The following is a 144,179-nucleotide window of genomic DNA, read 5'->3' on the forward strand; positions in this document are numbered from 1 at the left end:
TTTACTTCTGCAAGCATTATTTTGTCATATGAAGCTTTTGTTACAGGAAAAGAGCAGTAAAATAATTATTCTTCTTGTTTCCCCCCTAAAATATGTTTTATAAGTTAAGTAGAATCAGTTCTCTCACAAGTTATCATAATAGTTATTTAACTACATTTATTCCATCCATGTTCACAAATTTATGAGATAGATATAACTAACCTCTATCTCTCTCTCTCTTTTTTTTTTTAAATATATTTTATTGTTTTTGTACAGAGAGGAAGGGAGAGAGATAGAGAGTTAGAAACATTGATGAGAGAGAGTCATTGATCAGCTGCCTCTTGCACACCCCCCACTGGGGATATGCCCGCAACCAAGGTACATGCCCTTGACCGGAATCAAACCCGGGTCCCTTCAGTCCCCAAGCCGACGCTCTAACCTCTATCTCTTAAGGGACAGAGAGAAAGTGGAGAAAAGGTCAACTGCAAGTTTTTGCAGCTGTATTGTGGGCTGTTTAGAAGAAAGAGTATGGGGAAAGTGTACCTCATCATTTACCAGTTGTGTCACATATCACATAAGGAGTAAGTGGCCACAGGTAAGTACTTAATCAGGAACTTTTGCACTGCATTAATAAAAGCATTTTATAGAAAATGCAGGAGCATTCTTAAAACTGCATTTATAAAATACACCTTTGAGTATATAATGTTTTCTTTGAATATATTTCTAGAAGTGAAATGCTTAGTCAAAAAATATGGGCATAATGAATTATTTTGATACATATTTTTAAATTAATTTTTAGAAAATTAATTTTTAATAAGAGAGTCAACAGGTTATGACATGTTGCTGGACATGCTGATATTCTACAGGCATACCTAGTGGCTTTTTGTTGTTGTTTTTAAATATGTTTTTATTGACTTCGGAGAAAGGAAAAGAGAGAAAGAGAGAGAAACATCCATGCTGAGAGAGAATCATTGATTGGCTGCCTCTGGCAACCCCCAATTGGGAATCAAACCCATAACCCAGGCATGTGATTTGACCAGGAATTGAACCTCCATCTCCTGATTCATGGGTAGATGCTCAGCCAAGGAGACACATCAGCCAGGCTATACCTCATTTTATTTGCTCTAAATTATTGCTCCTCAAAGGTGTATTTTTCACAAAATATAGGCAATACCCTCCAAAAAAAATAAGATCATGACTCACTTTATTATAATGCTTGCTTTATTGCTGTGGTTTGGAATTAAACCTGCAATATCTTTGAGGTATGCCTGTACTTGCTTATTTTCATTTTTGGAATTAAGCCTGCAATATCTCTGAGGTATGCCTATATTTGTTTGTTTGTTTTTTTTCCTTTTTCCCATAAACATTTACATACTTTTAAAAATGAGCATGTACTACTTGTGTAACAAAAAATAAAGGAAAATAATATTTATTGAATGTTATTTCAGTCAGTCCTGTCATGGAAATCCAATTCAATTTTTAACATATCTCAAGGGTGTTGTTTTTAACAATTTAAAATGTTCCCTACTGGTTTAAACCATAATCCAAGATGATTAAGAAGATTAAATTCTCATTTAATTGATTGCTGATACTTATCCAGAGAAAAATTAAGCCAGTAAACACAGGCCACTTTTACATTTGAAAAGTTTTGGCAAATCTTTTCACTACAATTCTTCATCTGCATTATATGTTTATGTGTGTATATTATATTCTTTTGTCTGTATCTTAATGATCATGTAGGCATATGCTAGTTCCTTACTTGAAAATCAGCAGTACAATTTGAGTAACATCAGAGAGATTTTTATATGAATCAATTTTTCTGTCTTTCATTTAACCTGTTGATTAAATTATGTGATATTTAAACACTATAGTTTCTTTGTTATAAATGTATTGAAAGACATATCTGTGAAATATCAAGTCAAATTTTCCTGTAGAAATTGGAGACATATATTTAACCAAATCTATTTCTAAACTTTAAATATTAACAATGTAAAATAAAAACTTAAAACTATTTTTTGACCATTCTGAATACTTGTGATTTCTCCTTATCCTGACCAAAAGTACTCAAAACAAAACAATATTTAATCTAACAGGTAATTTAACAGGAATTTAAATAGGAATAGAATGATAAAAAATTTAGAGATACTTAAAGAAAGATCATGGTTTATCATAGAGAATTTGATTTTAGGGGAACTCAATAATATTTAAATATTTTCAAGAATAATTAGACTGAATATATAGGCAAGCTTTTGTCCCATTCTTGTGAATAGAATTAAAAAGAAATTGAACTCAAGGAATTTTCATAAAATTTAAAAATAAATTAAAAATAGACAACTGATTAATTGTCTATATCATACAATGTAATGTTTTATACTAAAACTAGTAGCCCTGCGCACAAATCTGTATGCCAGTAGCTCTCTGCAGAGCTTGGCCACTTTGCACCCACTGCTCAGAGGCCCCGTCCATGGCTGGGCATGGAACACCTGCCTGGTCGCCAGGGCAATGACGCAAATGTTCTTCCCAATCCACCCCCCCACCCCCCTCCACTCCGTGCCCACTGCCCAGAGGACCTCTGCAGCCAGGTGGAATGCTTGCCTTGCCGTTGCTGCCAAGACAAAGAAAGCATTCTGCCAGGCTGCTCACGCTGACCACTCTCAGCAGCCACCCCCTGGGACTGGGGGACTCTGGCAGGGCTGAGAGGACTGGGTGCTGCCATCTTGTGGCTATGGGCGCTGCTATCTTTTGTGATGGAATGATGGTTAATTTGCATATTACCTTTTATTAGATAGGATAACATCACAAATCTGTATTTGTTAATGTGGATGTTTTAATACTAAAGTATTTATCAAGTAACCATTAAGAAGTAATTTCTTCTCTGAATAATTTCCTTTTCTTAATCTCTTAATAATAAGTTGGCGTAACAAGCTTTCAAAACATTAATGATATGCTTTTTAAATATTGCTGAAGATAATTTTTTAAATGCCACTTCATGCTCTCAAATATTAAGAAGGAAATACCTTAGATGCCTGGGTAATTGTGATATTATATAAAATATGCTCATGTTATTAAATTGCCATGATTTCCCTATTTGCAAAGGCATTATAATTTTAGTTCAAAATGCTACACAAAATATTATAAATTTCTTTGAAATTATTTTTTTTATCAATTTATTTTTCTGCCTTTCTGAACACAAATGCAATTTAAAAGAGAATTAGATCTGTCACTCTCTTATCAGTCTTTCCATTCTCCACTCGTCTAGAACATTAGAGGCCTGTTTATCTCTGAATTGGATATTCCTTCTGTAGCCTTTCAGAGCCACTGTCACGACAAGTCTGGCAAACTTGGGATGCCATTTATTATATCCTTTATTTTTCTACCTTGACAAATAAACAAGTCACACGGAGCTCAGCTGCTGCCCCTTTAAAGAAACCAGGTTCCAAGACTGTAAAACAGTTAATAAATATAAAGAATGCTAATTCTATCACTGTCTCTATATTTCTTGAAGCTACTGGTGCAAGCTGCTGGAAGTGATGTTACTGAAATCCATACATTAGGGAGAAAAAGGAATAATTGGCAGATTTTACATTAATAACCTACCAATGCTCCTTAAATCTCCCTGCTCTTTCTCCTCACAAATTCCATCTCTGGTCGGAAATATTTTACCTATCCGAGGAAGCCAAAGTTATTGAAAGAGAGACATCATATCCCTGATGTATGTTTGGGGTGGGATGGGAGGTTGGGAAGGGCTGGGAATAAAGTTGAAAACTGCTTCCATGTGGAAAGCATTTTCTAGGGCACCTTGAAACAGGGGGGTAAGTTATAATGACTACTTGTACTGAGAGGTTCCATTATGCTTGTTCTTTGCTAAATTGTACTTATTCCCTAAAACCATATTACATATCCCTACAACAATCACACACAACAAATAAAATACTATCCCCATTTTATAAATGGAAAATTAGCCAAAACCGGTTTGGCTCAGTGGATAGAGCGCCCACCAGGTTCGATTCCGGTCAAGGGCATGTACTTGGTTGCAGGCACATCCCCGGTTGGGAGTGTGCAGGAGGAGGCTGATTGATGTTTCTGACTCTCTATTCCTCTCCTTCCTCTCTGTAAGAAATCAATAAAATATGTTTTTTAAAAAATGAAAAATTAGAGATTAGAGAGGTTTAGATACGCTCTCTGAGTCACTGATACCAAGTTTAACTTGTACCAAGTTTCTCCACTCAGAAGTCTATGATGAGTTTAGTGAATTTCTTGAGCTCATAAATATGTTTCCTTCTAATATTAAAGGTGTTTGAATTTTTTTAGATCCTAAACTATTTAAATATATTTTCTATCTGACTTCGAAGTCTTTAATATTGGAATCTTATATGTCTTCATATTTTTAGTACCACAAAAGTCACAGGGAGCTGAAACTGGTTTGGCTCAGTGGATAGAGTGTCGGCCTGTGACTGAAAGGTCCTGGGTTCGATTCCGGTCAAGGGCACATACCTTGGTTGCGGGCACATCCCCAGCGGGGGGTGTGCAAGAGGCAGCGGGTCGATGTTTCTCTCTCATCGATGTTTCTAACTCTCTATCCCTCTCAATTCCTCTCTGTGTAAAATCAATAAAAAATATGTTTTTTTAAAAAGTCACAGGAATATTTAAAATTCTACACAGTTTGGCCAATAGACATATAAAAAGATGCTCAACATGGAATAAACTGTTGTATCTCAGGTGGGTGAAAGCTGACATCCCTGTCTCATTCCTGTTCTTAAGGGAAATGGTTTAGTTTTTGCCCATTGAGTATGATGCTGCTGTAGATTTGTCATATACGGCATTTATCATTTGAGGTGTAATCCCTCTATTCCCACTTTGCTGAGAGTTTGTATCAAAAATGGGTGTTGGATTTTATTGAATGCTTTTTCTGCATCTATTGACATGAGCATGTGATCTTTGTCCTTCAGCTTGTTTATGTGATGAATCACATTTATTGATTTGTGAATATTGTACCAGCCCTGCATCTCTGGAATAAATCCCATTTGGTCATGGTGTATGATCATTTATTGATTTGTGAATATTGTGCCAGCCCTGCATCTCTGGAATAAATCCCATTTGGTCATGGTGTATGATCATTTTAACTTATTGCTGGATCCAATTTGCTAATATTTTGTTGAGGATTTTAACATCTGTGTTCATCAGAGATATTGGCCTATAATTCTTTCTTTTTAGTGTCCTTATCTTGTTTTGGAATTAGGATAAAGTTGGCATCATAAAAAGAGTTTAAAAGTGTTCCTTCCTCTTGGATTTTCTGAAATAGTTGAGAAATATACACTGAATGTCCAGATTATTATGATCTCTGAACACATAATAATCTGGCCTCTCTCTCTCTCTCTCTCTCTCTCTCTCTCTCTCTCTCTCTATATATATATATATATATATATATATATATATATATATATATATATATATTTATATATATATAAATATATATATATATATATATATATATATATATATATATATATATATATATATATATACTGGTGCAAGAATTCTGGCCTGGTGCATGAATTCGTGCATGGGTGCTGGTCAAACTCCTGGATGAGGGGACAATTTGCATATTAGCCTTTTATTATATAGGATATACACTGAGTGGCCAGATTATTATGCATTCAGAGATCATAATAATCTGGACACTCAGTGTAAGTGGAAGTTCTTTAAATATTTGGGAAAACTCCATCTGGGCTTTTGTTTACTGGGGTTTTTTAAAAATTATTTCTATTTCATCAGTTGTTATTAGTCTATTCAGATTTTATGATTCCTCCTGATTCAGTGTTGAGAGATTGTATTTGTCTAGGAATTTGTACATTTTATTCACATTGTCCAGCTTGTTGGCATAGAGTTGTTCATAGTATTTTCTTACAAACTTTACATTTCTGTGGTGTCAGTAGTTACCTCTCCATATTCATTTCTGATTTTGTTTATTTGGGTCTTCTATCTTTGTTTCTTGATAAGCCTGGCAAAGGTTTATCAACCTTATTTATCTTTTCAAAGAATTAGCTCTTGGTTTCATAGAACTTTTTTTTTTTTTTTTTTTTTTAGTTTCTATATTATTTATTTCCACTTTGATATTTATTATTTCCTTCTACTTACTCTCGGATATTGTTCTTCTCTCTAATTCTTTAAGTTGTAGGGTTAAATAATTTATTAATAATTTTTCTTGTTTTTTTGAGGTAGGCCTGTAATGCTATGAACTTCTCTCTCAGGACTGCTTTTGCTGTGTCCCATAGACTTGGAGTTGTTGTGTGTTCGTTTTAATTTGTTTCCAGTAAGTTTTTTTTATTTCTTTCTTGATCTTATTAGTAACTTATTCACTGTGTAATAACATGCTATTTAGTCTCCATGTGTTTGAATGTTTTTGAGTGTCTTTACTATAGTTGATTTCTAATTTTATGCCATTGTGATCTGAGAAGATACTTATATGATTTCAATTTTCTTGAACTTGTGGAGACTTATTTTTTGTCCTAATATGTGGTCTCTCTTTGATAATGACCCATGTACACTTGAGAAGAACGTATATTCTGCAGTTTTGGGGTGAAGTGTCCTGTAAATGTCAATTAAATCCATGTAGTCTAGTGTGTCATTTAGAGTCACTATTTCCTTGTTGATTGTTTTGTCTGGGATATCTATCCAGTGATTTGAAGGCAATTGCTCCTCACCCTTCCTAACCCCTAACCCCCCCCCCCCCCCCCCCCCCAGGCAAAAGCTTCTTGGAATGTAAAGGTCTGCCTGAGAAAGAGGTCCTCTGCAGTATGAGGGAATGTTTCAATACAGGAAACTGGGGTGGCTGCCTGCAGAGCTCTAACTACGGAGCCCCAATCCTGAAATCTCCTCCCACAGCTCTCATCCACTCTGCCCTCCTTCTTTCAGAGCTCAAGGTGAGTGGTTGCACACAAAATTTATGTGTTGGCCCTTTAAGAGGTCCTGCATTTTCAGCTATCTCTCCCTGGCAGACAGCAACCCCATTGGTTTTTCACAACCAGATGCTGAATGGGCTCCTTTCTCAGTTCTAGGGATACCAGCTTGGGGTTTAGACCCCAGAATTCTCAGTGAGAACTCCCCATAGCTGAGATATCCCTTCTGAACTTTAGCTGCTGCCTTTGGAGTCCTGGGAAGCCCCCTCTTGCCTCTGCACTTCATTCTGGTCTCTATGTGGTCTCCACTTTCTGTCCTTGGTTATAAGGGTTCTCTCCAGCCAGTCTTCAATTCATTGCTCAGGATGTTTTTTTTTCTTTTTTTTTTTTTATACATTTTTAGTTGTAATTCCAGTTTTATCCTAGGAGAGTGACAGTGTAGCTTCCACTTACTCTGCCACTTTTTTTTCACAGCTTCCTTATTTTTTATGCCATTTTATTCTACAGCACAAGCTTACCTCATGGCACATCTGAAAATCAGTTGTTTTATGAGGAAGACAGAGAGAGTTTAGGCTTAACCATGCATTTCATAGAATGTTGCTCTGTTAGCTAACTGGTTGTATTAAACCCAAATAAAACAATACTATGAAAGAATAGCAAAATATTCAGAATTTATTTATCAACTAGAAAAACCAAACATGTATGACTGTGATGCTGTTGTAATAACCTACTTATTATTTAACAGCAAAGGAAGAAAGGGAAGACTGGACACAATCAAGCCATCTATACAGCTTTGCCAAACATCCTCCAAGTCTGTTTTCTGCTGATCCGTGGCCGAAGGGACTGGACAAAGGCCGTTTAGAGGCATGGCCAGTCAGGTCTCAGTGATGTGGGGAGATGCCTACCTGTTTGCCAGTCACACCTAGGAACCAATTAGTGGCCATGATGGGCACGGCTACTGCAAGCCAGCTAAGCCTAAACACTTAAAACTTCCAAACAAAGGAAGTTCCTGCTCTTCACTCTCTTGGCTCCTGGGCCCTGGGCTCCTGTGACTCCTGTTGCACTGGGCTGTGCTCCCCTGCACCCACGTAGCTCACGGCCACGTGGGGCTCCACACACGGACTAAGGGACTTTAATTAGCTTGGATGCTGAGCCCCACCTGGTGGCAACGTGGCATGGAAGCTCTGGACACCGGCCTTGTGCCTGGCTTTGCTGAACGCCCAGCTGCCCCTTTTTCGGGACTGGCTTGAGGGGAATGGGACGTTGCAACCTGAGGAATATAACTCCAAACCAATAAAATCACCTCTCATTCTCCTGTGGGGACTTCTGAAAGTGCTTACTTCAGCAGTGCCCTAAGAACCCCACTCCCACAAACAATGGAGGAGTCCCACTCGTGTACCCCTCTGGCAGCAATTGCCTTAACAAAATGTGCACATTAGTAATACTTCCCCATAGGCTGTTCTTCCATATACCTCATGAAGTACAAACTATTCAATGAGATGAAAGTTATATTTAAAGAGTTAAAATTTACTCAAGGACATGCTTTTAATCAATGAGGGGAAAAAAGATCTTTATTAATTTCCAGTTCCCCTCTTTGTTCTTAATTCTGTCTCCTTAAGAATACAGAGTTAACAGACTACAGTTAGGACAAAGGCAATGTCATTATCAGTAATTAAAAGTTTATTGAATGCTTACTGTCTGCAATGCACTTTAAGGGGTAAAAAAAAAAAAAAAAAGAATAAAACATAGAATTATAGCAGAAACCGGTTTGGCTCAATGGATAGAGCATCGGCTTGGGAACTGAAAGGTCCCAGGTTCGATTCCGGTCAAGGGCATGTACCTTGGTTGCGGGCATATCCCCAGTAAGGGGTGTGCAAGAGGCAGCTGATCGATGATTCTCTCTCATCGATGTTTCTAAGTCTCTATCTCTCTCCCTTCCTCTCTGTACAAAATCAATAAAATATATTTAAAAACAAAAACAAAACAAAAAAACATAGAATTATAGTTTAAAATGACAAAAAATTATTTTACAATTATTCTTTTTTTTCCTTTGCTGTGCGTGATAAGAAATCATCTCCCCCTACTTCGGTTAACAATATTGAAAAAGCAAGATTTAAAATACAAATGTACTGTTTTATAATAAAATAAATTCTTGATTTCCATTGCCATATCTAAATTTAAAGGCCAGTTCTAACATAGTAAGATCTCACGTTTTGTTTTTGTTTTTCCTTCTATCTGAAAGCACACCCATTCTGTAAAGTTTCAGAGAGTAACAGCCAATTCCAGAGATAAAAATGCCTTCTGGAACAGTTCCTCCTAGATTATCTCAGCTCTGCCACAGCAGAGCAAGAGAGTCTAGGCCTGTTAATGAAATTCTTTGTTCCTCAGATTCCTTGTCTATTAAAGGTACACGATAAAACTTAACTTACATATTTGTTATGATTAGATGATATAGTGCACCAGTCCTTTGCCAAGCATGAAGTACTATTCAAAGGTGTGGAATCATGCTATCCTATAACAAGCACAAAAAAGTAACTGCTCAAAATAATAGTTTAACGGGTCTTCAGTGAGTGGGGCCTAAAATATCTATTGTATTCCCCTCTTTGTTTTAAAGCCCTAAATATGCCATATGAAACATATATTAAATACTTGTCATAAAAGTCTGTCAAGGTACCTAGTCATGCCGGGACCGGTTTGGCTCAATGGATAGAGCGTCGCTTGGGGACTGAAGGGTCCCGGGTTCGATTCCGGTCAAGGGCATGTACCTTGGTTGCGGGCATATCCCCAGTAGGGGGTGTGCAAGAGGCAGCTGATCGATGACTCTCTCTCATCGATGTTTCTAACTCTCTATCTCTCTCCCTTCCTCTCTGTATAAAATCAATAAAATATATTTAAAAAAAAAAAGGTACCTAGTCATGATGGGTCACAGTGGAAACCACTTATCATTGGCAGTAATAAAAAGAAACAAGAGCAATAAAAGGAAACAAACTACTGATGCATGTGCAGCAATATGAATGAACTTCACAAATATTATGCTGAGTGAAAGACACCGACAGATAAAAAAAGAAGTCCACACCGTGTGATTCCATTTTTGAAATTCTAAAATACATACAACTAAGGAGGGCGTGAGGGAACACTCCCCAGGAATGAAAATCTCCTCTGTTTTCCATATGATGTGGGTTACACTAATGCATGTATTTTTGAAAACTGGTATAAAAAACTATTTAAGACCTGAGCATTTCACGGTATATAAAATTTGCTTAGCTTTTTTAAAAAGACTGTCTAAAATTATTATGGTTATTTTTATTAATTCTTTATTATATTTTATGGGTGCCTGCTGAAATATATACAAATGAAAAAGATGTATGTAATTCTTGGAATTTAGTTTAAAAAATGTAGCTGGGGTAGTGATAAAAATTGGGGAGTGGGTGGGTGTAAAGATGAAACATGATTAGCCATGTGTCTAAAAATGCTGGGAGTTGGGAGACATACACAGGGAGTCTCTATTCTCTCTACTCTTGTATATTTTTGAACATTTTCCATAATAAAAAGTTGAAAAGAGAGGCATCATCTGGGTCAGTGGTCAGCAAACTGCGGCTCGCGAGCCACATGCGGCTCTTTGGTCCCTTGAGTGTGTCTCTTCCACAAAATATCACGGCCTGGATGAGTCTATTTTGAAGAAGTGGTGTTGGAAGTTTAAGTTTAAAAAATTCGGCTCTCAAAAGAAATTCCAATCGTACTGTTGATATTTGTCTCTGTTGACTAAATGAGTTTGCCGACCACTGATCTGGGTTCAGGGCATTATAAGAGAAACCTGAACAGAAGGACAGAACTTGTTCAAGGTCTCAAAGCCAGACAATAAACCCACTTTCAGGCTCAACCTCCTTCCTCTGACCCCCATGAAACAAAAACATGAGTGTTTTGGAAAGACTACTTTTAGAAAGGGCAGGTCAATAATAGTAGGAATTGGTTAAGCATACACATACTTCTTTCCTGTCCCTGTTGGTTTCAAACGGGTTGTCTTTTTTAGATTTCCATTGCATATGATTCGAATTTCAAACCCAAGTGACTGCATGGGTCAGAGAAAGCATCCCTCCACCCTCCAAAAAAAAACAACAATACAAAAACAAAAGAAGAACACAGAGAAGAGTTGTTTTCCTCCCAGTGCTAAAATCATCCTCCCAGGCAAAGCAAGCAGAGGCATTGGTGAGAGGGAGGAGCTTGGCTCTCCTGCTGGTGTGATGGGGAACAGCTGCGTTCCCTCCAGCTCCGGGAGAGGAGAAAACGTGCTAAGCGATGCAATGATGGTTCTGAGACCCGTGCGTGCGTGCCTGGGGGCCTGTGGGAGAGAGAGAAGGGGTGGGTGTCGGCTTCGAGGCAACCCGAGGGGGAAATCAGAAAAGTGAGAGGTGTGCGCTTTCTCGGTGTCAGAAGGGGCCAAGGGGAAACTGGATGTGAGGGCTCAGGAGAACAGACCCATGCGGGATCCGTCTCCTCCACGCAGGCACCTGAGGGTGGAAAGTCAATCCCATTTGGAGAACGAAAACCCTAAGGAGCGCTCGGTTTGGATGGCTGGGGACCGTTTATTCCCGGTTCAGCTGATGGGAAAACCTGTGCCTGGCAGCCCCTGATTGGTGGAGAGGAAAATGGTGCTAGTGGGGCGGAAAGAGGGTTTGGCCAGCCTCCTGCTGCCTCCTCCACCTGTAACTCAACCCTTCGCGTCTCCTCTCCACCCGCGGGACCCTTCCGGGCGCAGGCAAGGTGCAGAGCAAACAAAAACCTGGAATATAGTGAAGCAAAAATCAACCTTAGCCTTGCGTTCCAGGGCCGTTCATCAAATGTGAGCGATCCGCAGGCAACGTGCTCCAGGTGGAGCGGGTGGGAGCGCCTTTCTGAGCCTCCTGCCTCCCCGGCAGCTCCCCGAGGGACCGGCTCTACCCCAGACCCCACGCCCCCAGGTTGGCTCTGACTTAGGGGTTCCCCGTGAGGAGCCAGAAGGAAAGCAGAAGGGAGGAGGGGAGGAGGGAGAGAGGGGAAGGTGTCAGCCCAATCCTAGCCGCTCCATCGCCACGAGTCCCCGTGACCCTGAACTTGAGGTGAAGCGCAGAACACCCCCACCTTTCTGCCTGGAGCCGGGGTACAGCCCCCCCATCCCCGCCCCCCAGGCCCACCCCCATCCGAGGAGAGGAGTGAAGCGCGCCCGGCGCGGGAGGCAGCTGGCGCGGGGCGAGGGGCGGGGAGAGGCGCTGACAAATCAGCCGCGGGCGGAGGGGAAGGAGAAGGAAAAGGAGAAGGAGGAGGAGAAGGAGGAGGAGAAGGAGGAGGAGGAGGAGGAGAAGGAGGAGGAGGATCCCGACGACGAGAAGGGGACCCGAGACAGGGGACGAGCGACCGAGAGCAGCGGCGGCGGCAAGGCGGGCTGAGGTGAGACCCGGGTCCGAGCCTGGCCTGGAGCATCCTTGGCTTTCTCCCCGCCTTCCCTCCCGACCCCCGTCTGTCTGTTTCTCGGGGATCCTCTCGTGCTGGGGACCGGGAGTGGCCATCCGACGACAGGTTCGCGGGTTCGCCCCCCACGACCCCAGCCTCTCATCGCCGGGTGGTGCCGTCTGCAGCCTCCTCTGGGGACCACCCTCTCCGGGCCGCCTCTGCCCTCCGGGTGCGCTCCGAGCCCCTTCTGCCCCTTCCCCCCGACTGCCCCTTCCTCCCCATTGAAATCCTATTTGGGGGTCGTTTTAAGTGTTTTGAAGAGGGAAGCCGCAAAGGGAGGAGGTAAGCACCGTGGTCTTGGAGGGGCACCCGCTGGGCGCGGGGTCACCTGGCACCCTGGCCAGGCGCGCAGCCAGGGACCCCCGCGGGCAGCCTCTCTCCGGGCTGGGTGCCTCTCCCTGCGCTGAACTGGAGGAGAGTAAGTTGGCCAGGCTTCCCTCCGGCTTCCGACATTGCCTTCCTCTCTCTTCCTCTCTCTCCGAGGCTGAGAAGTCAGGCTTCTCCTCCGAGAGCAGCTTTTCCTTGGGGGAAAGCGCGGATGCTGGAGGGAGCGTGAGCATCCAACTTTCTCCTCTCTCACCTTCAACCCCCCGCCCCTCCTTCTCGAACTAGTGGTTGTGTTCAGCAACTAGTTAAATGGGAGTGCAGACAGGGCAAGTCAACAGGTTAAGGGGTTAACAGGTGCGGGAGCGGGTGGCCGGGAGCCAGGAGAACGCCCCCTCCGGCGGCAGCGCGCGCCTGCCGGCTGCAGGCGGGGCGGTGGGAGCGGCGCCTGTTCGGGGGAGATAGCCGGGGGCTGGGTGGGTGGCTGGGTGGGTGGTGGGGTGGATTAGAGCTGGTGTGGGTGGGCTCCCAGCTGGCCTGAGGTTCAGCCACACCCAGGAGCGCAGTTCTCTCCCCTCCCCTTTCCCGATCGGCCAATGTGATCTCTTCTAGGATTCGTTTTCAGAGTGTCCCTGACCCCCATGCCTCCAGCTCCCGTCTCTTCCTGTGATCTGTCCTCTGCAAGCACTTCTGACTGACACCGTCACCCTGCGGACCCTGGGAAGTTATAAGAGGGGGAGTCCATCTTTTCATGCAACTCCACTTGGGAAAGGCAGTGGGAACAGCTGAGATGATTCATCCCGATCCATGTTCAGGCAGCTAGACTTGGACTAAGCCAAGATGGATGGGGCATGCTCAATTTTTAATGCAAAAGCTAAAAATAAAAATACAAAAGGGCTTCTTTGTCCAGTGGTTGAAGCAAGGGTACACTTAAAAGAGCCTCACACTTTTGGGAGTTCTGCTGATCTCTCAGGGTGTTTCTAGTCTGGTTTTACCCGAAAGTTCTCACTCAGCATGTATTTTGTGTCTTGCAGTGTGGTGTAAAGGAATTCTCATTAGCCATGGACGCATTCATGAAAGGACTTTCAAAGGCCAAGGAGGGAGTGGTAGCGGCTGCTGAGAAAACCAAACAGGGTGTGGCCGAAGCAGCAGGAAAGACAAAAGAGGGTGTTCTCTATGTAGGTAGGTAGCCCGGGTGTCACTTTGATATTTATGACTGGTGCCTTAAGGTGATTGATGCTCCAAAGGCTGATATTTCATTTTTGCGTCATCACTTGTCAAAAGGATGGATTGAGTCAGTTCTGTGTGGGTAGGTAAATGTGTATATTTGAGCTAATAGTAAAAAGTGAATGTAATCTTTTGGTTTTTTTTTTTTTTTCCAGCTCACTGAATTTTGCAATAATTCCAAGGACTTTCCTTGTTTCTTTTAAAAATGTTTATGTGCCTAAATGACTATTTGGGAGGATTTTTTTTTTAAATCAGTATTTTAATATATGATCAAGAATGTTTTTAAGAATCAAAATCATTCAGGGGTTTTTGGTTTCTCTTATCATTATGAAGACTATTTGCTGATTCTTTTTAAAAAATAAGACTTTGATATGGTCCTGGGGTACCTGACAAGAGACCAGAAAAGGAAAGAATAGAAATGTCTTTGGGCCTAGCCAGTGGCCATGGACAACGGGGGTGGGGGGGGGGGCATATCTAGGGAGGGGTTTGGGATGGGAATGGGGAGATAAGGACAATTTTGTGAGACCATAATCAATAAAAATATATATATAATTTAAAAATGTTTTGAAACTAAAAAAAAAAAAAAAAAGAAATGTCTTTGGTGGAGTGATTCCTTGAGATCACTTGGCAAGCTGGAGACTGAGAGCTCAAGAAAGTACTTGAGGGCTGCTATTAACATCTCAGAGACATGTGTATAGTTCATTACTCAAATAATACACAAAATAAGTAATGAGATGGATGCTTATCATTTGTACTTTTCCCTAAATCCCCACTTTGGAGTATTCATGAAAACCTTGACTCTTTTTCTTAAACTATGTTAGAGTGTGTATTATTTTACAAACTTCAGATTCTTTGGGGAAGGAACAGACACACATATATACACTCTCATCCACAGGGACACAAACGCATACATGCACATAAGTGCACACAGGAACAGACACACATATATACACCTCATCCACAGGGACACAAACGCATACATGCACATAAGTGCACATATGCACACGCTGCCCATGCCGCCTCTCCTCTTCCTCCTCTGAGGTCCTCGACAGACTCTGGTGGGCCCTGTGGCAGCAGTATCCACAGGAGGAGCAGGAAGGTGGGAGATAGGCCTATTGAGTGGTGTAGGGTTCTCCGCCCACATCTGTGGGGTGAAAGAATGCTACACTGTCTCCAAAATAGATGGGCTGGAGAAATGTTATTCTTAGAATGAGTTTTATGAATAATTCTCATTATTTTTTTTCTCATGGTTATAGACTCTTTTATATTAGTTGATCTTAACACAAACCTTCAGTTTAATTACTTTCAAGAACTTAGAACATATTTTTAGGAACTCATTGAATTAAAGTGTTACAAGAGAACAAAATTGATGTTAACTTCAAGTTCTTTCTTGGGAAGTGTAAATTACGTCTTTTTTAGATGGAATTGGTAATTCTAAATCAGTGACATGCAGGTAATTAATATCTTTATAGTTGTTCTCAGTTTTCCAAGTTATGCAGCTACATGCGTACAAGTATTCTTTGATTTCAGATACTTTATAACTTTAAAGTTTTCTTTTTAATAATAACATTCACTTGATTAGTTTTTAGTGAGCCCAGAACTGTTGGTAAACTTTATGTAAAGGTCTAGAGCACATGTGTCAAACACAAGGCCCGCGGGCCAAATCCAGCCCGCCAGGCCTTGCAATGTGGCCCGCACCGCGCTGTCATCACTGCACTCCGCTGTCAGTTTATGACATTGTCAGTTTATGACTGTTCAGTAAACCATTCGGCCCGCGATTTAGGCTGGATTTTAGATTTTGGCCCCTTCTCTGATTGAGTTCGACACCCCTAGTCTAGAGAATACATTTTTAGGCCATTATATCTCTGTCTCAACAGCTCAGCTCTGCTGTTGTCATGTGAATGAAGCCATTGACAATACTTAGTGTGACTGTGTTTCAATAAAACTTTATTCTTACCAAAACTGGTGGTGAGTTAATATAGCTCGTAGGCCGTAGTTTTCTGACTCCTGGTAAAGTAGAACATAAACTTTATATTAGACAAAATTAAATTCTAGTCCAGACTACACCACTTACTACCTCTAGGCTACTAGGGAAGTTGTTATGTACATTTCTCAGTACCACTTCTCTCATTTGTAAAAATACAATTTAGACAAACGTAATTACCTTGCAGAGATTTTGTGAGAATGTCATGCTAAAACAAAACATATTAGTAACAAAGCATACTTTAAAAAATTTAAACACTTTATTATTTAGAGCAGTTTTAGGTTCATAGCACAATTGAGAAAAAGGAACAAAGGTTTCCTATGTACCCCCTAACTTTACCCATACATAGCTTCGCACATTATCAACATCCCTCACCAGAGTGGCAATATTTGTTACAATTAATGAATTAACTGGCAGAGCATTATAACCCAGGGTTCATAGTTTATCTTACAGTTCATTCTTGGTGTTGTACATTAAATAGGTTTGGGCGAATGTATCTATCGTTATAGGATTATACAGTGATTTCAGTACCCTAAAAATCCTCCGGGCTCTCTTTATCCCAGAGCAGAAACTTTAATGAAGCCTAGTTAATTGATTCTTTCATGGATTGTCTCTGCAGTGTTGTATCTAAAAAGTCATTGCCATACTCAAGGCCATGGAGGTTTTCTCCTATGTTACATTCTTGGAGTTTTATAGTTTTGCATCTTACATTTGAGCTACAATACCTTTTGAGGGTGTTTATTATTGTTGTTTTGTGAAAGGAGTAAAGTCTCTGTCTAGATTCCTTTTTGTTTTTGTTTTGTGTTTTTATATGTAGATTTCCAGTTGTTCCAGGATCATTTGTTGAAAGGATTATTTGTGCTCATTGTATTGCCTGCGTGCCTTTCTCAAAAACCAGTTAACTACATTTATGCAGTTCTATTTTGGGGCTCTGTTTCATTGATCTATTTGTCTATTCTTTTGCCGGTACCACTCTCTAGCTTTATAGTAAGTCTTGAAGTCAGATAGTGTCAGTCCTCTAACTTTGTTCTTCTCCTTCAATATCATATTGGCTATTCTGGACCTTTTGTCTCTTCACATAAACTAGAATCTTTTTGTCAATATCCACATAATAACTTGTTGGGATTTTAATTGAGTCTGAGCTGAACTATAGATCAAGTTAGGAACATCTAACATATTGACAATACTGAGTCTTCCTATTAGTGACCTGCCTTCTGACCAGCCAGTAGTTATGATGCGCACTGCATCAGGGGGCAGACTCTCAACACAGGAGTGGCTGAGCGACAGCAACTTTGCAGAGTGCCTTCGTGCACTCCGGGACCCCTCAGAGGCTACTGGAGAGCCAGTTTCAGCCCAGTCCCTGCCAGGCAGGCCAAGGGACCCCACCACTCACTCCACAGATGCCCTTCAAGCCATGGCACCGCCCCAGGTGCGGCCAGCCAGGGAGGGACCACCAGAGGCTCCAGGGCATGTCTGGCCTGTCTCTCCCAGTCCCGCCCTGCAGCCACCTTCTAAGTAATTTCCTTTTAATGTGCATGAATCCATGCACAGGGCCAATGGTATCTCTATATTAATTTAGTTATTTGATTTTATTAATCAAAATTTATACAGATATTATATCTATTCTGTTAAATTTGTACCCAAGAATTTTATGTTTATGGTGCTAATGTAAATGGGATTGTGTTTTTAATTTCAGATTATTCTTGCTCATTGCTAGTATATAAGAAAATAACTGACTTTTATTTATTAACCTCATATCTGCAACCTTGCTAGAATTAATTATTAGTTCTAGGAGTTATTTTTTAAAATTATTCTTCTGGATTTCTACATAGACTATCGTGTTATCTGTGAATGAAGACAGTTTTTCTCTTTCACATTCTATATACTTTTTATTTTGTTTTCTTGTCTTACTGCATTAGCTTTGACTTCCAGCATGATGTTAAAAAGGACTGATGAGAGGGATATCTTTGCCTCATTCCTGGTCTTAGTAGGAAAGCTCTTTGTCTCTCACCATGAAATATAATGTTAGCTGTAGGTTTCTTATAAATATTCTGTATCAAGTTGAAGAAGTTACCCTCTAGTTCCAGTTTACTAGAAGTTTTTGTCATGAATTTTATCATAGTTTTCATGAATTTTGCATTTTGTCAAATACATTTTTGCATCTATTGTTTTCATTATGTGATTTGCGTTTTAAACCTGTGGTATGATGAATTACTTTAATTTTCAAATGTTGAACCAGCCTTGCATGCCTAAAATTAATTCCACTAGGTTCTGGGGTTTAATTCTTTTACACATTGTTATATTTGATTCACTAATATTTTGTTGAGGATTTTTGTAAAACATACTTTTATATGAAGGAGCCATGGTTATTATCAAATTAAGTTCTCCAATAGAATAATTACTTAGTCAACATATATATTTTTATCCTTACAAACCTATTATCAATTACTAGTTTGGAAAATAGGAAGTGACTAAAGAAAAAATTCTAATTTCACTGTGGCTAAAAAAGTTTTGCATACTGTTTTCATGAACTTCATGAGAAAGGAATTTTTTTCTTTTATAGTATTATACTTTTGACAACTACCTTTTTTAAAAACATTTTTATTGATTTCAGAGAGGTAGGGAGACAGAGAAAGAGAGAGAAACATCAATAATGAGAGAGAATCATTGATCAATCATTGGTCCCCTACTGGGGACCGAGCCCACAGCCCAGGCATGTGCCTGGGACCCTTCAGTCTGCAGGCCAACGCTCTATCCACTGATCCAAACCAGCTAGAACAGAAACTATCTTTTGATTAATTAAAGAACTATCATAAGGATCAGTGTTATTTTTATGATTTTTCTTTTTGAGTGATATTCATGTTTTCAATCAATATATTTCAATTTAATAGAAGATAATCAACCAAAAGGCTGAGAAATTATACATTGAGAGTCAACTTCAAAAGCAGATGGTTCTCTTTAGATAATGATAAGTATTACAATAGTAAAGGAAAAAAATAATCTTTCAAAGTGTTCTAACACCACTTCACTTACTAAGCAGTAGTGTCTGTGAATATGGATTGCTATAAAGTTCTCACAATACCTCACCTGTGCCAAGTTGGTAAATTCAACATGACATGAACAGCATAGTTGAGTTCTGGCAACTGATCATTACTTCCAACCTTTTTCACTCTGCAGTTTTGTGAACTGAGGGAGAGGATGGGATGTGTGTAGGCCACCTCAGCTCAGGAAAATTGCTAGTACTTATGTCCCTTCAGCTTTCATATTTTTCTAGTCACATTTTGTAGCAATGTTTTTTAAATCACTGGCCACTCATCAATTAAAGTTTAATTAATGGATCGTAATAAATTATTGACAGTAAACAATAGGTCATTTGTTTGATAAGAAGCAACATTATCAAGATTCTCATTTATCTTTGACTCAGGATACATTCCATGACTTAGCCAAAGGCCAAATTCTCAGGTACTACTGAGGAAGAGAGAAAAGCATTTCTTTCTGCTAGTCATTTTTAAACATATGGGTTGCAAAGAGTGACAGGTGGTTAGTAATTAGAAATATTCTCTCAAATCCAGGCTGTTTTCATTTAATATAGTTCCAGGACACATGGATTCAGAAACCACAGTTAATTAAATAAAATGTGTCCCTAACAACACAGTTCAAATTTCTGTTACCACAACACATGAATTGTGAGTGACTGCATAAAATACAAACCTTGCTCTTAGCTCTTCAGTCCACAGGTCACTACATAAATAACAGAAACCCACTGTGATACATGACCAAATCACATTGTTTCTTTCAATGCCTATTGGTGAAAGAAGCAATGTGATTTGGTCATGTATTTTATTGGTCACATCTGCTAGTCAGTTCATATAGACAGCAAAGCTCACGGTTATGTTACATCCATGTGATATTTCACAAAAATGCATAATTGAATTAGGAAATTGGCCCTAAATGATGCAAGTGTAGCAAAGAAAGTGAAAAATGCTGAAAGTAAAATTTGATTTAAACATAAATTTATTTATGGATGAAGTAGCTGGCTGTGGGAATATTGACATCGCTATAGTTCAAGAGACTCTAGATGTGCAGCCAGAGGAACTTATTGAAGCTCTAAGTATCGACATGCACATAAAAGTGGTTGTGATGAATAAGGTGAGGATGCCCCAGAGGAAGTGGCCCACAAAAACAACTCACTTTAAAAGAACAGAGACATAATGATGACAATAAATGTACTAAGGGTAACATTTTAAAAACTGATCCAAATTTACAAATTTACAACTAAGGTTTAGGAAACATGTTGCTCCATCTGGGAAGTTATAGAATGAGAACAAGAATACACACAGTATTTAAACTACTTGTTAACTTTTTTACAAATAAATAAAATATTTATTCTCAATGTATTAAATTATAATATACTAAGTAAAGATTAGTTTTACTAATTTTATTCCTCTGTGCATTTATAAATGACTAAGAGCTTTTAATGTTTTAACAAAAAATGGTAGAAGTCACAGAACAATGGTAATTTTTACCACTCATTGACTGATTAATTCTAATTTTTATCATTGATTTTTAAGGTCACACTTCACAACCTCAATTCAGTTTGCGCATAGTCATTTTATGATCTCATAATATTATTCAAAGTGAGCCTTGCCTAAAAAATACACCACACATACACACATACAACATCATGTATATAGAGAAAATGTATACACACACTTTGAATAATTATAAAGGCAGTGCTTATTAAAATATATTTCATTTTCACAATTAAGCTATCATCTTTTAAATATGTATACATTTTTGGAACACCTTGTATGTGGGTATATGTATGTATTTAAATATATATAAAATACTATCCTATATTCTGTAACATCTGCACAATTTCATTTATATGAATTATGATCCAGAAAATCTGAATCCAGAGTTTATGTTTTTAAGTACAAAACTATAGTTATTGGGTTTTCTTTGAGAATTTTTATTAGTCTATTTGAGCCAAATTGATGATATATGCTGGGGGGCAAGATATCAAATGCTCCTTTGTTTTATTTTTATTGGAGATCTTAAATATTCAAAAATTGGAAGTTCTTAAATATATATAAATAATTTTATTAAATGTAGAAACTTTCATTGAATGTTTTGCATAATGGGAATTTAAATATGATGCATGCAAATTTTACTTAATGTCATATTGATATATTTTCGTAAATATATTTAATGAACATGTTCAATATTTTCCTGTATATTTATTTAGATCAACTTATCTATCATCTTATTATTAAAATCATGAATGTGTACTTCTAAAATTTTACATAAATTTGGAAGTAGAAATTGTCTCAAACCAGTGTTTTTCAGATTTCATCTATGAATTACCTGCTTTAGATCATGAGGGTTGTTAAAAATGCAAATATCTGTACATTATATTTACTGAGTGTTTGAGGCTCTGACTCAGTCGTCAGCATTTATATCTATTTTTCACACAATTAATTCTGATGTACTCTTCAGTTTAAGAACCAGCTTCTCAGAGATTATTTCATTAATTTTATGTATGAATTTTATTGATAAGGAGACTGAGGCTCCCTTACACTTTTTCCTTTGATTTAAAATGTGTTTACATTTATTTCTAGCATATTTAGTAAGGGTTTGAAAAACAGTGCATTTTAAAACTAAAGATTAGTAAGCAGCTTAATATCCAAATATAAGTTTAAATATTCACATATTTTGTCTTCACTTCTTTATATTATTTTATGACTGATTGAATTACATTATTTGACTTATAATATAGTATAGTGAACCTCCAATCCATTGTTATTTTTCCCCAAAAATGTTTTATTAAAAAACTGGTATTAATTACACTGAAAATGCTATTAGAGGACTTAAATTATTAACAAACTTAGTTTTAATAAAAATATTAATACATTATTTGTATAAAAGGTGGTCAAAATTTGGAGTAAGTTCCTGTCTTTTGCCATCTTGAAACTAGTGTTAGTAATACCTAAATGATAAAATACTCAATTCCTTCTAAAGGTTTACCTGGTTTAGTGGAAAGAACATGAGAGTCATTGAGACCTTGATTTGAATGTGTTTGTAGCCAGTTATTACTTATGCAAGTTTAGAAAAATCATTTAACGTTTATTTGTAATTTGTTCATATATAAATTGAGCATAATATACCTATGAGAAGTGTTACAGGTATCAAATAAGATGAGATATAAAATGACTTTTACGTAATAGGTGTTCAATAAATGTTGATTCTTTCTTTCCTCCCGCTTCTACTTGTATTTCATGGGTGAAGTAATCTTGGTTGTGCTGGATTTTAGTAAAGCTGCCACAGTTCTGGATCCAAAATAATCTTTCCACTCACCCTGTGGGGTCTCACCCCCACCTCTGTAAATTGGTATGTGAGGTGGGACACAATGGGATAAATAGTCATCATGTGTGCTAACAGCTCAGTTGGAGAGAACCTCCTGTTAGCTTTCCTTCCTTCTTTTGCAGTGATAGCTGAATTTCCTTGGTTTAGGTCTTTTGGCCCCCAGGATATCTTTGTATATGAGCTTCTACAGATTGAAAATTTGTTTCAATTAGTTGTATTTAAAATGAGCTATTAGTGTTGTAAGTCCAGTTTGAGACTTATGGTTATGCATTTGTTTGATTTTATAGGCTCCAGAACCAAGGAAGGAGTGGTCCATGGTGTAACGACAGGTAAGCTCCATGGGCTGTATCCAGGGATGATGTGGAAAATGCCTTGCAAGCTGTGTAGCCCCAGCACTAACCATTCAGAATGTCAACAACCACTGTACCTGTAGAGGAGCAGTCTAAGGAAACCTCAGCTCTGTTTAATCCTAATCCTTTATTAAATATTTTAAATAGGTAAATATTTGTTATCTATACTAATAAAAGAGAAATATGCAAATAGACCATACATCTGCAATGCCCACCAACCAATCAGGAGTATGTATGCAAATTAACCAAACAAAGATGGTGGGTTAATTTGCATATGCAGGCACAGAGCGGCTGGACAGGGTGGGACACCTGTTATGAGGGTGAGGGTGGAGGATGGAGGGAGCTTCAGGAGTGGCACTCCAGCCGGGAACAAAGACTTGCAGGCTTCCAGGTGGCCAGGAGGGAAGCCATGAGAAGGAAGGCCTATACTTGCATGAATCTGTGCGAAGGGCCTCTAGTAAATAAATAAAGCAATATATTTAACTGTCAGAAATAATGAATCTGAATTGACTATCTATGTTCAACTTACAAAGTTGTATGGAATATGAATATTCTGACATATTTTTCTACCTACAATATCCAAGGAAAATAAATTCTTCCTATTAGCCAATCCTAAGATAAAACCCTAAAAAAATCAGCCTTTAACCCTGTCTTTTTCACCTCAGGACATTATTATTTCAGTTGCCAACTTCATGTATCACATTATAGGGAAATATGATAGTGTACTTAATCTGGACTTATGGAATGATATCTTTGAAGGTGCTTTAAAGATCAAAACATAAATTATGATATAAGCTTACCCAGTTTTTCCCTCCTGAGTGTATGGTGTAAAAAACTTCCTATTGAGATTTTCTGAAATCATTGATTCTTATAAACTGAAATTTACTACATTTAATCAAATACTTAATTTTCAACATGTTCTAATTTAAACTTTCTTAATAAATTGCTTTATAATATAAACTCCTTTATTTTTCTCAAATTTTTAATTTGTATGCCAATTTAAAACTAGATCTTAATTTGATTTACTGTATCTATTCTAAAAGTTGGTGCCACATTTCCTTCCTGGAATTTTATTAAGTTAGTTAAAGTCAAATATAAATCTAATTAATGTAATAATTACAGATATACAGATAATTTTTTTAATGGATTCAAATTTATTTGTTGAGTACCTATTGTGAAATAATATTAAAAAAATAAAATAGGATCTCTGATTTTAATAAACTCAAAATATACTAGTGGAGATAAATAGACATACTGGGAAATAAATCATAGATATATTTGTTTATTTCAGATAATAAATATATCTGTAATACTGAATTTGCTGAGTAGACAACACTACTTGATTTAGGGATGAAGGCTTCTGACTGGATGAAGCTGTATGAACCAAAATTGGACAGACTGGTACATTTGGAGAAAAACATAAGCAAATTAAAATATTAGACTATAATTGGTTGTGAGGAAGGTATCCTTTTTGATCCTGGTAATAATATATTTTCCCTTAATACACAACATTTATTTGTCCTAGCCGGTTTGGCTCAGTGGATGGAGCCTCAGCCTGCAGGCTGAAGGGTCCCAGGTTCGATTTGGGTCAAGGGCACATGCCTGGGTTTGGGGCTCAGTCCACAGTAGGGGGCATGCAGGAGGCAGTTGATTAATAATGTTCCTCTCTCATCAATGTTTCTATCTCTCAATCCCTCTCCAGTCCTCTCTCTCTAAAAATCAATAAAAACATACTAAAAAAATTTATTAGATGAAAATGTACCAATTTGAATGTGTTTCTTTTTCTTTTCTTTTCTTTTTTTTTAATCCTTTGTTTAAAAGACCTTATTAGAGGAAAAAAATAAGGTTAAGGTTAATGAATAAATTACTAGATAAGTCAAGTCTTACAGAAATCTTTTTAAATGTATCTATCATTGTTACATGTATACTCTGTCATTTTATAATGTCACTAATTTAATGGAAATATAACAAAGCACAAAATGCATTTTACTATACAGTTTATATGTATTAAAATAGGTTAAGGTTTATACATTTATACTAATAAAAGGGTAACATACTAATTATACCGGACATCTTCCGGATATTCTTCCGGACATCCTTCCAGTCAAAGCTACAGAGGCTGGGGCCAAGGATGAGGTGGTTAGGAGCGAACCAGCCAGTAGGAGAAAGCAATAGGGGTGACCAGGCCAGCAGGGGAGGACAGTTAGGGGTGACCAGGCCGGCAGGGCAGGGCAGTTGTGGGTGATCAGGCTGGCAGGGAAGAGCAGTTAGGGGGGTCAGGCAGGCATGCTGAGTGGTTAGGGCAGGCAGTTAGGAGCCAGGAGTCCCAGATTGTGAGAGAGATGTCCAACTGCCGGTTTAGGCCCCATACCTAAACCGGCAGTTGGAAATCCGGGTCCCAGATTGGAGAGGGTGCAGGCCCCCTCCTGTGCACAAATTTTGTGCACCAGACCTCTAGTCTATAAATAATTACCTAGGTGTTGTAAAAATAAATTTTTATGACTGGCCAAAAAATTTATAAATTTGTAAAAAGATCACAATTTACTTTTGTCTTTGTTCTTCCTTGAACAAAGCAAGCATACCCTTGCCCTGGGCTCTCCCTCTGTCTGAAAAGCTCTTCCCCAAGATCATATATTTGGTGAACTCCCTCATCTCCTCCAGTCTGTTAAATGATACCTTCTTAATGGAGCCTACCTGGACCTGTTTAAAATTGGCATCATTCCCCTCATGTCTGGTAGGCCTAACCTCTCCCTCTTAATTATTATTTTATTTATTTATTTATTTATTTATTTATTTATTTATTTATTTATTGCCAAAGGATTATCACCTTGATAATGAAAATGTTCATTATCAAGCAAAATTTTCTATTCAGGTTCTTGGGGGTTGCAGAGGAGGGGTTGGGTGATGACAACCCAAAGCACATAATTCACTATTTTTAATGGATCAACATTCTAGAAATGTTTAAAAACATGAAATTTACAGTACAGCTTTTCACTGGCATTTAAATTTGAACTTTGCATTGCGAATAGCTATTACTCCTTAGGAGGCATCAGTCATGTCCCAGAAGTGGCAAAAGGCAAATATCAAGCAACACCTGCTGTGTGCTCTTCCTGGTTTTAGCCTCCAGGGTCACTTGTCTCCCTCCCCCTTTGCCCAGGACCAGGAGAAAGCCTCTTTGTCCTTCCAGACCACCAGAGCTTCCATGACCTACGGACACCAACTGCTTTGTCCATCTGTGTAATCATTGCTTCTCCTGACTGGTGACATGAAATCTGTGCGATAACCATACGACTAGCACGTAACACTGAACATCTGACATGGTGTAACTTCCTTGGGTTCCTAGATGGGGACTTACCTGGAGAGGGTCTATACAGGCACAAAACATAACAAAAATTGTGTCTCCATTTGCTTAGGATATAGCCTGAGAAAAAATATCACCTCAAACCCCAAGTTCCTGAAGTGTTGGGAAAAGGCAGACAAACAATGAATTTGTGGGCAAAAAGAAAGCAAATATTGCATAGATAGAGATAAGAGATGCAAGGCCTACGTTTTTATGAGCATAAACGTTACAAGGTTTAGGTAAGGAGTTGTTTTGTTTCTTCATTGTCTTAAAATTATTAAAAGAGCAGACTATCTTGTCTTTTGCCACTCTTTCATACAATTATTTAATCAAAACAAGCATTTTATTTGTGCTTTCTTTAATTGGTAAAATGCATGGAGAGAATATGTAAAGTTCAGCAGTATATGAATAGTTCATCAATTATATTGGACAGTGTCTTGGAGAATTTTTGATAGTAGATTAAATCTCTGCTTCTAAATAGAATCTTAAACTGTTGATACTGTTTTCTAAATATTTAACTTATTTTTTAAAATCTACTGAAGAATCATATTCTATTTTGCTTTGTGAAAATAAATTTTCAGTGTGTTCAGCAAACCTCTTCATTTTCATATTTTACTTATTGTCTGACTCTCTCGTTCCCATTAAAATTATTGAAAATTAATCATATTAAAAGCCTTTCTGTTTCAACTGCCTGAAGTTTTATGAGAGGGCCCGAGGTTCCTCATAACCATCCCTTACACTACTGTTTATTTCTGATAGTAACATGTGTGAGCAAGGATGTGTCATGTGACTCAGAAGGTATGGCGAAAATGAACCTCTTGAGTGAGATAACAGAATTGACACTAAGCCCTGGCTGACATTACTAAGTGGTTAGAGCATTGCCCCACACACCAAACAGTCATAGGTTCAATTCCCTGTAAGGGCACATAACTGGGTTGCAGGTTTGATCGTGCACATGCAGGAGGCAACCAATCGATGTGTCTCTCTTGCATTGATGTTTCTCTTTTTCCCCTTCCTCCTCCCTCTCTTACTTTCTAAAAATCCATGGAAAAATATCTTAGGTGAGGATTAACTAAATGGCACTGAAATTGTAATAAAGAATTTCATGCCGAGCCTGATACAACTGTAACTGCACCTGTCACCATAGCTTTCTGCAAATTTTAATAAAATATAAAGCAAACTCAAATTGCTCGTGGCTTTAAATTTGTGACCATAAACTTCAAGCACCTCTTAGTGATTAAAACAAAACATCTTAGCAAAAATTCAATATTTGGTTCTAGACTCACTTTGAAGTCTCTACAGCTTTCCTTTCTTCTGACTCTTCAGCTGTCTGTGGCATGTGTAAATATAGGTCCTGAGAACTGGACAGCTAGCGTGTAAGTCAAATTAGTGTAAGTTGCTGTTGTTCCATCCATCTCTTAATCCGCGGTTGCTCTTGATTTATCCCAGTGGCTGAGAAGACCAAAGAGCAAGTGACCAATGTCGGAGAGGCGGTGGTGACCGGGGTGACAGCAGTTGCACATAGGACAGTGGAGGGAGCCGGGAACATTGCAGCCGCTACTGGCTTTGGCAGAAAGGACCAGATGGGCAAGGTATGGTTTCATACATTTCACGTTTTTCTTGTAAGCTTATGAGGTCGCGGTGCCTTTCCATGCAAGGCTCTAGACAGGAATAAGATGCTTACTGGGGGAGAGATGACTGACCCTCTCCATTCAAAAGTACAGCCTTTATTTGGGTCTTCTTTGGTCAGGAATTAACCCAGATAAATACCATGAAGACTGCATAATGATCACGATTGTTTCATTCTATGGGAGAAAGTTCATGAAATGAACAATGTAATAAATGCCACAGGAAGAGTGACATTTCAGAAAGAATGGGTGCTTTCATGTTGGCTATGAATCTTGCAATGTCTCTTTGTCAGAATATAACAAATCACTTTGTGCCCAATTTCTACATTTTCAAAATGAGGATCTTTCACTTGATTTCTTCCTAATGACATCGTCTCCGTTTAAATGACATGTTCAAATATCATGTAACAGTTTATTGCCAAAAATATGTTTGTGGGAACAGAGCTACTTGAAGTGCATAACAATCAGGCATCATGGTTCTGGGTTGATTTTAAAATTCCCAGAAGAGCCGAGACCGGTTTGGCTCAGTGGATAGAGCGTCGGCCTGCGGACTGAAAGGTCCCGGGTTCGATTCCGGGCAAGGGCATGTACCTTGGTTGTGGGCACATCCTCAGTAGGGCGTGTGCAAGAGGCAGCTGATCAATGATTCTCTCTCCTCGATGTTTCTGACTCTCTATCTCTCTCTCTTCATCTCTGTGAAAAATCAATTAAATATATATTTTTAAAAAAATTCCCAGAAGAATTTTGACTTTGCATCTTTGATGCAACTGTGACTCTAGTATGAATATATAAAAGATATTATGACTTTCGTTTTAACCAGTTAAGCAATAGAAAACGAGGTGTCAACTGGAAGATGAAATCTTATAACTTTCATGACCACAGCAGCAGAACGAATTTTGCTTTTCCCCTTGCTCTTCCTTGAACAAAGCAAGCATACCCTTGCCCTGGGCTATCCCTCTGTCTGAAGAGCTCTCCCCCTAGAGCCTTGGTCGGCAAACTGCGCCTCGTGAGCCACATTCGGCTCTTTGGCCCCTTGAGTGTGGCTCTTCCACGAAATACCACGGCCTGAGCAAGTCTATTTTGAAGAAGTGGCATTAGAAGAAGTTTAAGTTTAAAAAAATTGGCTCTCAAAAGAAATTTCTATCATTGTACTGTTGATATTTGGCTTTGCTGACTAATGAGTTTGCCTACCACTGGCCTAGAGCTTATACTTGGCGAACTCCCTTATCTACTCAAGTCTTTATTAAAGGACACCTTCTCCATAAGGCCTGCCTGGACCTGTTTAAAATCAGCAACATTCTCCACACCTCTGGCAGTCCTAATCCCCCTACTCTTTATTATTATTATTTTTTCTTTTTTTGCCAAAGCATTATCACCTCTAACACAGTAAATTAGTTGTTATTTTTTTTATGTACGTTGTTTATTTTATTTCTCCCCTTCTAAAATACAAGCACCATAAGGGTAGAATATATGTTGTTCGCGGATATTTCACACATGTCCAGAAAGTGCCTCTCTTTTCTGGCAAACTTCCCTGAGTTCCCCCTCTCCATGTGATCCTGTGTGCCAGCTCACCTTGATGGATCATGAAAACATTGATTAAAAAGGACAGGACTATACACTTATGACATATTTAGATTGTTTTTGCATGGAGTTCCATTGGGCAATTGATGCTAATTATGGAAAATCTGGACTGGGCTTTTAGTGAAGTTCTTCAGCTAACACTTGAATGTATGGTTGATGATGGTATTTCTTTGTACAGAATATGTTTTTCAAATAATCTTATCATTTGAGCTAATAGCTACAATAGTCCCTATTTTGTGTCTAAAATAATAATTGCATTTATTGCTTTATTACATCTCAAACAAGGGAGACTTCAGATATCAGTACAGAGATAATTAACCTTTTGTGTCCCAGACACTTTTGCCAATCTCATAGAATCGATGGAGCCTCTTCCTTCCAAAAATGTGCACTCTCATACACACACACAAAGGCTTAGTGGGATCATGGGAGCCCTAGACTGACAGAGCCCACGATTCAGACCACCCCCTAGTTACACAGGTGGGAAACGTGAAATCTACAGGAAGGAGTTAGTTCAACATCACAGAGCCAACTGTAACAGGCTGGATCCCAGTAGTGCTTTTCCATTCATTACGTCCCTTCTGCATAACCTGGCATCCTCTGGGTGTTTATAAACTGACTTATGACAAGCAGATTTAACTGGAGAAATTCTCAGCTTTAGAATATTAAGAAACCATGGATACATGTAACCCCCGCCCCATTTAAAACATACAATATAAATTGCAAATAAGGCATGAAAGTGCTTTATTTCTTACAAAATAGGACTTGTGTTTTACTCTCCTAAAATACTGCTATTTACTTTAATATTTTTAAGCAGAAATTTTAAATGATATGGCACAATTAACCATTTGGAGATATTCTCTTATGGGTGCTTGTAGATTCTCACAAATTTCTAATATGAATAAAGCCATAAAACCTAGAAATTGCAGCATAGTTGTAGGGAAAACAACATTGAACTGGGAGTTGGAATGGCTGGTTTTCATCCCTGCTCCGTCACTAATGGGCTGGGCGACCTTTTGCAGATCTCCCAAGACTCTTTCTCACCTAATGAGGAAACTATAATAGAAAATTGGGTTAAAGCCCCATTTAGCAATAAAATTTTATATTTCTATAACTTAAGGAAGACACCAATACACTTCTTTTATTGTGGTCACTTTCACTTCTGTGAGAAGCCAAAAAATCTAGGGAGTTTAAGTATCAATAAAATGGTTGAGTTTGCTCAGTATAAAATTGGAAATACTTTAATTTTATCATTCAAATTCTTAACTAAGTGATTCTGATGAATGGAAATAAACAATTTATTATTTAACCATTTCTTATCCATTGAGAACTTATTCTCATTAATAATAATAACAATAATAATAATAATGCTTGTTCACTGTGTACCAGAAGCTTTGTTAGATGTTGAGACTAAAATAATGAGAAATGTTCTAAAAAACAAACAAAAGAGACTGGCAATCAATAAGCAATCAGGAGTTGACAGAGTAGCATTCCAGGCAAATGCAAATATGGAAATCTCATGTGGTATGGGGGTTCAGTGGCAAATCAAAGAGGGCTGTGGCTGGAGCCCAAAAACACGGAGGGAGAGGTTGGAGGAATATGTGTGGCCACATCATGGCTGGCCACATTAAGAATGCTGGTCTTTATTCTAAGAATAAAGGGACCTATCAAAGCTTTTTAATCAAGGATGCCAGGTTACAGGTTTGCATGTTGAAAAGATGTCTCCACCTTAATGGGAGGAATCAGATTAGAGTCAGAGTGGAAGCCCAGAGACCAATGAATAGATTGTGATGGAAAGAGGTGATGACTGCATATACCAATCAAATACAGTGCTGGTGGGGGGAGAGGAAAAACATGGATCAATTCGAAGACTATGGAGAAGGTAATAGCAACAAGATTTGGTGGTGTATTTCATGAGGTTTGGGGTAACAGGGATGTAACAAGTAGGGCTACTGGATGTTAGACTGTAGAGTAGAGTCATGTTAGTACTATTCTCTTGATGGTTGCTGTCTTTCTTGAAGATCAGGAACACAGCAAGAGGAGCAGCTGTGTTAGTGAACAGCTTTCATGATAATTGGCCCATTACTCCCTGACTGAGGAGACAAAAATCCCTTCCTCCCTTCCTCTCTCTCTCTCTCTCTTTCTCTCTTCTCTCTCTCTCTCTCTCTCTCTCTCTCTCTCTCTCTCTCTCTCTCTCTCTCTCTCCTCTCTTTCTAAGTTTATCTTTGTGACATGCTAGATTTGGTGTATTCTGCCTCCTTTTGATGTTACCGGGGAGATATGACAACAGATACCTAAGTGTTTTTTGTGAATTTGATTATCATATAAATGAAGCCACTCTTAGTAATCATTTCTAATGATCAGATATCAGATTAAAGGACAAATAAGATGACTTGAATTTTAGGAATTTGTTTTATCAAATATTAGTAGCTTCTTTGATTAATACCTCAGAATAATACATCTTCTGATCTGTATTTTTACCGGTGAGCACACAAGTGGTTATCAACCATACAATTCATTTTTTGAAGCTCATTCATTTTATTGGCATGGTAGAAACAGACTACAAATGCATTGGCAGAATATTCAAGTTAAGTTCAAACAGTGATATTATACAGAGAAAATGTGTTTCCCACCTCTATTGAGACAAGTGATCTGCTAGTTCCAATGATAACATGTACAGAAAGTAGCTTGCATAAGATTTGTTCTATAGTTTAAAGTATACTGTTTAAAGTATACAGCTCATCACTAGAACATTTACTCCATCTCAGTAGCAAAAGTGCTTTGCATGTCCTTCTAAACAATCAAATCCTTGCTCAACAAATGAGTTTCTCCCATGCTATCTGGAATGCTGGAGAAGAGTTGGATCCTCAATATCCCTGAAGTTTACAGTTTTGTAATTATCTGGGTTCACAGAGAGTAAAATTCTTGAATAAACTACAAAACTACCACCTGAGAAATAGTACAGCAGTCAGCTTCCTTATCACATTCCAGTTAGGCACTGACCAATCTACAAAGATTAATTCTTTTTGTTCAAGAAAAAAGTTTGAAAATATTTATAGCCTCAGATCTTCCACTTCATCTGTTTTCTCTATTTTTTCTTCAGCATCAGGGTGAAGTTTTATAAACAGTGCTCATGTGGAAAAATTAGATCAGATTATAAAACACCTTTTCTATCCTCAGCACAGAAAAATGTTGATTTCAAATGGATAGATGTGCGCATTCTCTGTAATCCTTCCACAGTTCACAGGAGGATAGCCAACCAAGTGTGTGCTCAATGACTAAAACCAAGCAGGACAGAAGCATGTCAGGTTTGACATATGATCTATGGCATTTAAGCATCCTTCTACTTAATTCCTTTGACATACGAGAGCTATCATGTTAGCTTGATGCAGTTTTATTTTTAAGCACCTGAGTGTTATGGACATTTCTATTAAATGATTAATCAGATGATGGATGGTGCCATCAGCTAAGTAATTTTAGGTTGACTTCACAAGTAAGCCGAAGGTCACAGACAACCTTTCAGATTTCTTTGAAGAAGCACACACAGATCATAGATGTAATCTTCGCATCGTTCATGAGAAGGTAATTAGAGATGTCAAGATTAGTGAAGTATTTTATAGTACACTTCCTCCTTAAATGATTAATAATGATTGATATACTGTCTTAAATAATTAAAAGTTTGAGTATGGACTTTGTGCTTGATCTCAGAAGGTAACCAACATGACTGTTAGTTATATTTACACCTAACCTAAAAGATCTGTGGCACAATGAATTGCCTGATTTGTATTTCTGGTGGGAGAGGTGGATACTATTAATAACATTAATAAATTTCTTAGATTAAAGCACGATGTGGTAATTAAAGAAAAAACCTATCTGTAACATTTTGACATGTGGTACGTAAAATCAATATTTTACACTCATGTGAGAGTCAACCAATGTAGATACACTATCTCTACTTAGAAACACATCCATTATGATGAGCTTTCATTGTACCTAATAATATTTCAAATATTTCATTGACTTAGGGATGGATGAATCATGGTTCCTAATGACCCTTAATCCTGCAATGTAGTAAATAGGAAAGTATATCTTAATTATAAACAAAAAGGTAAGAAAGATAGGGTTATGGTTATGTTTTTTATTAAAATTCAATAGCATTCAGTCTGTTAATGGGTACTTTATATTAAATCTTCACCAAACATTTGAATATTTACATTACAATTTAAGTACTTCTCTAACAGGTGATTCTGGAGCCACTAACATATATTTATGAACATCTCCAAAGTAGTATTTACATCTTATCAAGGCTTTCCTATAAAAGCATAATATGCAAATTGACCGAACTTCAGAAAGATGGCAGGGGTGGGCCCAGCGAGCAGGTGGCTCCAGGCCAGCTAAGGCGTGTGCCAGTGGGCAGAGGGAGGGGAAGGTGATGGGATGATGGGGCACTGGTGACCAGTGATGGGGCAAGCGCCATCCCCTGATCACCCGCCCAATCACCTCCCGCAGAGGGAGGCCAAGGGAAGTGGTGGCTCAATGGAGTGCGGGGCCTGAGGCTCACCACTCAGCAACCTCCGATCAGCCCTCCCTGATCTCTCTCCCTGTGCTCCCTGTGGGAACCAGGCCTAAGCTGTCAGTTGGACATCCCCCAAGGGCTCCCAGACTGTGAGAGGGAATTTTCGTGCATTGGGCCTCTAGTAATATATATTAATGCAAAGAACATTGAACCATAAATTATGTTGGCTGGATAAATGATAAATGAATAAGTGAAAAAATAAAAAGAAAGAATATGTATTTTGTCTTTCTGATTAGAGGTAGACACTGTCTTATCTTTCTTTTGGGTCCTTCATACTAACACGGTATGATGGATCTATTTGGAATTCAGTTTATAAGAATAAATTCAATTGCAACTTGATGGATTGTGAAGAATAATGTGAACTTTTAATTTAAGAATATCAAATAGATTTTAACTATCTATGCTTACAAGGAAATGATATTTCTGATAATCCATAGTAGCAAATCACCTCCAATTCATATATATTCCTATTTGATTATTGGAAATGCTAAAAAAATAAAAAAAATAAATGTATTCTTTTATTGCCACACAGATTTTCTGAGTATGTCCATATAGCTTTGCCTGAGACTCTAGTTTTTGCTCAGTGAATTGTGTATTTTTTGCTGTCTCTAGGAGAATTGGAGAAGACATATATTTCCTATTATGTCACTGAGTTTTAGGATTCCCATAATTGCCTTGCAAAGCATATATTATCATTTAAAATACTTTATCTTTAATTTCTAATACTATGAGTTATGTAGAGTAGGCCCCTTTAAAAAATAATCTCTTTTGGGTAGTGAGCACATCATGCAATATACATATCTTGTAACACAGAAACACACACCTGAAACCTGTATGTTCATGTTGACCAATGTCATCCACATAGATTTAATTTAAAAAATAAATAATTTAGAAACAAAAATAAACACATTTTAAAAAGTAAAAAAGTAAAACTAATCTCTACCAAATACTAATAATGGTTTCTAATAATATTCCTTCCACAGCAGTCTTCCTGCAAAGGGGAATTAACATTTTCTTGTTTGAAACCACACAAGTTCATAAGTTTTCTGACTAAAGCGCTCTACATCTGTTTTGATCCACCATGATAGCCAGCTGGCCTTTATCTGCCTATGGGGCTTCTGGTTTACCTGTACCATTTGATTCTATCATCTATTGGAAAAGTATGGCTTAGTGTAGAGAGAATGTGAGTTGCAAGTGAGAGAACATGAAGTTGCTATTGTCTCTCTCCCTGTGCTCAATTTTATCATACACCTCCCTGAGCACAGATTTTCTCATCTGTGAAATGAAAGTGTTGGATTAAATGAGTTCACAATGTTTCAAGTCTGTATTTAATGGCTTGGATTTTAGGTTCATTTGTTCAATTACATATTGCCAGACCTCTGGCAACTCATTTAACCTTTCCAAACCAAAGCCACTCATCTATTTCTGGCCAGCCACCGCACAGAGTCAGAGTGCGAATTAAATGGAACAGTGCAGACAAAAGATAAACAATCAACTGTAATGCATTAAACAGCTAAAACATTTTGCTAAGAAGAGTCTGCCTGTTCTCTAAAAGTTGTGTTAGATAAATGATGGTCGAAGGTCGTTTCCATATTTGTTGACAGTTTGAAGACTTTTAGTAAGCACAAAGAGGGGAAAAACTGTGTAACACAAAGAGGGAAAAGCTATTCCCTGAGCATTCCACTTTAACTACATAAAATGAAGTCACACTACTATTTGTCCTTAGAGTTTCCCAAAGGAATGTGGTTTCATTGAATATTAGACTCATGTTGCAATTAGAAAAAAATGATTTGGGGAACCACTGGAATAAACAAAGTTAAAAATTTTTCAGAGCCTTAATATGTTAGGGTTATAGGTCTTTCCTACTGCTGTTTGTTTTTGTTTGTTTGTTTTTTTTTGTTTGTTTGTTTGTTTGTTTGTTTTTCCAAATCCAGGGAGAATAGTTCTGGATGTTCAGTGCAACACAGGTTTGACATATCCTGGGCTGACTAAAACTGTCCCCAGTCACTGTTTTCCTCCTTATTTTTCTTTTTTCTTTTAAAAAATATTTTTAATTGATTTCAGAGAGAGAAAGGGAGAGATGGAAACATCAATAATGAGAATCATTCACTGTCTGCCCCATCCCCCTCCACACACACACCCTACTTGGGATCAGGCCTGTTACCTGAGCATGTGCCCCAACCATGAATAGAATTATGACCTCCTGGTTCATGAGTCAATGAGGCTCAACTACTGAGCAATACTGGCCAGGCCCTCCTTTTCCTAATAATGGTTGGTTTTCAGGTCCTGTATTAGAAATATTTAGAAATATTATAAGGACTCAGCACCCCATATCCTATTCTTCTATAGCCATTTTTCTGTAAGATCCCTTGGGACAAGGCTAAAGAAACAACCCTCTTCATGTGAAGCTTTTGTGCCAAATCCCATAAAGCTCCTTTCTGACCAAGACAGAGGTAGGCCTGAGCAGTTTGCAATTGTAAAAATTGGCTGAGGTGTCATCTTGGCCCCTCTAGTTAAATCCAAAGGCAGGGAAGTGCTTAATTTGAAAGAGGGTAGAGGGTTTCTCCTCAAGCTGATTTTTCATGCCAGAACTTTCTAGAAGGGGAACAGTTCCAGATGAACAACCCTAAGGTCATCGGAATTTGACACCTCCTGATAAGCACCAAGGCCTAGTTTATAGTCTTTAAGACCTTGTGCTTAATCTTATTTAAGTTATTTCCAGTGTAAGAGACTTGTTATATAAATATTTGATCAAATTCAATATTTATTTGTTGCCAGAGCATAACAGGAACTCAAAGTTTCCTCTCCCAAGTTCACTTGCAAGTGGGGTGGTGTGTCTACAAAGGGTAAAATAGGAGGGATCAGAAAAGAGTACTTATGTTCTCGTTGGGGTCTGGTTTTCTTTGCACACAGCCACTAATGTCCTGGGTGGAATCAGATGTGGTACATTATATGGTCCAACTGTGCTTGGCTGGTCCCCTCCTGACCTCAGGGGTCCAGGATAACCACGCTCACTGTCCCTCACTGCCTTCATTCTCCTCATTTCTGTTGGCTAGCCCCTGCATACTCTATATTTCCAAGGCCTGATCTGGGCCCATGAGAAACCTAGGAATCTCCAGCACACCAGCCTCAATTCTGTGGAATCTGGGTGTGTGGGGGAGCGAAATTAAATTTCCCAACATGGTCTATCAGCCTCCTGTTCGTGGATGGTTGTTTGCTCACTCCCTGTTGGCGCTGGGGAAGATCAGCAGGTCCTGCTTTTCAAGCCCATCCTACCAGGAGATGAGCCATGAGTCTGCCCTGTACACAGACGTCTCCAACCTCATGAGTTATCACTTGCCTCCACAGAAGCAATGGCCCACTAATACTTAACTTTAATTCTCTTTGTCTTAAAATTTTTTGAAAAGACTGTCTTTGCCTCCATTGTATGCCTTTGCCTCCATTGTATGTCCTTGCCTCCATTGACAAATATTGAGCATAATGACTTTGATAAATGGTGTTGGAAAAATTGGACATGTACATACAAAAAAAAATGAAACTAGACCACCAACTTACACCATACATAAGGATAAACTTAAAATGGATAAAAGACTTAAATGTACATCATTAAACCATAAAAATCCAAGAAGGAAACATAAGCTGTAAAATATCAGACATCACATGTGGCAGGATTTTCACAGATATATCACCCAGGGCAAGAGACAGAGGGAAAAAAAATAGACAAATGGGACTACATCAAACTAAAAAGCTGCTGCACAGCAAAGGAAACCAACATCAAAATGAAAAGGCAACCCACTGTATAAGAGAACATATTTGCCAATGATACATCTGATAAAGTGTTAATTTCCTAAAAGGAAGACAAGTAATCCAAATAAAAAATGGACAGAAGACTTGAATAGACATCTCCAAAGAGGACATACAGATGGCCAGGAGATATATGAAAAAAATGCTCAAAGTTACTAATCCTCAAAAAGATGCAAAGGAAAACACCACCTGCCAGAATGGCTATCATCAATAAATCAACAAACAACAAATGCTGGCAAGGATGTGGAGGAAAAAGAACCCTACAAAACTGTTAATGGGAATGCAGACTGTACAACCACTATGGGAAGTAGTGTGGCGTTTCCTCAAAAAATTAGAAATGGAAATGCCATTTGACCCAGTGATCCCACTGCTAGGAATACATTCTAAGAAGCCTGAAACACCAACCAGAAATAATATATGAAGTAAGTGCACCATGCTCTTGGGTTTTTCTCAGTTGAGCTCTGTTTGCATTTCCCACTGACTAATTCTTTGCTTTGGGAGCTGTGTCATTCGCTGTAGTTTGGTTCCCAGCCCCAGACCTTACTTGTTAAGGGCCAGTAGTGCTTCCCAGGCATTGTAACAACCACAAAAAGCCCTCCTACATTGTCCTTGAAGCAATATTGCAACTAAGTGACTATTTCTGAGTCATGGATTACATTTTATCATCTCCCTTTGCTTACTTATATTTTATAAATTTTCTTTAATAAACATGCATTTTTAACAGAAGCCTAACAAATGGCATTTATAATAAATATTATAAATATTTATAATATTTAACACCTTATTCAACATTAATGTGACTAAGCATTCTACTGCTTTAACCATAATTAGAACTCAAAGATGCTAATTTTCCTTTTTAGTATCCCAGTTCCCACTCACATTTATTCAACTGATTCAGAAAATTATCCTAACTTCATAGGTACTTAAAAGTACAGGTATAATGGCCCTGGCTGGGCAGCTCAGTTGGAATTGGTGCAGGGGTCTTCAAACTGCGGCCCGGGGGCCACATGCAGCCCCCAGGGGAGTCTGATCCTGCCCGCCAGGTTTTTTGGGCAGTGAGCGCAGCCAAGGTGTTACAGTAGGAATTAGTAGTTCATATAGTCCGGCCCTCCAGCTCTCTGAGGGACCGTGATCTGGCCCCCACTTTAAAAAGTTTGAGGACCCCTGGGTTAGAGCATTGTCTTGATACACTAAGGTTGCAGGTTTGATTCCCAGTCAGGGCACATATATATATATTTAAAAAATCAACCAATGAAGGCATATATAAGTGGTACAATAAATAAATATTTCTCTCTCTCTTTCTCTTCCCCTCTCCCTATCCCTCTCTCTCTTTCTCTCCTTCTTCCTTCCTCTCTCTCTCTAGAATCAATAGATAATAAGATAATGAAAATAAAAGTACAGGCATAGTTATCTATTTTTCAATTCATTCATGTGACCCACATTTGTTAAACTTCACTATGTGTAAAATACTTTCTAGGAACCCTCAGAAATATATGTAAGACCAAATTCTTGCATTCTAGGCATTGATATCTGGTTGTTAATCATGATCAGTATAGGAATGAGTCTGACAATATTATATACTTGCTTAACGATTTCTTCCCCAACCTCCTCCTTTTCCAAGTTTCAAGGAAGGCTGTCTCTGAGTGAGGTATCATCTCATAGCACTCATAGTCTCTTATAATTTCTCAAAAAAATGTGATTATAATATATCTCTCTCATTTATTCCTTTTGATCCTAATTATCAAACCAAATTAAAATGCCACCATTTTATGCTTTTGGTGCATATTAGTAACTTAGTATATTGTAGAATATGAACATATTCTAATGAAATTGTATCTTTCATATTTATAATTGTTCTTGCTTTTCCACACTTTTATAACAATTGAGTTGATTATATATGGATACATGAAATTAAGAACAAAGCAAACATTTTATTCATGACATAAATGTTGTATTATCTTAAAACAACATTATCACTACACACTATTCCTATTCTATTAAATATTTTCTCAGTAAACCACATAGACTAATTCACTGTTGGACAGATGGGCAGAACCACATGCATCCAATATTAAGCAGTTGGTGAGCATAAAATGCCAGAAAGAAGATTAGGAATATCAAGATAGCTTCCGATTGCTCTTTAAAATGAAGATCCTTTGCTCCCTACTCTCCACTCTGTGTTTTCCTTTGAAAGTAACACCCTACAACTTTTCATGTTTTATATATCCAAACACATGCTCGATGCTTTCTTGTTCAGTTATATATTAATAACAAAATGAAATGTTTAGGCAGCTTGAAAAAGGAATTCTTCATTTCTCTGCCTTTTATACATGGATGACAGCTGTGAAATGTATGTTGCCTCCGCAAGGAACGTGACAGTGTTCACTTGCAAGGTGAGAGGGAGAGGAAGGCTGCCGTCTGAGGAAGTGTGGCATTTGTCACTGCCAGGGCTCATCAGCCGTGAGGGCCGCTGGGAGACCAGGCTCCTTTCCTCATTTCTTCAGCGATAAAGATTTCATCAGAAGCAGAAACACACAAACTGGTTAGCTTTTGTGAGGCAGAGAAGTCATCTTTAAGCCTTGATTGAGATTCAAGAGGAAGTGTTTGTCATTCTTTTATCCAGAGGCTCTATTGATGTATCTGAAACATTCTAATTTTCAGAAGCTCTTTGGAGGTGTGACAGATCTTGTTAACAACAAATGAAGATCCATTCAAAACAACAGATACATTCTGCCTACTGTAATGTTGTTCTAGTTGAAACCCTTTTAGTCTAACAGTTCCTCTTCTGTAAAGGGAATCGATAGACATCTTATAGCAAATTATGTAGTAAGAGCTACTAGCTTGACAGTCAGTGAAAATCATGCATATAGTTGCTCTTTCTTAATCCAAAATACCTCTCTCAAATCAAGATGGCAGTGAACATTGTGTGAGCAAGATGGCTTGAGGGCCACAGCTCTTTTCACTTCCTATTCTCAGACCTCTTCTAATGAAGAGAGCGAAATTGGAAGAGCCCTCCAGCAGCCCATCTCAGCCCCATTCATTCACAAAGGAAGAAGTAATAGCAACCACAGTGATGGTGATCAGTCTCACTTTTTCATGCTCAGTATGAATATTTTCTTGGAATTAATGCTTTCCACCACATTAAAAACACTAGAAAATTGTTTGTGTAAATCAGCATGCCGGATTATTTACTTATTTATTTATTTATTGTATTTTGTGTGGAGTTATTTCAGCCCAAAATTTTCATTTTCATTGTTCTCTACCCAAACTTTTAACTGAACCCAAACCAGCTAAACACACATGGTTTTTATTGTCATGCAAGTTCATCTGTTTTTTAAAATAAAGTTCTTAAGTGCTGGTAAAATATGCTTTTGAAATTTTTCTCTCCTTTTTTTAAAATTAGATTTACTGGGATGACATTGATTGATAAGATTATATAGGTTTCAAGTATACCTTTCTATGCTACACCATCTGTAAAGTGTACTGTGTGCCCACCACTCACCCAAAGCCAAATCAACTCCTATCACCATACAGCTGGCCTCTTTACCCTTCACTATCCCTCCCACCTCTCTTCCCTCTGATTACCACCATACTGTTGACTGTACTATGAGTTTCAGTTTTACATCCAACATGTGAATGAAATCATATGGTTCTTAGCTTTTTCTGATTGACTTATTCACTTAGTAGTATTCTCAAGGTCCACCCATGTTGTTTCAAATGACAGTATTTCATCTTTTCTTATGCTGAGTAGCATTCCATAGTGTGTATATATGTACCATATCTTCTATATGTACTCCACTGTCAAAGGACACTTTTTATTCATGATTTTCACAAACTTATCTCCCTTTTCTTTATTTAAATTCTTTATTATTTAAAGTATTATATTCTCCCTTTTCCTTTAATTTTGTCTATAATCTTCATTTTTCAAGTTGATTTTGAACCTGATTTTAATGTTAGTTCTTATGAACTCCTCTCTCAGTTCTAAATATTCCAGTCTTAATTTGTTTTCTATACATTCCTTTTCACATTCTTGAAGAATATTTATTCTTTTGTTAGAAGTATATTTCTTACTTAAGGGAATGCGTTTTAAAATACATGCAGTCACCAGGTAACACAGCATTGGAGGTTTCCTGTTAGAGGTGCATTGTTTTCTGTATATCTCACTGGGAAGATGATGTGACACCTTTATAATGTACTTGATTGATATTAACTTTTCTAAGATGCATTGTTTCTGAGAATGCCATTGTTTTGTTTCATTCAGGTGCATTTCACATAAGCTGATTCTTTTAGATACTTATTTCAGTACTTATTATTGCATTTAATAGGCATTAAAACTTGTCATCTTTTATCTGTCCAGTTCAGATTCTTTATGTTACTTAAGTTAGACACACAGTTACATTTTAAGTTTTTGTTTTTTTAAATATTGTATTTTGAATAGAGGTTGAAGTGATCCACTAGAGAGCAATCAGTAATAATTTCTAACAGCAAAGCTATTTAAAAACCTTATAGGTAAATACAGAACATAAATGAGCCCACCAAAATTACATGCGTTCCTGTTTACGTCACTACCTCCCTTTACATCTAACACTCAGCTAATATTTAATAACTTTCTATGCTGTATCATATGCTATGATAATTCTAGGATATAGGAATGAATAAGAAATGTTCTTGACTCATTTTTCCAGTGGAACACAGCATATCTGTGTAAGAGTTGCTTTTACAAATCTCAGTAATGCTAAAGGAATCATTTTCCCAGAGCTATTTCAGACTCTACACACTTAGTTCACTGTCTTTCTCTCCTTATCAGGCTGGAATCATTCCAAGCTTTTTAAATTCTGGGCAGCCATGAAAATAAGACAGAGAGGGAGGATACTGAATCTGCCACAAATGTGACATTCGTTTCAGTCTTGTTTGGTACTGAAGGTCACATGTAGAATGAGGTTTTGTGTGTCTTATATTTTTTTTCTTTCATTGTTATAAAAAAGGATTAATAAAACCAGCAACATGATTGCTAGGCCAAAGACTAAAACTGACTCTTAGTAAATAGGAATCTTCTTCTTAAGGATCTCCATGTATTTAAAGAGATTCCATGTTTCCCCACTGTCAGTGAACGGTGGAGTAATCTATTTATTATATGTGGTTTAGTTTGAGTTACAGAAATCTGAGTTCTGGAAATGGCTCTTGCACTTATATAAGGATATATAATGGGCCGAAACCCATTTGGCTCAGTGGTAGAGCATCAGTCTGCAGACTGAAAGGTCCCAGGTTCGATTCCGGTCAAGGGCATGTACATTGGTTGCGGGCACATCCCTGGTAGGGGATGTGCAAGAGGCAGCTGGTCGATGTTTTTCTCTCATCGATGTTTCTAGCTCTCTAGCTCTCTCCCTTCCTCTCTGTAAAAAATCAATAAAATATACTTAAAAAAAAAAAAGGATATATAATGGAGCCCTCTCCAACTTTCCATGAAAAATGGAACTGCACTAAGTTCACTAGCTGTGTGACCATGAATAAATTGCTTCTTATTCAGTTACATCATCTGTATATAAAAATAAAATTCATATCTCATAGGTGTGGTGGAGTTTACATCTGATAAATGTTGGCTCAGAGCCTGGCACAAAGAGCTTAATACTTGTAGTCCATCCTATTTTCCCTCAGTATTCCAAAGGACATTAGTCGTATCCCATCTACAATACCAATCCAGGTATACTCTGGTTAGTGTGTGCTTCCCTGCCAAATTGTGGGATACTTTGGGATAAGGTATGACTTTCAAATTGTTGGCATAGTGACAAATGTACAGGATAGTTTTTAGGTGCGTGTTGTTGTCATTGTTACAACAGCTTCCTAGTAAGATGGGCAGAAAAAAGAATATACTTTCCATTTTATTTATTTTTTATGTTTTTAATGTTAAGTATATTCCAAATCTTTATTTTTTAAAATTTCTATTGTTTAAATTATTACATATGTCCCCCTACCCTGCCATGCACCCCTTCTAGCCCAGCTCTGCTCCCACCTCAGGCCATCACCACCCTATTGTGTATGTGTGTGTGTGTGTGTGTGTGTGTGTATGTATATATATATATATATATATATATATATATATATATATATATATATATATATATATATATATATATATATTGGGTCGGCAACTAAGTAATTGCGGATTTTTAAAAGACAATCAAAGACAATTTTTTCATGGAACTAAATAACTTTATTCTGTAATGTATTGCCCATTTTGATCAATGACCTTTTGCCATCTTTCAGGCAGCATCATAATCCCACGTTCAAAAAACTTCTGGTTTTTATTAGCAAAAAACTGAATCAGGTACGATTTGACATCATCATCATTATTGAAATTTTTACCATTCAAGGAGTTTTGTAAAGATCGAAACAAAAAGTAATCAGATGGTGCAAGGTCAGGACTATATGGTGGATGTGGCAAAACATCCCAACCAAGCTCCATTAATTTTTGCCGAGTGACCAAAGATGTGTGTGGCCTTGCATTGTCATGATGGAATACAACACCTTTTCGATTTGTCAATTCGGGCCGCTTTTCTTCAACTGCATTGTTTAATTTCGTTAGTTGTTCAATGTAGACATCAGAATTGATCGTTCGGTTGGGTGGTAAGAGTTCAAAGTAGACAATTCCTTTGTAATCCCACCAAACTGATAACAAAACCTTCTTTTGATGAATATCAGCTTTTGATGTTGTTTGAGTTGGTTCACCTGGCCTGCTCCACGATCTTTTCCGCTTGATATTGTTGTAAACAACCCATTTTTCATCGCCAGTTATCAGTCGTTTTAAAAATGGATCATTTTCATTACGTTTCTTTAGCAAATCGCAGCTGCTAATGCGTTGCGTTAACTGTGATTCTTTCAGTTCGTGAGGAACCCATGTATCGAGTTTTTGAACATAGCCAAGTTGTTTTAAGTGATTTTCAATGCATGTATGTGATACATGAAGCTTCTCTGCAATCTCACGTGTTGTACTGTGACAGTCCGAATTGATTATTGCTTTGATTAGGGCATCATCAACTTCAACTGGACGACCAGAGCGTCTTTCATCTTTGAGTGAAAAATCACCAGAACGAAATTTGGCAAACCAATTTTGACACTGCCGTTCTTTTAAGGCTTCGTCACCATAAACAGCACATAACTTTTTATGAGCTTGCGATGCGTTTTTCCCTTTGCGGAAATAAAAAAGCAAAATATGACGAAAATGTTCCTTTTGATTTTCCATTTTTCAACTAACGCCAAACGAAAACTACAAAACAGATCAAAAAACTTTTTTTACTGATTAACAGCTGAATAGCCAACTATCAAATAACAAAATGTGTTTTACATTTGTACTACATCTGCAAACCTAAAAATTCAACTGAAGCCATATATGTGTGAAACCCGCAATTACTTAGCTGCCGACCCAATATATATATATATATATATATATATATATATATATATATATATATATATATATGTATATATATATATATATATATATACAAACACATTTTACAAACACATTTTCAATGCTCAAAGAAATCAAGGGAACTAAGGTCATATGTGTAATGAGTGGCTCATATGAAACAAACTGAAGTCCACTGTTTCTAAGTTCCATGCTTCTCCTACTGTATCCTGGAGACTCCTACATAGTTCTCATCTGCATATGTGTACATATAAGAAGAAAGTATCCTGCTATTCAACATTACTAACAGCTCACAGGTGCTGACAGTCATTGGTACTTAAATGTTTATCAAGTGAAATATTGATATCAATGCAGGGATGGGCAAGTTAAGATTTATATCCTGTCACAAATCAACTTTTTTCAACTATTCATTAAACAGCTTACCTACTAGGAAATTCTTTATATTTAGCATACAGCCTTTTTATAATTTCAACCCGTGTTCTCATAACTTCAACATAAAAGCAGAATCTCTGGTCCTCTGATCTTTCCTTGGCCATTTGCCTGTCCATAAAACATCTATCCAAATGCAAACCCACAACACACCATTAGAATTCAGAACACTGACAGCACCTAATGTTGGTGAGGATGTGAAGCAATAGGAACTCCAATTCACTGCTGGTGGGAACACAAACTGTTACAGGCACTGGGGAAGGCAGTTGGCAGTCCCTTATAAAACAAAACAAACTTTTACAACACAATCCAGCAATCCCATTGCGTGGTGTTTACCCAAAGGACCTGAAAGTTACATGCACACAGATGTTTATAGACGCTTTGTACTTAATTGCCCAAAGTTGGAAGAAACCAGGAAGCTCTTAAATAGGTAAATGGATAAATAAACTGTGGTGCTTCCAGACAATAGAAATTTATTTGGTAATAAAAATAAATGAGCTAACAAGCTGCAAAACACATGGAGGTACTTTTAATGCATATTTCTAAATGAAAGGGCTACATACTAGAAGATTTCAACTTGATGACATTCTGGGGGAAAAACTAATCAGTGGAGGTGGTAACAAGTCCAATGGTTACCAGGAGTTCTGGGAAAGGACAGAGGAATTAATATGAGAAGCCCAGAGCACGTTGAGATCAATGAAACTCTTTATGATATTAGAATGGTGGCTACATGACATTATCCATTTGTTGGAACTCATAGAACTGGACAACACTCACGGGGCACTCTAAAGTAAACTAGAGCAGGTCAACATTGGTTCATCAATTTTAACAAATGTACCACATCAATAAGATGTTACTGTAAAAATTTTATTACAGTAATTTTATAATTACTATAATAATTTTCTGTAAATCTAAAATGTCTCTAAAGAAAATAAAGGCTATTTAAAACATTTGTAAAGACCAGATTTATGGGGGAATTATTTGAATTTCAAAGGAACCTTTAATTAATGTGCTACTTCTAAAGTAAGCCAGAATGGAGCAGTTAATGCTCATTTAATCAAAGAAGATTGACGTACGTCAGATACTCCAGAATGCAATTAGAAACTGGGGGAAGCATGCTATACCGATAGCTCCCACACAGCACTGTAAGGAGGTATGGTGTACTTTTTTCTTCTTTTCCTTCTTCCTTCCAATTCCACTTAATCACACAACCCATAGTTATTGTAAGCCTATGATGTGGCCTTCGCTAGCACTGAGGATACTGTCTTTGTCATCATGGTGATTCAACATACGAATGTCATTGTCACCTACAGTCTTCACCCCAGGAGAGTATAGATCCTTTTAAGGGTAAAGTCTACATCATAATCGCCCTTTCAACAGAATCTAGCACAATGTGTTCAAATACCAAGAATTTGTTGACTCAATGCGGACTGCATGACTAACTTAATGAACAAATATCTATTTATACTTCCCTTGCTCATTTATAAGGTTTAACTATCAAATAGTGAAACCCTCATTTCTTTATGATCCCAATACCTCTCCCCTGGGATAGTACTGTTTCATAGTTCCACTGCATTGCCACCCTTTATTATCAATTCATATCCCCATTTTCCACGAGAGCACAAAGTGTTTTTTAGCGATTTTCTTACCCATAGCTAGTTTTCATCGATAGTATCAAAGTATAAAAAGCAATATAGGTATTAATCAGTAACGATTATAAGGCTGTATTATAAAACATTACAATGATGGGGGCTGATACAGAGAAAACACCTCAATGACCATTGGGTATTTTTGCTTTTCTGTAAATATGTTTATATGCACTTACCCTATATCAATTACTATTTCTGCAGGAAACAGATGGTACACATACATTAGGTAGTTTGCAGAGACTTTTATAAAGTGACTAATATGAAGGTTTGGATAGAGTTAGGAAACACAGGAGTCATGGTGTAGTGCCTCAATAGTAACAAGGACACTGCTGCAACCACTAGGCCTAAATGAGCAGGAGGAGATTCTCAGGGTGGAGTGTGGTGGGGAGGTGGGCGAGAGAAGCTGAGCCTATAGATGAAAAGGGGAGGGCTGTGTGAAGTGGGCAGCCTGGCAGGAGCTGTGGCCTTTGGAGTACCAGCCCTCCTGCACGGCCTTGGCAGGGAGTAAACAGTTGGGGGAACAGTGACCTGATCTTCCTTTTCTACCTCCCCATTTTATCTTTCCAGTGCTCCCATTGGCCAGCACACATGGTAACTGAAAGGCAAAGGAGTACATTGATGTAGCCCAGTGGTTCTCAAACAGGGATGATTTTGATCCCCAGGGACATTTTTGGCTGTCACAACTCTGGTGGGAAAGGAGGGGGGATGCTAGGGCATTCAGAGGAGGGAGGTCAGGGATTCTGCTAAATATCCTCCCATGATAAAGGAGTCCTGGTTCAAAATGTCACCAGTGCCAAGGTTGAGAAACTCTGATATTATCCATACAAGTCATATTTTCAGGGTATAGAGCAAAAGACGGGGTGGAGAGAGTTTTTTATGGGGAAAAATAAAGAAATAGAATACAAATAAACCATGAAATAGCAGATATGAGAAGAAATAGCTGTGGGAAATACAGAAGTCTCAAAAATATGGCTGGTAGAGTTTTATGGAATTTATGAAAACTCAAGTAGGGGTGCATACTATTTAGGAGGCCAGGTTTGTTTTTAGAGAAATCCTTGTGAGATTTGTATAAAGACTTATTAATAAAGGGCACAAACTATACTCAGTTGACAGCCAGTCATGTTATGCAAAACATGGACAAGAATATAATAAAACAAAGGATTTCATGACTACACCAGCAATCCTCATCATTTTCATTTAGGTACTGTTAACGGCTGTAGTGTACATAGTAATATAGCTACATAAGGCAGTAAACTTAACATTTATGCAGTTTTATATGTTTGCACACACCAATATACATAACCTTTCTATACAGTCAATATTCAATTATTTTATTCATTTCTCTTTTATTCACAAGAGAATTCTCTACAAAAATTGTTTCTCACAATTTTTAAAAAATATGTTTTTATTGATATTTAGAGAGAGAGAAGAGAGATAGAAACATCAATGAAAAATATCCATGTCCATCAGCTACCTCCTACTTGGCTCCTGCCAGGGATGGGGCCACAACCTTGGCATGTGCCCTGATTAGGAATCCAACCAGTGACCTCTTGGTGCATGGGTTGAGGCTCAACCACTAGGCACTCTGGTGGGGCTGTTTCTGACATTTGTACAATGTAAACCTTTAATCTATATAGATTCCTGGATCATTCTCTGACTTTTTCTATTTTTCCTGAATAACATATGTTCTCATGACTACTTATCCCTTTATTCATTACTAAGGTGATCTGTTACCTAATATACACTCTCATATTTCTCTCTATACCCTGCACGTTTTTACTTACACATAACATTTAGATTTCAACTGGTCTAAAGTTGAACTTAATCTTTCCCTCAGGCAAGGAGCCCTTCCATATCAGTTATCACCACACACAACTGAAATTTCCCTATGACCCACAATATTGCTCCTTAGTGTATTACAATCCCCCTCTTTCTCACATTTAGCCATGAAATTATTCTAGGATTTTTTTTTTCATTTTCCCATCTCTCTCCCACCTCTTCCATTATGTTTGGAAAGGACTCTCATCAGCTCCTGCCTGCTTTAGTACATAAAATAGGCTCACAGCTTATCCACCTGTGGCTTACCTTTTCCTCCCAGTAAGCTTTCAAATACTGTATGTACCACTTCATACCTTACTTTTCACTCAAACATACTTAACTGGCTCCTCATTTATTAGAAGCCAACATTTATGTCATTAAACTGTCTACATTATTTCTTAGTGTCCACATTATATCTTTTGTCATTTGTTTATTTGTATGTTTTTTTAGCTGGCTAACCTTTGAATACCAGGAAATTCAATAACTATCATGTAATGTCTCAAATGCTGGCTCACTCATTATTATTAGATCAAACTAGTTTGTTTTTTGTTTTTTACCTTTGTGTATATGTATATGGTCTATGCCTAAAACATACCTTTAAATCTTAAATATCTAAGATACATACTTTTTTAAAATATAAATCCTTACTATAATTCTTATGGCACCTGCTGCCTATATTACTCCTGTTGAACCTGTCAGAAATGGCCACGCAAGTTAATTATCTTTTCAGTACAAAACCTTTATTTACATCTTCATTGTAAGTACTTTTGCATTGGGCTGTAATATTTTTTCCTCTTGTGTTCCTTAGTACAATTTCCTGCAAATGATAGGTATTTGATCTCTACACCTGCATTGCCCATGTGATAGGCACAGGATTCATTACTAGTGAGCACTTGAAATGTAGCCAGTTTGAATCGATGTGTAGTATAAACTAAGGTCGGAAGTGTCAGGCAGCGGGGCAGCTCTGAGGAAGTCTTGGCCTCCAAATGGGAATTCTGATTCAGAGATTGCTTGTTAAGGAGAAAGGCAGCAATAGAAATGTCCCGGCCCTGGTTATATTGCTGTTCTCAGTCACTGGCAGAGGCTGGCCTTGGCTCATAAACCAGCGGATCCTACAGCTGCTGCCAGTGACATACTGCAGCTAATTGGCTTTGCATGGAGATCCAAGCGGTGTACCTTCAAGGCTACTACCCAGGGTCAGGGAGGAGGTTGCAGAAGGGCTTAACAAGAAAAAGGCACAAAAGAAATCTTAGGGAGATAATGAAAATATATGATTTCATGATTAAAGTGGTGAAGATATGGATTTTTAAATGCATTGAAATTCTAGAATTATACACTAACAATGAGGGCACATTTTTTTTTGTAGGCAAATGATACCTCTGCATAGTTGACTCTTTAAAATTACAGGCTTCTCTTGGTGCATGAGAACAAGCCTAAGGCCACCTCCCTCTAAAACTTACTTGTCTTGTGATCAGCAAAGCAGAAGGTACCCTGTAGAAGATGAAACCCTTGACATTTAGCAAAGGAGGGAACATGGGCCTTGTCCTAAGTTGTCCCAGTATAAAATTTTGGATCTATGAAGGGGCTACACTATTGGTTCAGGTGAATAAAATATTGAAGATCTAGTAAGGGGTCTGGAGAAAGAAGATGTAAAGGAGCACTTTGCTAGATGACATATTTAACTTCCAGGACATGTGGGGGAAAGTGGTGTAGATTATTCAGGGTCATATGATGAATAGGTTCTTCCCCCTAAATTTGCTCCTCCTCCTGTGATGTTTTTTCATTCATCTTCCTCTGCCTCACCCACCTCCTTGACTTGCAGTGGGCTGTTTCTCTGTTTCCCGTGTCCATCACAGAAAAGGACAGGTTCCTGAGTGGAGGAGCTGGGGATTAAGAAATTAGAGAAAGAAGAAAGAGACATGGAGGCAGAAATAGATTCATCAAGCTGGGCGCTAGGTGGGAACCATCTCTCTGATGGAGAGGCAGCAAGGGCGACCCCCCCCCCCCCCCCCCCGAAGCCACGCAGCTTTATTTATAGGGTCAAAGGAGCTTATTTGCATTCTTAACTAGGCTCTAGCATTACTGGATTTACATATCTAGACCGGCCCCTGCTGACACCTGGACAAAGGTACTCTGCCAGTGCCTCGGGTCAGATGACAATTTAAAGAATGTCCATGTGCCTTCTCAAGCGGCCCTCTACACTCACTTGTAATCAGTCACCAAGTCCCGCAATTTCACTTTCTATTCCATATGCCTGTAATTCATCTCTTAGGCGGGCAATTACAGTTATATCCAACTGGTTTCTTTTTTCCTCTCCCTGCTGCTGTCCAAATCCAGGCCTCATAATTGTCAGAGTTGCCCCCAGCATCCATGGGCAGCTCTCCCTGTGTCAATTTCATGACAGAAGCCTCTCCCTGTGCCAGCTCAGGTCCTCTCCCACCTCCTCTCTCGCCTCTGTTGGTCTATGTTTTGCCCCCTGGTTGGCTGGTGCTCCCCTAGCATACTTTTTCATGAATACTTTTTCATGAATATTATGGCTTAGGATACATAGTAACTTTTTTTTACTGACTTATCTCTAAAATGGAACAAGGAACTTCTTGAAAGTAATGATTGCTTTTCTCATTTAAAAAAATTCTCAGCATTTTATAAACTCTTTGAACAGAGTAGAGCCCCAAATGAAATCAATCAATTGTTATTTAGTGAGTTGCTTCTCTTTTGCTTTATGTGGTTTTTAATAAAAAGTAAGTTATAACCTTTTTATTAGGTAAGATAAATAACACTGAGTTGGACATAGGCGTTAGAAAAATTGGATATGCTTCTTAAAATTTTTCTTTCTATAATCTCCCTATATATCTTTTTATAAAGTGCAAAATAATAGAAAAAAAATTAAGGCTTTCAGTATCCTTCCATGAAGTTATGTTATGACAAATAAGTCCTGGGAGCTATTTGAATTCTCTACACCTTCAATGGGGCAGATCTCATTCTAGAGTTTTCTGTTCTACTGTAAATTAGTTTCATTGGAATATCACACAAAGACTTCCAAATTGGACTTTGCTTTCTTTTTTTCTGGGGTAGTTTTTTTCTCCTCTTGGAAAATTACCGAAGATGACTTAATTAAAAATCAGTCTATCCCTCCCTATATATTTGAACCAATATTAGGTGTCAATCCTCCATCCAAACAGAATGAGACTGACTGTGACCTGTAAGTAGTAGTGGCTACTTCATGTGCAGTGAGTTGCTGCCTTTTATCTCTGTCAGAAGGTCAATTAGCTCAGGGTTCCTTCTGGCACCCCGACAATAAAAGGAAGAATATTATGTCCATTGTATGACGTGGTGGTATTTCTAATCAGAATGCTGAATTGCAGGGGTAATTGAAGCCATTCCATGGGAATGCATATTATGGACTTTTCTAAACAGTTGTTAAGTACACGCTTTATAGGTCAAGAAATCCCCAAGTAATAACTGTGTCCTAGATGATAGTGATGAAAACTAAAATAGCTCTATGTTTGTTATGTGGGAAATAAATGTAGGAAAGGTACATAAAAGGGTTCTGGAACGTCTATTCCTTTCTTCACAAATTCTTCTAATAGTCATTACTTTTCTACTCTTCATTTTAAATAACACACACACACACACACACACACACACACACGTGCGCACACACACGTGCATGCACACAATCTACATCTACAGAGGATACAGATATTGAAGTCAAGGATGATTTATTCTCCCTCACTCTTTAATGCAAACAGACTCCTGATGTGGCCTTGTGTAAGTGTTCTCTCTCACTCCCTCACTTCAAAATAGCTCATCTGGCCTGTAACTTTCTAACTGCTTTCTGACACTAGAGCATATTCCTGCTACACAACTTGCTCTATTATATTATGTCACACACTACAACCTATAGAAAGAGACTGTCTTAAGGTTCTAAATCTGAGACTTGTGAACATCTATTAGACAAATGGTATGTCTTCAGATTTGGACATTTAAGCAAAATGCTGTGACTAGGTAGGGATATATAATTTCAGAGGAAGTATTCATGGCTTTTATAGGATCCTAATAGGATTAAATAGGACATTCGAACTTTTACAGTGGGCAGAGTTCAAAGCTTCTTCCATCCCTATCACCAACTGAAACACTGCTCTACATCCCCTATTGAGTTCTAAAACAAAATCTTTAAGAATATGACAGCCATCAAATAGTGGGCAGAGCTTTACGTGGTAGAATAAGAGTCCCCTAAGGTTCTTTTCTAATTGCAACTTAGCTCATCAAACATTTCTCCAACTCCTACTTGGTACCAGTCACTGTTCTAAGTACTAGAGATACAGAATGAAACAAAGATTTTGCTTTTGTTGATTAAGTAAGAATTGACTAAAGAAATAAACAAGCAAGGTAATTTGGATAGCTATAGGTGATATCAAGTATATGAAATAGAATACTTTTTAAATAAAAATAATAGCATAATTTTTCATACAGTTTCAGGCACTATGCTACTGGATATTCACAAATATACCCTAAATTAATTTTCAAAATAATATCTTGCTATTAATACCCCTAATTTACATATGTGAAAACCAAGGCTTAAAATGGCTATCTTCCAACAGGTAACATAGTTATTATGTGACAAAGTAAAATAATTGGTTCATTTATTTATTAATCCAAGTTGACTGAATACATATTATGTGTCAGGCATTGTTTTGAGACACTAGGATATAGCTATGAACAGAACAAGTAAAAATCCCTGCCCTCAAGTAATTGACATTCTCACAGAAGTTAGGCAAACGGTAAGCATAAAATGAATAATATGTAGTTTTCTGGCTCATGGTAAGAAGCTATGAGTGGCCCTGAGAAGCTAGAAAAAGCAAGAAAACAGATCCTACCCTAGAGCCTCCAGAAATGAACAGTCTTTCCAACAACTTGATTTTAACCCAGTGAAGCTCCTGTTGGACTTCCAACCTGCAGAACTTGAATCTAATAAATGTGTGAGCTTTTTTTAAAAAAAATATATTTTATTGATTTTACACAGAGAGGAATTGAGAAGGACAGAGAGTTAGAAATGTCGATGAGAGAGAAACACCGACCAGCTGCCTCTTGCACACCCCCTACTGGGGATGTGCCCGCAACCAAGGTACATGCCTTTGACCGGAATTGAACCCGGGACCTTTCAGTCCACAGGCCGACGCTCTATCCACTGAGCCAAACCTGTCCTGGCAAATGTGTGAGCTTTTAAGCCATTAAATTTGTGGTAACTCATTATAGCAGGAATAGAGTAATACTATATCAAAAATATTTACATCATAAAGTAATAAAGTATAAATAAGACATAATATCTAAGAAATTATAAGTGCTAAAGATAACAGATTTAAAACACTAAGGACAACGTTTGACATAAAGTAATGTATGCTATAATGTTATCATTATCAAAATTTCAGGACTGAAGTAAGTGGTATATATGTAAAGAGATATATGGTTTCCTGCTGAAGTAGAGGTTAGAATAATAGAGTGTACATGGGTAGATAACAGCTATCAAATATGGAAAAACAGTGGGCTTTTAAAAGTAAAATGCAAGCTAAAGGATAGTTTAAACTCTGAGTACTGTATAATAAGAATAAAGAGATGATAGAAACATAAAGTTGACATACTTTCTATACTAGTCATAGTCATGACCAGGAAATAAACTATGGCAGTAAAGAACCATACCAGAAGTAAACCAAAGAGATTGTATTATTATGGGGGAGTGTGCACAGATGGACAATATTAGGCTGCTATAAAGGGATTTGGTGTCCATGGCATCATTAGTTTTCAGGAGAAATTGAACAGGATGGGCCTACTAGCCCTGCTCTCCCACTAACATAGGCTTACGCAAGTCATTCAGAGTCCCGTACCCTCTTTCCATTTGAAAATATGAGGATGTGTGTTTCAGGATCTTTAAGGTGTTTTCCAGCTGAAAATTAGTATAAATTTCTATTGTCTTCAAAGTAGAAATTTACTTTGGTATTCTAAATATTTGGGATGTCAGGAACACTCTTTTTAAAAACAAAATCTAAAAAAGAAACATTCTAGAAATAAACACAGGTAATGTTTAGATTTGCTTGTCTATTTATTTTTAGAAGTGTCCACAATATCAGTCATCCAGAGAAGAGAAAAATGCCATGATGGTATTAATACAAATTGGAAAGATCTGATTTCCTGAAGTTTGGAAAGCACTTTTCATGTTTGAACATTTTTTTTCCCAATGAAAGCCATTTGGAGGGTCAATATCCATGTTTGAGGGTAGCCAGGTCAAAATGACTTGTTTGCAAGACATTTTTTACCTGTAGGAACCATTGCCACATAACACATAGAAGTAATCAGTTCAGTAGTAGGTATATTTACAAGGAGCTGGACATTTTTAATCAGCATGATTTCGAAGCAACAGTATGTCATTAACTTTGAAATTGGATGGGGTTAAAAGCACTTTACCGGGCTAAGTGGTGATGATGGGGGAGGGTAGCAAAAGGAGGATATTTCCATTGTGTTATCTCTGCCGCGGACAAAAACACATTCTTCATTTTTGTCACACCACTAAGTGGCAGCTGTGCTGAATTTATTAATGTATTCTTCTGAGGTGAGCACAAGCCACCAAAGGAAATCAATGACGTGTTCTCCTCACACCTGCAAAACAGGGCGAGAAACATATCTATCACTGACTTTGGTTTTGACCTGTGGAGTAACTCCTCTTAAGAAAAACAAATTAATTCGATGGCTCTCCTACTTAATCTTTGACCTTTACCTTACAAGAGATTTTTTCCATCTGACATGCTGAGTTGTCTCAATTATATCAGTGAGTCCCCTGAGGCTGGTGAGATGAGATTACAGCTACTACAAAGCACAAAATCTTTAATAGCAGCAAGATAGCAAAACATCACTTAAATATGCATAAGGACACATAATTCTCATGTCAGAGAGCATGCTGTAAAATAAGGCTTGAGGCTATTGTGTACTAATTATTATTTTAAATTAGCTTGCAATGCTCCCTTTAGTATATTCATACCCGATGGATGTGTGTGTGTGTACATGTGTGTACATATATACACAGAAGAGATTTCATTTTTCCTGAGGTTGAGATTCAGTTTCTCACATAGAGTTGGAATTGTCCTCTACTCTTCCATTACCCTTACCTATTGCTTATACCTCTTCCCACCCTTCCTATGACATCACTTGCCACCAAATATGTGGTTCCCACCTCCCCACCCCCACTGCCAATCACTGCTGAAGATATAGGACACAGATCTAACATTCACTCTCTTCTGAGACCTGTCCAGGGGTACAGCCCAAGGTTGCTCAGTCCCTTTCTGCAGCAACCACTACTTCACTCAGGATCCTCTCTCTTCTTCTCTTACTATTGAGAACTAGAAAAACTTACTGCCGAGAACTAGAATAACCAGTACAGTTAGAACTAGTAGAGAAACCTGGGTCTTGAGAGTGAGCTTTTAGTATCTCTGGGTCAGACGTGTAGTACTGATAATATCCTGTTATAGTTTCAGAACATGAATGGATAAGAGAGCCTGTGCTGGACTTGCCTGGGGGATAAAAATCATCCTTAATGTAATTTGTGTGGTGAAATAAGGTCTGTGATTTAGCAAAAGACTTACAAACACATTTTCCGAGGCAACGCATTTATATTTGAGGAGACAGTGCCGCAGGTAACAATGTTCTCTTCCTGTAATAATTGTAAGTCATAATTTGTTTCCTTATATATCCTCACACGTATTGGTTCTTTTTAGCCCAGTTTAGTAGTAGTATTGCATATATTGGAGAAAACTTTAACTTTTCTGTTAATTTGTAAAAGTACATTAATCAAGATTTTTACAAGGTTATTTAACATAATGAATAGATGTTAAGAATCTAAAAGATTATTAAATATTACTAATCAGCTCTGTCTCTTTTTTTCACTTGTGAGAATTTTTGGCAGCTATTGTGAATAATCAAAAAAAAGGAATGCATTTTTAGCAGGAATGTTATACCTCCTACACAGAAATGAAGCATTTACTGAAACATCTATGAGATAAAATGTTTTTGTATGTGTACTATACACCTCCTATAAATCCATTTTCCTCTGTAGCTATACTTCAGAGAAAAGCTTTGCTTTCAAAAAAAGAAATCTTCTAGGCTGACACATATTTTAGAAGTGATCAGTTTTTTAGTTTATGATAAAGGAAATAAAAAGATAAAAGCATTAAGTGTACATAAATAAGGCCTTGTTGGATAATCTTGAGTTATGCTACTGGATAACTGAAATGGATGTTAAGTGTTCAGACAGCCTTTAGATTGTCAAGAGCCTAGGAAGATATTCTACAGTGCAAGGGATGAGAAAAAGTTTACATTCGAGCTGAGTAACGAATTCAGCCTTGGATGCTGTTCAAGATGCCGGTCATCCAAGACTTATAAATCTAGGCAGCCAACTCTGATTTCTCACCCTCTCAACTATTCTTTTCAATTCAGACAGAATTTTAAGTGAAATGTAAATATCCACATTAGGTGGGGATATCTCTGGGGGATGTTTTTACTACTCAAAAATATTACTTCCTGGCATTTCCTCTCATGTAGCATTATATGAAAAATGAGTTAATTCATCCATCTTCCCTTGCTCTTCCCATCTGCCTTCTCATTTTTCATTTCCCTTGCCTGGTGGCATGGAGACATGCAAACATGGGTGCTTGATGTCTGAACAAGCCTGCAGTCATCTGCAGTGTCTCAGCAGCCAAGGAAGTGGGAGGGAGAAAGGAGGGATGCAGAGATGGCTGGAGTGCTTATAATATTTGACACAATGACCACATAATTGCTTTTTTTTAAATTGATTTAAAAAAATGAATGACAAAAATAATAAATTTATTCATTCAGTGACATTAGTATATTAAATACCATAGAATAAATTTACTTGAAAATACTTAAACTCAATAAATTTATTTCTTATTCATGTAAGTCCATGGTAGGTGTATTGGGCAGGTAGGTGAGTTTCCTCCATAAGGTTATTGAAGGACCTAGACTCTTTCCATTTGGTAGCCTCGCCATAATCCAGGCAGGTATATCAAACCTGTTTGAAGTACATACGTTGTATCCATTGGATATGACTATAGTCAATTCGAGGTAGATGGGGAAATGTAGTATATAGCTACATGCCCTGTTAGGGACGTAAAAACAGATTTTGGTGAACAGCTAGCAAATTGGTACAACCTACTATTAAGCATTACTAGAAGATTCTCTTTTCTTCAGTAAACATATGTGAACACCTTTTCTTTGGTTGGAACTGAGCTAAGTGATGAGGATATGGAAATTTTATAAATAGACATAGTCACTTCTGTCAGCGAGCTCAGAAAGGATGAATATGTGTAATATTATCATACCTACATAGGGCCTGTGTCACTTAAGTAAAGTGAATATCCATGATCATAATTTTAGCAATAAATTTCTGTGGGATGGTTAAGTCATATTTTAATGTTCTTATGTCAGGGAGAGGAAGGAGATGTTGTGAGTTTGGGATTAATAATTATTGTTTAAAAGAGTCTTAATTTTTTTTTTTTTTTTAGTTTTATATGTTTAAACATATTTATGTCTGCTTTTCCTAAAACTGATGGCCAAGTGGATGTCTTCTTTGGGAAAAAACATCTATTTGGATCCTTGGCCAATTTTTAATTGACTATTTGTGTGTGTGTGTGTGTGTGTGTGTGTGTGTGTGTGTGTGTATTTGTTTTGTTTTTTGTTTGTTTTGTTTTGCTATTGAGTTCTATGAGTTTCTAATATATTTTGGATATTAACCCTTCAATTGGATATATGGTTTGCAAGTATTTCCTCCCCCTCCATAGGCTACCTTTCAGATCATTGATTATTTTCTATGCTTTACAGAAGCTTTTTAGTTTAATGTAGACCTACTTCTGTGTTTCTTGTGCTTTTGGTGTCATATCCTAAAACAAAAATAGTTGCCAAGACCAGAGTCAGGATTTTCCCCTATATTTTCTTCTTGGAGTTTTAGTTTCAAGTATTACATTTAGCCTTAAATTCATCTCAAGTAAACTTTTGTGTGTTATGAGATAGGGGTCCAGTTTCTTCCTTTTGCATACAGGAATCCGGTTTCCACATTTAATGTAGAGACTATCCTTTCTCGATTTTGTGTTGTTGAAGCCTTTGTCAAAGATTATTTGATAATATATGCATGGGCTTATTTCTCTACTCTTTGTATTGTTCTATTTCCTTTTTTTATTCCAGTACCACACTGTTTGACTACTATAGCTTTGGAATATAGTTTGAAATCAGTAAGTGTGCTGCCTCCAGCTTTGTTTTGCCCCCCTCCCTCCAAGATTACTTTCGCAATTTAGGGTCTTTTGTGGTTCCGTAAGAATTTTAGGATTATTTTTTCTATTTCTTTGAAAATTTCCATTGGAATTTTGATAGGAATTGCATTGAAAATATGTATATATGCTGATAAAATTACTGAAAGCTTCTGATGTACAACAAATGTATTATAGCTCATAAATATTTTTTATTTTAATGTATTCATCTTTTTTGCTTTTGCAGTAGTTTCCTGAACAAACACATATAAGATCACAAAATAGAGCAGACATTTACAGTCTTGAAACTGAATATGTCTTTTGAAGTTAATGGAAGTAGCTGATCCTATAGAAATAATTTAAGAGTTATTATGAATATCACATAATTTAAGAGGTCTGTGACTTTATTCATGCCATTTACCCTCCCTGAATCTTATGTGCAAAGAGAATATAATATCTATCTACCAGGGTTACTGTAAGAATCAAATAGAAATGCATGTGAAAATGCTTTTCAAGAGGTAAAACTCTATGCAGATGGTACCTGAATTATAATAGTTGGATTTAAAATTTTTCATTGTTATGATGGTGCAAAAGCAATATGCATAATAGATTACTTGATAAATTCAACATTTTATTATAAAATAAGCTTTGTGTTAAAAGATTTGCCCAATTGTAAGCTAGTGTTAGTGTTCTGAGCCTAAGATAAGAGAGGCTAATATAATATTTGGTAGGTTAAGTTAATTAAATGCATTTTCAAATTATGATATTTTCAACTTATAATAGGTTTATCAGGAGGCAACACATTGCCAATTGAGGAATACCTGCCTATTTTTATTACTGTCATTTTTTATAATAAAATAGTCAACTTTTTTGAAAAATAATCCTAAAATTCTTACGGAACCACAAAAGGCCCTTTAATTTCAATTTCAGGTTATATTGGTTTCTCTCTACCATTTCTTCAGATTAATGAATAAAATATTTCTATTAAGAAATGTATTAATCACTGTTTTTCTATGAATATATTGGATATATTTTTACTATAATATTAGAACAGTGAAATTTTGAAGTATTTTAGAGGACAGATTTATGAACAAGATTAAAAACAATGCAATGAACAAATGGTCTTACATGAAACATCTCCAAAAACATTTAATTTCAAGAAAAATCTGACTTGTTTTTCATGGACATTTCAAAATAAACCTAGCTTGTGTGTTAAGTTTAAAGAAGAAAAAGGGAAAAACCATCTGAGAACCTGTGGCATCCTGCCAAAAGCATAATTTGGCATTTTATCTTGCCTTCTGGATGCAATTGATTGGCAGCAATTATATGATTCTAGAGACATGGTGGGACTAGAAGGAGAATTCAGTGTTCTTGCTTCTGAAGAACAGCTTGTTTCTTTACATACAATTAAATTCTCCCACCCCAGGCTCTAAACCTGTATGATTTGTGGGTCAATCTCTTTTAAGTTGCTAGACTTTCACATCGTCTTCCCACACTATCTCAGAAGAGTAAACACTGTTTGATAAATATTTGTTGATAGCCCTATTCAATATTTATTTTAAAAAGTTAAAGGTGAATTTATGCATATAGATTAAAATGATGAACTCTTCAGATATTTCAAATAAAATATGTTGTTATTTCAAAAGGAAAATGGTTGGGTTCTTAAGTTTAATAGTCACGTAGAATGATTACCAATTCTAAATGAGTAAGATGTGTTCAGCTTCCATTATTTGGGAAGGGAAACAAGAGAAGTTTTAATAAAGACATCTTTTCACACACATGTCAGTGTTATGTTTAAACAGTACCACCCAGCCAAAACCGGTTTGGCTCAGTGGATAGAGCGTCAGCCTGCTGACTGAAGAGTCCCAGATTCGGTTCTGGTCAAGGGCCTGTACCTTGGTTGTGGGCACATCCCCAGTAGGGGGTGTGCAGGAGGCAGCTAACCGATGTTTCTCTCTCATAGATGTTTCTAGCTCTCTATCCCTCTCCCTTCCTCTCTGTAAAAAAATCAATTATATATATATATATATATATATATATATATATATATATATATATATATATATATATATTTTTTTTTTTTTTTTTTTAATAAAAAGTACCACCAAATTTGGCTCAGTGGATAGAGCATTGACCCATGGACTAAAGGGTCCCTGGTTCAATTTGGGTCAAGGACATGTGCCTTCAATGTGGGCTCGTTCCCTAGTGGGGATTGTATAGGAGGCAATTGATCGATGTTTTTCTCTCATCAATGTTTCTAACTCTCTATCCCTCTCCCTTCTTCTCTGAAAAAATCAATAAAATATGTATTTTTTAATTACCATCATAGATATTTTATTAATGTATATTGAGTTCCTGATACTCTTTAGAAAGCTTCAGAATTGTTAGGGGAGTTTCCAGATGTGACCATGACTGCACAATCTCCAGACTTGGCATTGGAAAGAACCATCTTGGCCCCTTAACTGTGAATTTATCTTTAGATCTAGAGTCATTAACTGACTAGGCCAACGTCACAAAGCTAGAAGCTGGTAGGACAGGCAGTAGGATAAATATTCTGTCCCTAGTGATAACAATGACCTATGCATAATAATTTTAAAATAATATTTTCCTATTATATGCAACGAATTTAGAAAGAATTGTGAAAAATGATTTGCATTATTACTAATTAATAGACTTTTACAAAATGATAGGCTAGTGTAGTGTTTCCTAGGGTCATCATTACAAATAATATGTGAGACACTTGTTACTGGTTTTTTATTGACCAAATATCTTTTGCACTCAGAAGACTCCTCTAGAATTTTTGTCATCCTTAACATTTGTTATCTTTATATTTGGATTTGACTAGGAATGGACAGCTCATAACAAGCAGAGAAAAGAACCAGTAGCCAAGGTATATAGCGTATGTCAGAAAACTCAGTAGCACCAGAGGTCTGCACTGAGGGTTTGCCTAAACGTGGCAAAGAATGTGGATTGAGATCCATGGAAGGTCTTGCTCAAGAAGCCAGTGAAGACAACACACACACACACACACACACATGCGCACACACACCACAACCTCCACCACCACCACCACCACCAACAACAACAACAACAACAACCCCAAACCCCCAACCATAGTGGGCATCTGTGAAGAAGAAAGGGAGGACCATGATAGTACAGAAAGGCATCCCATGAGGCCATCAAGGAGCAGGTTTCACTTTTCACGGAAACATGGCATGGACACAAACCGGGTGAGCACAGGTACTTGACATGGAGAAGCAGGAATCTAAGCAGGAGGCTAGTTTTACACATTCAGGCACCATGGGCAAGGGAATTACATCTCTGGAATATAGGATTAACAATACCCCACTCAGGACAGGGCCTTGTATGTCTTCCAGGGGTTTGTATGTGTGCTGTGGCACACAGATGACAAGGAGATGATTCTATGAGCCAGGTTGCTGTAAACAGATACATAGTAAGGGAGATTTCGAGAAAAAGGTAGACACTGGCCCCCAGGGATCAGTTCTCAGGCACTTCCACAATGAACCGAATGGAAGGTGACTTGTTGTCTATTGGGTGTCAGGTCTTGACTACCAGAGGGAAGTAAATGAAGGGCATATTATGGACAGAGAAATAGGAAGGAAACGGTGAGATCTCAGACAGGCATTTTAAGCTTCTAAGTGTGTAGAGTTATAATTTAGGCTGGTTCTAGGATGTTAGCGGCGGCTGAGTCTTGTGGGAAGTCAGTAAGTGGTCCAGCAATTACAGCAATTTCAGAGAAATGGTGTTGGTTATTTTATTGTCTTTGATTATAAAATCTCACAGTAATTTGAAGCCCCAAATATTAAATTGTTGATAACATTTTCTTTTAGTCTTTTTGGCTCTAATTTTTAAACAGGTTTTTTGTTTGTTTGTTTGTTTTTTGTTTTGTGGGGGGGGGTTGTTTTTTTTGTTTTTTTAGATTTAATACTGGTTTCAAAGACAGAACACATGCTTCACGTGCTTTTAAACACAGGGACTTTTTGTTTCCTAGTTTCTTCGTGATTCCACAACAGAAAGTCAGACAGTTTCAGATCCACTTAATCCTCCAGCCTTATGCACCCATATATTCACAGAACATTCGTGCAGTCACACTATGGGTTGGAGATACAAAGATGAACAGAGGTTGTGACATCTCAATCAAATAATTATGATACAGTGTATTTAGTGATGTATAATGGTGTATTTAGTGATGAAATTAGGCGCAAAGTGATGTGGGAACACTGAGAATGAAGAATTGAACTCTGGACAGGAAGACTGTAGAAGGTGCCACCGAAGTGTCATTGGAATAGCAATAGCTTCTAACCAGGCCTTTCAAGAAAGGTGACTTGGGCTACTGTGGTGACTTAGGCTGTTCTCTCCTTTGCCTTCTTTCTCTCGGCCAACTCTTTCCTACACTTTCAGGACTTCCTGCTGGCATTGCGTCCTCCAGGAAGTCTCCCTTCACCCTCTTTTCCTCCCAGCCTCGTTTACTATATATCCTTCCTCTGCTCCCCTGGCACCTGTGCACACCTGTCATTACACCTTGTCTCCTCAGCGAGGTCATTGAGAGCAATGGCCCCTCTACTCACCCTATATTCCCAACACTGTGCTGGGCCACAAGGGGAGTGGCTCTTTGTGCCTCATTAATTTGAACTCTAGCCAGTAGCAATATGGATACATTGACAGTTTTTCAGCAAATTTTATGAAGGAAAATTCGAATGGTGTATTTAGAATTATGAGAGGAAATTAGCGATTTAAATTCCAATTAAGAAATTTAAGCACAAGTCTAGGTGAGAGATCACTGAAGGTCTGAACCAGACTGGGAATGTGAGAATGGAAAAAGGTTAATAATGTAGGTGTGAGTGGCTGAGCCAGAGAGGTGTGAAGAATGACTAAGTGTGGTTCTGTTTTTAAGGAGTGACTAAACATTTCAGTATGTGAGTTTATTAGGCCTAATATTTTGAACAAAGCCAAATGCTTGTAACTTTTCAGTTCTGCTACGGACTGAAAAAATATATCTTCATTTCACAGCCTCTTTCATATACCTGATTTGAGTAAGGAGTCCAGCTAACCCCATTACCTCCAAATTCTAAGCAATCCTAGGCCAGGAAAACAAGTAACTTCTATTTAACTCCAGAATCCTTTATGAAAAGATTATTGCCCTTTTTCTCTACTTCCATGTGGGTGGATAGAACTTTTACCCATGTTTTAATAAAGTTAAGGTTTTCCTGTAGCCATTGATCTTCATAAATATTTTAAGTAAACAACCTATTTTCCTAATCTGAAAAGTTTGCAATTGGGTAAAATTATTTCCCCATTAAAAAAAAAAAAGAAATAATAAATATTTTTAAAATCAGCTAATTAAATATATTTTTTAATTATTTTTTTAATATCTATTGCTGAAAGTATTACATAGGTTCTTATTTCCCCCCCATTAACCTCTTCCAGCCCATTCCCATCCTTCCACCCCGCCCGACTGTCCCAGGCCTTTCACACCCCATTATCTGTGTCCACGGGTTATGCATATATGCATACAAGTTTATTGGTTGATCTCTTTCCACCCACCCTTCCTTGCCTTTCCTTTAAGGTTCAACAGTCTGTTCATGCTTCTATGACTCTGGGTTCATTTTTGATCAGTAGTTTATTTGGTTCATTAGATTTCACATATGAGTGAGATCATTTGATTTTTTTTTCAAGGTTGTCCATGGTTTATTGATAATATTACAGCATGGATCATGTGATTTTTATCTTTCTCTGACTGGTTTATTTGATTCAGCATAATACTCTCCAGGTCCATCCATGCTGTTGCAAATGGTAAGAGTTCTTTTCTTTTTATTGCCACATAGTATTCCATTGTGTAGATGTACCATAGTTTTTTGTCCACTCATCGGCTGATGGGCACTTAGGCTGTTTCCAAGTCTTAGCTATTGTAAATTGTGCTGTTCTGAACATAGGGGTGCATATATCCTTTCTGATGAATGTTTGAGGTTTCTTAGGATATATTCCTAGAAGTGGGATGACTGGGTCAAATGGGAGTTCTATTTTTAATTTTTTGAGGAAATTCCATACTATTTTCCACAGTGACTTGGAGCATTTTTTCATATGTCTCTTGGCTTTCTCTATGTCCATTTTGGAGAAATGTCTATTTAGGTCCTTTGCCAATTTTTAATTGGATTGTTTATCTTCCTTTGGTTGAGTTGTCTGAGTTCCCTATATATTTTGGAGATTAATCCTTTATCAGATGTATCACTGGAAAATATATTTTCCCATGTAGTGGGCTCTCCTATTATTTTGATGATGGTTTTTTTGTGCAGTGCAGAAGCTTTTTATTTTCATGTGATCCCATTTGTTTATCTTCCTCTTAATTTCCATTGTCCTATGAGATATATCAGTAAACATATTGCTACTAGAAATATCTGATATTTTGGTGCCTATGGTTTCTTCTAGGTCTTCATGGCTTCGCATCTTACATTTAAGTCTTTTATCCATTTTGAATTTATTCATGTGTGTGGTGTAAGTTGGTGGTCTAGTTAAATGTATTTTTAAAAGTATGTAAAATATTTCAGATCACTTTAAAACTGACAGAATTATAAAAATATTTAAACTTTGTCTGCTAGCTACTTCTAATGATGCTTTTCATATAATTTCACATTTTTATGTCACTACTATTGATCTTTTCTCCAAACCTTGATCAGGCATACTTCTGTGCACCCTTAGCCAGCATACTGCAATCTACATTTACATCGGAATAAATACTATTAGTTTGAGGTGATTGCTAACATAGTTGTAAGATTATGCATAAATTTTTACCTTCGAGTAAAAATTTCAATATATTTTATGCACAATCACACAAATATAAAATTCATTTTCAAACCTATAGGACAACGATAAAGGAAATGGTAGAAGACTCTGTGTTGCTTATGACAAATTTCAAACCTTTTATTGGTGACTTAGTAAATACTATACAGGGAGACTATGAATACCAACATTTGAGGCTGGCTACAGCCATCAGAAGGTCAGAGGGACATCTGTGCTCCCCTGTAATATTTTCCTGAAACTTTAAAAGACAAAGACGAAAACTTGGGAAACATGAGACATTAATACCTCCAGATCTTGAGGAATAAAGAAGGAAATGGTCAGAGTCCTGGCACCTTGTCCCGGCAGGCTGTCTTGGGACTGCTTGCAATGCTGGCTGGCTGAGAGTGGTGAAAGAAAGGGACACTTGCTTTTAGCCCCTTTTTTCTTCAGGCCACACTTGTTCCCCTTTCTCACTAATCTCAGAAGGTCTGAAGCCTGAGAAAAGGTATCCATCGTATTCCTCTTTCTCTCTCACAACCCATTATGAAGTTACAATGGGGAAATGTTACATAATGGTCTGTTCTTTTGGCGAGTTAGCTTTTTTCATTTTCTTTTATTCCACAGTATTGTTGAGCTGTCCCTTATTAGGAGGTGCAATAACACTTCTAAGTGCTTTTCCTGGGGCCATTTCCTAAAGCTCCCAGTTTAACAAAAAGTCCATACGTGAAAATTATGAGTTCACTTATTTAATCATCAAACATTTACTGAGCATCTGTAATGGAAGTTGATTCCAGGACCTGGTACACAGAAGCAGGGTGAGGCTGAACAAGAGCAGGGTCTTGCCTTGGCCTTGCCTTGGCCTTGATGGGTTCCCTCTGAAAGCAGAGTCTGGCTCACAGTGGAGAAGACAGACAGTGCATTTGGGTGATATGGAAGACATAACATGGAAAACTGTTATTTAAAAATCAGATTTTGTTCTGTGGGTGTGTTTTTTAATCCTCAACCTAGGATATGTTTTTTTATTGATTTTAAAAAGAGAGTAAGAGAAGGAGACAGAGAGTGAAACATTGATTGATTGGTTCCCTCTTGCACAGGCTCAGACCAGGGATGGAACCTGAAACCTAGGTATGTGCCCTGACTGGGAATCAAACCCACAACCCTTTGGTGCATGGAACATTGTTCCAAACAACTGAGCCACTAGGCCAGGGCCAGATTTTGCTTTTCTTTTAGAATGATATATTAATGTGATGGGCAGAATAATGTCCCCCAATTCCTACTCTTCCTCTCCCAATGCTTAAAGATGCCCATATCCTCATCCCTGGAGCCCATGACTATGTTGTGTTATAGAAGTGGGAAATAAGGTGCATATGGGACTAAGATTGCTAATTAGCTGACCTACAGGTGGGGAGAGTAGCCAGTACTATGCAAGTGGGGCCAATGTAGTCACAAGGGTCCTTATAAGTGAGAGAGAGAGACAGGAGAGGCAGTATTAGAGTAACGCTGCTTGAGAAAGACTCAACCAGTCATCACTGGCTTTTCAAGATGGAAAAAAGGGTCTTATGCAAAGGAATGTGGGCAGAGTGAGGAAGCTAGAACAGACACGGAAATTGTTTCTCTTATAGAATCCCCAGAAAGCTCTGCTGACACCATATTAACCCAGTGAGACCTATTTCAAACTTTTGACCTCCAGAATGATAAGATAATACGTTCCCGTTGTTTTAGCCACTACATTTTTGGGAATAGTTTTAGCAACAATAGGTAACTAATATTATTAAGTTAAAAATCGTAAAAGAAAATTAAGTAGGTAGTCATAATGCTAAGAGAAATTAGAAAAAATTAGAAGAATTTTGTTACCAAACTAGGAATTTAAAATTTGTGTAAAAACATAGTCCTTTCAACTATGTTTTTATCTCAAATAAATATGAGTATTATGTGTTGACTTGTGAAAACAGAAGGAATTCCAATAATTTAAAACGTAAGTAATGCTATTTCAAAAAAGGACCAGGAAGAACATAACACAGAGAAAATTTGTCTAAGGATCTTTGTAATTATCTACTTATATAGGTATTCATGGATTAAGAGGTAGGTTATAAGATATGAACATAAGACAAAACTTTTAAGGGAAATATATATTTTATTCAATGAAAATGCAATACAATTGTTATAGGCCAATATACACTACATTTTTTAAATAGTAGGCCATATTTATTATTGAAATTTTAGTAGAGACTAAGTTAAAGATGGATTATAACTTTTAATTGAAAACATAGTTAAGATGTGCAATAGCTGTTTTGTGTATAAGGAAAAAATAAAGGTGTTTCTTGTTTTTTCTTACATCTAATTTTCACAACCTAATTCGGCTACATAGTTACACCATGAGATAGGAGATACTCCATTACTTTTAATTTAACTTTACTAATTATACATTAAAGGAAAATGAATTGTCATTTGAAAAAAAACACAAAGTTTCACATAATGTTAAAATAATTGAATATCAAGTATTAAGTGTATGAAAGAGGCAAATTACTTTTATTCATTTGTCCTGCATCTTTTAAATATACAATAAAATTCAACTTTCTTTTACTTGTGTAAAACATAAAGACTCAGTCTAAGGAAATCAGAGGTTTCAATTTTAAGTGATTCACTAGTCTAGTAGTTTAATATTTTGCTTAAAATGTTTGTGCTCACCCTAGCCAGTTTGGCTCAGTAAATAGAGCCAATATTGGCCTGCAAACAGAAGGGTCCTGGTTTCCATTCTGGTCAAGGACATGTACTTTGGTTACAAGCTCAATCCCTTGCCCTGGTCAGATGTGTGCAGGAGACAACCAATTGATGTGTCTCTCACACCAATGTTTCTCTCTCTCAGTCTCTCTTCCTCACTTCCCTTCTCTCTAAAAATCAATGGGAAAATATTATCAGGTGAGGATTAACAACAAAAAAGTTTGTGCTCTGCCTTCCAAGTGTAGTTTTAAAAACACACACACACAAACTTTATTCATCTGAACTTTAAGATGGAATAAACCAATTAAGTGGATAAAAAACATCATACTTTCTTCCTTATATGTCTTTTTATTTTTAATGCAGAAACAGAAATTGTATGGATTTAGTTGTCTTGGAATCTCACAAGTGTCAGTATTTTACTGAGCCCTATATATTTTTTTTATTGGTTTCAGAAAAGAGGGAAGAGGGGGAGAGGGATAGAAACATCAATGATGAGAGAGAATCATTGATCAGCTGCCTTCTACATGCCCTACACTAGGGATCAAGCCCACAACCCAGACATGTGCCCTTACTGGGATCGAACTCTGACCTGGTTCATAGGTTGATGCTCAACCACTGAGCAACACCTGCCTGGCTCTCTCCCCTATCTTGATAGCAACATAAAATAAATTTTCAGTAGCTGAAGAAAAATTGGTCTCTGAGATATGGTTAAAGATTATTTGGCTGGGAGCCTGTTGCTGAGGGAAGAAGTAACTAATCCCAAACATATTTTTAGAACCAAGTGCCAAATTGTTTGTTCTTAGTATCAACACACCAGGCTTATCCTGCAAAATGATTCCAAACCAAACACCACAAATCTTCAGGTTCTGGCTGCAGAATTCTAGTCACCAATAATAGGCAGTGAGAGGCAGCATCACTGTTATGTGTGACAATCTTATTGTTCAGAATCAGGGTCCTTTGTTTTTATTATCTTTTACCATTCTGGTTCTCTTCACATTTTAAGATGATTATTTCAATAAGAATATATATATATATATATATATATATATATATATATATATATATATATATATAAATAAAGATCTTATATCTTATACAGATCTTATAAAATAGATGTGGGAAAAAGGAACTGAAAACATTATTTCCCTGCACTGCTCTACTTTGGTGTCTGGTTTAAAAATTTTCTGTCATTAGCACTCAATCTGGTGACAATAGCTGTTACCAAGGGAACGCTGGACCTCCACCCAGATAAAAACAGATCTTTAATCTTGAAGATGAGTTTTATGCCTCCAAGCTTAGATTTGGGGCTTACAATTGATTAAGGAAGAGCAGATTGGAAAATACACAACCATAAATGTATATATAAAAAGTAGAAGAGAAGGGTTAAAGATAGTGAACCTCTTGATATTTACCAGTTAATAGATGCATGTTTATTGCTAAGCATTTTTATTCTTTTAGATAGATAACTTTGTAAAACAACTGCTTTTTCATGCAAATAGCAGGTATATTTTCAATAGGTTGAGTCACTTTATAAGGTCATCTTTGTAACGAGCTATTTGTTTACATTATTTCTTTCCAAATCCCACTACCTAATATTTTGGTTTAAATCTTTCAGCAAATATTAAAATATTTGTGACATAAACTTACCTTGTGGAAATACTGGTAATGACAAAAGTGCATATGTCAGACAATGATAAAATAGAATGCCAATTTTCCATGGGGGAAAATAATCTACTTTTATGCTTAAAATAATTCCTTTTATCTGTACTTTCAAATTTGTTCTTGTTTAATCAATTGTAAGCAACTTGGACATACCTAATTTATATACCTAATGGTAACACATACAGAAGTAGTGATAACTCAAAAGAGGATATCTACAATGAATTAAGTGAATTACAATAAATTCTCATCACTTTCAAAATAGAGGAGTATCTAGCAAGAAATTTATTTCTGCTGAGGCCAGTTTGGCTCAGTGGATAGAGCATCGGCCTTCGGACTGAAGGGACCCAGGTTCAATTCCGGTCAAGGGCATGTACCTTGGTTGCAGGCACATCCCCTGTTGGGGGTGTGCAGGAGGCGGCTGGTTGATGTTTCTAGCTCTCTATCCCTCTCCCTTCCTCTCTGTGAAAAATCAATAAAATATTTTTTTAAAAGAAATTTAGTTCTGTAAGCATTTCAAATGTTATGATTCTTACCCACATGGGCAATAATCTAAGTTACCAAAATAAAACTTTTGCACCTTGGCTCTATGCTCGCCAGCAGAAGGGGTAACAAGGCTCCTGAGTACAACCCCTGCTTGGTCATCTGCTCCTCTGACACTGGGGATAGTCTCAGATTAGCAGATCTCTCCTCCACATACTCATCTGTGGCTCATGGTGATTATAGGAGGCAGGATGTGCCATTGGGAGCAGCGCCCCTTTCCTGTAAAGAATTAACACATTGCCACATTAGAGTGAGAAAGGCCATTGATGTCTTCAAGACCAAGAGGGTCGCATGAAGTGTAAAATCATAAATTTGCCTCCTGCCAGTGGCTAGGCACTTTTTACTCAACCATGCAACAGAAGTTCCTCAAGTGATTCCTTCCTCCTCCATATTATTTTCATCCCTTGGAACCCGAACTGTTGCTACAGACAACTACGCTGTAAGGATGTCTTCGTGTGTATTTTCCTACTCGACTTTGAGATCCTGATTTAGGTCAGCGGTAGCATCTTATTCTTCTAGATTCTCCAGCACTTCCTTCTGTCTGGTCACAGGGAGATATTTGCTGAAGAGTTGGATAAAAATATGTACAAGGGACAGATTTAGCTTTGGTAAGGGGGATATAACAAGGTGAAGAGTAGCTTTGGCGGGTAAATCTTCAGAACAACCAATAATATCTCCTCATCTCTTGCTTAGTTGCACTTAGATTTCTGTCATTGAACCAAACATAATACTATTTCCATAGACTCTTGAGTCTAACACTAATAAAAAGATGTACTGTGGATTTAATATTTTTCAAAGAGCTTAGAGAGAAAGGGAGAGAGGAGAGTAGAATATATTATATTAATTTTTCAAATTACCCCAATATCAAAAAAAAAATGGAAAATTGTGGGTCATTGAATTAAAAAAAAACAAAAACCTCCAGCACTTCAAACTACTGAGTTTACTATAACTTGATAGCTAATGATTACAATCACTGACCTATACTGAGTATTTAATATGTTTCAGGCTCTGGGTTAAGGCCTTTACCTTCATTATCTCATTTAATCTTCACCATAAGCTAGGATGTAGATATTTTGAGAAGTTAAAAAACCTGCCTTTGATCAAAGACCTAGTAATTAGAATGCACAGATATGCTAGGCTCTAGAACTCATGCCTTTAACCACTATACCCTCTACATTAGCTCGCAAATTTATTTCCAATCCAATTGTTTAAAGGCAAGTCATAAACCTAGTCACACCAATGTATCCACTTACTAAGCTTTATCTTCAACTGGTGGTTTTATCTTAATTCATAGACTATTGAGCATGCCATTTTTCATACTATATGACAAGGACTTATTTATAGATATGCAAGGGCATGGCTACAGATATATCTACTTCCTGCGCTTCTTCACAGTGGTGGAACATAACAAAAGCCCAAACTTAATATGCAGATACCGTAGGCATGTGGTGTATGCACAGTAATAAGCACACTTACAACAGACAGGGAATGCATGTGAAATATTCCAATGAACAAAGGCCATTCAGTCACAGACTCGGGAAAACAAAAACCAAAAGACACAGAAAATTCCTCATGCAAACTTCATAAGAAGCCTTCTTTAACAAACCATGTGCTATAGTTACTCAGATACTGTTCGTCAAATATTCTATGTTTTTCCTGAGATTAATTTTGCCTGTTTCTGGTTAATAGGACATAGTGTATTGTTAATTAGCGTGGGTTTCTTAGGAGACATACAGTCAACATATTAAAACACCAGTCTCCGGGTTGGGTTGACCGCATTAATCTGCTTCTCATTTGCCACCTGTGCCACTGGGGGCAAGTCATTTTGCCTCCCTCCCAGATCTCTCAAATGGAGGACAGTAGGAATACACACCTCAAATAAACAAGCTGTAATGTGTTTGGAAAAGTGCCTCATAGCACTCAGTGAGTGTTGAATTGGATTGCCTCTCTGGAAATGGAGAGTGGAATTATGTAAGTTAAGGCCCTAAAATCCATCTAAGTGACAGAAATAAAAAAAAAATTACAGGTCTGGTTTAAGAGAAGTTTTTGGAGTCTTAGCACATGCTTTTAGGACAAGACTGTTCAATTCCAGCGTCAAAGGAGAAATTGAATGCCTACCTGGGGCTGCCAGGCTGTTTGCCTCTGTGTTGAGGTAAAGTATTGGGTCGGCAACTAAGTAATTGCGGATTTTTTAAAGAAAATCAAAGACAATTTTTTCATGGAACTAAATAACTTTATTCTGTAATGTATTGCCCATTTTGATCAATGACCTTTTGCCATCTTTCAGGCAGCATCATAATCCCACGTTCAAAAAACTTCTGGTTTTTATTAGCAAAAAACTGAATCAGGTACGATTTGACATCATCATCATTATTGAAATTTTTACCATTCAAGGAGTTTTGTAAAGATCGAAACAAAAAGTAATCAGATGGTGCAAGGTCAGGACTATATGGTGGATGTGGCAAAACATCCCAACCAAGCTCCATTAATTTTTGCCGAGTGACCAAAGATGTGTGTGGCCTTGCATTGTCATGATGGAATACAACACCTTTTCGATTTGTCAATTCGGGCCGCTTTTCTTCAACTGCATTGTTTAATTTCATTAGTTGTTCAATGTAGACATCAGAATTGATCGTTCGGTTGGGTGGTAAGAGTTCAAAGTAGACAATTTCTTTGTAATCCCACCAAACTGATAACAAAACCTTCTTTTGATGAATATCAGCTTTTGATGTTGTTTGAGTTGGTTCACCTGGCCTGCTCCATGATATTTTCCGCTTGATATTGTTGTAAACAACCCATTTTTCATCGCCAGTTATCAGTCGTTTTAAAAATGGGTCATTTTCATTACGTTTCTTTAGCAAATCGCAGCTGCTAATGCGTTGCGTTAACTGTGATTCTTTCAGTTTGTGAGGAACCCATGTATCGAGTTTTTGAACATAGCCAAGTTGTTTTAAGTGATTTTCAATGCATGTATGTGATACATGAAGCTTCTCTGCAATCTCACGTGTTGTACTGTGACAGTCTGAATTGATTATTGCTTTGATTAGGGCGTCATCAATTTCAACTGGACGACCAGAGCATTTTTCATCTTTGAGTGAAAAATCACCAGAACGAAATTTGGCAAACCAATTTTGACACTGCCGTTCTTTTAAGGCTTCGTCACCATAAACAGCACATAACTTTTTATGAGCTTGCGATGCGTTTTCCCTCTGCGGAAATAAAAAAGCAAAATATGACGAAAATGTTCCTTTTGATTTTCCATTTTTCAACTAACGCCAAACGAAAACTACAAAACAGATCAAAAAACTTTTTTTACTGATTAACAGCTGAATAGCCAACTATCAAATAACAAAATGTGTTTTACATTTGTACTACGTCTGCAAACTAAAAATTCAACTGAAGCCATATATGTGTGAAACCCGCAATTACTTAGCTGCCGACCCAATAGCTTTCATGGGGGAAAGGCAGAGTCTGACCCACCCATGCGCCTAGCCAAGTGAAAGCAATTATCTCCTCTAAACAGTCAAAATTCTTATAACGTGCACAGATATTTTTTAAGTCAGGGAATTCTGTGTATGGTGGGTTTTTATGACATACACCTGCACTTTCTGGGGAATAAAATATGCGAAGCCAGGAACCAGAGTCAAAGCCACATCTTGGATCAGCATCTTGCCAAGTCAACTGTGTGTTCTTTGCATAAAAGCCCTAACTGCTTCTCCCCTGACTCCCGGTCCTCATTCATGAAGCACCTGCCATGTGCCACCCTCTGTGCTAGTCCCTGCTTGACTTGCCTTTCCTTATATTGTCTTCTTCCACCCCACACACTCCTCAAACCGTAAACAGATGAGGTAAAAATATGAAAATCTTTTTTCTTTTCACCAAAACCAGTTTTTAAACAAATTATATTTTTATTCAAAATAAAGAGTTTTATTCCTAATAAAACTACTGTTACAAATTTTGAGTATACCATTCTAGAAATGTTTTCTATTTGCATGTAAACAATTATGTATAGGTACACAGTTTGGGTTTTTACTCCCATTGGCATGTTGTTCTGTGCTCTGGTTTGGGTCAGTGTGCTTCTCGCCTGGTCCCTTGTGTTGTCTGACCTACTTGAGCATTAGCCCGGGTGAGCATTATGTGACTCCAGGGTCCTCCTCACCGGGGCTGACCTGTATGCTATGCAGCATGGCTTGCCCAGGATTTCATAAGCAGATCTAAGGGAGATACATTTGAAATTAGCTTTTCTGTTGAAGTGGTAGAGGTAAAGAGTTATCATACCTGTTTTATTTTTGCAAGGACGTGTCTTACATATCAAATGATTTCAATTATATGGTATTGTGTGTGTGTGTGTGTGTGTGTGTGTGTGTGTGTGTAAAAGAGAGAGAGAGAGAGAGAGAGAGAGAGAGAGAGAGAGAGAGAGAGAGAGAGAGAGAGAGAAACTGGGTTATGGACCTCCTTAGGTTATAGGAAAATAGCCACAATAATTTGTCATCTAAATTGGGTCAGTTTCCATGGTTCTCTGAATGCTGCTTCAGTTCAAAGAGGAGTTTTACTTGGAAATATAAGAAACCATTTAAATCCCCCCTCTTTTTTTTTTTTAAACCAGATTTTTGTTGCAAAGAACATTATGTGAAGCAAGTTGGTCAGTGACTAAGATATGCACCAATACCAGGCAACACTTAGCCCACCTCTTGAGTCACAGCCCAGTAGCCTTAGACTCCATCATTTTCTCTCCTATTTCTTTCAACCACACATGTGCCGTGACTGTGGAGTGGGAGTTCTCTTGCTTGGGAAGCAGCCACAGGGAGGGCTGAGCTCAGGCTGAGAGGGACTGAGAGCGAGGCCAGAGTGAACCACCTCTCCAGGGCAGTCGTTCTGACCGTCCTACGTATTGGAGATGCAGCAGTCAGCAGCCCCTCACCCCTTCCCTCCCTCCAATCAGTCACTACAGCCTACCTAAGATTTCACTTCCTAAATATTTTCTGATTCTGTCCCTCCTCCCAGTCTTAACATTAATGTTGTTCAGGGCCTCCTTCTCTCTCCCCTAGTCTTCAGTTAGAGCTCTTTAATTCTTCATAATCCCAGCTACACCTCTTCAGCGATTTCCCACCCAATGTAAAATAAAGTCCAAACCTCTATGTAACACATACAGGTACTCTATGGCCTAGCTTTATTTTCTTCTGTAAACTAACTTTCTATAAATTGACTTTCAATGAAAATGGACACCTACGGCCATGAATGCATGATAAATTTTAGACTGAAGTTTCCAAATGTAAAGATTATGCAATTAATGAAAGGCTCATAGAGATAACACAGGAAGCCTTATGGTATAGTATTTGAATGCCTAACCTGCTGTCAGACGGATCATTTGCCAACTGTGAGACCTCAGGCAACATATGCCTCGGTTTCTTCTTATGTGATATGAGAATAAAAGTTACCCCTACTTCAAAAGATTTAAATAAAGTGTTTAGCATAATATACTTATGAAGGGTTAAAAAACTGTATTGCATAACAATTACAAATTTAGTGGTGGTTATTTATTATAAATGGAAGATTACTAACTTTATATCCATGTTTAATGTATTTAGATATATGGATATACTCCTATATAATAAATGGGTAATATGCAAATTGACCCTAATGGTAGAATAACCAGACTGACCACTGGACCAGTCACTATGAGGCCTACTGACCACCTCTTGGTCCCTTTCCCTGGCCAGCAGGCTCCGATTGCCTGATGACAAATGAGGAATCAGGGGTTAGTGGCAGGGAATGTGGGCAGTGCCAGACCAAGGCCCACACCCCTCTTGTCATCCCACACATAAAGGTGGGGGCCAGGCCAGCAAGCAGGTGGGAACAGCTGACCTCTCGGTTCCTTTTGCCAGCCGTCAGTCACTGATCACCCAATGGTAAAAGGGGAACCGGGGGTGGGTGGTGGCATGGGTTGGGGCTGGCTGCGGGCAGATGGGAAAGATGGCCCTGATCGCAGGCCAGGCCTATGGAGTGTACCCATGCATGAATTTCATGCACCGAGCCTCTAGTCTACACTAACCAAAGATGCAAATTAAAATAACTAATAAATAATAAAGATAGTAATGGAAGAATAAAAGAAGATTGCAGGAACTGGTGTAGGGGAAAGATAGATCAAATAGCTAATCATAGTTTGTTTTTGGGTTTTTTGGGACCTCTTTTGTCAAAATGGAAATGAGAAATTTGGGACTTAAAAATTAGGACAATTATACCATCTGGTTTTCACATAATTCTTATCCCTAAAAAATATTCTATAAAAAACCTACAGGAAAAAAAAAGCAGTCATGGGTAGCAACATATTTCAAATAATATTTTAACTATTAAAATTATACCTTAAGTTTCCAATATGAAAAATAGTTTGAAAAAATTTTAAAAAGTGTTCCAATCTTGTGACCAATGACATAAGAATAAACCCAATTAAAAGATGAATCCCATCTCTTTAGAGATCAAGTACATGATTTATCAATGTTTAATCAAATCTTCAGCAAGTACATTTAAACTCATCATTTCAAAATGTTACTTAATGATGCCAATTAACAGTACAATGTCTCTGAGTACTACATAGCCTGAAAATGATCTGTGCAATTTTATTGTCAGTAAAACTAAGCCATGAGAAATGTCCATAATCTGTATGAATGTATATAGAAATTGAATATCAATGAAATAATGTCTGTTGGGATTAAAAATAAGTGAGGATTTTCATATATTTCCATTTCCTTTTTCTTCAAGGTCTTGTTTAAGATAGCTCTGTATAGTAAGGTGTATATAAATAACCTTTAGCAAAGGTTAAAAGAAATAACATATTGGTTCCAGCATAGCTTTTAAAATAAATTAATTGTAGTTAGGCAGCTACTAGTATCCATAACTTTGGTCCTTTTATCATTTTCCATTTGACTTTTCATAGTGAGGTATTTAAGGTTGAATGTCTTTTGGTACCTATAAGCTTTATTGAAAGACATATTTATATGTTTGGGTCTGCTGACTCTTTTATATCAGGTTTCTTGTGAGAGTAGTATTATACATATGATATTGTATTAAGTTTTGTTATTTTGTATATTAATAAGCTTTTCCTATGGAAAGCAAATGCTGGGTGGGGCAAAAGTAGGTTTACAGTTCATTTGGAGAATATTACAATAATTAATAATTAATAATTCAAAAATAAACTCTTCTACATACACCTATAAACCTACTTTTGCCCACACTGCATCGTTCTAGAGTTTCTTAAAAGACTAATCAAAAGTATTATAGTTTTAAATATTGTACAACATATTTTAAAAGTTAAGAGTATGGTAGCTCATGTTGTGTAGTTAAATTAGAAGCTATGGATAATACATATATGACTCTTACCTTGGGCTGGACATGCCCCGAAGCCAACCTCCTGCAGTCCCTCCCTGGCCTGCCACGCCTGGAGCTGTGTCTGCAGAGTGAGTGGGGTCCCTCTGGCAGTGGGATCCCTTGGCCTGGCCTAAACAGGCTCTCTGACATCCCCCTAGTGGTCCTGGATTGTGAGAGGGCAGTTCTTAGGTTATGCACCCCAGAATCAGGCTCCCTCCTCTCTGGTTCCAATGTGTCATCCTAGAACCTCAGCTGCCAAGTTATCTCAGTTTGGCAGCTCCTGCATTGAGCATCTGCCCCCCGATGGTCATTGCGCATCATAGCTACCAGTTGAACAGTCAGATGGTCGCTTAGGCTTCTATATACTATATAGATACTAAGAAGAAAAAGAAAAGGTCTGAAGTAAGACTGAGGGTTAATTCATTTTTTTTTTAAATGACATTTGAGTCCTGGCCAGTGGTTCAGTGGTTAATGATGGCTTGTGCACTGAAAGGTCATGGGTTTGATTCCCAGTCAAGGGTATGTACCTGGGCAGCAGGTTTGATGCTCAGCCCCAATCCCCAGCCCTGGTTCATGTGGGAAGCAACCAATCAATGTGTCTCTCTCACATCAAAGTTTCTCTCCCTTTCTCTCTCTGTCCCCCCTCCCTCCCTCCCTTCAGCTCTCTCTAAGGATCAATGGAAAAAATATCCTAGGGTGAGAATTTAAAAAAACATTTGAGGACTTTTTATGCAAAACATGAAGTTACCATCTTTATTAAGAATAGATATTTCAGAAATAGGATGTGAAACTCAAGATCTAATAAAGGTTATTGAACAGCAGCTAGCTGCACTGATGACCCTGTTCCATGATCACCAAGCAACGTTGCATCACAGCTGCATGCTTCACATTTCATGATGGTGGATTCCTTCTATTCTCATTAGTTATTTTCTGAGCTTTGGGATTTCCCATAGTACCTGGGGTATAAAGGCCTATTTATTTATTTAAATGGAAAAAAAGTAACAAGTATCAAGAAACACGATTGGCTTTGTCACTTTATTGTAGCAAAAAATGTATGTTTGAGACTATATATCATAATGGCTTTTTAGCCTGAAAATACCTCATGCCAAGTTTTATATATTTTCAAGTTGAGAAAGGAATGGAACTTATATTTTATCCACTGTCATCTGTTTTCTCACAAAAGCTCTCTGATGAATGAGTGCATTGTAAACATAGTAGATCTATAATTATAGGCTTTCTTGACCCAGTTGCTAAATAGTGAATGTCATTTTTAGGAGTGCCTCCAAAACTTGTTCTTTTGCTGCAAACATTATCTAAACACACTTCTAGTCTGCTTTCCACTCTCTTTCCTAGCTACTGTGACCATACTGTTTTAGCCAGCACTTCTGGTCCTCTCCTCTATAACTCATACCAACTGGACCTGGCGATAGTAACTGGCCTTGCCTACGCATGTTCATGGCACCTGTCAATTATTATGGCTTTGTGAGGAAAGGCAAACATTCTTGGTAAAGTGCCATGAGGAAGAACAACCCACAAGACAGCCTACTGACCCATTCATTTGCCCCCTCTTCTAACCTCTCTCCTAAAACTGGCACAGGTCAAAGCCCAGTTTAAAGAGCTGGTGGTGCTTGACAAACCACTATCTTTCTTTGCATAAAGTCTCTTAAATGTTTTCTGCCTAATGCACCTAGATTATTATTTACATGTCTTATTTAACACAGTAAATATAATTATCCCAGAACATTAGCAAATGAATATGGATTAAATAGGAAATTAAATGGAAAATACGTGGAACTGTAGAACTGTAAATATACATCTGTAGAAATATCCCATTAATAGAAGAGAGGGTCTATGTTAGGGGTGTCGAACTCAATCAGAGAAGGGGCCAAAATCTAAAATCCAGCCTAAATCGCGGGCCAAATGGTTTACTGAACAGTCATAAACTGACAATGTCATAAACTGACAGCGGAGTGCAGTGATGACAGCGCGGTGCGGGCCACACTGCAAGGCCTGGCGGGCTGGATTTGGCCCGCCAGCCTTGTGTTTGACACATGTGGTCTATGTCATAAATAAAATCACTTTTTAAAAAGAATGATTTTGGCTGAAACCGGTTTGGCTCAATGGATAGAGCGTCGGCTTGGGGACTGAAAGGTCCCGGGTTCGATTCTGGTCAAGGGCATGTACCTTGGTTGTGGGCATATCCCCAGTAGGGGGTGTGCAAGAGGCAGCTGATCGATGACTCTCTCATTGATGTTTCTAACTCTCTATCTCTCTCTCTTCCTCTCTGTACAAAATCAATAAAATATATATATATATTTTTTTTTTTTTAAAAAGGATGATTTTGGTCACCGGTCTAGAAACATGAATAAAGGTGAATGTAATGTAGATTGTTCCCTCTGTATGGAAATAACCTTTGTATTTTTCTTCTCATTAAAATAATGCTGATGTAAGTGACCTGCTTTTTTTCTATAAATGTTTCTGAATGGATTCCTCAAAAGAAGAATTATTGATGAGATTTTTCTTACTGTAGGAGAATAGAGTGAGTCCTGGTGAGGTCAGCATTATTTATTTCCAGAGGCCTTACATGAGGGAGCTATTCCCAGTGTAAATTCCTCCAAATCCCCAATGTTGACGTGTAGGCAGAAATGCTGGTGTCGCCTGGTGAAGTCTTTGCCCACTGGTTTGTGAGTACACAATCACAGTTAGAGAGATGGGTAACACATGTCTAAAAATTCTGTACTAGGGATGTTCACATCTGGTGTCAAACAGACCCGTGCCCTGGAGTGTCTCTGTTTTTCACCACACATCTGTTTCATGCATTGGCCCCTTATTTCTGAATCCACTTGGATTCTGGTGGCTAGAGAAGATTCTTTCTGTGGGGTGACGTTTTGTCCTCTCACACAGTGTTACTAGCAGTGCACAGAACAGCATTGAACAGTAGTCATTTTCCAGGACTTCCCAGGCATCTCTTTCATCACCCTCTCTGAATGTTTTCCAGATCATTCTTAAAGAATAGCCAAAGACCATCCTCCATAGTGCAACTCACATAGACAAATTTAAAAGCAGCTTTAATTGAAGGTTCTCAGATAATGTTAATCAGATTGAAAGCAAACCTGCCACTGCATAGAACTCAAAACACCACAGCCATTTGCCAAAGAGATCTGTTTAAATGGGAGTGCTGGCAGAGAAGATGAATGTTCTGTCACACTTGAGAGAATCCGGATCCCTGAAGATTTATAGGCATGCTTAGCTATTATCAAACCGTCTCTTCATAGATGACTTAGTAAATGTTTGTTTTTGCATCTGATAATGGCTTACAAGTTAATCTCTTCTAGCTCCTTGTTACACACACACACACACACACACACACACACACACACACACAAACACACCTTTTTACAAAACAGTTTATAAAGTGGAAAAAAAGATTTTTATTTCTGGCTGTGAAATTGATAATATCACACAAGCCACCTGCTCATCATCTGCTAGTCACATTGGCAGAGTTTACAGTTTCAAAGACACTACAAACAGTGCATATATTAGAAAACTAGCAGTTTTATGAAACAAGTTTTATCGTAACTTTTAAATCATCTAAGTTATTTTTACTTCATGTTTTATGATATTTGATAAAAGAATTCACCAATTCAATTTGAACTCAACTCTTTAGGGGGTTGCTAAGATAGGAATTCTAATACCTAAATTTCAAATCTTCCTTTTTTTCTCATAAACATGTTTTACTTTAAGTACTATGGTCATCTTTAACAAATTCCATGTCATGATTCATTAAAGCACTGTTTTAAAGGCTATTTCAAGCCAGTTAAGCTCATAGAACAGCCCTGGTTGGTTTTTCTTGGTGACTAAAGCTTCAACCTGAGGACAGTAGGGTTGAGGGTTTTTGATTCCCGGTCAAGGGCACATACCTCAGTTGCAGGCTAGATCCCTGGCCTGGGTGAAAATGGGAGGCAATCAATCGATGTGTCTCTATCACATCATGTTTCTCTCTCTCTCTCCCTCTCTCTCTCTCTCTCTCTCTCTTCTCCTCTGCTTCCTCCCCTCCATTTTCTCCAAAAAAAAAAAAAAAAAAATATTGATGGGCAAAAATATTCTTGGGTAAGGATTTAAAAAACAAAAGAGGTTGGAACAGTAAATTCCAACCTCTCAAAACACATGTTTTCACTTAAAGATAACATTGTTCTTTCCTGATATATTGCATTATGCCTGTATTCTTTATAATCATATAATGTTTACAAACCATTTCTGCACCCATCTTTGAAATAAATATCTATATTTTAATCTTTTAATCTTTCTCATTCCATAAAATATGTCCTATGCAGAGATATTGCTGTGTGTCTGTATACTTGTGTTCAAGAGACTAGAGGTGAAGAGAAGTAATAAACCAACAATCAGTGTCAATCTGTGTGAAATATTTAGGGACTATAGACTGAAATGGTTTCAACAAGAAATACAGTTGTCCCTCAGTATCTGTGAGGAATTGGTTCCAGTACTCCGGCATGTACCAAAATCCACAGATGCTCAAGTCACTTATATACTAGTAAAACAGCATGGTATTTGCATATATAACCTATGCACATCCTGCTATATACTTCAAGTCATCTCTAGATGACTTACAATATTTAATACCATGCAAATGCTATATAAATAGTTGTTATACTTTATTATGTAGGGAATAATGGCAAAAAGGAAGAATTCTGTACATATTCAGTGCAGACATAACCATAATAGGCCATAACTACATAGTACACATCAGCAATAACATAACTTCTTCTTTTGTTATTTGGATTCTTTGCATTTTTAACATAAGTGCAGCAATGAATTATCTACAAAAACTTCCCCCACATATTTAATTTTATTTTCTTAACTAGATGCCCGGTGTATAAATTCGTGCACTAGTGGGGTCCCTCAGCCTGACCTGCAGGATTGGGCTAAAATAGCTCTCTGACATCCCACCAGGGGTCCTGAATTGCAAGAGGGTGCAGGCCAGCCCTGGGGACCCCACAGTATATGATCGGGGATAGGAAAGGATGCAGGAGGTTGGCCAGCTGGGGAGTGACTGAGGGAGGGCTCCAGGGCGTGTCTGGCCCATCTTGCTCAATCCCGATTAGCTGGACCCCAGCAGCAAGCTAACCTACCAGTCAGAGCATCTGCCCCCCTTATGGTCAGTGCACATCTTAGTGCCAAGTTGACTGGCTGACTGTCTGCCCTCTGGTGGCCCGTGCATGTCATAACCAGTGGTTGAGTGGCCTTAGCATATTATTAGCATATTAAGCTTTGATTGGCTGAACAGACAATCAGACAATATGACACTTAGCATATTAGGCTTTTATTACATAGAATTAGAGTTTCCGCTGGTCTTAGCATAGATCTAACTACACACTGTCAAATAACTTTACAAGGAATAAGAAATACTGTTTCACTGAATCTTGGCCTTGGTCACATCTTGAACAACTGATAAGGAAGTAATAGAAGTTAGGATGATTTATTTGACAATTACTAAGGAATAAGATTTTCACATATATACATTTTTATTTATTTTTTAAAATATATTTTATTGATTTTTAACAGAGAGGAAGGACAGGGCTAGAGAGCTAGAAACACTGATGAGAGAGGAACATCGACCAGCTGCCTCCTGCACACCCCCTACCAGGGATGTGCCCACAACCAATGTACATGCCCTTGACTGGAATCAAACCTGGGACCTTTCAATCCGCAGACCGACATTCTATCCACTGAGCCAAACCGGTTTCGGCTTTATGTGCATTTTTAAAAAGATAACCAACACATTGTCAACACAAAGGCTTAAAATTGTAATCTTTCTGAATATTTTTGCTATTGGTTGATTCCATGGATGCCAACCTATGGAAACAGATGGCTGACTATATGTTTTCCCAGTCCAGAGTGCTTCAGCCTTTAGATAAAAGTATGTTTCTGATATTATACACCTGAATTCATTGAATGACTACCTGGCTCTTTTATTATATACCCAGAATTTATATTTTTGGTCGTCATTGTAAATGGTGCCTAAAAGGAATTTGTGAAACACATCACTAGCAAAAAGAATAAATATCTATACCAGTTATTTTCAACCTTTTTCATCTCATGGCACATATAAACTAATCACTAAAATTCTGCAGCACACAAAAAAAATATTTTGACAAACTAACAAAAAAATAGGTATAATTTTGATTCATTCACACTGGATGGCTATTATTGTGTTGGCTGTTATCATTTTTTTATTTGACAACCTGAGGGAAAACATGTCAGTGCTTCTGACTAAGTAGTCAGATATTGCATGTTTTAAAACATTTTATAGTACACCGGTTGGAAAAAAAAAATCACTGGTCCATACAAAATCACCCTTTATTTGGGTGTAATCCGCTACTTTTTATTGCTAATAGTCCCTAAGGATGATAACCACAATTATTTGAATAAAGTATTATGTTAATTTTTAGAACATTAGGCAATTTATAAGTTCACATAATGCATAAAATTTCTATTTCACATTACTGCTATTTTAGGTTATCAGATACTGATTTATCTAATGATTCTTTCCAATTATTTCTCTTTTGTGTTTGCTTACCCATTTGCTGGAGTCAAGATAAAACAATCAAAAAGAAGGAGGGTATTCAAAATTCCAAATAACTACACTTAAACAAACAAAATCCATCATTTGTAAATTTATTTGTTTTTATATTGTATGTCATCTATGGCTCTTACAATGAAATGTATAATTTTTATACAATGCATTTATAGTTGAGTAGTTTAGAAATATAGTTGGTTTTAATTTGTCTTTGAAAATATTCAATTAAAAGTAGGGTCAAACTCTGTCTTCCACATTTATATCCAAATGTTTATTTTAGCAATTTTTCTGGCTCCCTAGAAATGTATATACCATTTAATTATTTAATAGAAGGGATATGTGGCAAAGGACATCTTTAAATTTTTCCTAAACTCTAGAGCACATGGGTCAAACACAAGGCCCACGGGCCAAATCCAGCCCGCCAGGCCTTGCAATGTGGCCCGCAACGCGCTGTCATCACTGCACTCCGCTGTCAGTTTATGACATTGTCAGTTTATGACTGTTCAGTAAACCATTCGGCCCGCGATTTAGGCTGGATTTTAGATTTTGGCCCCTTCTCTGATTGAGTTCGACACCCCTACTCTAGAGATATGTTTGCTTCTTCTCTATAGCATTGTGTCAGATGATCGGAAAGATGTATCTTTTCTTAAGACTCACAGAGCATTTAGGAGAATATTTAAGTTTAAATTCTTTATTTTCAGGACAAATTTACATTTTATGCTTTGAGGTTATATTTATATTTACTATTTCAAACTATTGGTAAAGTAATATTTTTTCTATTTATATCTATATATATAAAGAGGTAATATACTAATTGGTCCTAATGGTGTCCCAGTTACAACCGGTCAGCAGGCTGCTCACACACAGGAGCTGGTGGACAGGGATGGGGGCAGGGACTTCTGCCCCCAGCAGAGGCATGTGCAGGCCTGCCCAGCACTAACTTCACATTGCCTTGGAGGAAGCATGTGCAAATAGGAGCTGGTGGGTGGGGACACAGACAGGGGCCCTGCCCAAGCCACCTAGGCATGGCTTAAGCAGGCCCAGAGCAGACAGATATTTTTTCATGGTGAACGGACTGGAGTCCATCTTCATGAAAACACCTTGGTGGCTGTGGCGGCTGGCAGTGGCAGCAGCAGCAGGGTGATGGGGGTGGTGCCTTCCCCTGATCAGCCTAGTCACCTCTCACAGAGGAAGTCCAGACTGCAGTTTAACTTGTAAGTTAGGGGAGCGGGCCTAAGCCATTACTAGGACATCCCCTGAGGGCTCCTGTACTGTGAAAGGGGGCAGGCTGGGCTGAGGAACACCCCCTCCCCCCAACACCTAGTGCACAAATTTCGTGCACTGGGCCTTAGTATTTAATAACTTAAATTTATTAAAAGTGTGTTTACAGGGGACTCCTCCCCCTCCCCTTGTGGGAGTCAGTTAAGGGACGCTTCTCCTTCCCTATGTGGGAATTTGTACTTGTTCTTCAATAAATCTCCATCTTTGCTATACCAAAAAATAAAAATAAAAAAATGTGTTTACACTTTTCCCATGCTAACAATCATAAAAAAAAAAAATTTATCCTTTGGTCATACAGAATACATTTTGTGCAGGTTCCTTCATATATTTGCCTTACTTAGTAGTACTGATGAAACAAAAGTAGGTTGACAAATATATGCTGAGCTTATTTTCTATTTACATCTTATTATAATTATATTGAACACAAGATTATTGTGTTCAGAATCTTCTACATTAATTTCTCTTTCATGTGTGTATCTGTGCCTTTTGTTTTTCAAAATAAAAAGGTGACTTTAGTTCCACTGAATAATTTTTAACATGATGAAATGGATGAGTGAATCTTACTAGTCTAAATCCCCCACTGCTATGCAATATGGCCACAATAGCGAGTTCACATAATGGTCTCTTACGTGGTTGATTCAGTGCTGTAAATGCTTTAATAATTTTCTTGGAATATGAAAATGGAGCTGCCCACAGATGATGCTTCTTCCTTTGAGTCTCATTAGTATCACCTTTATGTTAATTAATAAGACCTTAGATATTAAATTAGCACTTTAAGAAACCTTACATAGTCTTGATATTTTGATACTGTGTGTAATTAAAAACACTTGGAGAAATGAAAATCTTGATCATGTGCAGGAATACCCACAAATATAAAATACATTTTTAAAAGTTTAAAAACATGTACTTTTTTAAAAAACAAAACAAAACAAAACATGTTGATATGATTTAAATATAAAATATCATTTGCTTTAATTATTTTCATATTAAAAGTATTTTATATGAAAATACTTTTAATATTGTATTAAAAGTATTGCCAACGTGTTTTAAATGGTGATCCTAGTGATTAAAATAGTTATCTGCCTTTTATATCTCAGTTAAAAATAACCTATAATTTTGGTTAAGAACATACAGTTTCTTCATTGATTGAGGTGTTGTTTCAAGTAGGCAGATTCATTGAAAACAAGCATTGTTACCATGCTTTGTTCAATTTCCATATGGCTGATTTGTGTCATATTGTAAAAAAAACTTAATGACTACCCATGAACTTTTCCATATTCACTTTCCCTTCAAACGCATCCCTAGATCCATAGAGGAATAGGAGAGAGATAAGATGGCCTGTGACAGTTCATCAACATCACAAGGAAAAAACTGATATGAAAGCACATGTTGTACTCACAGCATCATATGCATGCAAGAGCATATTCATAGTGTCAATTCAGTTGCAATTTCTCACGGTTGAGAGTCAAATGAAATGCTTAAATGTGTTGCATCATTGGCATTAGGAACTAATTATAGCTAGATTTAATGGCTGCGCTAAAATAAAGATAGAAAACAGATTTAGTTCCCTGACGATACCAAGTCTGACTGGTGACTCACCTCAAATTTGGGGAACATTTGCCCTCACTTCTTTGTTTGTCTATTTGACAGCTTGCCAATATCCAGTAAGTAGATACCAGGAAAGGGAAAAGCACTACCTGGCTGCATGACAAGACACTGGGGTGGATTCGTGGCTTTTGATCATTCCTAGATGCTGCTGTCTGGTTCAATATAGAGACAGGTCTGTAACTGGAGAGAATCACTCACCGTTACCATCCCAGGGGTCATTACTTAACTTGAGTATCTCCACACCTGCCAGCCCGAGAATAAACATGATTCCCTTCCATTGCAGAACTCCGTTTGCAGGGCCTAAGCCTCCCTCGGTCTCCCAGTGATGCACTGCAGTCTCCAGGGGTACCTCACATGTGCTCAAGAACAAGTCTGCTCATTTTCTTCCGCTTCCTTTTTGAAATCTGCTGCCCTCGAATTACTAAGGGAGGCATCATGCCACCACCACCCTTGCCAGTGGCCTTCTTGTGCCCGAAGCACTTCAATGACCTCAATCAAAACAGTGCCTTCAGCATAGGCTGCAGTTCTCTCTCCCTCTTCCCCCACCCCTCCTTAAGATCCTAGAGCCGAAATGGAGAACAGACACTATTTTCCCTCTCACACTTCTATACCAGGACTTCATTCTCCTGAGACAACCTCCCTCCCGTTTTATTGCCAAGCAATGCATCATAAAAGAGATGCGTAGAGCGTATGTAATGAGGACAAAAATCCACTAGTCAGTTAGATTCAGTCAGGCTGTCCAATATATGGAAGCTAATACAGGAAGGTCAACTTGAGATTAGAAGGCTGAGAAGGGGCCCTCCTTGTAAGGAGAGAGGGCATTTGGGGAATGAAGTGACTAGAATGCAGAGCAGAAGCAACCAGAGCAGAACAAGATCACCTGTGGATCACCTGTGAAGGCCTGGAGGATGGGAGAACCTGGTGGTTTTGATGGTATGGAAGTGGCCAGAGTAGCTAGAATAAAAGGAGTGAGAGAGAGAGGGAGCAAGGGAGAGACAGAGGCTGTAGATGCAGACAAACTATTCCAGATTATAAATTATAGGGAGATGTCTGGATTTTATGTGTAAGCTTGTAGGATAGCATTGAAGTTTTATATGATGAGGATTGTTAACATTTCCCTATTTGGTTTGTATGGTTAGTAATAAAAAAGATATAAGAAACAACCCCTCTCCTACTCCCCCAAAAAGAGAAACAATAGAACCATGGTGATGATTTTCATCCCAAAATGTCTGTATATCCATTTTCACAATGTAAAACCATTATTTTAAATTTTATTACAAATGCGAGTATGCATGAGTTTATGAATATCAGAGTTTATTAGGGAATAAGGCTTAACAGAGAGTTTATTGCATGAACACAATGCACTATTAGGAAACATCTCAATACCTTTTGAGATAGTGCATATATATTTTTAATCTTCCTGCAATACTATGAGAAGAAATTGCCAGAAAATGTCCATGAAACATTTTGAGTTTCTTTGAAGAAAGTAACTCTATAAACACAAAGATTGTAACTGGTAGGTCTTGACAGCTTCCAAAATCGTCTTTCAAAAGTTAATGTGGTAATTATTTACTTACTAAAATGGGCTTAGAATCAGCCAACTTCTGAAAAAAAATATTCGCTTTCATATATTTCTACAAACAATAATAAGATATTTTTAATTTAAATAGTCATGCCCATCCCAGAGTAGAGAAATTTTAAATCTGGCTGTATTTTGTTTTGAAAAAATATTATATTAACTTATATAAAATGATTCATACTACATGTAAAAACATTTATTCTATTTGTGCTTTTATGTGTCTGCCTGTAGCATCACAACCACCCGTCTGTCTTCAGTTTCCCAGAGCATGCTATAATAATAGATGTTTTAGGTTCAATTTTTATTTTGTGTAAGCCTCTTCCGATAATATAATTTCCACAAATATAGTAGACCCTGGGTACAGAATTTCATAGTTTTGTTCATACTTTTTTATTTATTTATTTATTTATTTATTTTTAAATCAATCTTTATTGTTCATATTATTACAAAGGTTCCTCATTTCTTCCCCCCTCCACCAGGTTCCCACCCCACCCTCTGCCCCCTCCCCATCCCCCATTGTCCTCATCCATAGGTGCACAGTTTATGTTCAGTCTCTTGTTCATACTTTTTTAAAGTATTTATTCAGACTGTTACACATATCCCAATCTCTTTTGGCTTTATGCAATCAAATCCAATACTTTTTTCTTCTCTGAGTACCTCCCTCCCCTTCCATCAGTTTTTATAGTTATTCACAAAGGACTAGTCTAACGTCGGATGCTATTGTCTGTGTTTCTTCCCGGAACTATTGTTAATTAATCTCTTTGGGTTTGTACATACACTGGGGAAGGGGAGGGAGAGAGTGAGGAGTTGCCTGGGGAGCTAATCTCATCTCTGAAGAAGAGTGGACAGATGTTCCACAAGAAAACCTTTTGAAAAGGAAATGAAGCAGCCACTTCCCCAGGGCTTCCTCGGAGGTCAGGCTCCCTGATTGCTTCAGATCCCATGGCCTTTGTCTTTCCAAGGCCACTTACAGCATGGGTGGCGGTTGTTTGTTCATGTTTTGGCACACTGTCCTGTACTCTTCAGAAAAGATACTTGTTCAGTTATATGCCTTCTCCCAAACCGCCAAAGAACAGAATGTACTCCAAATAAAAAGTGAAATGAAGAGACAATATAATTTATAAAAATAATTAACAGCAACACCCCATGGGATGTGTGTTTAAAAAAATCCACCTAATCTTCTTGTTGAATGTGCTATTTTTAGGAGTCATTATATAGAGTGTGGCTTTGAGGGCTGGAAAATAGTTCTTACTTTTTCATGTATTTACCTTTAAGATTTACTCCCTAATTTATATAACAGGTCATACTACTTAGGAAGACTAAAAACATGAGCCTAAAATAATTTCTGTGTTTTTGAATAATCTAAAATTGTATGGAATGTTAAAACAAAGAGGGGAAATATAATTCAACAATGCTTCAACTGAACCTAGCAACTGGTTTTTCTATAGTGTGTTAAAGTATAGTTTTGCAAAACATAAACACTTATGACTTTCACACAAAAATAAAATAACCATATGTCAAATATTTTATTCACCTAATTAATATGAAAAACAGTAAGTTGGTAAGACTGGTTCAAAGGAGAATTTGAGGAATAAAGATTTATAGAAGCAGTGAATCAAAGGAATTGTGAAATTAATTGGCTAGTAGATACAATGCTGACTAACATTTTACTCGCCAGTAACCTTTGGAATTACCTTTAATACTGGACAGAAGTCTACAATTCAATATATTACTTCAAGATGTTTGGGAACAATAAAAAAGTATCTAAGTCAGCCCTGGTCAGGAGCTCCATTGGCTAGTGCATCCTCCTGATACAATATGGTTGCAGGTTTGATCCCTGGTCAGGTTTAATTCACATACAAAAATCAGCTATGGATGCCTAAATAAGTGGAACAACAAATCGATGTCTCTCTCTCTCTCTCTTCTCTCTCTCTCTCTCTCTCTCTCTCTCTCCTCTCTGTGTCCCTTCCTCCCTTTCTCTCCCTTCCCCCCTCCCTTCTTCTCTCTCTAAAATCAATAAATCAAATAAATTTTAATAAATTTTCTCCTAGATAATTTAATAATCAAAGTAATCTTCAAAAAATATTATCTACCATTGTTATCCAATCTATGGCTCCACTTTATAGTCAAGATACTTTCAATTTAATTATTGTTTATAATCATTTATATTTTTTGTAGTTCTGAAAGACTGCTCTATTTAATTATTTAAGTTCAGTGCATTCCTTCTTTATCCAGATTTCTAAGTTGCTGGGAGAGTTCCATAGATAACTTGGGGAATAGGACATGGGCCAAATGGCATGAGATTTAGGAGCTTCTTTTGAAAGGAAATAAGGGCTAGGGCTAGGGCTGGCAGTCACTGTCACAGTCTTTGATTATAGTGTCAGTGATCAAGGTTTTTCTAGAATGTGTGCTTTCACAAAAGTTGATTACCTTCTTATATTTCCCAGAGAAGAGTCTTTGTTTTCTTTTGTTTTTATCAGAAAAAGGAGTCTTACCACTTAATGCTTATATAAATTTCACAATAGCAGATAGAAAAAATAATAATCATTTGTAATCTTTACAAATCACCCAATGAAATATTTAAATATTCAAATTTCTGTTGTTTCAACCCCAAAATATTCTAAATAAGCAGTAAGAGACAGAGCCTGGGGATCTGCATTTACAATGAGTAGCTCTGGTGATGCCCACACATATTGTTCTTAATGCTCTGTAATTAGTTATACAGAAAAGACAGATAAACAGAACTTCAATATCAGGCATTTTTACCTCTTATATATCAAGTTGTGATATCTTTATGGGCAATAGTCTTCCTATTTGGTTCTGAATCCTAATTTTTGCTATAAATCACTGAGGGATTTCTATTTAATAACAATTCAATTGAGTCAATAAACATTTTTTAGTAAATGTTTATTGTCTCTTTTCCCCACTGGTATCTTGTAAACATTTATTCATTCTTTTTTTCTTTTGAACTTGGTATTATGCAAAGTACCAGGCAAAGAACTCTAGAGATAAAGATGGATATGTCACTCATCTTGTTAGAAACTTACAACCAAATAGAGGACATTCACCTTCACTAGTGATCTAAAAAGAAAAAAGAAAAATGGCCATTTATGCTGAGCTAGATCCATGGGGTGAATTTAGGGGAGCACATAGGAGAGAGATTAGCTCTGATGGAGGATATCATGGAGAACTCAATTCACAAGTTGCAGTCATTCAATGAGTGTTTATAAAGCACTGGCCAGATGTGTACATTGTTCTAGTATCTAAGGATTGAGTGATGAGGAGGAAGACCTTAGGTTAGTCATCAGGTGACTTCGACTTTATAGGATCCTCTCAAATCCCTTCTCTTCTAGTGGATATATGAGTTGGTCTTAGAAAATGATAATCAAGGAAATTGGTGAAAAAACTGAAGCAGTTCTTATCACTCAGTTTGCTTGCTTTTGCTTATTTTAACACAGCACGATGTAACAAGACACCTTCCAGAGTGTAGGAGTGTATATATGTTGGTTGACATTCCTATAGCCAGGAGGCTGGTTCTCCCAATACCAATGATGAGGCACCAATGGTAGATGTATACCGCTTTCAGGCTAATCCGTTACTGTTTGCTTCTTGTCTCCCTGTTTTCGCACCTTTGAGTGTGATAGAGTGTAAATATAACTTTAGCATCTTCATTGCAAACACTTGATTTCATATTTCTTTACTAGCTCAATTGAAATCAGATAAGTATCTTAAAGGTTATGAAATATGTACAAAATCCTTAATAGCTTCCTTTTTAAAAATGTACAGAAATAAATTCTAGGCATATTTCAGAGACCAGCTCCTGCATTGAGATCTGCACCCTGGTGGTCAGTGCACATCATAGCAACCAGTCGTTCTACCGGTCATTCCACTCTTTGGTCTATTTGCATATTAGGTTTTTATTATATAGGATATATTGATTTCAGAGAGTAAGGGAAAGGGAAAGAGATATCCATGAGCAGAGAGAATCCTTGATCACCTGCCTATTGCATATCCCCTACTGGGGATCTAGCTGCAACCTGGACATGTGCCCTGACCGGGAATTGAACTATGATCTCCTGGTTCATAGTTCAACACTCAACCACTGAGCCATGCCACCTGGGCCAACCTTATTCTTCATGTCCTATTTTTCTCTTTTGACAATGAAGAACTAAAACTAGATGCAGAGCAGCAATCTATCTCCAATGATTCTCTCTTAATTAATGTGGTGATCTCTGTAGAAAAAAGGAACAATTGCAAGAGTCCTTTAATAATTATCTAGCCAAGGACTTCAGATAATTACAGCAGGAAGATTTTTTAAAAAACAAAACACTCTGCAGAATTTGACCTCTCCTTTTGAGTTGGGCAAATTAATTTAAACCTCTTCTTTCGTGTTGATGTGTATGCTTCACAAAGTCAGCCTAATGCAAGACAGATCTGTAGAAATGAAAACATTACTTAGTCACAGTTGGAAGATTTCAATATACTAGCCCAGGCTTTTAGAAATCCCATAATGAGAATAAGAGGACTGAATGGGGGGTGGGGGGAGATCAAGAAATTTGTGGGTAGAAATATAGAAATATAAAGTGGAAAAATAAAACCTATTTAAAATAAGAAGTATTAATTCTTGGCAAAGAAAAAAAAAAGTATCAGGCAAGGATATCTTCCATTTGTAAAAATGATCATTAATTAGTGGTCTTGCCATGGGAAATACTGGAGAAAACACTGAGCCATCATATTTATGAATATTAAAACTGCCTATTAGCAAAACTTCCCATTTGCTTAATTTCATAATTGATAGTACAAATAATATTCAGGGTTTTTTCCATTGAAATAAAAAAAATAAGCTTAAGCCTTCAGGTAAGTTTCTAGACTTTATAAATTTAGTCAGAAACTGTATAAAACTGCACAAAAACCTTTATTTTTGTTAAAAGCCTGCTTGCCCTCATGATCTTTCTAAATTTTAAAAAATCTTCCATCAGCTCTCTCTCTTACTTGAAAAATGGCAGTGTTTTCTGAAAAAAACTATAAACTCTATTTCCTTGGAGTCCCTCAAGATAGAGTATATAAGCCATCCTTAGTCCTTAGAGATTGAGCTCTAAATTGTCTTTTTTGATACAAGCAAGGACACTGTTTTGTATTAAAGGCCACAGTGTTAACTATAGCCAGAGGTAACACTCTATTTTCTAAACATTCTATATTTTTTTAATTGATTGACATATAAATAAGATCATAAATAGACAAATGCATAGATGCTATATTTTCAACAACCTGTCCTTTTTTTCTGAGTTATTTCCCTATTTTGGCAGCCTTTTCTCTCGGTGGCTTGTGCCCCATGGAAATGTGTGTTCACACTTACCACAACAGTTGTCTTACCTCCAGAAATAGCTATGACCTTTAAGAGAGGACTAGGGGAGAGAGCAGAGCTTAACACCCAGGGCTGAATAGCTAATAGTAAAACTGGGACATCAGTGAGAGAGAGATTTGGGGTGAATGAATATGCATGTTTCTCTGAAATCGTTTATGGAAGTGATTTCTGTTCTGAATATGATCAAAACTAGCCCGTGTCAAACTCATTTATTCATTTATTAGCTCAGTCAGTACATGTTGTGCGAGGACATGAAGAAAATGACACTAAAAGTCTAAGCTTTTGCATTTAGGTGCTCCCCGAATACTTTTTTTTTCAACATCTGTGGGTAACTGGTGGGAATATGTGTTTTGAAGGTATGCAGAGAAACATAGGTAATTTAAGAAATTATAAGGATCAGTATATTGAAAATAGCTTCAAGTTTCATAACTAGTGATACTCCATTATAGCGTGCTGCCCTTTTCTTGAATTAACATGTTTATATTTTTCTTTTGATGGAAACATTTATTTAGTTGATCATTGTGGTTTTCACACCTGCTCCAAAGATTCTGAATTTCTTTGACATGCCTACGTCTACTACCCTCAAGAAGCAAGGGAAGGATGGGCAGGAACCACTTTTATCTGATTACACAGATACTTCTTTTTCATTTCTTAAGAAGCCATAGCTATTTTGTACTTTACAATCATGTAATGTTAATGATGATACATATGTTTAAAATGATTGGATCATCAAATCTGGGCAAGATTTACTTTGCTGTAATAACAGTCATAGAGAAACTCCAACCTGTTATTTTCTGGACATGGCCCATGAGCATACCAACACGATTCTATCACCTGGCTTTGGACCAATCAGTGGTTTTCAGATATTCCATATGCCCAGGAAAATTCAACAGTGAAACATCATTCTCCAGGTTAAATTTGCTGAGTCTGCTAGGAAAATAAATTGTGGGCACTAGTTCTGCTCTAATGGACTTTCTAATAAAACCATCTCTTGCTGACTACATCTCGGTTTCTAAAGAGATGGGATGCATGGGTACCCCCACACCAAATTATGGTTTGAGATGTGAAAAATAGGATAGGAAAGCCACAGCCCTGAAAACAGAATGCCAGCAGTGGACACTTTAGGGCTAGAAAAGACTGAATAGTTCCCAGACTTAAAATTCTAAGTATGTGGAAATGAGAAAAAAGTTGACATAAAATTGACATGGATAAAGGAGACTGTGCATAATGCACTTTAAATGAGAAAAAAAATAAAAATTTGGTGTTTGATATTAAAAACAATCTATATAAAAGCCTAGGCGACCGAACACTGAACAACCGGTCACTATGAGACGCACTGACCACTAAGGGACAGATACTCAATGCACAGGATCAAGCTCCTTCTCTCTGGATCAGGCCTGTGGGGAATCAGGCCAAAACCAGCTATCCAACATCTCCAAGAGGTCCTGAATTATGAAAGGGCACAGGGAAGGCTGAGGAATCCCACCAGTGCATGAATCTGTACACCAGGCCTCTAGTTTTATATAAATCAATTTAATTATTTTGACTAAATATGTTTATTTTGCACCCTCCTTTTCTATTCGAATTTTTACTGTTTTTTTAATCTTTATTTTACGTTCCTCTGACTTAGGAATTTGACTGAATAGAAGGCAGTTTTCTACATAAGTATGCTTTGGGTTTAGCTTTTAATGTAACACAGGTAGGCCACCTAAAAGTGCTTGTTTATGAACTAGCTATGAGGCCTGGAGAGTCACCCTAGAAGAAAAACTGATGGTAGAGCTCTCTGAGGCAGAGATGGTGGTGTTGGTTTTCTTTAAATCTTTATCTATTGAACATATTACATTGTTGCAGTAAAACAGTTCACAATGAACTCACTCCCATGTGAAAGAACCAAAACTTAGTCTAAATCCTTTGTCTGGAAAAAAAAAATGGATGGTACCCACATTTCACTTGGCACTCATTGCTTCTCAGTAATGGTTTTATTTCTTTTCCATTGATATTTTATCTTATTTCTCAGAGCGTCCATTATAAAACCTTTTCACTTCCCTTAAGACCACAACTGTACTGGAGCAATTAAAAACTTATCTTTAGCATACACTGATATTATTTTGAACCCAGTTTGACTATTTATTAATCATCTGAATGGTCCCAACAACAGCTTCCTCTACTCACAACTTCTCAAAATGTTGTCACCCTCACACCCTTCAATAGTCTTGCTTTTATTCATTTATTCCCTGAAATCTGATACCTTCTTTCTTTTTCTGGACTATTCAAAAAACATAAACATTTATTAAACACATAGGTATCCCCCCTACACAAAATTCTTAGCACTGAAACCAAACTGTGTGACTCCCTTCTTCATGTTGTTTTTTCAGTGTTTGAAACTGCTGGTAGTATACCAATTGCTAGCAAACACATTTTTCTTCTGAAAGATTGTGGGTTCCTAATTCTTTTTTCTTTTTTCTTTTTTTAATCTTCCATTGCTTACTTTGCCTTTGCTTTTCCCTTTTATGAAAGGGTTGTTTTTGTGATATCACATTGTTTTCCTTTATTTACCTCATTTTCTCTTAGTTTTTTCAAACTCTGATGACTTCCTCAAATATCTCTAATGCAGTAAATATTCAAAACATACCTATAATTCTGAATTTTCAATTCTCATCTCATATTTTCAACATATATTTATGGGTGTACCCCAGACAACATAAAAGTGACTTTGCCTCTAAAATCTATTTATTCTTATTTTTCCCTGTTGCTAATATTAATAGCCCCCATCTTCCTAATCAGTCAAACTAAGAGCCCAATTGTTTTTACCCTTTGTCCTGTATTATCTACCCATGTTCAAGCAGTGATGAGAGATCAGGGCTCTCACATTTCTGCACATTTACAAGCAAGGCACTTAACTATCTTTTGTTTGAAACTGTATTTTAAGGATTTTTGTATACTGAACAGCCTTGCAAGACAGAAATAGTTTCTTTCTTTATGCACAAATTTCATGCATTGGGCATCTAGTAAGTAATAAAGTAATTTGTCTCTACCCCAGGACTCTTGTGTCTTTGTCCTGCATCCACAAAACGGGCATGCTAACTTTCTCATTTGCAAGAAGTAGAAAATCTATGACTTATCACAGTTCTTAAGCAATAGTGGCTATTCTGACCATTCATCTTCTACTACAATATCTTACAACATCAATCCCTTTACTCCACTCAAACTCCCTTCCTCTAGTCACCTCGTCACTCCTGTCTGGGATTGATTGCCTACACAACCCATTCATCTCTGCTTTCTTTCCTTCTAAACTGTCTGCACATCATTGCCAAACATTCTTCCTACAACAAAATGTGTACCATATAACTTTTTCATGTGATTACACAGAGCAATTCTTAAATGTTAAAACTTCACTTTGAAGGGCACTTCTCTATTCTCCAGCCAGATAAATTCACATTTGGCCACTTTGATTGTGTCTATAATGTGTCCTCTCTCTGAAGTTCCGAGTTGTCATGAAAACATTCAGACTCAGTTCTAACGATATTTTCTCAAACCAGAAGTTATTGCACCCCGTTCTGAACATTTTACTTTTCCTTCCTTATGCCCTATGTCACATTTACTCCTTGTGTTATACAAGCCCTTATGTATCTCTTATTTAATATGTACCTGTATTTGATGTTACTTAAGGTGAAGGGACCGTGCCTTGTACAACACTGTATACTCTACAATTCCTGGTTTAATAGATGATCTATATTTATAAAAGCCTAAGCAACTGTCACAGCTGAAACAACTGAACAGATTACCGAACAGGCTACTTAGTGCGACCATGCCAGCAGAGGGGTTAATGAGGGATGATCAAACGACTGAACAAAGGGCTGTGCGGGGTACCAAGCCAGCAGTGGGGTTAGTGAGGGATGGCCAAACAACTGAACAGCGGCTGTGTGGGGCAACCAGGCCGGCAGGGAGGAAGTTGGGGGCCAACAGGCTGGTGGTGGGGGGAGGGGGTGGAAGGGAGGAGTTAAGGGTGACCAGACCAGCAAGGAGGGGCAGTTGGGGGTGACTATGCTGGCAGGGGGCCAGTTGGGGATGACAAGGCCAGCAGGGGGGGGGGGGGGAGGGGGGCAGTTAGGGCAATCAGGCAGGCAGGCAGGTGAGTAATTAGGAGCCAGTAGTCCTGGATTGTGAGAGGGATGTTAGACTGCCAGTTTAGGCCCAATCCCACAGGCAGTCGGACATCCCCCGAGGGGTCCCAGATTGGAGAGGGTGCAGGCTAGGCTGAGGGACACACTGCTCTCATACACAAATTTTCTGCACCAGGCCACTAGTTAATATATAATATTAGAAAAATAATCATTATTAGGTTAATTCTTAGTAAAAATCAATCTTATATTGTCACCTCCCAAAAATCTTATAGCCCCTTAAACATAAATGTATTACACATTTTTGGTAGCAAGCCAAGTTGATACCAGTTATTGTGATATATTGCCATATATACTAATGTGACACTGTTTATATTTATTTCTAAGATCTTAGTTCTCTATATTTTCCTCAATGTTGTGTTTCCTATGCAAAGACTATAACTGATTGATATAGCAGCCTAGAGTTTCATGAGCTCAGCACTGACCTATTGTTCAGGTTGACCCAAGAGTATACAAAAGAGAAGTCATGGATTTTAATATATATCTTGTTTTGCTTCAATTGTAAGAATTTAGTTACTTCAAGAATAGAATGTGCTACTTTACCAGCATTCTAAATACCAAGGAAAGTGTACATTCAGCCTCAAGTACTCTGCTGTGGTCTAAATATAACACCACTTCTGCTTATAAGTCTTCAATTTAAAACAGACACTGTATTTGTAGCATTTTCACTGATAGCTCTGCAGCATTTGCTTCTTATCTATGTCCCTAGGATGTACTCAGGATTCAGCAAGGTCCATCTATCACTGAGTACTCAAAGCTTTCAACTGGCTTTCTAGACAGCCGAGAGAAAGGGAACAAAGAGGAGGACCTAAGTACCAGGTTGAAAAAAGCAAATTATTAAGGTTCATTGGAGAGTCAAATGTAGCTAGTCAATGACATAAGGTAAATGCTTCTATTCTTAAAAAATGCCTTTGGTTCCAGTCTTTTCAATAAAAGCTTTATAAAAATAAAATTAACAATAAGATGAAAATATAACTATATAAAATATAAAAATATACATGATATACATGCTATACATTTTGGGGGGATACTTAAATAGCTAAAGTAAAATGCTAAGACAACTTAGCACCTAGTGCATGCTCAGTACATATGTGGTTTTATTATAGCTGTATGCTGGTCATTATATGCTATTTCATGTATATAATCTCATTTAGTATAAGGAAGGTTTATTATTACTCTTTTCTAATTCAGATATCTAAATTGCTCAAAATATCACAGAAACTATCTTCAATTAGGTCCGTGGACGAATCCCATGCTCTTAAAAGCGTATTTTCTCCTGGACTTTCAAACAACAAATAGTCTTTAAAACTGGATAGGGACTATGATCAAAATATTTAGAGTGATTGTGTAACCACAGTTTTACTTCCTAACCAGTGATAGAATCAGGACTGATCCTCAATTCATAGTTTTCCAGCACACACATGCATGAATCCCAACTTCTTGTGCAACCACAGACAGTTGCTGATCTTACATACAGAATAGCCTGAGGGTTCTTTGTTTTTGTCCCTCTGATACAGAGATCAGGAGTTCCCACTCAAAACTAAAGGGAGATATAAATGAATTAAAGAAGAAAGAATGGTTGAAAAAAAATTAAATTGACCGCTCCATTTTGATTTACTGAAAGTTTAATAATGTAATCCAGGAATAATGTACGATTTAAAAGTACAATAATTAAATGAACATGAACACTCAGTGCTTAATTAAATAAAGAAGCAAAATTTAGACAAAGCAAAAGGGCATTCAGTTGTTGTGATGAGGATATAATCTTTTATCCCCCTTCTGTGGAATAAGACAAGGTAAATGCACAAACATCATGACTATAACATCTGCCCCATGGACTTAATGATCTATTATGTTTTATTGTGGCAATCTAAATGAACTTGGTGCAGGGGCTTGGCAGAGAGGAGCATTTCCAGCATGAAGATAAGGTCTGTGACACAGGCAAAAACTATATTGGTTCAACCAAAGGAGTGAAGAAACCCAAGCAATTTCATTTTAAACCATCCTAAAAATTATAGTTCCCATGCCACATACTTAGGGGGGGAGGGGATGAACAATTTACTTCTGACAATTTCATCATCTTTATTCTGATTAAACATACTTTAATGAAAAGGTCTAAATCAGAAAAATGCTATGCATTGAATTCATAATAAGCTATTTTTCCCTGAAACAAAAAAGTTAATCAGTTTAACATTTACAGATTTAATAGCATTGTGATAAAAATATATTCTCTCTGATTTTTGCCCTTATAAATATATCACTCATGTATGTGTGTGCATACATATATATATACATATATGTATGTACATATATGTACATATCTTTTAACCTCTTATTTTTTTCTGATACAAATGACAAATCGCTACAGGATAGAGATAGCTAGATATTTAATCATAAAATATTTTACATTGTGTTTTGAGGTTAATTTTTTAAAACTTAATTTTACCTTGTGTAGCTCAACTTACTGTTTTTTGTAAGATTTTTTTTTCAGAAGCTTGACCAATAATAATTGCATAATAGCTAACAGTGCTGGCTCTTTGCCAAGCTGGTTACCTCTGTTCATTCATTGATAAAATAGAGACAATAGAGGTAACTTCTTCAGATAGAGATTTTTAAAAATAAACCTTTATTGTTGAAAGTATTACATATGTCCTCTCCCACCCCACCCCTGACCCTCAAGACTTCAGCACCCTCTTGTCTGTGTCTATGGGTTATGCATATATACATATGAGTTCATTGGTTGATCTCTTTTCCCTCTCTATCCTCCCCTGCCTTTCCTCTGAGGTTTGACAGTTTGTTAGATGTTTCTATGTCTCTGGGACTATTTTTGTTCATCAGTTTATGTTGTTCATTAGATTCCACATATGAGAGAGATCATGTGATATTTATCTTTCTCTGACTGGCTTATTTCACTTAGCATAATGCTCTCTAGGTCCATCCATGTTATTGCAAACCATAAGAGGTTGTTTGGTTTTTTTTGTGATTTTTTTTTTTTTTTTTTTTTTTTTATCAGTAATGCTTGTGAAACTCTTGGGATAGTACCCAGTACAGAGTAAGCACTAAATAAGCCTTAGCTATTATTGTTATTTCATGTCAGAATAAGATGAAAAAGTAAAAATTTTAATAATATTTCATTGAATGACTTTCCAAGGAAACACCCAGCCCAATATCTTTCTTGATAATTTTGTAAATAGATTCACTTTTATCTCAAATCTGTTGAGACATTTTTAGAGATTTTCCCCAGGAATTCTTTCTAAGTAATCCAAAGAAAGTAATAACCATGACTTTGTGACAAAGCTTAAAGATGAGCAAATGTATAGAGTAGAATAATTGCAACAATCATTCAAATTGACTACTGTGGTCTGTGGGACATCACTCCTTTCTCGCCTCCTGTCTGTCATGGATGCTAAGCAAAGATATTCCAACTGGAAGGACTGAGATCCAAATCTTGAAAGCCCTTCACACTTGACTGGCATCTCTTCCCAGTACTAAGAAGACTCTTGCAACCTCAAGTTATCTCATGCCTCTTACTGTACAGGGCCCCTGCTCTGGCTTTCTTATGGCCTTTCCTAGTCTTTATTCTGAGATGAGAAAGACATCTTTATCTTGCTCTTTAAGATTTTTTCACTTGGGTTTTATAGCCACTGTTCTTGAACCTGTTATCTTCATTCTCTGCTTCACAGCCCTATGAGTCTTTTCGCCCTTTGAGTACTTGGTTTTGCCTGAAGTATTTTCCTCCAGATAGATATTAAGACCAATTTCCCAACTATTTTTGAAAGCAAGTGCCTGGACCTTGATTCACTAAGATCTTGACAGCAGAGTTCTTCCTTCCAGGAGCCTTTTAGCATCCCCTGCATTCCCCACTGATTCTGGTTTTAAGACTTGCCTCCATATATCAATGTATTTGCAAAGATGAAATGGCTGTCTGCTTCTGAACTCTACAAGAGATCTTTCTCAGGTTGATCCCCTTTTACTTTGATGTCTTAGTCAATCACTACCCAAAGGGCTGATATACAAGAAGACAATAGGATGGGGGGACTGAGGTGGGATGGAAGAGGTCAATTGGTACATGAATTTGTGCATGGGTGGGGTCTGGCCAACCTGGCCAGGGGGAGGGGACATGGGCGGTTGGCTGGCTTGTCTGCTGGTTGAACTCCTAGTCAAGGGGATAATTTGCATATTAGTCTTTTATTATGTAGAATATATACTGATTGGCCAGATTATTATACAGTCAGAGATCATAATAATCTGGCCACTCACTTTCAACAATAAAGATTTAAAAAAAAAATCCTCTCTATACAAACTTAAAATCACAAGCATATATAATAGCAAACATATATGGTATTTTTATTGATGGAGGAGGGGCATTAATCTTTAGACGTGAAACAAAAAATAGTTTATTTCCAGAATTCCCACTGTGCATTAGCATTTGCAAGTAGGTCTGTATCCAAGTGAGGGGGGAGTAGTTGGCAATGTTCCTGTGCTGTGAACTCTCATTAGGTGAGTCATCTCATTGCATGGCACTGTCACAAACATTGCAGCACTGAGCTGCTGGTTTTGAAGATTTAAGATAGAATACCACCTCTTTCCTTTATATTGAAAGTGTCTTTTAAAAAATGATTTCATGCTAACTCCTGACTTATAGACCAATTATTTTGTAATGCCTGGTTGAATGTATTTAAAACTGCGTTCATAAATAATACTGATAAATAGCATACAAAAATAACTGCCAAATAGAATAAATGTATTAGCTTTGCTCTCTTCTCCATTCTCAAACTTTCCAAAAACAGTCAAACTACTTTTCATTTTATCTTTCTCTCTGCCCTTTCTTCTCTCTCTTTCCCTCTCTCTTTCTTTTACTTTTTGTTGTTGTTAATCCTCACGCCAGGAAATTTTTTTCCATTGATTTTTTTGAGAGAGAGAGGAGGGGAGAAGGGGGAAAGAGTTAGAGAGAAACATTGATGTGAGAGAGACACTTTCATGGGTTGCCTCCTGCACACACCCTAACTGGAGCTGTGGGTCAAACCTGGTACCCAGGTACTACAACCCAAGTACATGCCCTTGACCAGGAATCAGACCCAAGGTACTTTGGTACATGGGCCAATGCTCTAACCATTGAACAGCAGTTATCTCTCATTCTCTTTCTCTCTCTCTCTCTCTTCCAATCCCCCTCAATTGTTAAGATCAAAGAAATAAAGACAAAAAAGTAACTAAAATGCTAATAGATTATCCTAAATAGAGTATGCATAGCTATGTAAGACTGGTTCCTCTAAAAGCATTTAATTAAAATAGATCTGCATTTTTACTCTGAGAATGTTTCGTTGTATGTATGAACTGTGTATAGTCACTATATGTTTTTTTTAAAATATTTATTTTTTATTTTATTTTATTTTATTTTTTAATATATTTTATTGATTTTACACAGAGAGGAATTGAAAGGGATAGAGAGTTAGAAAGGTCGATGAGAGAGAAACATCAACCAGCTGCCTCTTGCACACCCCCAACCGGGGATATGCCCGCAACCAAGGTACATGCTCTTGACCAGAATTGAACCCAGGACCTTTCAGCCCGTAGGCCGACGCTCTATTTGCTGAGCCAAACCGGTTTTGGATAGTCACTATATGTTGTATGGTGTTCAATTTGACTCTTCTCAAGTGATTCAGATCATTGATGATGTAGTCATTTGTAAACTTTCTGAGACACAATCTGAACAAACATATTATATAGCTAATGAGGGGAGGAGGTCAATTTACCAATCAGAAAGCCCTAGTGGGTGACCCGGAACTGTATCTTTATTCAGCCTTGTTGTTGGTTTTGCTTGTGGCTTATGCAATTTATGATGGAAATCATATGCTATAGTTAACATTTCATTTTAATTAGGAGATTCAAGGCAGTCTCAGAAGGTAGCCCCAGTAATAATCAGTAGTGTAGTGTAGTGTAGTGTAGTGTAGTGTAGTGTAGTGGTTTGTGTGTGTGTGTGTGTGTGTGTGTGTGTGTGTGTGTGTTTTCCTTCATGAGCATATCTTATACAAGGGAGTAGTAAATATTGGAAGAAAATCATGAATAGGACTTCTAAAACACAACAGGTCACTACATTATCAAAACTTGAAATATTTTATCTTGTTGAAAGTTAACAGAATCTTAAATATTGCTACATTTAAATAGCAGTGCAAAGATATTAAAATACCATAATTATAGACTTGTCTCTATGACTGTACCACTACTATCACTCTTTAACTCCTACTGATGCCTTGCCCTTCTACTTTTACATCTATCTCACTATACAAGTAGATGTTGCAATTATTTGCCTCTTGTCTACATAATTGCCTCCAAAGAAACAGATTAGTCCAATGTCCTTCAATGGACTCCACCCCCCACATTAATGCTGCTTCTGCCATATTTGATGCATTCCTAAAAGTATAGAGCAGTGAGTGGACCAAGTCCTTTCATCACTTTAATTCTGCCATAGATCTAAGCATAACTGTATTTCACTCAATAATAAAAATTAAATTGTAATTAAGCCATACATAACTGGGAAAAGAGATGGGGGTTAATGCAATGCCTCTTTAGCATGATTATTATTCTTGGGTGTTGGCTATATCAGAATGTGCCAATTTTCATTGTTTCTCATGTCATAGCATTTAATTACTAGAATGCATTGGAAAACTCCTTAAATCTTTTACACAGTAAATGTTATTGTTACATTAGCATTTTTATCTATAACAATATTAAGACTCAAAGTATGGTGGCATTTCTAAACTACCTATATTGTTTTGGTTTGAACGATTAAGTACTTGTTCTTGGTTTTTGAAAATTTTTATTTATTTTCTTTATAAAATTACTTAGCTCTTTTAAGAAAATTTGAAATTAATCTGATTTTGAATCAGATGTTTTTTACCCTACAATCCCCAAAATTTGAATATATCTTAAGCTTACTTTTAAATAAGATTCTCAAACCCACCTACTTCATTTTTTTTAGTTTTTCAATAAAATAAAGGGCACTGCTCTTAGAGACAAACACCATTTACACCCATCATATAATCTCCACTTTAAAAGTGTTTTTGCACATGTTATAAAAGTCTGTATTATATTCACTTGAATAGGAGTTCTGGGCTTGATTTCATGTCAGAAATGCTGGATTCCTTAAGACGAGTGATCAGTGGAGCCTATTTTCCCTCCAGGTTAGAGTTCTTTGGGTAGTTTCTCAGTTTATTTTTAGTGTTACTATCTCCCTCCTCATCCCCATGTGTGAACTGTTGAGTTATTAGGGGCTGATTATCATTGTCCCACGGTGCAGCTAAATAATGGTTCCATGCAAAACATCTCGCAGGGAGAACGCAGTGGGGAAGAGTGCTTCTACTGCTGTGAATGTTTAAGGCATAGATGCCCTGTAGTGAGTGGAGCCCTGTCATTATCAATATCACCATGCAGTGTGTCCTAGAAACCCTGATCATTTGCCAGTAGTCTTTTTACAAAATTCAAAATGGGAGACTTCAAAAAATTTGTTTCTGATCTATTCATACTGACTGCAGTACATTGCTATATTCTCTACCAAATGATGCCACAGAGTTTACAAGCATATGGGTATTACCGGGTAGTGATTTCCAAGGAACATATCACACATTCACTGGACCCGAGAATTTATCTTTAACAAGGACCACAGGGTATTGCAGGTGTTGGATAAAAATGTGGGTTGAGAAGCAATTTTATCTCCATTGTGTTACATTAAATATATAATAAAATAGAAGTTATGCAATTGAACAAAAGTAATTTTGTTACACAAAGTATTCACCTTGCTTTTTTTGATTTTTAATAAAAACCATGACAGGGGAAGAAGACCTCTTCTCTGTCCAGCGAATGTAGGTGTTAGCTTTAATTTGACCTTTTCTCATGGTCAGGGACAGCCATTACCTTACCCTTCTTCCTGTCCTTCTCGAAGACATGAGGAGATAGTATTTACATCAGGAGTATTTTTAAACATTCCTTACACTGATTGAGAAACTACTTGATCTCTTCCAGTAAGTCCAGTTAGGCTCACATTGCTTCTCTGCTTTGTAATTTGCAATGAACATTACTCTTTTATAACTACTTTTGTTGGAATAAATGTAAAGCAAAAAAATGGTGTTTAATGAAGAACAATAATAAAACCATGACCATTTCAGGTTGAGTTTGGTAGTACCCTATTTCTAAGGAAGAGACCTGGAAAATTATCTACGTATTTGATTTTCCCCCCTGCAAATATATATAGTCTAAATTGTGCAATTTCAGAAAAATGTTATTTGCCATAATTTAAAAATAAATTACAAAATATGTATGCTTTTACATAGTGGTTATAACATAAAACTTACTTTTTTAAATATACTCTTTTCTTTCAATTGTTTTACCTCTGCATCTGAATTCTACACAGTTGTGACCATGATGTATATAATACTTGATATCCTGTCAAACATTTTATCATAAGTGCATTTTTATTTTGTTACATAATTCTCATGTCACATTAATATGTCTTCATAGTTATCTAATGAGTAGTTGAATAATTTTCTTAGCTCTGCTTCATCCATTGAACATTTAGATTAACAATGTTTTACTGTTGTCACTGATTCTGTGAAAAATATTGGGGGCTATTTCCTGGACAGTGAATTATTTAGGCAAAAAATTTGTTTATGGTTAGGATAAGTAACACATGTTGCCACAGATCAAGATGCCAGCAGTAATATTAAGTAATGCCATTTTTGTGACATCCCTGCCAGTATTGTATATAGGTTGTTTTCAAGATGTTTGTGACTTTAAAAACTAAAAAAATGGTACCTCATCATATTCTTGTTGCTTCCATTTAAATATCAGAGTGAAGAAGGAGCTCCACAGGAAGGAATTCTGGAAGATATGCCCGGGGAGCCTGACAATGAGACTTATGAAATGCCTTCTGAGGTAAAAGTTTATGTACACAAAACTTCAAAAGCATCAGTTAGGAGCTTCAGTTAGGTCTTTATAATAAGCACTCCCAAAATCTGTCACTCTGAGATTTCCCTTACATTTCCCTCCATGAGACCAACTTACTCTTTAGTGTAGATGAACAAGCTGGCCAAATCAAGGATATGTCTTATGAGGACAACTTGCAAGCTAAAAATGCTTTCACATTTGTGAAGGGTAGTTAAAAAATAAAAGTAGCAGCAGCAACAGGAACCATATGTGGCTCACACCCTAAAAATATCTACTAGCTGGCCCTTTACAGAAAAAGTTTGCCAACTTTTAGTGAATTATTTTATTAGAAACCTTACATTCTAAAATAAAAATTCAAAATGGAAAGCTAGAGAAATCAACTAAATGCCAAAAGAAAGCAATTATTGTTTGTCATACATTCCCAGTGGGGTGTTGGCATAGTACTGTAAAAGAGTTTACCAAAAAATAATATAGTAAAAAGATGATGAATGAATGATTTGCAACGACTGGTATAATTTAGTATAGCATTTTAAAAGGCATAACTTGAGTAATTTTAATTTAATTTGAAAATAAAAGTTTCTTTAATAGAAAGCACATCACAAGGGAAATTAAAATAAATACTTGTAGATGAATGAAATTGAAAAGAACACAGAAAATCTGAAAAGATGTGCAACAAGGTAAAGAGGCTGAATTATTGTTAAAAACCTGCCCACAAAGAAAATCCCAGGACCAGATGCCTTCACTGGTGAATTCTGCTGAACATTTAAAGAATAATTACAGTAGCACCAATTAATTACAATTCATACTAATTAGCATGCTCCAACTAATTCTATGAGGACAGTATGACCCTGATTCTGAAACCAGGTGTCACGGACAAAGAAAATATGTTATTGTTTTACTAAACATTGAGTTCAAGGGAATTGTAGTTAGATTATACATCATTCTTCATGGTATCATTAAAAAGGCATATTGATAGTAATCCCATTTATAGAAATTGAGATTCAATTGCTTCTTTCCCTAATTAGATTTCATCAATATTGTGGGGACTTTTTATGCATGGCACAATGCTGACCACTACAGAAAATACAAATAAGAGTAACTGATAGTACCAGGACCCAGAAGTATGCACTCCTATAGGTTTACTAAAAACAAATTCATTCCTTCATTATTTGTCATGGTTCTTTTAACAAACATGATTGACAGTCTTCTATGAACCAGGTATAACAGTTTAACGGATCTCTTTAGATCAGCTCAGAGACGTTTCATAGAGGAGGTGATGTTGGTCTGGGTGGGAGATATGATAGGCCAAAATGAAGAGAGGGCATTCTAACACAGGAGGTATCAGAAGTGAAAGCATACATATCTGAGAACGTGTCTGAGGAACAGTGAGTAATTAAACATGAGCCAAGCTCAGGGAGCAGAGAGAACAGTGACAGGTAACAGCTTCAGCTATGGGCCCAAGACAAATTGTAGCATACTAGAATAACCGTTTGATTTAAATTTGTGATTTATTCAGAAAGCAGCTTGAGATATTAAAGGTATGTCTGTTTGATTTTGAGCAGAATCCTGATATCAAATGGTTTTTTTAGAAGGACTAATCTGATCACGTTAGTTAAGGCCAATAATATTTTTATTGTGGATGCAGCCATTTACTATATGATTGGGCTGGGTTGTGGGGACAGAAGTAATGATCGAAGCCATGAATGTAGATGAAATTTCAAATGAGAGAGTAAAGGGAGAGAAAACATAACTTGCCTTTAAATATCTTAGTTTCCTTCTAAGAATTAGAGCATCTTAGCATTGAAAAAGAAAAAGCATTATAGAACACTTGATTTGATTTTTTACAGTTTGGGAAACTGAGAGCCAGACAGAGCAACCAACTTGTCCTGCAGGACGAGATCATGTGATCATGCAGTGGGTAGGTGGAAGCAGAGCTCAGCTACCCTGACCACCAGCATGATTCACTTTTATATTTGACATGAAGACAAAACCACCAACAATATTGTGTGCCGCAGAATGTTTCCAGAACTGTTATGAGCGTGACCTTTATTCAAAGTGGCAAGCCATATCCTATCCCATTCTCCCTAAATCCCTGGTTACTGATCACTTACACTAACTCCGCATGTTGTCTTTCTGATTCTCCTAATATTAGGGAGCTTATCAAGACTACGAACCGGAAGCCTAAGAAGTATCTTTGCTCCCAGTTTCTCGAGATCTGCTGACAGATGTTCCACCCTGTACAAGTGCTCAGTTCCAACACGTCCAGTCATTTTCCCAAAGTTTTTACAGCGTATTTTGGATTCTTCCATCAGCAGTGATTGAAGTATCTGTACCTGCCCCCCACTCAGCATTTCGGTGCTTCCTTCTCACTGACGTGAATATATGGTCGCAGGTCCCTGTGTGCTGTGTGAACATTGTGGCTTCAAATACAAAATGTTAAAACAAATTAAAAACACCTAAGTGACTACCACTTATTCCTAAATCTTCACTATTTTTTTGTTGTTGCTCTTGTTGAGAAGTTGTGACTTACTATCATATATTTTAAGATTTTTAGGTGTCTTTTAATGATGCTGTCTAAGAATAACGATGTATTGTGAGACTTGTTAATATATGTACTACTGAAAAATATGTGAGCATGAAACTATGCACCTATACATATTAACTATGAAATTTTACTGTTTTGTGGTGTGTTTATTTGTGTTTGTATATAAATGGTGAAAATTAAAATAAAATGTTATCTCATTACAAAAATCTTATTTTTTATCCGAGCTCAGTCTAATAAAACCATGCTTATAAACTGGCACAATTAATTTAAATATAGAGTTGTTGTGAGCTGTTTGAAAGAGGAGAAATTTTCAAGGAGTTAAACAGATGAGATGGAGCACTAACCCTTTGCTCTGGAAATTACCTGAAGCATCGCCGCCCAAAGTATGTTGCACTGGTGCCTTCAGAGGCTAGACGGAAAAAGTGGTTCCATGAAAGGATGAGTGTAAAACTGGACTTTTACTGCACCACCTTTAGGTATTCATAAGACACATTAAAGGCTCTGAGGGAAGCAACCCAATTTTGTTTAGCTCAGAATATGCTTACTTAAAAAATATATATAAATAAAGATATCTGGGAACTCCCTTACAAAATATTTATTCTTCAGATTAATAAAAATATCATAGACCACTTTTAATTCTACTAAATTTATTAATTCCAGAATACTTCTTTAGAAAAGGTTTTTCTATGTAGGCAAGATCCATGAACTCCTCATGCGTACTGATAGTAAACTTGACAGTGAAAAACATTTAAATTAACTAACTTATTTGGTTGTTCATTTTAATTTTTCAGGAGAAAAATGGCATGGTCACTATTAAAGGTGGTTAGATCAATGCAATAGAATAGAGCCCAGAGATAAATCCTTGCTTATATGTTAAATTAATCTATGACAAAGGAGGCAAGCATATCCAGTGGAGTAAAGGCAGTTTCTTCAATGAGTGGTGTTGGCAAAACTAGACAGGTACATGCAAAAACAAACAAACAAACAAGTAAATAAATAAATAAATAAAATTGGACCATTTTCTTATACCATATACAAAAATAAACTCAAAAGAGATTGAAAACTTAAATGTCAGGCCAGAAACCATAAAACTCCTAGAAGGAAACAGGGGCAGGAAATTGACATTGCTCTTAGCAATATCTTCTTGGATATATATCCTTCAATGAGGGAAAAGGAAGAAAACAAACAAACAAATGGGACTACCTCAAACTAAAAAGATTTTGCACATCAAAGGAAACCATCAACAAAACAAAAGACAACTGACTGAATGAGAAGATATTTTCAAATGATACAACAGATAAAAGTTAATATGCAAAATATATAAAGATCTCATACAACTTAATACAAAAAAAAAAAAAAGCACCCCAATTATAAAATGGGCAGAGGACCTGAATAGACTTTCCTTCCAAGAGACATCCAAATGACAAACAGATATATGAAAAGATGTTCAACATCACTGATTCACCTAAAAAATGCAAATCAAGCCGAGACCTGTTTGGCTAAGTGGATAGAGCATCGGCCTGCCAACTGAAGGGTCCCAGGTTCTATTCCGGTCAAGGGCATGTACCTTGGTTTGCAGACACATCCCCAGTAGGGGGTGTGCAAGAGGCAGCTGGTGGATGATTCTCATCTATGTTTCTAACTCTCTATCCCTCTCTCTTCCTCTCTGTAAAAAAAAAAAAAAAAAAAAAAAAAAAAAATCAATAAAATATATATTTTAAATAAATAAAAATTAAAAAATGCAAATCAAAACCTCAATGAGATATCACCTCATACTGATCAGAATGAATAAATCAACAAACAACAAGGCTGGTGAGAATGTGGAGAAAACAGAACCCTTGTAAGCATTGGTGAGATTGTAAATTAGTTCAGCTGCTATGGAAAGCAGTATGAAGATTGCTCAAAAAAATAAAAATAGATCTGCCATATGACCCAGTAATCACACTTTGGGGTATTTATCTGAAGAAAACAAAATCGCTAACTCAAAAATATATATGCATCCCACATTCATTGCAGAATTACTAGTAATAGCCAAGATATGGAAGCAACCTACAAAGTGTCCACCGATAGGCACATGGATAAAGATGTGGTATATAAAAACAATGAAATATTATTAAAATATTGAAAGCTGTCATTTGTGACAACATAGCATAATACCCTCTAGGTCAGAGATGGGGACTGTATGGCCCTCAAAGTCATTTGGTCTGGCCCTGCCCAGGCATTAGGGGTGAGTTAATTAAATGTTTGACCAAATATAGCAGGCTAATTTTTAAGTTAATAATTTTGTATGGCCCACCCCTCCACCCCTGCTCTAGGTTCATCTAAGTGAAAAAACATCATATGGAGAAATATAAAATGTTCTCAGTTATATGTGCAATCTAAAAAACAAAAACAAAAAAACTCACAAAATCAATGAAGAAACAAAACAGAAACAGACCCACAGATATAGAGAACAAGCTGATGGTTGCCAAAGGGAAGGGAGTGGGCCCTAAACGGTTTGGCTCAGTGGATAGAGTGTTGACCTGCAAACTCAAGGGTCCCAGGTTCAATTCTGGTCAAGGGCATGTACCTTGGTTGCGGGCACATCCCTAGTAGAGAGCCAGCTGAATTGATGTTTTTAACTATCCCTCTCCTTTCCTCTCTGTTAAAAAGTCAATAAAATATATTTTTTATAAAAAATGAAATGAAGGGAATGGGAGGAGAGAATAAAAAGTCACTAGTAGAAAGTATAATTTCATGAAAGAGTATTCTAAAAGTTCTGAGCAGATTATATGTAATTGTGAGTAATTAGATGTAGATTAGGCACTGCTAAGGAAGAAGGAATGCATACAATAACTAGAAGTAAGAATGTTTTACATAGAAAAGTCCTTTTCTTGCCTAATTGGAAAGAGACTACTGCCAGAGTTACACTGCCTGTGTCTTCTCAAACTTCTCAAATGGAGAAGTCTCTTATTTCACTTACATACATAATGAGTGTTACTAATTAGGAAAACAAAATGGAAAGTTAAAATATCTTTGTTCAAAAGCATTCTAGTACCAACGTGTGCCTAGAAAATAACATGGGAAGATATATACCAGTATCGGTTATTTTTGTGCCAATTGCTTAAGCAAAGAGTTGGGAAAGACACACAAGACTTTTCAGGAAGATTATCTCACACCCACTGCTGAGACACCAACCTGGCAATGCCCTGAGGATCAGTCTAGTCTTGTGTGTTTTGCAGACACCATTCCCTCAAATCCAAGTTATCCAGCTTCATCTGACTCCAGAAAGGCTTTAGAAAACAGGCCAGGGTGGGCTTTGGCACACAATTGGCAGCACAAGAACCTATTGTGTGGTTTGGCATTTCAACTTGGGTTTTGTTTTGTTTTTTCAATTTATTTTTATTGACATCAGAGAGGAAGGGAGAGGGAGAGAGAAAAAGAAACGTCAATGATGAGAGAATCACTGACTGGCCTAGCACTGCCTGCATCCCCTACCACCCACCCACAGTTCCCCGTTAGCCATCAGGCAACCGGGAGCCTGCCAGTCAGGGAAAAGGACCAAAAGGTGGTCAGTGCACCTCATAGTAACTGGTTGAGCACTCGTGCTGGTCGTTCTGCCCTTAGGGTCAATTTGCATATTACCCTTTTATCATATAGGATTATTGACTCTATTCTCTATGCCAGCCCCTGATTCCATTGACTGATATTTTCTTATTGCTAAACTGTGCATATCCTGACCATAGAACTAATTTATTCTCAGAAGATAAAAATGTTAATATAATAACAGCAGTAAGGCAGATTTTGTCATTTTCTTATGTAGAATTGTGGGCACTTGGTTTCTGTCAAATGGTATATGGACATGGATATACATGAATATATATAAAAATAAAGTTTAATAAGAGTTTTACTTAATGTAGCAATGTAATAACTGAATTTAGAAATTAAGCCAGAAAAGGCATAAATGAATTAAGAATTTATATTTTTAAATACTATTAACACCTTAACCTTTTATAATAACCTTTAATTTTCTTGGAATATTTGTGGATATAGTAATGTTTTATCTTATTCTTTGCACAAGCATGGACTTGAAGAATCCAAATACAATACAATACAATAGCTATAATACAAACTACTTCAAAATATGATTTTAGTTCTCATATCTACTATAGAATAGTCTAAAATTTCCTTTAATGTTTTTTGCTACTACATTAGTATCTTTGATTTTTTTAAATTCAATAGCACTTATGGTATTTTGGAAGCAGTTAAAAAAATTTCCTTCTTAAAGCCTGAGTTTGGGCCTTTAGTAATTTTGCTGATATTCCTTTAAAGTCAGCTAGGATTGCATAGGAGATTTCCAAAGTTCATCCTACAACTATAGAATATTGCACTGGGATAGATTCTCTTTGAACCTTATGAAAATGTATCCTCAGATTCCCTTAAAGGTCAGTGACCAGAAATCCCCACTGTCTCTATGGTAACACAGCAAGATATGGTGCCTTGGAAATGTGCTGCATTTTAATTAGGTTCCTCTAGGGCTTCCTGGCTGCCTTTTGCAGGTAAACTAAATGCCAGGTTGTCTTATAACTTGCAGTAAGATAAAAGCTAAGCCAAGTCTGCAAAGATCAAAGCTAAGCTGGGCTCTAGTAAAGTCAATCTAAACAAATACAGTAGCAAGTCTTTATGTTTATCTTAGAAGAGAATGCAATTCTCTTTATTTCTAGAATAGTCAGGGATGCTTGGCTTGCTTAACTAGCCTGGCAGCAGTAGGAGTGAGGATCCTGAATTCTAAAATTATACTATGTAAGTTTGGTTTCCAATTATGTCACTTACTGCTATTTTTACTTTGATCAAATTAATTAATCTCACAGTGCCTCTGTTTTCTTGTCTATAAAAATATAGATGATGATAATAATATCTCACTGCTTTTTATATATAGATTAAATGAGGTAATATAGAACTAGTGCCCCACTGCACGGATTTGTGCACATTGAGAGGAAATTAATTAAAAGGTGGCTGGTGGGGCAGGACTGAGCTAGAGGGCCTGGACACGCCCTGTAGCCAACTTCCCATGATCCCTCCCTGGCTGGTATACCTGGGGCTGTGCCGTGACTCAAAGGGCATCTGCAGTGTGAGCAGGTGGGGTCCCTCAGCCTGGCTATTTGTAGTAGTAATACCAGTAATAGTAGTAGTAGTAATAGATCACACTGTATTTATAAAAATAAATAAGAAATAACAAACATTAAAATGTTTAGAAATATTCATTTATATCTTTTAATATAAAAAAAGAAGAAGAATGAAGCTGGAGGCATCATACTTCCTTATTTCAAACTATATTATAAAGCTCTAGTAATCAAAACAGTACGGTATAGGCATAAAAACAGACATAGATACATGTAACAGTAGACATCCCAGAAATAAATTTATGACAAAGATGCCAAGAACATAAAATAGAGAAAAAACAGTATTTTCAATAAATGGTGTTGGACAAACAAGACAGCCACATACAAAAGAAGGAAACAGGATCAAAATCTTATAACATACACAAAAAAATTGGCTTAAAATAGATTAAAGTCTTGAATGTAAGACCTGAAACCATAAAATTTCTTGAAGAAAATAGGCATTAAGCTTCTCGACAATAGACTTCGTAATAATTTTTTAGCTCTGTCACCAAAAGCAAAGGCAAAAATAAAAGAAAAAATAAGCAAGACTTGTAATGTAAACAATAAAAATAAAAACTAAAACTCTTCTTTAGAGCAAAGGAAACCATCAACAAATTAGAAAAGCAACCTACTGATGTTACAGAGCTCCCGAACAATCAAACAACGCAGGAGGAGAGTTTGGAGAGACCCACTTTATTCATCACGCGATGGGCTTAGAGAGAATGAATTCAAATTCTAAGCAAGGCTACAAGCAGAACTTCCCTTTTTATTAAAGAGACAGCCGTATGTGCACTCAATGCTGGCCTTGAAAACAATATAGTTCTATCCAATTAAAAAATGCACCTGACATGGCATTGTGATTATGGGCATATCTAGTCTCTGGCCTACAAGGTCATACAGTTAAGTTTATCTTCATCATTCTTCAAACAGGCTAACGCAAACTAGAAAGCAACATTTTATCTAAGAAAAACAGCAGAAAATTCCAAACAGCAGCTTGTTACAAATAGGGGTTTTCCTTCTCACTGAATGGGAGAAAAAATTTGCAAATTCTTTATCTGATAAAGGGTTAATACCCAAAATATATAAAGAGTTTATACACCAACAAAAACTTGATTAAAAATAGATAGATCTAAATTAGATACATGCAAGAGGACATACACATGACCAACAGAAAAAAAATGTTCAACATTGGGTCCTCAGTGAAATGCAAATCAAAGCCACAATGAGACATCACACATGTTAGAATGGTTATTATAAAAAAGACAAGAAATAACTGTTGGCATGGATACAGAGAAAAGGAAACCATCTCTCTATATAAAAGCCAAAGCAATCAGATGACGGGACAACCGGCCAGCAGCTATGATGCACACTGACCACCAGGGGGCAGACACTCAATACAAGAGCTTCCCCTTGATGGTCAGTATGCTCCCCCATGCCCGAATTTTGTGCAATGGGCCTCTAGTATCACATGAAAGCAAAAAAAATGTAAAAGCATATTTACTAAGAGGTGAATATGCACCAAATCTATAAATACTATCTTTCCTTAGATTCAACTATACTCATCAAATCAAGTATCTTTGCATATAAATGAGACATCTTTGATATTTCTATTTATACAATATATTCACTAAATTTGGTTCTGTTCACTAGAAAAAAAAAAAAAAAAGGACACACATAAACTCATGTTCTAAAACAGATTATATCAACCATAAAGAAAAAACAAACAAAAAAACAAAACAGCCACTTGAATTTCCATTAATTTCCCAAATGTCATTTATTTCTCACTGCCTTCCTCCATATTCCTACCATTTGGCCACTTGGTAAATCTTATTTTGATCTAAAAGAAGGAAATATTTTACATTAACAACTTGTGCTTTACACTAGAAACAACAGAAATATCAGCAATTACAATTGCTCTACCAATAGTCGGCAGACTCATTAGTCAATAGAGCCAAGTATCAACAGTACAACAATTGAAATTTCTTTTGAGAGCCAAACTTCTTAAACTTCTTCTAACGCCACTTCTTCAAAATAGTCTTGCCCAGGCTGTGGTATTTTGTTGAAGAGCTACACTCAGGGGCCAAAGAGCTGCATGTGCCTTGTGAGCCATAGTTTGCTGAACATGACTCTAGACAATGTACTGTTTCTTTTCCCTTTAGTGTTTGCTGAGTCCCTGGAAATCATCGCCAAAAAAGAATGAGGGAGCTGATAAGACACTTGCCATCCTTCTGTTCTGTTCAATCATCCTGCACAGTAGGCAGTGAAAGCTGAGCAGTAGGAAAACACACACTTGTCCTTTACCTTCTGGACTGTAAGAAACAGCCTAGAGTGGAAACTGGTTTGGCTCAGTGGTAGAGCATTGGTCTGCGGACTGAAAGGTCCCGGGTTCAATTCCGGTCAAGGGCATGTACCTTGGTTGCGGGCACATCCCCAGTAGGGAGTGTGCAAGAGGCAGCTGGTCGATGTTTCTCTCCCATCGACGGTTCCAGCTCTCTATCTCTCTCCCTTCCTCTCTGTAAAAAATCAATAAAATATATTTTTTTTAAAAAGAAAGAAATGGCCTAGAGTAGCATAAAATTATGTCATATTCTTTCCTAATAAAGATCAACTCTGTGGCATAAATAACCAAAACTAAATCCAGACAAATGAGCATCTAGACCATATTATTTGTCACATAAAGCCTTGCCCAAATCTTTATAGACATGGTCAGGTCACATCTGTGAGGCTGCCAAGCATTTGTAATTCAGCAGGTCTGACTCCTGCTATCCAAAATGGAACACCATATTGAATGATAACAAATCTGGCAAATATTCTTGGCAAACTTCCCTGGCCCTCAGCCATGGGTATCTTTAGTGGCTTGTACCAAGCTTTTAGCTAAGCCATTTGCTTGAGAAGGATGAGCAAAAGGGTGAGGCTAAGATAAAGACCTTTTCCACAATTTTCTTAACCTTGTCTAAACCGAAAGACAACACCTGATTTAAAGCAATTGTAAATATTATCATTAATAACTGATGCTGAGCTTTGATTATCAGGGCAATATTTGGAGATGGAATATTGGTAGATTCATGGTGCCATCCTTAAAAGGAACCATGCACAACTCAAAGTCATGTCTGGGAGCAGCTCTTCAAATTAATATTAAGGAGTTTTGATCTGGCTGTTTTGTCACTGCCCATGCTGAGAATGGACATTCAAATACTACACTCTGTTGGTTTTTCACTCTCAGACCTAATTCCAGGCCATTAGACATAGCTTTTATAGTGTTCCTGCCAACAATTCCTGAATGTACTAGAAAGTAGGCTAAAAGCAATTCTTTCTAGAATAGCCACGATTTCCACATCACAGGAACCTCTTCATAGATGATAACTCATTGACAGTTTGTAACTCACTTGACTTCCTCAAACAGTTTCTTTATTGGCAAACCTCTCCATTCCTACTTCCTCACATACTCATCAAATGCTATCAGGTCAATCTTGTAACCTTGAATGTTTAACTGTAGAATGCCTTAAATATGAAGATGCTGATATTGTAATATTTAGCACTTAATATCTGTATAATGCTTCTGACTTCTGAATGCATTTATTATTTATACCCAACTTACACCCCCAAAATTCAGACCTGATTTACAACAAAAAAGCAAATCACCAAACAAATAAACCAAAAATCACACTGGACTGTACAATAAAGCTGACATTTTTTAAAGTGAGAAATCATTTATAGAGACTGAAAAAAATAAGTCTACTAAGAATCTGAGTAGAATAAGACATTTAAATCCTAATTTAGATCTAGATTTCTTGGTAGCTATATCGGGATGGGAACCATAAATATTATATAGTTTTCAATGTCTACAGAAAAGAGACATTTTCTTATTCTTGTTTTGATTATTTTTATTATTACTTTTCAGAGGAGCAGAAAAGCCATTCTAATTTTTCATATTTTTGTGTCTGGTAGAAACTAATCAAACAGCTCTTTTATGTTATTTTTATTATTATTATTATTAATTTTTTAGAGAGAGAGAAAATAAGAGGGAGAGAGAGAAACATCTATGAGAGAGGGATCAATCTGCTGCTGGGGATTGAGCCACAACACAGGCAGGTGCCCTGACCGTGAATTAAAGCTGTGACCTCAGTGCATGGGACAATGCTCAAACTAAGCCATAATGGCCAAGGCTCAAACAGCTCTTTTAAAAACATAGCACAGTCAATGGAAGCCTTGCAAATCATAACTTCCTATAATCAAAGACATATTCACAGCTAAGCTCTTTGCTGAGAAATAGTAAAAGTCTCAGGCCATTCTAAGTACTAGACAAACACACTGTCTTCCCCTTTTAATGCAGTCCACATTATGAGCAGAATAGACAGGGGTAGATGTTTTAGTTTGTCATCTTTCCTAGGTTTCCAGAAACAGTTGAGTCAAAGACCCAAGTGTTGCCTACCCAGCAACAGAATTAAAAGCATTACTTTTCCTTAAGGATAAAGCGCAGTGGAGTAATCTGTATACGTAGGGAAGGCATCGCATAACAATCAGGTATGAAAGGTTCAATATTTGTATATAGCATGCATATATTGGAAGATAAAACATTTTGAAATTTTCTTATTATGAAAAATAAGGAAATACTGGGAAGAAGTCTTCATATGTAGACACTTATGACTAGAGAGAAAACCATCTAACAAATGACAGTGCACTAAAGGTCCATCAAGAAGTAGCTAGGAGCATATGAATAAAATTCAGCTCTAAGTATATAGGAACAAGAACTATTTAGTGAGGCAGCATCAGGGAAGTCTGATAGCAAGCAGCAGCATAGCCCCACCCTAAGCCTGGGGTCAGTTGAAAGATAATGGAGCCTTCAGTGAATTGGCAAGGTCAAGGTCAGGCCACAGACCAAAAAACCAGAGTTCTGAAGAGATTAACAATAATCTCTACTTAAAATGCCTTATTACCATTTCAATTAGGTAGCCCAAAATGTCAGCCTTGAGTCAGAGGCATTTGGCAGAATAAAAAGCAAAGTTCTTACCATACTCTTGATACATTGAGAAATTCAAAGTTTTTAAGAAGGACTGTGCTGAGAATTTTATTCCAAACCAAATGGTATCACCATTAGGCCAAGGTGAAGCAAAAATATGAAAAATGCTATTTGGGCCTCATGATCTCTTAGATACAATGCACAGTTTAATTCATTCTTTGTTTGTTTTCTTTCAGGTAAAGGTAAAAACAATAACAACAAAAACAAAAACCTTACATATGAATTCTAGGAAGCAGATTGATTGGCATTATGTTTTCTGAAAACCCTCAGGTGCACATTTGAAAAGTTCAAATTCCTAGGCAGAATCTTAACTAAACTTATGTTTCTGTGGTTATCTAGTGAGCTTTCTTTTTGGTGGATGCCTTCATCCTGTTAGGTTCAAACTGAAGTTGCGAGGGGGATTGCTACAATGATATTCCCCAAGTACAGCACAGAGAGAACAAACAGTTCAAAAGAGTCTAAATTATTAAACGCTACAAAATATTCTGTCATGAGACAAGGTCAAGATTCATATCTAAGGTGGATGTAGGAGGAAAATCAACCTCAGCAGTTCCCTACCTCAGAGTCTAGCAAACAATTAGTGCTGACACCTCTCCCGGAAGACTGGCCCACCATCCCTTCCATCAGCCCTCCCACAAGGAAAGCAGCCCTGCCCCAGTGTGATCACAAAGAGAGACTGGCTGAGGCTCAGAAAATCACCTATCTTTGTAACTGTCCAATGCCTTCAGTTTAGAAACAAGCAAACATCCAAGAATGCATGGTCTTGACATTTTGGATAGACTTAAAACAAACTTTCAAACAAGAAAACTTTATTGCTACAAAAATTATTACAAATGAATTCCACCCTATCATGTGATGATATTCCAGTAATTTCTCTAGAAGGAATAAATAAATAAAAAATCAAAACTCAAATCCAACATACACTGGAAGCATATAATGCTAGAAATGTTAACAATTCTATACAATAGACTCAGGATTCAGTAATGCTTGGTCCTTTGAGCCACTATATTCATTCTTACTCCCACACTTTTCTCATTGCTTGTGAGGGGGGAAAAATTATAATTTTAAGTAAGCTACGTACAATAAATGTATATATAAGAGTGCAAGAAAAGAAACATAAATTCCATGTCTAAATTTTAAGCACAAAAAAAAATAAGAATATTTAAATTAAGGATGACCCTTAAACTCACACACATATAATTTTAGCAAATTCCTAACTTAACATATTTTGGGCCTTCGTGGTACAGTTCCAAGTAGAATATTGCTCAGAATATATATCTCAATGATTAAATAAGTCTATTAGACATTATTCCTAATCATAAAATATCTTCTACCAGGTATATTAAAATTGAGATGAAAAGAAATTTGTACGCTGGCTAAATATGGAAACATGACTAAAACTTATATCATTCTGGTGTACAATTAATATAAATATAGCATAGATAACCTACCATCAATTAGAATGACATTTACTTTTGAAATGCTATTTCTCTGTTCTGTAAGCCATGACCAAATTGTCTTGATCCTTTAAATAAAGAAATACTAGGTCATTGGGGGGGGCAGGGGGCGGGGGGGGGGGGGGAAGATGAGTGCTAATCTTGAGGTAAAAGCAAAAACCTCAGTCATCTTAGGACACCAAGAGTTTGAAAGACAGCACTTTTTTGGGAATATGGTTGACATTTTCCACATATTTCAAGGTTTTACTGATCTAAAATTGTAGCAGATGGAGAAGCAGGAAGTGTGAATTGAGAAAATATATAAGAGACAAAAATCTAAACTAGGCCAGCCACATAGGCCTCTTACAACTGAGATTAGGGGATGGAAATACTTTAATAATTTATAAAAGATATAACAGATTCATTAGACATGCAATGAATCTAAGTCCTAGATTGTGGGACAGAAACAATAAGCATGGGAAGAGTCAGACACCACAGTAAAAGGAGAAAATAGTTCTCCATCACTTTGCAGACTAACTCAAAGGTTCCTATCTATTAACCTCAGCAATATGCTTCTCCTTAGGCAACTTCTTATTTATTTTGACAATCACATTCCAAACACTCGTCCAAACAAAACAAAAATAAATAAATAAAAAATACCACACATATTGAATATTTATAAAATCAAAATCCCTGGGTTCAAATCTTAGATATACTGCATCCCAGTCATGTGACCATAGGAAATACCTTAGTCTCTAAATAATAGATGTAAATTTGAAAGAGTGGTTTTTATATATTTTGTTATAAAGATTAAATGAACTCCACTATAGCCCTGACTGGTTAGGCTGAGTGGATAGAGCATCGGTCTGAGGACTGAAGGGTACCAGGTTCCATTCCAGTCAAGGGCATGTACCTTGATTGTGGGAACATCCCCAGTAGGGGATGTGCAGGAGGCAGCTGATGGATGTTTCTCTCTCATCAATGTTTCTAACTCTCTATCCCTCTCCCTTCTTCTCTGTAAAAAAAAAAATAAATAAAATAAATAAATAAATAAAATATATTTTTTTAAAATGAACTTTACTATAATTAAATTACTTGACATTTTCTCATCTTCATGGTTTCCAAAAATCTAAGAATAAGGTGTAATAAAATTAAATGATATAGATATTTTTCAAGTAAATATGCAGTCCAAATAAATATATCTATGTGGGCTAAAAATGAAGTAATTCCTTCTTTTACTATGGTGAATATTAGAAAAAGAAAAGGGGGAATGGGCAAAAAGAAAAAAGAGGAAAATGTTTTAAATCAAGATTCCAATCGTATTACCAACCCAGAAATATCATTCTGTACATTATGTTGTAGAGAATTTGATAATTTCCCAAAATGTCTTTTGATTCAGTAAGAAGTAAACAGACAGAGTGATTTAATTTACATTGCAAAGCAAGATCTGTTTGTTTACTTATACCATCCTATTACATGGAGAAAATAGAAAAACTATGTGCACACCAGCCTTAGACATATATTTGAAGTAGACTGTGCTTCAACCAAACACAGTGTGTGTTTGTGCTTTTGGCTAGAGCACAGCACAGAAATGTGTTTACAGACTGTTGAACGAACTTAATGTTATGTTTCCAAATATCAGTAATATAAACAGAGTAAGAAAATTCCAATATGTTTTTGAACTTTATCCATTAAAAAAATGCACTTAAAAGTTTGTGTTCTAAATTCTGTATTTTAGAAGACATAAAAGGGGGTATATCCACCAAGGCTTTTTTGTTCTTGGTTCTTTGATAACATCCATCATCTTTCCACTTGCAGGTGATTCAAAGAGTCAGAACTGAGGCAAAAGTCAGATTACACTATATAAGACACAATAGTAAAACTCTGCAAAAGGTAAGTGATGAACAGATGAGTAGTTTCCATGGTAGCAGCACAAAAAGGAAGTTTGATTTGTGAGTGAACCAAATGGTCCAGGTGTCCTCAACATGGTGCCAGTGGTAGGTTTTAAGTATCACTCTCAAATAATATGCATTTTTTGAAATGTAAAATTTAATATCCATATGTCTACATAACTTTACCTGGCTAATACAAATATAGCCTCCATCCACTTTTAAAATGGATGTGACTCAGAAGAAGTTAAAAAACTGGAAGATTAACATGTAATTTTCTAGAGGTATCTCAGAATTACTATTAATTAAAACCTTATTTTCACAAAACCTATTCTATGAAGCACTAGTTCATAGGGAGTTAAATAAATATAAAATTATTTAATGGATAAATTAAACTTATATACTGTAATATTTTTCAGAACCATTAACATCTTAATGAGCATTGTTCATCTCCAAGAGTGTGATGCAAAAGGCAGAGCTTCAAAAGCTCGCCTACCCAGGGAGACTTCTTTATCCAGCTCCAGCTCCAGCTCCAATATTTTAAGGAAAACACTTGGAGAAATAATGTAAAATTAAACTCCCTAGCCAGACATTCAATGATAGATAACAAAGGATAATTTTATAATTCAATTCAAATCAATTACTTTTTAGTGAGTAACATAATGGCTGTGCCTTTGACACCATGTTATTTTCCAAAGAGCAATAACCATATAAGTAGACTGCTAGGTCCCAATTGGATGAATAATTTTCCACATTTTTTTAATCATCTGGGCAAATTACCTTTGGGGGAAGATACCCCTAAGTAGTTAGCAGGTACACAGAAAAAAATAGAGATAAGAACAGTAAAAGACAGGGAAGAAAAAAATAAAAAGACAGGGAACCTTTTATCTACAAGCTATAAAACATAGACACTGGTGAAACTGTGCAAAATGTAACTACAGACAAGAGCTATATTTTATATGTAGAATTACCAGGATTTTCAGTTTGCTCTATTCTAAATCTGTCAAAACAAACCAAAAGAAAGAATCAAATACTTTTCTAATTAAACTTGAATGACTGTGAATCTCCATTGCCATACTTCCCAAGACTCAAAGTTTATGTGACTGCTTCTAATATCATAAAGGCCGATAGGATTGATGTTATTTATGAATGAATCAGAAGCATACTTTATTTCTATAAGAATCACTGCTATAACCTACAGAGAGAAAATAAGATTGAGGTCATCTTTTCCTTCCTACCTACTTTATCAGTTGTTCAATTATACCCAAGGACTATATTTAAGCTGATAACTGATTATTTCTCTGTATTCCTTTTGCTCACACTGTTTTTAGCTTCCTTACTCTTCCATTAGCTGCACTGTCCTGTTTTTGCCTGCATCTGCTTTTCATTAGCCTCCCAGAGAGATAAGTTTCCATTCAACAATATTTATGAAGTACCCACGATAGCATGAGACTGAATATATGTATTTGGGAAGATTTGTTTCAAGATTGGAAGAAGCAGACAATCTCTCAAAGGAGCAAAAGACAAAAATAGCTGTTACTTTATCAACCAATAATAAGATTAATTATTTGATAAGTGGCTTTTTGTGAGAGTAGTAAATGAGATAGGGAAACTCTTGTTTCCTAGTTTGTGTAATGCTATTTTGATATTACCTAAGGATTGCTTTAGAAACTATTACTCCTCATTTGTAGAATGGCAAGAGGTTATACATGTTAAAAAGAAATATAAATATTGAATCTCTGTTGTTTGACATGTAACAATATTTTAAATGCTGATCTGATTTTTACTGCATTGTCTCCTTTAACAACTATTTTTTACATGGCTGTCATTAAAATATTGAATTATCAAAAATTAATGTAGTATACTGTACAAAATAAATGAGCTAAGAATGTAGTTGTTCCAAAAATATAAAACTGAATTTATTTAAATTAATTAGATTTTTTACTGAATACCTTCTGTATAATTAGAGTAAGGGCATACTGTGTTAATTGTGTTATTTCAGTAAACTACAATATTAAATGTGGATTTTCTAGTATGGATATCCTCAACATTTTGTTTCATTGTGGTTAATACAAACATTCTAATTAGAGTAAAAATATTCAGAGAAAAGTATTTGTCATACATTTCTTATTAGGCAGGAGATATGTAAAAGGGCTAATGTTTACAATGGAAAAAATGTATATGCATGATAGAAATAGACTTTAGTATATTAGCTGAGTTTCATTGGGTTGCAAGAACAGCCACCACCTGGTGCTAGAATAAACAAAAAGCATACTTTTAGGAAGATACTGGCATGTCTGTTAAACAGACCATGTTCCTTATCTCAAGGGAGGGAAACCCAGCTAAGCAACTGGCTCTCAGGTAAAGCAAGTATCAGAGCAGGTGGGAGAATTCAAAGATCTCAGGGGCGCTGCCATTAACAAAACTCAATTAACAGAAGCTCTGTGTCTCTCAGTTCAACTTCCTAAATCCCTGGGATTAGGTGGTGGCTACTGCTTCAATGAAGTGTTCACCTCTGACCCCATCAGCCGCTGTAGACCAAGGAGGGCTTATAGCACAGCCAGACTGACTGAGAACCACGCCCCCAACACCCCTCTTCTGAACCAGAGGTAATTTCCAGAGAGGGAGAATGGCTGTCACTAACCAAGAGCTATTTCACTGTCTACAGCCAAAAAGAAGCCCAATAGTTTCCTAAATTAAATTTTAATGATTATTATTCTAACTTTAAGGATATCTGTTATTATGATCATTTCTCAGTCTTTTGGCTAAGATTAAGTGTAGTATCTGTTCTTATCAGTTTAATATCTGATGCGTCCTCTATCCAAGGACAATTTATTAAGTGGATTTTACAACTAAACTATGTGCTCAGGGAGAAGTATTACAAAATGCATTTAATTTTATTTATATACGTAAACACAGGGGAGGGGGACAAACCCTAATGGGCTTTAATGTTTCTTTTTTCTTCTCCCTTTGTGCTTTTGCAGTCTTGGATGCAAAAATGTAATTATTCGACTGTTAAATTTTTTAAAAAGCTGAAAACTTAATGGTATGATAAGAGAATAAAGTAGCTTTTCTATATACTAATACATATATCAAGAATATAAGGGCCTGGTGCCTTTTTAGAAATAGGATTTTCTTTTGTGCATTCAAGACATTACAGCTTCTGACTATGCCTAGATCAAAGGATTTTATTCTGTGACTGCGGACCATACTTCATGAAGTTAGCAAAGTGTTTTTTTAACCTGCCCTGTAGAAAAGTCAATAATCAGCCTTACTTGCTGAAACATTCAGAACTTACCAAGGAATTCACTGACTAAAAAAGTGGCACATAAGTAAGCAAAGATAAAACAAAACAAAACAAAACAAAACACTGAGTTCTTCAAGTAACTACGTAACCTCCCTTGACACTAAACAATACAAATCATAGTTACTCTTCTGCCTATTCTATGGTGGCATAATGAACTAAATAATAAAACTGTAGGTAGTTCTTTATGATCATGGTGAGGGAAGAACTGACTTCAGTGGCCATTGTGAAAGAGGTCTGTGGTCAAAAATAGCTGAATTTGTTTTTCTCCCTCTGGTAATAACCAAACACTTAACCCCTCTAATGAATTCCTTTTGTTGGATCATGGGAGTGGGGAATGGAAAGCAGGAAATTGCAAGATGCAGAGACAGGCTCTTATTGTCTGGCCACTGACTGCTGAGCCACAGCAACATCAGTGGGGCTCAAGCGAGAAGAGAAATGACAAAGCACAACGATTCCTTTGTACGTTCAGCAGTGTGTTAGATTCAGGGCCAGATACCAGCAGTGCGATGAGACGGGAAACAAGCATGGCTGTCTGAGAGAGGATGAAAGCCTTGCTGATTTGCACACTGGCAAATGACATGCGGGCACACACCAGGGATTTTCCACAAGGCTCCATCTTTTTTCTTTTATTTCTTTCTTCGGAGGAAGAAAATCAATTAAACTTGGAGCCTTTGACCTTCACCCTCAAGGACTCAAACTAGCTAGAATGGCAATCCCTCTATGATAACATGCTATGTTACCTTGAAAGAAATTACACTGAGAATGAAAGGCAGAAGTTTGTGAGTATAGATAAAGGAAGCTATGAAAACTGATTCCATTATGCTCCACAGGTTCAGGCAGCATTACCAGAATTTTGCTGGTAGATATTCTGAGTCATAGCAATTCAATTTTAATAGGAAGTGTGTTATGTGAGTGTGTGCGTGTGTGTGTGTGTGTGTGTGTGTGTGCGCGCGCGCACATCTATGCGTGTGTATTGATAACTTCTCCAAGTAATATGATTGATGCAACTAACATTGACACAGTAGATTCTAAAATTAATCTCGAGCTATGTATGACTGTAGCTGATTTCATTATATGCAGAGAAGACTCCATCAAGAATCCTAGGGTCTCCCTCCAAAAAGCTTGAGCAGAAGCTGTGGTCTGGAGCCATCTAGATCAGACCCCAATACATTAGGTTGGCCTAGCTGTTACGCCCAGACTTCTTGATCCCCAAGTACCACCAGGCAGCCGAGTCTGATGCAATAAACAAAAGAGCCTTTTCCATGCTAGCATGGGCTCTGTCCCACTCACGCTGGCGGCATGGTGGAAGAGAGAGCGAATTTTGCCCAGTCCAGGGGTTTTACTCCGGTCGGTGGTGATGCCACTGCCTCGGCTAACCCTGATTGGTTGGGTGAGGGCTAGGGTTCAATTACAGAATGGAGGATAACTCCGCCCTGCCCCACAGTGGAGTCAGGAGCCCATCCTCGCCCCGCCCTGCCCTCTCACTAGCCAGGCCAGTTTTAGATCAATAGTAACCATTGCCTAGCTGCAATCTATTTCTTATTGTGAATCAGACACATTACAGTAGACAGAACCCAATTCCAATATATAAATAATTAAAATTAGCCTTGTTCTATTTGTACTATATTAAGAAGAAATAAATGTTTGGACTTAGTGAAAATCATCACATAGGCCCTAAAAAATTGAATATTTACATATTTAATAAGTCTACTAACCATGCTATGCCAGACACTAAAGTAGGAGCTTGCAACTCATTTTGAATTTTGTTTGGTGGAAAAGAAAAGCATCAAACTAGAATACTGTTAACATAAAGAAATCATTGAAATCTGTAAAGAATTTTTGTGAGTTTATTTGAGCCAAACTGTCGACATATGCTGGGAAGCAGAACCTAAATGAATTGAGATAATGCTCCAGAGAATGGAGGAGTACATCTGTATTTATACATTGCAATAAAAGGAAAGGGATGTAGGGGAGTTGCATGAAGTTCATTGGTGACAGATTAAGGAGGTAGGATAAAGCAAAACAGGGGAAACCTCTGTGATAGGGTAAAAAAGTGAAATGATGGACATGTGCTTCTTTTACATAGATGGATACAGGATAGTTTTATATAATTAACAGTTGACAATTAACTTGATAACAGTAACAATAAAGGAATGTCCCAGTGCCATTTGTTGTTCCCTGAAAGATCTGGGATAAAAAGGAAGTTACAAGTTACCCAGACATCTCACGGAGATGTTATGGTAGAGGCAAAAAGGCAAATGGGCTCAGTAAAGATCTAAGTTGATCTTTGTCAGGGGAAAATACTGGCCTAGACCATGACTACCCACTATAACCTGTTTGTAGTTAAATATTTAATTTTCAGACCATCTTTTGTGGTTATCTTAGGTCTCTGAGTTTGCAAGACTGCCACACAGGCCTCCCCTGAGCTTGTCAGGTTAGCATGTGGCTCTTTTCGTCCACAAGATAGGATTAACTTGGATGCAAGTGATCATATTCAACAATTTCTAGTTGAAATGGATGAAATGCCAGAAAAGGGAACTGCACAGGCTGGTACACACATTAGGCTTTTGAAAGGTTCATTATAAAGACAATGGAATCAAATGGCTCTTGCTAAGCATAATAAATGCATTGGAGAAAGACACTGAAAGGCTGAGGGTAATTTTACAAATCAAAAGCAAAATGTAAGACAGAGCTCCTCCTAGGCTGCATATAAAGTCACTATTATTTTTTAGTGCAGGACAAAAAGATCAGAGGATCTGGGCCAGTAGCAGGTCTCCAAAGAAAGTTGGTATTTCAACTCCATTGTCAAGGCTCTGGGTGGATAACAGTGGGACTCTGAGACATGGGATGGGGCCATGTGGGTAGAAAATATTGAAGCCTCTGATCCCCTTGAAACCTGCTGGGGCAGAGTATTATGTTGGTGGAAATATTTATGTCATGAAAGTGAAATAAATTTTTAGGGGAGAAATAGGCAGGTTTAGGATATTTTAGGAATTAAAGGGTCCATGGAAAAAAACACAGGGCTACCGAGTTGCAAAAGGATACATTTCCATAAGACAAGGGAGCTGGGAGTGGCAGAAGGTACACATTTACAAAATAAGAGGGAGAAAGAAAAGCCCAGAGGGAATAGGAGAACAATAAGGGAGAAGAAGGTGCAACACTCACTACTTCACCTGAAACCTGAGCTTAGGAGTTGCTATAGTGACCAAATCAAAGGGAAATAGTGAGCAATCAAAGGGGATATTGAGGCACAAAAAACTGCAGCCTTTATAAACCATAGGGAAAGGGACTTAGTGGGACTCTTTCCCCCACCTCAGCTGGGAGTTTATGCTTATTTCTCAATAAATTTCCACCTTTGCTATACCATCTTCCATTCATGGTTTCATTCTTCAACTCCACCAGACAAAGAGCCTGGGAACCATCCTGCCCAGGAGAATACCACTATTCCAGTCCAAATTTCTCTTTTCAGAAGGCTGCCATATTTGAGTAGGAGGGGTGAGGAACCTTTCTTCTGCCAAGGTCCATTTGGATAGCATCATTCATGGGCCAATACAAAATTATCAACTTAAACCTTAGCCAGTCAAACATTTAATTAACTCATCCCTAATGCCTTGTCAGGGCCAGACCAAATGATTTCACAGGCTTTATACAACTCATGAGCCAGATATTCCCCATCCCTGCATGAGAGGAAAATGTCCTATAGCAGGTCCAGGCTGCTATAAAACCAGTTCTAACACTAGGGCCATGGTCTTATGAAACTACTACTATCTTCACATTTCTGCAAGATCTAGGCTTTCTCAATAAAGAATGATTGAATAGGCACCCTGAAGATAGGTCTCCCCTAGAGCCATTTGCTTATATTCCAAAACACTGGGGACGGGGGGGGGGGGGGTGGGGGGGTGGGGGCAGAAAGGCTTTCAACTTTTTCTCCTACCTGGAGAAAATGTGTTTATATTCCAGAGCAAAAATTTCTCTCTGGAGAGGAGATAGCAGATGTGTCTGCCGCCCTATAAGCTGTAGCTGTTATAACTTCAGGCTTTTTCTTTTATAGTGTAACCACTGCACACACAAGTGACATTTGAACCTCATTTTGTTACCTCATGGGAAGTTAGGGCACTACTAAGATGCTCTGTATAAATGATTCTCTCATCCAGAGATCTGCAGTTTCCCTTAGAAAATGGCTAGATGGTAGGCAGATAGATACATAGATAATGATAATGATACATAGATGTTGATGATGATGTTGATAGATACCTTGTTTCCCCGAAAATAAGACATCCTCCGAAAATAAGACCTAGCGCATGGAAAAATAAGACATCCCCTAAAAATAAGATCTAGCGCACCTTTGGGAGCAAAAATTAATATAAGACACTGTCTTATTTTTGGGGAAACAGGGTAGATAGATGATAGATAGATGATTGATAGATAGATAGATAGATATAGATAGATGATAGATAGATATAGATAGATATATAGATAGATAGATGATACATAGATAGATAGATATAGATAGATATATAGATAGATATATGATAGATAGATGATAGATAGATAGATAGATAGATAGATAGATAGATGAAAGGTCAAATAATTTGTTTACTTAGAAATAAAGAAGCATCTCAGATCCTTCAAAGTTTTAAACTTTAAAATGTGACTCAGCACTCACGGTGGAGAAAATGCTGTTGTTACGTGGGATTACTGCAATTCCCAGTAGGAATTTCACAGATTAAATCCCAAGGGTCCTGGAGCAAGACTATGCCATCTATATTAGAGAGTGAAACACCATTTAAAAACCAAATTCTGAATTATTCCAAATTCAGAGTTGGCAAGAGCCATGAAGGAGCATGAAATACTTTTTACAAGAAGGCAGAAGGGTAGTAAGAGTCTGAAAGTGACACAGAGGGGAGAGCAAAGAGTGTTCAAATGCTGCCTCTCTACCCTGAGCAATATGAAAAAGGAGAATATGAAGATTTGCTTACAAAAAGAAAAGGTTGATCAAGGTCAAGAAAACAAGATTTCATTTAAATCCTAGGTGTAGAAAGTATTTTGTAAAGAATTTTGAGACCTCTGGAGTCCATTAATAATGGAATGGTGGACTTAGGACAGGAGTTTCAGAAGAATAGAAGAAAGAGAGGATAGGTCAGAAAACAGAAGCATCAAGTGGTCTGATATGAGAATAAGACAAAACACCAAAATTATTGGGGTCCTCAATTCTATTCCATTGGTCGTTGTATCTGTTTTTCTGCCAATACTATGCTGTTTTGATTATTGTTGTTTTGTAATGTAATTTGAAATCAGGTTTCGGCAGGAGTATGATACTTTCAACTTCATTCTTTTTTTCTCAGGATGGCTTTGGCTATTTGAGGTCTTTTGTGGTTTCATACAATTGTCATATGTTTTGTGAATTTCCTCCATAATGCATATAAAATATAAGTTTATATTGATATCTCTTTGAATAATTATTCATTAAAATTTTGTCTTCCTCCCCTCTCCCCCCCAAAAGGGGGGGGGGGGGGGAGGACAGGACCTGTTTCTGGTCCACCATATGTCCCTGGTGTTCTAAATCTGAAACTTAGTAGAAATTTAATACATAGTGTGTAAATTAATTGGTACAAAAATAGTGTACTTCTAGCTGAAACCGGTTTGGCTCAGTGGATAGAGCATCAGCCTGCAGACTGAAAGGTCTCAGGTTCAATTCCGGTCAAGGACATGTACCTTGGTTGCGGGCACATCCCCAGTAGGGGGTGTGCAAGAGGCAGCTAATCAATGATTCTCTCTCTTTGATGTTTCTAACTATCCCTCTCTCTTCCTCTCTGTAAAAATATCAATAAAATATATTTTTTAAAAATAGTGTACTTCTAAAGGGCTCAAGCATCAATAGTCTGAGAGTCCCTAGAGTCTTTGAAAGACTTTGGTGTTTGCTATGCTAGAAGACTGGAAGGGTATTGGCAGAGACTGAGTAGCATGATTTTAAGTTTTGCATCTATATTTTCAAAATGGGGGAAATTTTAACATCAGTACATAACTTACCTGAGAAAATTTTATTGCAAAATTACTTTTCTTTTATTGGAACATACAAATGACTTCTTTCAAAGTGTCCTTGTTTCTTTCTCCTCTGTGCTCTGCCATCATTTATCAGTCAGAGAATAAGGCTATGGTTTAAAAATTAAAAGGTGAAAAAGATAGGAGGGAGTCCAGAAGACAGACACTGAAAATCCTGGCTAATGAGCTAGGTCACCCAGGCTTGGGTATGTTTTACGTAGGTCTGAGGATCCATCAGGCAGCAGAAGCAACATTTTCCCGATAGAAACTGATGCACATGCAGTATGTCCCCAGTTATATGCATGGTGCAACTTAACGCCCCATAAAGCAATGACAAAAATACTTCAGGTTTTTGTCAAGGGTGACATCCTGTAGGAAAAAGAATGAGGATTTGAGGTTAGATAAATCTTAAACCTGACTCCCACTTTTAGCTCAGACTCATTTTCAAAACAACTTATAATTAGAATGAAATGAAGCAAAACATATATCAATAAAACATGCCATACAATAAAAAATGTTTAATCCCCTTATCGAATATTAAGGAATCAAATCTATATTGAGCTGTTCTATAATTGAACTGCATCACTGTAAATATTCTGGTTGTAATATTGTACTGTATTTCTTCCAAGAAGTTACCTTTGGAAGAAACTATAATAGGTAAAGAGTACATTAGGTTCTGGGTTACATGGGAGATCCATTCCTACAGTGTGATGTAACGTGATTTTCACCATTAAGTTGGAACCCACCTCCATAAGCACCTCATCACTCACATGGAGCATATCCACAGCAGTAATGAAGTGAAACAGTAAAAGAATTTAAAGGAAAGATAACAATTCCTGACCTTTACTTGTGGTAAATAAATAATAAAAAACATAAATCACATATGTACACACGTCGAAATGACAGAACTTTTTTTTTTTTTTTAATAAATAAATGGTAGATGGCGACGAAATGACATGTTGACATTTGTAACCTGAGGACTGCCTGTAAATGGGATCTCTCTGAGTCACTTTTTACAACTGCATGTGGATCCACAATTATCTCAAAACAAAAAATGTTTAATTCTAAAAAGTCTATAGGGAGAGGGAAGAGAACTCATACAGGGGTACAGTGCAACTAGGGGAAACTTTAAAAATTCAAGTATTCATTTTCCATCATTCCACAGATGATATAAAAGGAAGCGCAATTTTGTTAAGTGACTTAAGCAACACATGGCTTGTTGTTAACAGAGTCAACAGAAAATGCTCAGTGTCCGAGTCCCAGAATGGTTTTATTTTACAAAACTAGGTATTTTTTTTGAAAAGGACTCCTTGATATCTAATCCTCCTGGACATCACTTACTGTTCTCACTCTGGGGTTGCTATATTTGCATTGACAGCCTCTTATAGAGAGGACTATTTTTTTTCCCCTAACAATCCTTGTGATTCTTAGTACTAGTATAGACTTTCACAATATCTCTCCAGGAAATTTTCTATTTCTGCTCTATGGCAGAAATGCCTCTTGAGATGTTGTATGCATGGAATCTTACTGTCTATAAGACAAGAATAATGCTCTTGCCAGTGACATATCCAACCTCTCATTTGTTAGAATATGATGAATGGGAAAAATTCAACAATTGCAAATGAAATATATCAGATGTGCTAATTTTAATACTTAATTTGAAATATCAGTCAGGACTTGAGTTGCACCTTGATTGGTCATGGGGACATACCCACTCATGCAGAGCTATTCTAGTATACAACCAAGAGGATGGAGGAGAAACTTGAATAATTGTTTTTGTAGAAGTGAGGAGTATACATATATGACTCTAAATGGAGCCTTAAGTCAGCTAGTGGGGTAAGAGATTCTATTGTAACATTAACTTTTATAGTTGTGGCATTAAATAAACATAAATGATTTCTTGCAGGAAAAACTTATAACCTATACCTCCCCATCACCTTGCAAAATAATTTTAATAATTTGTAGCATGTTTCTAATGTGTCACAATGAACATTTATAAAGATTTTTATTTTACAATACACTTGGCCATTTTTTATATTTTTTTCAATTAATTCCCTTAGAATAATATATAGAAAAATACTATTTCTGTATTTTTAATATCATTTTATTGATTATAAAAACTTCCACTGAATAAAACAGTAAAATAATAGGATGTATTTCTAAGATGTTCTTATCTTAAACCTTGTCGGTATTTCTCTACCCATGTTGATTTATTGCTTCTCTCACCCTAACCTTTAAATCAGGTATGCTATTGCATTAAAGGTTGTCATCACAATGGACCATGAAGACCAGCCTTTCTTTATCATGGCTTACTGTTTCTTCCAACAAATTTTAATCATTCCATGTCTTTATAACCTCAGGAGTTTGGTTTCAGCTTGTTTTGTTTTGTTGTTGTTGAGAAGCAATGTAAAACATTGGTGGTAACAAAGAACCATTTTTGTTTGATGTCTATTTTCTGAGATGTCCGTTTCTAGATATAAACAACAGAAATAAAAACAGTGGCAAAGGTAAAAAATGAAAATCCAGTCAAAGAAGTAAAGCCTTTTGAGGGAGAGATTTCTGGGGTCCTTTAAGACACAGTACAAAAAGAACCTAGACACAGACCTTATTTCCTTCATAAAATTAACTCAAAGTATATCATGGACCTAACTGTAAAACACAAAACTATAAAACTCTAAGAAGATAACATAGGAGAAAATCTAGATGGCCTTGGGTGGGGTGATGGTATTCAGATAAAATACCAAAGATGTAATCTATGAAAGAAATAATTGATAAGTTGGACTTAATTAAAATTTAAAAATTCTGCTTTATGTAAGGTGATGTCACGAGAATGAGAAGACAGACTGGCATAAAATATTTGCAAAACACATATTTGATAAATGACTCCTATCCAAAATATATAAATTCTTAAAACATAACAATAAGAAAATAATTTGATTTTTTTTAAATATATTTTATTGATTTTTTTTTAACAGAGAGGAAGGGAAAGGGATAGAGGGTTAGAAACATCGATGAGAGAAAAACATATATCAGATGCCTCCTGCATACCTCCTAATGGGGATGTGCCCACAATCAAGGTACATGCCCTTGACTGAAATCAAACCTGCCACCTTTCAGTCCATATGTGATGCTCTATTCACTGAGCCAAACCAGTTAGGGTGAAAATAATCTGATATAAAAATGAGACAAAGAACTAACCAAAGAAGATATGCAGATGGTAAATAAGCATCAGAAGAATGCTTCACACCATGTCATCAGAGGAATTAAAATTTAAAAAGACATAACAACAAAAAATTAAAATAGCAAGATAAGAATATAATACACACCTATTAAAATTACCAAATCTTGAACACTGACAACAAAAAATACTGACAAAGATGTATAGCAACAAAAATTCTCATTCATTTTTAGTGGGAATGCAAAATGATATAGCCACTTTGGAGCACAATTTGGCAGTTTATTACAAAGCTGAATATACTGTCACCATAAGATCCAGCAATTATGATCCTTGGCTTTTACTCAAAGAAGTTGAAAATTTGTGTCTACACAAAAACCAGTACACAGTTGTTTATAGCAGCTTTATTCATGACTGCCTAAACCTAGAAACAACCAAGATGTCTTTCAATGGGTGAATAGATAAATAAAATGTGGAATAACAGACAATGGAATGCCATTAAGTGCTAAAAAGAAATGAAATGAAAAGACATGAAAAGATGGAAAAACATTAAAGGCATATTACCAAGTAAAAGACCAATCTGAAAGGGCCACATACTGTATGATTCAAACCATATGGCATTCTAGGAAAAGGAAATACTATGAAGACAGTAAAAAGATTAGTGGTTGCTAGAAATTAGGGAGCAGGAATGATATATAGGCAGAGTATAGAGGATTTTTAGAGAAGTGAAAATACTCTTCATGATACTATAATGATGAATACATACTTTTATACTTTTTCCCAAATCCATAGAAAGTACAACACTAAGAATAAACCTGAACGTAAACGATGGACTTAGGGTGATTATGAAGTTTCAACATAGGTTCTTCCATTGTAACACATGGACCACACCGGTGGGGGATGTTGATAATGGAGAAAGCTCTGTATGTGTAGGGGCTGGGGTATGTGGAAACTTTCTGTCCTTCTCAATTGTGCTGTGAACCTAAAACTGCTCAAAAATAATCTTTACAAATGAAAAACATATATTAATGTCTGGAAAAATATTTCATACTTGTTAAATATGAAATAGTTATTGTCTTTGTGCTGTAAGCAACATGCCTGTCTGTGAAATATAATGACATCGAGGGAGAAACAGACAAAGCCACAGGGTAAAGGCTTTAACATATCACTCTCAAAAATAATTATACATAACTTAGGTTAATAAATATATTGTACATAGTCTAAAATGACGGTATTACACTATTAAATAGTATTATAACAAAAATAGGTTTCCAAAATCTTTATACCTGATAAGAAGAATAACTTTTGTTCTTTTTTACAATCTCATGGGTGTTACAAAAATCTCTACAACTACAAAGAAAATTTATAAAAATTTACAAAAGTAGAATTTCAGTTCATTACATTATCTGGGCACAGTAAAATTCTAGTTTAACAATGAAATGACAAAAAAGTAATAAAATAAATAAATAAACCTCTCCAATTCTTAATAAGCATTCTTCTAAATAATTTGTAAATTGAAAAATAAAATAAAAACTGAAAAAAAATTAGAAGACTATGACTTTTTCACTTTCAAGAAAGCTATCTTTTTAAATAATAGTTATTCTTTGGATACATTGTTTTATTGACATTCTTTGTGAACACAAATTACAAATAAAATATTGTTCTCTTTATATCTCCTCTTTCTTAAAAGCAGGTTTTGACAGTATAAAATATTATATCATCTGTAATTACATTTTCCAGAGGCAATAACTTTTTTCAATTCTATTTTGTGCTATTCTGGCAGATATACCCTTAACTATGAATAAAATAATTATATTTTTATAATCTAATAATTTTTTACATTATTTATTGTCTCCTTCCTTTGAAAGATCAGAGTTTGCTCACATTACTCTCGCTTCTTGCCTTTGTCATTTGTTATACTTGATGTTTTATTTTTAACTCCTCTGTAGTTACTTAGTAATTTTAAGCAAAATTCTTAAGCCATTCTTCCTTATAACAACAATAACAATAACTTTAGATAGGATCTAAACCACACACTCTGCAATAGAAAAAATGATTGACCTACCATTTCATTTTCTCTCATCTGAAACTTCTGTGTAGATGCCTTCATTATTATGATGTCAGAAGGACAGTAACATTACATTTAATTCATCTGTGCTTAGTCAAAAGTTTGATCAAAGTGTTCAAAAATACCAAACTGTAATTGTATTATTATATCTTTGTTAACTCTTCAGCCAAATAGTGTACTAATATTTACCTTTCCTTCTCTTACCATGTTCCTGTGACTTTGAAACCTTCAAGTGCAATGGATTCTTTATTTTTAAATTGTTTTGACAACTCAAAATCAGGCCACATTTCACTCTGCTCAATATTAAGATCATTCATGGTACATATTTTATTTTTTTCCTGACATTTTAAATCTTTTTTGTTGTTGTTACTAGCAAAATTATATATTTTTCTGCAACATATCCTCAAAATTATCTAGGCTTTTAGAGATAGAGACCTGTCACTAAAATTTATAATCTTGTTGTGCTTCTCTTTCGAGCTAATGAATTTTTGAAAATGTTTGGTGGTAATGGTCTGCATTATAAACAGACAATTAATTTAATTAATGTTGCTACTACTGGATTCTGTTTCCTTATATAAATCTATTCCTCTAAGCTTTTCTCCTTGAAAGGGAAAAAAAATGCACTCTCTGGGTACCTGAGAAAGACATGTGAATTTGCAGGCTTTGTTTTAGAAGACACATGGGCAGTAGCAGTCACCACAACAAGAAAAAATTAATAGATTTGTATTTGCTTCTGCCAGACATCTCGGGAATCTACTAACTGGAGGGATCACTTTCTCTATTTTCAGTAATTAATTTTTTTCTTTGTTTTTCTTGTTGACTCTTTCAGATGTCCCCATTCTTCCCCCACCCTTTGCCCACCTCCACCAAGCCCCTCTAGCCATCACCACACTGTTGTCTGCGCCTATGGGTTGTGTATGTATGTTCTCTAGCTAGTTTTGATAAGGGCTTTTTGAGCCTCACAGCTATTGTGAATCCAAAACTCTACAGAGAAGACTGGCTCCCACTTCCACTGAACTCTCTTTCTGTGTATTGTCTGGCTTCTAATTTCTTTGTTTAATTTTTGCTTTTTGTGTCATTTAAGTATACTTTTTAAAAACAGCTAATTATGTTCTTTGTTTTTGTTCTTATGTTAGACAGGAGAATTTATCTAATCAGTGTTTAAAGTTGCTGCCATCTTATGTTGCATTTACTTTATGTTTTTTTAATGTAATTTATAATTTGAATTTTGAGTGTTATTATAATTGTTTATTACATCATGGATCTTCTGTTAATGAATTCCCCATTAAGAATTATATTAAATTTTGGAGACATCTGTAAGCGTCAACAAGAAAAACAAAGAAAAAAATTAATTACTGAAAATAGAGAAAGTGGTCCCCAGTTAGTAGTTTCCGAGATGTCTGGTAGGAGTAAATACAAATATATTATTTTTTGTGTGTGCAGTGACTGCTACTGCCCATAAATTTTGGAGTGGCAGCCTCAATTGTTATTTTTTTTGGCCCCGCTGTTTCTTGAATCCAAAATCTTCATCTTTCTTGGCTTGTGATTATCTTTTTCTGATAATATATCTTCAAAACAAGTATATGGATGCTATTGCTAGGTAAACAAGGGCTATAGAAATACAACTATGCTACTTTTCCCTAAGATTCATGACTGAATCATACATGGGCTTTTATTTTTTTATTTTTTTTATTTTTTTAAAAAATATATTTTATTGATTTTGTACAGAGAGGAATGGAGAGAGATAGAGAGAAACATCGATGAGAGAGAGTCATCGATCAGCTGCCTCTTGCACACCCCCTACTGGGGATATGCCCGCAACCAAGGTACATGCCCTCGACCGGAATCGAACCCGGGACCTTTCAGTCCCCAAGCCGACGCTCTATCCATTGAGCCAAACCGGTCTCGGCCATACATGGGCTTTTAATGCTGGTCTGTGATTATACTATTTCCCTATTCTATCGGTTCTAGTAATAAATAATGTCGTTTTTAAACATTCGTTTAAAATCTTGCTTGGCGTTGACTTGTATTGACATAACCTTCAAACACGTGGTATCTACAGAACGTGTGAAGTGCAATTAACAAGTTTTGCTTGAAAAAGTTTGTGTTTGGTTTGGTTTTTGTTGCAGAACTAGGGCTAAGAAGATGGCAGATGAAGAGCATATTCGGCACTGCATGCTTTATAGTTCCAATTAGGAAGAAAAGCAAGTGAGGCTGCAAAAAACATCTGTAGTGCTCTTGGTCAAGATGCAGTTAGCGCCAGAAAATGCCAGCGTTGGTTTGAGAAATTTCGCGAGGGAAATTTTTCGTTAGATGACAAGAGTGGTCGAGGCAGTGTGTCCAATTTTGATCAAGAAGCTCTTCAAGCTCTTTTGGTGCAAAATCCTCAAATTACCCAACAAGAGCTTGCAACAACTTTAAATTGTTCACAAAAAACAATTTCCAATCAATTGCGTGCACTTGGCAAAGTCCAAAAGTTTGGAAAATGGGTTCCTCATGAGTTGACCGACAACAACTGTAATCAAAGAGTCACAATTTGCAGTTCGCTCCTCTCTCGTCAAAACCATTCGCCGTTTTTAGAGCAAATTGTTACCGGAGATGAAGAATGGGTGCTGTATGTTAATTTGAAAAGGCGGCCTCAATGGTTGGACAAAAATGAGGCTCCGCAGCCCACGCCAAAACCTGACTTGCATGCGAAAAAAGTGATGTTGTGTGTTTGGTGGAATTTTAAAGGAATTCTTCATTATGAACTTTTACCATCTAACCAAACCATTACAAGTGCAGTGTATAGTGCCCAATTGGAAAGGTTAGCCCAAGCTTTAAGAGAAAAAGAACCCGCGCTGATTAATCGGAAGGGCGTAATTCTTCACCACGATAACGCACGACTGCATACTGCAAGAATCACTGCTGAAAAACTGCGCCAGTTGGAATGGCAAGTTCTCCCTCAACCTGCATATTCTCCTGATATTGCCCCTTCCGATTACCATTTGTTTCGTTCTTTGCAAAACTTTCTTCTTGGAAAAAAATTTAATAATGAAGAATGCCTCAAAAATGCATTGACCGAATTTTTTGCATCAAAATCACAAGAATTTACAACAGAGGGATTAAAATGCTTCCTGAGCGTTGGGCACAAGTAGTAGAAAACAACGGCTACTATATTGTTGATTAAATTTTCTTGTATTGTTTAAATAAATTCGATTTTAAAAAGTATTAGAAAACGACATTAAGTATTACTAGACCTAATACTCACTCCCCTATTCTTCTAGATTTGTTTAATCCAAGAAGGCAGCCACTATCTTCATGTCCACATGTGGGTATTTAAGTTTAAATTTAAATCAATTAAAACAAAATAAAAAGATGCACTAGCCATGTTTCAAGTGCTCAGTTGCCATATGGTGATAGTGGCCATGCTGCTAGGATGAATAATGGTCCACAAAGTAATGGTCACACCCCAGTTAATCCCTAGAGCCTGTGAATGTGTTACCTTAAAAACCAAAAGAAGCTCTGCAAATGTGATTAAGGTTTAGGACACTGAGATAGAGATAGTACCCTGGATTATCAGGTGTTGTTATAAATTGAAGAAGTAATGAGATGATCAGAGTATATATGTGAAAATAATTCAACAAGCCTTACTGGCTTTGAGTTGCAGAAAGGTAGCAAGCCAAGGAGTGTAAATGTTCTTTGGAAGCTAGATCAGGTAGATTCTCCTTAAGAACTTCCAGAAAAGAACATGTTTCCAAATTTGACTCCCAACTTCCATTATATAGTTGTCTATTCACTACCACTCTCCAACACATACATGTTCTAGTCCAATAGAGCAGGCAAAATGATCCTTTAATAAATAAAACAAATAAGTTCAATCTTTTGCTCAAAATTCTATCACTGTCTTCCCACATCTCAGATGAAAGTCAAACTCATTATAGCAGCCTAAAACATCTACATTCCTTTTTTGATCTAATTTCTTCCTTTCCTCCCCTAATTCAATTTTTGTCAGCCACAATGATCAGCTTGCTACTATTCCAAAAGACAACAATAACCTGCTTAATTTTATCTTTCCCCTGCTATCAGCTTGGCTTCAGGTCATGCTCAAATGTCATGTTTTTAGAATAGGGGACTAAATAGAATAGGGAAATAGTATAACCACAAACCAGCCTTAAAAGCCCATGTTTTTAGACTAAAGAGCTGCTGAAACCGGTTTGGCTCAGTGAATAGAGAGTTGGCCTGCAGACTGTAGAGTCTCTGGTTCGATTCCGGTCAAGGGCATGTACCTTGGTTGTGGACACATCCCCACTGGGGGATGTGCAAGAGGCAGCTGATAGATGTTTCTCTCTCATCGATGTTTCTGACTGTCTATCCCTCTCCTTTCCTCTCTGTGAAAAATCAATAAAATATATGTAAAAAATAAAAAATTAAAATTAAAAAAAAAGAGTTATCCTTGGGCACCATAGCAATATGTTGAGAATAGTTAATTACTGCAATGTAACAGAATGGAACTGAGGGATCTATGTAGTACTCACTGCTTTTACTGATGCTGTTGATTGCTTGACTCTATTAAACCGTGCAAATTTGATTCATCTGTGTTGTCATCAATAATTTTATCTCATAAATACATTATATTATCAAAGTATTAACTATAAAATGAATAGTACAAACAGAAATGAAGATGACACTTCAGAACATTTTTGTCGTTGGTGTTGTTCAATACAATTTATTTCATGGTTCACTTCAGCATAGTATCCTGCTTGAGCAAAATAATAATAGAGGAGAATGCAGTATAGAGAGAATGCAGTAGAATAAAGCAACAATTTCATAATTATACCCAAAACAAATGCTATCTGAATAAATCATAGACTTGACAGATCTTCAACATAAAGCTAATCTAGCAGAACACTCTTGAATGTCTGTATGTCTCTCTCATATTTTTCTCTCTTTTAAAGGTTTATTAAATGCTGCTGAAGCATAAAGTTGCATGATCTACATTTCAGAAATATTTCTTATTTTTCCTCAATAAAAGAGTAACAATGAAATATGTGGTTTAAAAGTTAAGTATGATGACAAAGCAGAAATCAATAATCCACCCCACACCACACAAATAATCTCTTACCTGAATGCCATACTAGCTAAGTTGCTCCCCTCAACCAAGGTCAATTTTTCCAGTTTTGACTTCCAAGCTTCCTGTCCAACAGCAAGTGTGGTAGTTAGCAAAAGTGACCACAATCCTATTTTCTGTATGCATGACCTTTTCAATGTGATTTTCAACTTCTCCCATCTAAGATGAAGTCTCTTTCCTCATCTCTGTACATGCATACCTCATTTTATTGAGTTTCACTTTATTGCGCTTCACAGATGTTGCTTCTTTTTATAAATTGAAGGCAAGGTCCTCCGTTGGCAAAAATATTATGACTATCTGAACTGCAATACTTGTTTTATTGTGATCTGGAGGTGAACCTGCAGTATCTCTGAGGTACGCCTATATTTGGGCTGACCTGGTGAAGAAAACGTAGAAGGAGTCACACTGTGCTATTTCCAAGCTTAGATCTCAAGAGGCCTTGCATGTAACACTGTCTTTCAGAACTCAGCTGGCATCAAGTGTTCAAGGCCAGACTAACCGCAGGAGATGAGTGAAAGCCACGTGAAGAGAAGAGCAGTCTCCGCTGGGCAATCCTGAACCAACCAGCCCCATCCAATCTAGCAGCAGACCATTCATTCACAAGTGGCTACCCCAGAAAACCACATAGCTGAGCCCA

At 36.9% G+C, this 144,179-nt stretch overlaps 1 protein-coding gene across 1 annotated transcript; it reads left to right on the plus strand.

Annotated features, from left to right (window-relative positions):
* Positions 1-11,521: 11,521 nt before the first annotated feature.
* On the plus strand, positions 11,522-114,248 carry SNCA (synuclein alpha). The gene is made up of 6 exons (XM_084882343.1): positions 11,522-12,302; positions 13,724-13,871; positions 22,554-22,595; positions 27,406-27,548; positions 107,714-107,797; positions 109,962-114,248. The coding sequence occupies exons 2-6, from the start codon at positions 13,751-13,753 to the stop codon at positions 109,992-109,994; spliced, it is 423 nt and encodes a 140-aa protein (XP_084738469.1). The 5' UTR covers positions 11,522-12,302; positions 13,724-13,750; the 3' UTR covers positions 109,995-114,248.
* The last annotated feature ends 29,931 nt before the right edge of the window (positions 114,249-144,179 follow it).

The sequence above is a fragment of the Pipistrellus hanaki genome (assembly GCF_964339955.1).
Source record: "Pipistrellus hanaki genome assembly, chromosome: 1".
NCBI lineage: Eukaryota > Metazoa > Chordata > Mammalia > Chiroptera > Vespertilionidae > Pipistrellus > Pipistrellus hanaki.

Bases quoted from the DNA above. Each gene is read 5' to 3' on its own strand.
- SNCA (XM_084882343.1), top strand. From the start codon at position 13,751: ATGGACGCATTCATGAAAGGACTTTCAAAGGCCAAGGAGGGAGTGGTA. The intron at 13,872-22,553 runs GTAGGTAGCCCG...TTGATTTTATAG, and splicing joins AGAGGGTGTTCTCTATGTAG to GCTCCAGAACCAAGGAAGGA. The intron at 22,596-27,405 runs GTAAGCTCCATG...GATTTATCCCAG, and splicing joins GGTCCATGGTGTAACGACAG to TGGCTGAGAAGACCAAAGAG.